The 144,179-nt window shown below is 41.3% G+C and overlaps 1 protein-coding gene across 1 annotated transcript; it reads right to left on the bottom strand.

Annotated features, from left to right (window-relative positions):
* On the bottom strand, window positions 41,201–74,656 carry LOC109845045 (CASP-like protein 5B1). Its single transcript, XM_020414233.1, has 3 exons — window positions 74,583–74,656; window positions 41,393–41,586; window positions 41,201–41,280 (listed from the first exon to the last, which is right to left on the bottom strand). Exons 1-3 carry the CDS (start codon window positions 74,637–74,639, stop codon window positions 41,271–41,273), a joined length of 261 nt encoding a protein of 86 aa, XP_020269822.1. The 5' UTR covers window positions 74,640–74,656; the 3' UTR covers window positions 41,201–41,270.

The raw sequence follows: 144,179 nt of genomic DNA, 5'->3' as shown, positions 1-144,179 counted from the left end.
CCGGAATCATTCTCTTTCAGCTGGTTTTGACTTCGCATTTCGAGCCGGAGGAATCTCTCTTGATTTGGTAAGGATCCCCCCTCATCCCCTATTTCCTTGCAAAGATGCATTTTATACTTCATTAGATAGGGGTTGTGTACTGTAGATGTACTCTTGGAGGGATGTGCAAGATATTGTAAGGGCGAAACTTTGGGGGTTATTCTGCAAAATGTCGCTGGTGTTTATTTGCAAAATTTAAACCGAAATGGTGGTTTTTCGGTAAAATGCTGTTTCTTGAATTATTCTCTTTTTGAGATCTGTCAACTTCAAGCTTAAAACGGGTAAGAATGAAACAATAATTTTCGAAAATAAACACGAATCGTTTTGTGCAGTCTCGCTTGTCGGGTCTTTAGCCTGTGACCGGGACTTCAATATCGTGGACACGTAGAATCAAGTTCCGTTCCGAGAAATCCGGCACAGAGTTTCGTACTATCCGCGGAGGGGATTTAGAAAACTTACTCGTCGCCCGGTGGGATCTAGAAGTTATGAGCTTATATCTCGGCTAAACGAGACACAGCTCCCGACTTAGTATCACCGCTAAAGGCAATACTAAGGACAAGAAAGGGAAAGAAGAAGACCCTTTTTGCTGCAGTAAACTCGGGACATCATCACTTCCGCAGGGCTTCGCTAGGTCTCTCCAAGAAATCTCCAGGCAACTAAAGAACAGAGCAAATCAGGAGCACTTGAAATGAAGGCTAAGGGGCCTATTCTAAGGAACCAAGAGGGGGGGTGTATAGGTAGGAAAGGGTAGGAACCCTTGGGTGCGTAAAGTGCGTAGGGGCTGAGGCACCCTTAGGGTGGTAAAGTGGGGTAGTGGCTGGGACAACACTTGGGTTGTAAAAGTGAGGAAAGGTTGAGACACCCCTTGGGGTGGTAAAAGGTGAGAAAGGTGACGACACACTTGGGGGTGGTAAAAGGTGCGTAGGGGACTCCTTCATGAATCCCACGGTCATCGTTATCTCCGACGGCTTCTAGCTGAAGTTGAGCTATTCCCGAGTTGACTCTGCTTCCTAGAGAGAAATTAGGGTCGGGACCACTTGAAATGATTGGGGACTTTCCCTTGTTGACCATGTTGATGGTAACTTCTAGGGGTTCATCACCTCGAGCAGCCGATCCTCTTTGGTGGGAAGGCCTTGATTTGGGGTTCGTGATTCCATCGGAGATTCTCTCGGATATCGAGACCCTCTGTGAAGCGGTCTTGGGGCAGCTACACGTTGATAATACTGCCCTGATAATTTTGGTACACGGACAGTGAGAATCCGCTTCCCGGGTGTTTCTCTTTCGAGATTCATCCGCACCCCCAGCCCAATAGTACAACTCATCGACGTTGCGGTCGGAGTAACCTATCGGCTGCTCACATGGGTTCTCAGGTATAACGCGTTCGTCTGTCCGAAGCGTCTTCTTCTGTTGGCCTCTGCAAGAGTCGCACGTTTGGAATCACTCCTTTGTGAGGGTGAAACCTTGACGGGCTCTTGGTCTTTTGCACACACCGCCGAGCTGGCCGTTGTAGGAATCCGTTTGTTAGGAGGTCGCATACGACCCCCAGTCTGGGTATTGGCTTGCGGCTGATTTGATGATCTCGAGCTCTCCTTATCAAGCGCTTTTCCTCGATTCTCGGGTAGAGCACCGATACGATCCTTCGGAGGATTCTTGAGCTCGGGGAAATCCACGCTGCGGTGGGGCTTTACCGGAGGCTCGGGATCTGAAATTGACGAAGGTTGGAGAGCAATATTACCTGCTTTTACCTCAGGCGTTGTTTTGGCCTTCGGCATCCAAACTCGTTCGGATCTCGGCGATCTCTTAACGGCCTCTCCCTTTAGCATTTCTCGTGCTTTTTGGACCAGGGCTCGGGCATGCGCACGCAAGGCGCGGCGCTTCTGGATTCGCTCCTCGAGAGTAGAACGGGTTCTTTTGACATGAACCCATTTGTTTGTTTCTGCTTCGGAGGAGGGGCTGGTTGTTTGCCGTGGTTGCTCCTGGCGTTGCCTGGATTTTAGATCCACGTTATAGCGGATCCCATCCATTGGCTCCAAAGCCTCGGCCAGCTGTCGAGCAAGACGTTGACGCTGTCTTTGTCGTGCTCTCTTTGATAATGCCGGAGCGTCTTCAGAGGCTATCTTCTCGGTGGAAGAGGAGTCCGGATCTGCGATCTCGACCACGTTGGACGACGCGGGTACGTCACGTGGTGCAAGTGCAGAGGCGGCAACGGGGTCTTGGATTTTTGAACCGAAGGACCTGCAATCATTTATGAAAGAGGTTACCTTTCTGTACCCGTTTGGAGAGGCGGATCTGGAGGAGGAGGAAGAGAGGCCTTCTTTGAACCGTTGTTGATCGAGCTCGTGTTCTTCATTCACCCCGATCTTGAGTGCTGGTTGCGTCACGACGGCGTCGGTTGCGATGCCGTTGGCTCCCACTGTGGTCGCCAGTCTGTTTGCGGAAAAAGTTGCTGTATTCATTGCTGCATTCATTACAACTTCAATCGTTACAATGAAATAAAAAGATAGCCTTTTTATAAGACCGGTACACAATGAAAACAAAAGAAATACAACTCTTTTCAAACAAACGCAAGATCTGTTTGTCATCTCTTGCTTGCGTGGGTCTTTTGCCTGTGACGGGGATGTTGATATCCGTGGACCACCGGGGCACTCAGATCTGGTCCGAGAAAATCGGGCAGAGTTTCGTCTATCCGCGGGGGGATTTTAGAAACTCTGAACCCCGTCGATCCGCGTGGGATCTCAGAGGTGTAAAGCTTATGTCTCGGCTAAAACGAGGCACTAGCTCTCCTTTGTATCACCGCTAAGGGCAACACTAAGGGAAAAGAAGGTGGGGAATGAAGAAGAAGACTCCTTTGCTGCAGAAGGCTCGCTCACTCCTCGATCCGGCAGGGCTTCGCCGCTCTCTTAGAAAACCCCGACTCCTTCCTCCGGCAGGGCTTCGCCGCTCCTCTCTGGAATTTCAGATCTCAAAGGCTAGAGCTCTAGATCTGAAATTCCTCTCCCAAAACCAAGGCCAAGAGAATGGAGGCCCTAGGGGCCTATTTATAGGAAAAGCAAGGGGTAGGGGTTGGTTGAGGACACCCCTAGGGGGGGTGTCTCGGCTCCAAAACCGAGACACCCCTTGGGGTGTCTCGGCCATGGCCGAGACACCCCCAAGGGGTGTCTCGGTTTTGGAGCCGAGACACCCCCCTAGGGGTGTCCTCAACCAGCCCCCACCCCTTGCTTTTCCTATAAATAGGCCCCTAGGGCCTCATTTCTCTAGGCCTTGGTTTTGGGAGAGGAATTTCAGATCTAGAGCTCTAGCCTTTGAGATCTGAAATTCCAGAGAGGAGCGGCGAAGCCCTGCCGGAGGAAGGAGTCGGGGTTTTCTAAGAGAGCGGCGAAGCCCTGCCGGATCGAGGAGTGAGCGAGCCTTCTGCAGCAAAGGAGCCTCCTTCTTCATTCCCCTTTCTATTTTCCTTAGTGTTGCCCCTTAGCGGTGATACTAAGTAGAGCGAATATCTCGATTACCCGAGATAGGAGCTATAAACTTCTAAGATCTCACGCAGATCGACGAAGTTCAGAGTTTCTAAAATCCCCCCGCGGATAGACGAAACTCTGCCCGATTTTCTCGGACCAGATCTGAGTGCCCCGGTGGTCCACGGATATCAACATCCCCGTCACAGGCAAAAGACCCACGCAAGCAAGAGATGATGAACAGATCTTGCGTTTGTTTGAAAAGAGTTGTATCTATTTTGTTTTCATTGTGTACCGGTCTTATAAAAAGGCTATCTTTTTATTTCATTGTAACGATTGAAGTTGTAATGAATGCAGCAATGAATACAGCAACTTTTTCCGCAAACAGACTGGCGACCACAGTGGGAGCCAACGGCATCGCAACCGACGCCGTCGTGACGCAACCAGCACTCAAGATCGGGGTGAATGAAGAACACGAGCTCGATCAACAACGGTTCAAAGAAGGCCTCTCTTCCTCCTCCTCCAGATCCGCCTCTCCAAACGGGTACAGAAAGGTAACCTCTTTCATAAATGATTGCAGGTCCTTCGGTTCAAAAATCCAAGACCCCGTTGCCGCCTCTGCACTTGCACCACGCGACGTCCCCACGTCGTCCAACCTGGTCGAGATCGCAGATCCGGATTCCTCTTCCGCCGAGGAGATGACTTCTGAAGACGCTCCGGCATTATCAAAGAGAGCACGACAAAGACAACGTCAACGTCTTGCTCGACAACTTGCCGAGGCTTTGGAGCCAATGGATGGGATCCGCTATAACGTGGATCTAAAATCCAGGCAACGCCAAGAGCAACCTCAGCCAGTGTCTGCTTCAAGGACTTCAGCTCATCAGATAAAGCAGCATGTGCTTGCTGATTTTGCATCTTTGCGTCTTCCTTCTCACGGAGTTCTCGTCGGAGCTGATCTATCTGAGAATCAAGCTCCTCAAGTGAAGATGATCTAGTGGCAAGGTCAGCCTCAACTCGATCTATTCGGCCCCGCTGCACCTGAATCTCGAGCTCGGCAACCATCCGAGTACTGCGCCATGTCTGTAAGCGAGCATCCAACTCGGCAGCAACGAATGAAGAGGCACCTGTATCCCGGAGCTCATGAAACATCTGAAGCTCACGCTCTAAGCGATCAAGGTCATCAACCATAGCCGTCGCCAGATCCGGACATCCTATGTCCCTAATCAAATTTATCTTGGAATCGAGGTAGGGCTTAAATTGGCGAAGAGAAAGTCCGTCGTGGAGGAGTTTGCCAATTATAGCAGTCAGGGAGGAGAAATAAGAGCGGACTTCTACGCTGATGATGATCTTCTCAGGGTCATTCCCCGATAACAACTCCTTAACGAGGACATGAAGCTGAGAAGGAAGCCCTACACAAAGAAGAGAAATTCGTCAAAAGCCTCAATAAGGAAATGAATGGCTTTGCTCAGTTAATTAAATTATACCTCCTCCCCCTCGAGTCACTGGGGGTGGTGGAGATGTAAGGACTGTAGCTGCATCGACTGGTGGAGTTGGTCGTACAGCCGGCTCAACAGGGTCAGCCTCAACAAAAGCCCCTGTTAGGCACAAAACAGAAACATCATATTATAGTTGCATTAGTCAAGGAATTGGCTAGTCCTATAGTTAGCTTGAGAAGAGGCACGCACCTTCAAAATAACCGTTCCCGGGAGTCTGAGGGAGTACAGACTCAGGAAACATATCCTGAGGCGGCTGGCCATCGATCTGAGGAGAATCATACATGAAGTTGAACATAGAAGTGTCCATAGGCAGGCCTTCCCCATCGAAATCATCAATCGAAAAATCTGACACAAAAAGATATAAGTATGAAGGAGGAGGAAGGAAACTATGGCCAATAGAGGCAAGTTACCTCTTGAAGATGTACCTGGAATCATCGAACTGGGTCCTTCATTGACAGGCTCCCCAACATGGGCGGTCTCTGCAGGCTGTTCTACCTGGTGCGGTGAGTCAGGCTCGCCAGGAGATGCACAATCATCGGGACTCATCTCGCCTTCCTCACGATATCCTGCATAGGATGGGAAAGCATGAGCCTGAAATTCTAAACGATCAAGGGAATGATCTATAGAATAGATGTTACCTCCGCCACTAACAGGATCATCGCCAGCCAGATCCATCTCAGATGCTCGCGAACCTGCATGCGACTTGTGGGCTAATCTTTTCCGCCTATCAGCACGGACAGCAATCGAAGGTCTTGCCCGGGTAAAAGGACGGAATTCGTCGTCACTATTGGTCGCTGTCCCTGAAATATCGAATAGTGGTCAGGAATAGCAATTTGGAAATGCAGAGAAAAAGAAAGATAGGTGACTAACCTTGCTCCAAATCTGCCTCGTAGTCTTCAGGGTCTCCGCCTGAGGCCTCTCCAGCAGAACTAAAGGCCCTGTGACCTTCTGCATCGAGGCGGCGGTTTTTGCCCCGCGCCCTCTGTGATCGAGCACCGTCCTGGATAACACGAGAATCAATCTGAGAGGCTTCCTCGGCCACCAACTCCTCAATAGACTTCACCGGAACAGTTTTAGTGGCTGCTAACAACCACCTGCAGCTCAAGAAGGTGAGGTTCAACTGCCGCTCAGTACCCGGGAGACTGAACCTAGCACCAGTGCAACCAGTCACGGTCCACAACCATGCACGAAGACCGTCCACCAGACCTCCATGAGCCCGAAGCTGCTGGCGCGGGTTCCCAACATAAAGCTGGTCATAACCAAACTGGCGAGCAAATCGGCATGGTAGATACGGCTCTATAAAACACTGGTTCCCCACCCGGAAAGTCAGGTAACCCGGCCTAATGTTCATCAGCCAATTAAAGCAGCCGATATCCAGATAAGTACGATAATCCCTCGGCTTCTCCTCATCGATCAAGCATTCTCCATACCGGCTGGGCGAATCGGCAAGGTAGATACGGCTCTATAAAACACTGATTCCCTACCCGGAAAGTCAGGTAACCCGGCCTAATGTTCATCAGCCAATTAAAGCAGCCGATATCCAGATAAGTACGATACTCCCTCGGCTTCTCCTCATCGATCAAGCATTCTCCATACCGGCTGGAGAACTGTGGAAAACAAGCGGAGAACGCCCAACACTTGTGGACCTGTAACTGCCTCCTGATATCAGTGAATCCTCGGCACCCCCACTCGCCATTCTCAAGCAGCTGTAGAAAGGGAACAGACTGGTCTATGGCATTCGGTACCGACATCATATCAGAACGATGAAGGACGAACCAAGCCATCAAATAGATATACGGAAGCTCCACCTTAATGGTAGGGATCTCAGTCGGCTTTTCGCTATCTCTCCGTGTAAAAGCAACAGAAATCTGTTGAAGCCCTCGATGAATGTTAGCTACCATCACCGGAAGAAGCGAAAGCTCCTTCTTGTATACAAGCTGAACTGCAGGATAAAGCACTTCCAGTGGCAGGGCGTCGCCGGACTGATACGGGACCATGCATTTCTTCAACCAGATGGCGATGTAACCGGCAAGAAGAGTCATCGGACGAATCGGTGCAGTCGCATGCAATAAGAATGATCTGAACTTGGTCCCTGCAGGAAAACCGCCCTCAGGACTGCTAATGGTATAAGAGCGAGCGTCAGTCTTCTTAAGCAAATCATTGACCTCTGAAGGAGTAAGCGGGGCCCGTTCACAAATAACTTCACCGGAACGACTCTCCAGATTCCTGAACAGATAAGATGCGAACTGCTTCAGGCTCACATTCGACTTGGTCCTCTTCGCTAAAGGCTTGGACTGCGCCAAAGCGATGTGATAGTGACAAGTGAGGTCCCATAAGGTCTCGTAGCGGTCCGGCGTGCGATCCTTCAGCTGACTCAGTTCATGGTTCGAAGGAAAGTACTCCTGATATAACATCTGGCCCATGGGCAAGCCAGAAATCTTATGCATCTCATGCAGAGCCAAGCCCAACTCCCCGTGCCTAGTCAGGAAGGTATTCGAATCCGGATTATAAAGCTCGCATAGGGCAAAGAAATGCTTCGCGCTCGTAGGCAAACCATGCATGGTGGCCCGAATGGCTGCATAAAGGCCGCAAGCGTGTAACTCCTCGCTCCATCGGCTCAAGACGTACTTCGTCATGCGAGCCCACCAAAACTTGTCCAAAGAAGTGACCCAACCATAGAATCTGTGGCGTGGTGTAGGCATCTCCCGTCCTAAGTTAGCGAGGCGATTCCTCAAAATAGAAGCAGTGGCGAGGAACTCGTTACGAGGCGGAGTATCTAGCCCCAGTACTCCAGGACGCAGTCCAACAATGTGATCCCTGCTCGAACCAAGAACTGCCTGATGAGTAATATAGCCACAGTGGACGCTCTCATGCTCCTCTGTCAAACGCCACGACATCTCCCGTTTCACAGCCTGGCGCCTGAGCTCAGTCAAAGAACGGTGTCGAGGAATCTTCGGCAAATACATGAAACGACTGCCAGTCTTGTAAAGCCACTGCTCAGCGTCAATAAATGCTGCGTCGGGATCTCTGACAGAATCACCAAACAAAAAATCAGTCTTCCTGAGAGACTGAACGGAACTGGCGTCTTCCACAAGTGGTGCATCGGTAATCAACTGTCGAAGAGCTCGGTGCCCACCTTCCTTCACCGCCTGTCTAACCTCAGTCGATGTGTCCAAAACGAACTGAGGGGTGACTGGGATAGGAGAAACATCATCGGAGGTCGAATAATACTCGCCACGACGCCCGTATACTGCGTGAGATGAGAAGGCTCCGGAAGGATACTCCACTGAAAACAAGCAATTAAGTGTTTGTTAATTTCAGATATAAAAGGAAATTGAACTCATCTTACAAAACTGTAAGATAGAGTCATTACCTTATAAAGGGTGAGACGATTTGGCCACATTGTGCGTTTATAAGATAGGGTATATCGACAATATATCCCTGCCTTATAAGGCACAATGCAGCGTCAAAACGCCCCCTTTATTTTGAGATATGGTTTTGACTAAGCAAAACCTATCTTTAAAGCGTCGATCCTCACCAAGGAGAATCAAGGCTCTTCCCGATTCCCTCACCAAGGAGAACAACGTGGGGTAAAAAAAGGACCAATTTGCAAATTTTCAGAAAAAAGAGGGTTAATTTGCAAAATTTCCATAAAGCGTCGATCCTCACCAAGGAGAACCAAGGCCTTTCCCGGTTGCCTCACCAAGGAGAACAACAGGGGTAAAAGGGACCAATTTGCAAATATCCGAAAAAAAGAGGACTAATTTGTAAATTTGCAAATATGCCAAAAAAGTAGCTCACCAGCATATGAATGAAGCGCGTCATCAGCCGGCACAGTGGAGGATTGACCTCTCGCAATACGAGACATAATGATCTACAAAATAAATCAAAAGGTCAGATCTAGAAAAAAAGGTCACATTTTTATCCCCTAAAAGATAAGCTCGAGGCACCAAATTATAATCCAAACCCTCACCCGGGATCCCACGAGTTCATAAGTTAAATTAAGCATAAAAAATGCTAAAATTATGAAGATCATACCTGAGGGGAAGCTTCAAGATCCAATAAAAAATTAGATCTTGAAAGTGCTCGAACCACACGCTCGAGGGGCCTGAGAGAAATTCCAAAAATGGAAGTTTCGAAGGATTTTTCAGTCAAGGATCAAAAGGAGTACTAGATCTAAGACGAATATCAAGTTTTTAAGGAGATCGGACGCTCGAGGGAAGAGAAAAGCAAAAAAGGAGGCAAGAGGGGGGCCGGCCCTAGGTGGAGGAAAAGAAAAAGAAAAAAAAACCTTTTTATAGGGTGAACCGGGTTGAACCAAACCGAACCGAACTGGACCGGATCCAGTTCGAACCAAAATCCAGATTGAAGCCGAACCGAGCATCGAAACGACTTCAAATCGAGCGACGATTCAGCCCATCATTCACTCACTCCTCTCCCATATGTTCAGAAGAGTCGGAGGATTTTTTTTGAGCGACGATTCAGCCCATCATTCACTCACTCCTCTCCCATATGTTCAGAAGAGTCGGAGGATTTTTTTTGAACCGATTTACTGCCTTTTTTTGGCTCATTTTAAGCCGGTTCAGCTCATTTGGGCGCAGAAAACACTCCAAAAAGTATACGAGTATAAACTGCTTCTTAAAACACTCCAATAAGGTATACGAGTATAAACTGTTCCCTAAATTTTGTTGAGAAGTTCCTGGAGAATGTTTTATAAATATTCTTAAGGATAACTCAACAACACAACGCCGGACAACGCGTTGCAAATAAAGACTCGACGCCAACAATCGATGTTTAGCTAAAAGATCAGGAATCAACTCCAAGTTTAAAATTCCGACAACGGTCAGACAATAAATGCAGCACCGGAACTCTTACAGACTTTCGACAAAGCACCGAAAAGCCTGGAGAATTGAAGGAATCAAGAACGGAAGTCATTCCAAGGTCTCATTACACCGACTGAAGGTGGGAGGCAATCATATCCAAAGTATTCCAGACTCTTCTATAAAAGAACGAGACTGAAATACTTTGGAGGGGGTATCTGTAGGCATATAAAATTGCTTATAGGTCCCTTAGCACAGCTCGGCAAAAACCGACGAACCAACGAGGCGACGAGATCGACGAATCGCACAGAAGCGACGGAATGCATCCACCCGCGTGCAGAATCAAGCTAATGAGTTGAGGAATCAACGAGTCATCCATACGCGTTCGGAATCAAGCCAAGTGTCAAAGAATCAACGAGTCATCCAACCGAGAACAGACTCAGACGAATCACGATCGAATCAAGATCAGTTTCGGACTCGAACTCAGAAGCGGATTTACTGCCAAATCAGGAATCCGACTCACTGCCAAATCAGATCAACAAATTAGAGTCTCAATCAACCGAATCACGAACAAAACCGGAAAACGGACACAACTCGAAAAAATCGGAAAACACCGCCCGCGGGGGCTCGGCCAAAGCCGAGCCACCCCAAGGTGGCTCGGCCTCAGCCGAGCCACCTTGAGGTGGCTCGGTGGCCGAGCCACCTCAAGGTGGCTCGGCCAAGGCCGAGGCACCCTGGAGGTGGCTCGGTGGCCGAGCCACCTCGGGGTGGCTCGGTGGCCGAGCCACCTTGGGGTGGCTCGGCCATGAGCCGAGCCACCCCAAGGTGGCTAGGCACAGTGTCGGCCACCCCGAGGTGGCCGACAGTGGCCCGAGGTGGCCGACAGTGGCCCGAGGTGGCCGACAATTCCCTTTTTGCAGCCACTGTCCTGAGAGCCTATAAATAGGCCTAGAGATGTTCATTTTCGGAGGTCGAACTTTCAAGAGCCGAAACTCTGCCGGATTGAAGAGTGAACTCGGAGCTTGAAGACCAGAAGACTTGCACCATTCAGATCTGATCCTCGGCGACCATCCACGTCAGAAAAGGCAGGATCTCGAGAGGAAGAAAGAACAGATCTGAGATCTACACGAGATCACACTCCAGATCTAAGCTTGGTCTTAGATCTCGAGATCCGAGCGATTATTCCCTTGGTGGATTAATCCCTCCCGGCTATTATTCCCTTCGTGGAATAATACCCGCATACTCGTGTAGATCCGACCGGATCTAGATCGCGCGGTGGTCCACGGCAAACAACCCCGGCGCAGGCGAAGAACCCACACAAGCGAGCGGCCGCAAAACAGGAGCTCGCGATTTGTTCACAAGAGGAAAGTTGTAATTTTTACTTTTTTTTTCTTTGATTTAGTTGTAACCGGATCTATAAAAGACCGGATCTTTGTAATCCAAGATGACAATTATTCCCGGATCACATGAGAATCAATCTGAGAGGCTTCTTCGGCCACCAACTCTTCAATAGGCTTCACAGGGACAGTCTTATTAGCTGCTAACAACCATCTGCAGCTCAAGAATGTGAGGTTCAACTGTCGCTCAGCACCCGGGAGACTAAACCTAGCACCAGTGCAGCCTGTCACGGTCCACAACCATGCACGAAGACCGTCCACCAAACCTCCATGAGCCCGAAGCTGCTGGCGCGAAAGTCAAGTAGCCCGGCCTGATGTTCACTAGCCAATTAAAGCAGCCGATATCTAAATAAGTGCGATACTCCCTCGGCTTCTCCTCATCAATCAAACACTCACCATACCGACTGGAGAACTGCGGAAAGCAAGTAGAGAATGCCCAGCACTTGTGGACCTGTAACTGCCTCCTGATATCAGAGAATCCTCGGCCTTCCCACTCGCCATTCTCAAGCAGCTGTAGTAAGGGAACAGAGGGGTCCATGGCATGTGGTACCGACATCATGTCAGAACGATGAAGGACGAACCAAGCCATCAAATAAACATACGGAAGCTCCACCTTAGTGGTAGGAATCTGAGTCGGCGATTCCTTCTCCTCCCGTGTAAAAGCGCCAGAAATCTGTCGAAGCCCTCAATGAATGCTAGCCACCATCACCGGAAGAAGTGAATGTTCCTTTCTGTAGGCAAGTTGAACCGCAGGGTAGAGCACTTCCAATGGCAGAGCGTCACCAGACTGATACGGGACCACACATTTCTTTAACCAGATGGCGAGGTAGCCGGCAAGAAGAGTCGTCGGACGAATCGGTGCGGTCGCATGGCATAAGAACGATATGAATTTAGTCCCTGCAGGAAAGCCACTCTCAGGATTGCTAATGGTATAGGAGTGGGCGTCAGTCTTCTTCAGCAGCTCATTAACCTCTGAAGGAGTCAGCGGTGCCAGTTCACAAATAGCTTTGCCAGAATGGCTCTCTAGATTCCTGAACAAATATGATGCGAATTGCTTCAGGCTCACATTTGATTTGGTCCTCTTCGCTAGGGGTTTAGACTGCGCCAAAGAAATGTGATAGTGACAAGTGATGTCCCATAAGGTCTCGTAGCGGTTGGGCATGCGATCCTTCAGCTGACTCAGCTCATGGTTGGAAGGAAAATACTCCTGGTATAACATCTGACCCATGGGCAAACCAGAAATCTTATGCATCTCATGAAGAGCCAAACCAAACTCTCCGTGCCTAGTCAGAAAGGTGTTCGAATCCGGATTATAAAGCTCGCATAAGGCAAAGAAATGCTTCGCACTAACGGGTAAACCATGCATGGTGGCACGAATGGCTGCATAAAGACCACAAGCATGCAACTCCTCGCTCCATCGACTCAAGACGTACTTCGTCATACGAGCCCACCAAAACTTGTCCAAAGAATGGACCCAACCATAGAATCTGTGGCGCGGCGCAGGCATCTCCCGTCCTAAGTTAGCGAGGCGATTCCTCAAAGTGGAAGCAGAGGCAAGGAACTCGTTACGAGGCGGTGCATCTACCCCCAGTACTCCAGGACGCAGTCCAACAATATGATTCCTGCTCGAACCAGGAACTGCCTGATGGGTAATGTAGCCGCAGTGAACACTCTCATGCTCCTCTGTCAAACGCCACGACATCTCCCATTTCACAGCCTGACGCCTGAGCTCAGTCAAAGAACGATGTCGAGGAATCTTTGGCAAATACAGGAAACTACTGCCAGCTTTATGAAGCCACTGCTCAGCGTCAATAAACGCTGCATCGGGATCTCTGACAGAATCGCCAAACAAGAAATCAGTTTTCCTGAGAGACTGAACGGAACTGGCGTCCATCACAAGTGGTGCATCGGTAATCAACTGTCGAAGAGCTCGGTGCCCACCTTCCTTCACCGCCTGGACAACCTCAGTCGATGTGCCCAAAACGAACTGAGGAGTGACTGGGATAGGGGAAACATCGTCGGAGGTCGAATAATACTCGCCACGACGCCCGTATACTTCGTGAGATGTGAACGCTCCAGAAGGGTATTCAACTGAGAACAAGCAATTAAACGTTTGTTAATTCCAGTGATAAAAGGAAATTGAACTCATCTTACAAAAGGGTAAGATAGAGTCATTGCCTTATAAAGGGTGTGACGTTTTGGCCACGTTGCGCCTTCATAAGATAGGGTATATCGACAATATATCCCTGCCTTATAAGGCACAACGCAGCGACAAAACGCCCCCTTTATTTATTATGAGATAGTGTTTTGACCAAGCAAAACATATCTTTGAAGCGTTGATCCGCACCAAGGAGAATCAAGGCTTTTCCCGATTGCCTCACCAAGGAGAACAACGGGGAGTAAAAAAAAAGAAAAAAGGACCAATTTGCAAATTTCCAAGAAAAAATGGACTAATTTATAAATTTCTAGAAAAAGTAGCTCACCGGCATAAGAGGGAGGCGCGCCATCAGTCGGCGCGGTAGAGGATTGACCCCTCGCCATACGAGACATAGAAACCTGCAAGGTAAATTGAGGGATCAGATCTAGAAAATGAAAAATCCCATTTGTTATAGCAATTCCACCCCTAAAAAGGCGAGCCTGAGGCATCAAATCACACCCTCAACCCTTATATGCGATCTCACGACTCCATACACTAGATCAAACATGAAATAGATCAAGATTGCGGAGGATTAACCTGAAGAAAAGCCCAAAATCCAATAAAGGCGAGACCTTTAAGGAAACTTGGACCACGCGCTCGAGGGGCCTGAGAGAAACTTTTTATTTGGAATTTTTGGCGGATTTCTCAGTCCAAGATCCAAAGGAAAGCTAGATCTAATACAGATCTGAAGTTTGGAGGGAGAAAAGAGGCTTGTGAGAAAAGAAAATCAAAAATTAGAGGGAGGGGGTGGCCGGCCCTAGAAAGAGAGGAAGAAAAAGAAAAACAAAAACAAAAAAAAACCCTTTTATAGCCTTGAACTAGATCTGGCTGAACCAGACCAAGCCAGATTGGACCAGAATGGACCAGAAGGAGCCAGAATGAGCCAGAATAAGCAAAATTGAGCCAGATTGAACCTGGTTGGACCAAACCAGACCAGAATGAGCCAAATTGAACCAGTTTGAACCAAATTTGAACCAGAATTCAAATTGGAGCTGAATTAAGCATTGAAACGACTTTTGAGCAACCTACGGTTCAGTCCTTCACCTATTTAACCCTTCTCCCATATATTTGGAAGGGTTGGAAAGATTTTTGAGCCCAGATACTGCCTTTTGGCACATTCTTGGGCCGGTTCAGATTATTCAAACCTAAAGAACACTCCGAAAAGTATACGAGTATAAACTGCTTCTTAATACTCCAATAAGGTATACGAGTATAAACTATTCCCTCCTCTTTGTTGAGAAGTTTTTGGAGAATATTTTTCTAAAAAATATTCTTAAGGATAACTCAACATAACTCCCAGGAGTGTATGAGTATAAACTAGACCTCCCCGCTCCAACTCCTTAAGAGCTTAAACTGTGTAGACTCCAAAATACTTACGAGTGTAAACTGTGTTAAACGCCGGACAACGCGTCACAATGAAGATTCAAAGCCGTCAACCGATGGTCAATTCCATGTTGAAGCAACTAATTCGAGCTAAAAAGCCAGGAAATCAAGAATCGACTTTAAATTCAAAATTCTGACAACGGTCAGACAATAAATGCAGGACCGTAACCCTCTCAAGCATTCGACAAAGCACCGAATAGCCTGGAGGATTGAAGGAATCGAGAATAGAAGCCATTCCAAGAGCCCGTTACACCGATTGAAGGTTGGGACAGTCATATCCAAAGTATTCCAGACTCTTCTATAAAAGAACGAGACTGAAATACTTTGGAGGGGGTATCTGTAGGCATATAAAATTGCTTATAGGTCCCTTAACACGGCTCAACACGAACTAATGAACCATCGGGCGACGTATCTAAGCACGAACGTCAGTCCACAACACCGAAGCCAAGTGACACGCAACGAAGCGGATTAACAAGGCTACGAAGCTGACGAACCGCACGTGAACGACGGAATGAAGCCACTCGCGTGCGGAATCAAACCAACGGTCCAGGGAGTCAACGAGTCATCCAACCATATAACGGACTCGAACTCAGACACCAAAGCCGATTTACTGCCTAATCGGGATCCAGACTTCCAAATCAGGATTCAGAACAAATCGGGGTTCACAGACCAATCAACCGCATAACCGAATCACGGACGAAGCGGATACAAGGACCAAAACAACCGGACGACGGACACACACAAAGCCCGGAGTGGCTCGGCCAAGGCCGAGCCACCCCGGGGTTGTTTGCGAAAAAAGTCGCTGTATTCATTGCTTAGAGGACTTTTGGGAAGAACTTTTGGAGAGCCGAAACTCTGCCGGATTGAGACCTCATCTTGGAGTTTTTGAAGGATTGAAGACTTGGACGTCCAAATCCGATTCTTGGTGAGCACCCGCATCACAAAAGGCAGGAGTTCGAGGGGATTGAGATCTCAGATCTACGTTGTTACACTCCGGATCAAAGCTTGGTCTTTGATCCCGAGATTCGAGCGATTGTTTCCTTGGTGAAATAATCCCTCCGGCTATTATTTCCTTGGTGAAATAATACCCGTTATACTACGTAGATCTGCTCGGTTCTAGATCGCGTGGTGGTCCACGGCAAATAACCCCGGCGCAGGCAAACAACCCACCAAAGCGAGCAACCGCAAAACAGGAGCTCGCGATCTGTTCGACATAAGGAGAAAAAGTTGTAATTTTTTTTAATTTTCTTTATTTTTGATTTTCATTGTAACCGGATCTAAAAAAGACTGGATCTTTTGTAATCGATAAACTATTATAAGAATTTACAATGGAATCAATGAAGAAAGCAACGGTTTTCCCCGCGAACACTACTTATGAAGTCTCTTCAAAGCATGTTTAACTCTCTTCATCCTCTTAATGAATTTGTACTTAGGTGTACCCTTAACATCCCCTTTCCAAGTATGTCTAATGATGTCTTAATGTATGTAGATTTTTCTTCACGCAGGTATTAGTCTAATCTTGTCATTTTTGCAGCATACACTGAAGCCACTTGAGTCGGAGCAGGAACTAACTTCAACACTTGATTGATGATGGCCACGGTTCTTTGCGGTATATGTTTGGCATGTCTAATGATGTCTTATGTATGTAGATTTTTCTTCACTCAGGTGTTATTCTCTTCTCGTCATTGTTGCAGCATACGCGCCACTTGTGCCTCGAGCAGGAACCAACTTCAACGCTTTATTGATGATGGCCATGATTATTTGCAGTACATGTCTGTCCTTGTAAGGTTCTTGTTCTATATATGATTGTGTATAAGCACTTAAATTTGAATCCCTGATCTTTGACATGATAGAAGAGCCCAATGTATGCCTGGCATTTTATCAGAGTACTGTCCAATGAATGCTCCTGCGGATTTTACATGACTGTATTTATGAGTAATATGAAGATATTGTTGTATGTAAGAAGTTATAGCTGTATGCAAGAGAAGATTGCTGTTTTTTATGAAAGTTCTATTGAGTTCCATGAGAAATTGCTCATTAATAAGTTCTTGATCAGTCAACACAACATATTTTTGAAGCATCATTGCACGATTTCCTCAGACTTTGCCTTGAGCTGTCGTACAGTTTTTGTGAACTGACTCCCAGTACATTTGAGAACTGAATCCCTCCGATACACGAACCGGTTTCCTAAAATTGGCATACCACTTATAGACACACAATAGAAATATGAGTCGATGACTTTTCTGTAAGCAAACAAGTATGTTAATTAAATGTAAAATGAAATGATTATCCTAAAATGAGCTCTATGAAAAAAATAGAACAAAGAAACAAACTCCATCAAAAAGAAATATTTAAGTATTTTGTATGAAAAAATATTAAAATTCATAATTAAATTTTAAATCCTTGCATTTGACAAAGATATTCAAACAAGTGATTTGTAAATTCTGTGGATTTCAAAATATTGTATTTCAAATCCTTGATTTTAAATTTATGCCTTGTAGGCATCGAAAATTGCCTATAGGTCTCCGTGAGCAGCTCAAAGCTAAGAGAAAATAAGGAACGTCACTATCCAAGTCACAGAAGCTTGATTGACGTCGATGAACGCTTGAAGTGAATCGACGAACTACGTGAAGTTACGGAATTTCTGAATAATGAGGATATGAACTGATCGGGAGCCCCGCATCACTAACAAAAGGGAAAGCGCCGTATGTGTTCCGGTTTAATCCACAACGATCTAATCATCGGAACTTACAAATCTTCTCGTCGTCTTTCCAACGCACTTTGAATCACCCAAATCTGAGTTCGGACGAAGAAGTTACGGCGGAAACGGACAAGTGCACGAAAAAAGCATCTCAGCCTGAGTTGAGAAACCCTGAGATGTCTCGGCACAAGCGAAACACCCCAAGGTGTCTCGGCCTCGCTGAGACACCCAGGGGTGTATCCAGGCCTAAAAATGGGTTTTTGTGCAGTTTCAACCACCCGAACTCCTCCCGAGCCTATAGATATAGCCTCAGGCCCTCATTTTTCTAGAGCTGGAATTTTGGAGAATTGGCGAAGCCCTATCGGATTGAAGAGTGATCGAGTTCTTCAACGTAAGAGAGAGAGATTCTTCAGATCTACATCACCCGCATCTGTTCCTTAGGATTATCCCGTTACGATAATCCTAAGAAGAGCAATTATCTTGTCGTTACCGAGATAAGCGCTTCTGCTTCTATATTCCTTCACGAATCGACGGAGTTCTGGATCTGATCTGATTGTCAGGTAGTCCACGGATAACGACATCCCCGTCACCGGCTAAAGACCCACGCAAGCAAGAAACGACGAACAGATCTTGCGTTATTTTCGAGAAAGTTGTAATCTTTCATTTTCTTTTGTTAAAATTTGAATTCTTTGTAAACGGTTAATATTATAATGAATTCAGGAATGAATGTAACTTTTACCGAAAACAAACTAGCGACCATAGTGGGAGCCAACAGCCTTGCTGCCGAGGTTATCGTGACGCAACCGACATTCAAGATCCGGATGAATGATGAGATCGAATATGAGTTCGATCAACAAAAGTTTGAAGAGTACCTCTCTTCCTCCTCCCCCAGATCCGCCTCTCCAAGCAGGCGCAGGAAAGTCTCCTCTTCCAGAAACACTCGCGGGGTTTCAGGCTTGAAGATCAAGGATCCCCTCGCCGTCGCTGCACCCATGCCCCGCAACGTCCCTGTAGCACCCAAAGAGGTCAAAGCTGTAAATCTAGACTCCTCCTCCGCCATGAAGATAACTGATGAAGGCGCTCCAATTTTGTCGAAGAGGGCACGCCAAAGACGGTGTCAACGCCTTGCGTGACAGTTGGCAAAAGCTTCGGAAGCAATGGATGGAATCCGCTATAATGAGGATCTGAAGTCAAGGCAGCGCCGAGAACAGTAACGGCAAACCGCCAACCCCTCCTCTAAGGCGCAGAAGAACGAATGGGTACGCGTCAAGAAGACTCGCCCTACTCCCGAGGAACGAATCAAGAAACATCGTGCATTGCTCGCGCATGCCCGAGTCCTTCTGCAGAAAGCGGAAGAGATGCAAAAAGAAGAGACGGTTAAGAAACCACCCAGACACAAACAGGTGTGGATGCCAAAGGCAAAGCCAGCGTTTAAGACAAAAGTAGACGAAGTTACCATCCGGCCTTCTTCAAATCCAGATCTTGTTTCCCCTGTCCCCACACCTCCGACGGAGCCGGGTAACAGCGTGGATCTCACGAAATCCAGAGTTCCTTTGAAAGGTCGCCTCGGTCCTCTGCCTGAAGATCAAGGTAAAGCACCAGTGAAGAAGCGATTGGGACCGCTGGAGGGTTCCCAAACAACAATTCAAACTGGGGGTCGTACCAACCCCCCTAATAATGGTAATAAAGGGAAGGCCCCTGTTACCAACCGCATTGGATTGCGGGTTGAAGTTAAAGAGCCCGTTAGGATTTCACGCTCATGAAAGCGTAAATCTGAACGAGTGACTCTTGGGGACGCCAATAAAGCGTCATACCCCCAGAGGAAAGCATATTTGCCCGATGGTGATGATGTTATACCTGGGAGGTCATACCGACACCCTACGGGTTGCTCCAGTCATTAAACTGATGAGTTGTACTATAGGGCTGGGGGTACGAACAAATCCCAAAAAACAAACGTTCGAGATACGAATTCTCACTGTCCGTGTGCTAACATAATCAAGGAAGTATTATCAGAATGCTGCTGTTCTAAAGCCCCAAGAAGAGTTTTGGTGTTCGAGAGAATCTCTACCAGAACGTTCGAGGCCAAACCAAGGTATGTCCGTAGGAGGAAACCTGTACCCCGAAGTAATGAGTTCCCAGAAGTGTCTATCAACATGACCGGGAGAGGGAAGTCAACGCGACACTTTAGCCCGGCTCAGTTTGCTGCAGTATCCCGACGTATGATCCGATTGCAATCAGGAAACATCAGACAAAAGAATTACCAAAGAATGCAAAAGGGACTTCCTTCAGAAGAGGAAACGTTAGATGTTTGCTCAGATGCTTGCTCAGAGATGGCTTCCGATGATACCGAATCTAGCACGGGACAATCATACAAGTCATTCATGATTAGCGTCGAACAAATGGCTAAAATACTGCAGGATGCTTTGACTAAACAGAAAGAAAATTTTAAATTCGAAATGGAAATGGCCATGCAGCAGATAAGAGAAATACATGACCAGCAAATCGCGGTACTGACAACTCATCAAGGAGAATCTAGTCGTCGTAATAATATCAACCAAGGTGATAATGAACGGGAAGTGGAGGATAATGCCAACATGAACACCCCTCCCGTCAACAACAATAATGGGGGTGGCCCTTCGGATGATAACAATACGAAGGAGGATCACGTTACTTCTCCCCGAAATCACTCGAAGACAGATACGAGTGAGGATAAAAAAAATGAGGGATTTGGAGAGCAAAATCAACGCGTTGATGAGTGCTCAAGAAGTGAAGAGGTCCGGAATACCATGTCCCTACCCAAGGGAGTGGGAATCAATTCTATACCCGGTGAAGTTCAATTTGATCAACTTCACGCCGTTTGATGGAAAGGGTTCCCCTACCCAGCACTTAATATATTTTAAGTCTCACTTAGGAATAATCTCCGGGAATGAACCTCTAATGCTGCGGTCATTCGTTGGCACTCTTCGAGGAGCAGCCTTTGATTGGTATCACCGTCTCAAGCCAGGGAGTATCAATAGTTAGGATGACATGAAGGATATGTTTTTTATGAACTTCTTCGATGACGATACCGAGATTTCGATCAATACACTATTTGACGAAAAGCAGAAGAACGGAGAGTCGGTCAAAAATGTCAAGAGATTCCAGAACAAAGCGATGAACTACAGGGATTCGGTCAGTGAAGACTTCATCCTCGAGACTTGTCACAATAATCTTTCGTTGGACATCCTCGAAGCTATGGGAATGGCACCACCAAAGACTTGGAAAGATTTGAAAGTGCGAGGAGAACGAGCCGAAAGATTCCTTAAAAGGAAGAAGACTGAAAGGGGTCAAGCGGTAAATAATACTCCAAAACAGAACTTTGTTCCTAAAGGTAAAGGAAAGGCACAAGCGAATGCGGTGGACGCGAACCAAACCTTCGAAGTACAAGCGCAACCGCAACAGCAACAGAAAGCGCCTCAACAATCAAGGTGGCAACAGTAGCCTCAGAAACAGAAGGCATCGGAACCAAAATTCCCGAAGGTCTACTCGTTCAAAGAGGATGAAGTGCCCGGTATTTTTAAATACCTCATAGAGAATAACAAGATTAAGCTGTCTCTGATCCAACATCAGGAAGATGCTAAAAGAATTAATGACCTGAAGTACTGCGCATTTCATAGAGCGATGCATCATCCTACCAAGGCATGTTATGCTCTCAAGGATAAGATCCAGGCTTTAATCGATGTCGGGGTCATTACTATGAAGCAACCTAAGGAGAAGAAGGTGGGTGTGAATGCAGTGTCGATCAGTTTTGGATCCGTTCCCTTGAACTGGTTTCAGCCTGAGCCAGTAATAAATGTGGCGGTAAAGACAGTGAACGACGATCCTCACAAGCAACGCTAGAAAGGACTTGTACCACACACAGCTCCAAATGGCGAGATTCTTTGGGTTCACCCCGATCTAATTGGAGATGAACAATGGGCCGGATCCTCTTCCAAAAGAAAGTCGAAAGGAAAAGGGAAGTCTTGTTGTGGAACGTCTGCTATTCCAGGGGAAGACGACGAAGCAATTCCTGCTTTCTCATTTTCCAACAATGAACATGAAACTTTTGTAACCACCTGAGAACTAGTCCTCGCCACCAGAAATGGGAACGAGTATCGTTTCAAATATCCAAGTGTCTCTGATCGACTAGCTGAGGTGGGGATGATTACAACTTCCCCCGCACCTGCTGAGAAGACCCAGCAGGGGCCCCTGCACCAAGATGTTCAAAACCTGAGGCAGTCTCATTTCAATCGGCCAATTAGAAGAGGTTCAATCTACCGATTGGGAGAGACAAACCGGGAACTTCAAGCTCTCCACCTCGTTTCGATATTATGGCGTAACTAGCTAATATACCGGCAAGAATAACGTAGTATGAATTGTTGCGTCTCTCAAAATACACAAGGGAAGCGTTATAAGAAGCCTTGTCCAATTCTGAAGTTTTCCTGACTCGGATCAAGCAATCTCCTGAAGAACCAGAGCCGCCGATCCAACATTGCAATCTCGCGGCGCACCATTTTCCCTGCATTTCTTTCACAAGAGAAGACATGTAGACGAAGAACTCAAAGCATGACCGGCCCTTGTACTTCACCGGACACATTGGCTCCAGCGTTGTCAACCGGATCCAAGTCGATCTGGGTTCCGCTGTTAGTCGGAATACCGGCAAGTAAGCTGGCATCCACGGGCACTACGATCTACGGATTCAACACCAGTGGGTCCAGACCCTTGGGAAAGATTCGAGTAAAATGCCAGATCAGAGATTTGAAGTCAGAAGTCACCTGCTATGTGATTGACGTGGAAACATCCTATAACTTATTGTTAGGTCGACCCTGGATCCACGGTAATTTTATAGTCCCATCAACTCTTCATCAATACCTCAAATATGTGGATACTAATAATGAAATCAAGACGGTGGTCGCGGATAAGCAACCGTTTAAGGGGTTAGAGAACTATTTCACTGATTCCCTTCTATACGGTACCGAATCCGATACTGAACCATCGGCCTAAGGAACGGACAGTGGAGATGAAGCTGATACCGAAGCTGGGTTTGATTATGATGTTGGTTTTGTACTTAATGACATTGTACCCATTGTAATCAATCTTGATGATGAAGAATCATCGGAAAGTAGTTGTAACTAGCAACTTGCCGAAGAAATATCAATAAATGATGATTTAGAGTACTCGATGTGTCTTGGTAATATCACTAAGGAGCTGTATGATAACCCTGACTTGTATATGCCATTTCAATCATTTTGTATGACGAAAAAGCAGGTACAAGATACACACAGAACGACACTTGTCATCCCCGCAAGGATAGGAAGTGAAAGAGAAGTTATCTACGGTAAAGGAAGAGAATCTCCGATACCAGACCATTTCTTGAAAGAGGAAGACAATGATGATAAACCTGCCCCTCATCTATTTAGGTATAACACGAAAGCGCGTGATCTAATGGAGAAGTATGGATATGATTTCATGCTAGGAGAAGGTCTTTGCTTTGGTCGAGATCCGCGAGTTCCACCTCGAATGGCCTATGTACCAAAAGAAAAACCCGATGATTATTATCGCCACAGAAGAGGTTTAGGTTATGTCTCCTCATCCGACGATGAGTGTTGCTGGCAAGTTATTGATCAGATTGCTAACAAAGCTAAAAACGGATATTCTTCTGATTCTTTAGCTTGGGATTCCGACGCTAGCCTTGGAGAAATGTTCAAAAAGCTAATGTCGAACATGGCCACGGTTGACTCGGCGACGATAGAGGAAGACGATCAGATACCAACTTGGGAAGATCCTTGGGTTCATCACTTAAACATGTAGTACGGCGATAGGTTTGAACAAAGAGAACCTCCTACCGAAGATCAAGTGGTCTAAGTGAATATGGGTAATGAGGATAATCCGAAGCCAACATTCATCAGCGATAGCCTCCCGCCGGAAGAGAAAGAAGAGTTAATCTCTCTTATCAGGGAATACATTGATGTGTTCGCCTGGAACTATGAAGACATGCCAGGACTCGATCCAAATGTAGCAGTGCATCATCTCAATATTAAGCTGGATGTCAAACCTATCAAACAATAACAAAGACGGTTTCGTCCACAGATGATGGAGGTAATCGAGACCGAAGTTAAAAAGCTTATTGACTCGGGCTTTGTTAGGGAAGAGCAACATCCTGAATGGCTTGCCAATATTGTCCCGATCCTTAAGAAGAACGGGAAAATCAGGGTTTGTATCGACTTTAGAGACCTCAATGTTGCCTGCCCAAAAGACGATTTCCCTCTTCCCATCACAGATGTCATCATCAACAATAAGTGTGGGTTCGAGAGAATGTCCTTCATGGACGGATTTTTCGGTTATAATCAGATAAAGATGCATCCGGATGATAAAAAGCATACCGTGTTTAGGACACCCCTCGACGTTTTCTGCTACACGGACATGCCCTTCGGCTTAAAGAATGTAGGTGCTACATATCTGAGTGCCATGTCAAAGATCTTTCAGGAGCATCTCCGAAAGACTGTCGAATGCTACGTGGATGATCTGGTCGTGAAAAGTCGTGACTAGAACGATCACATTAAAGACTTGAAGACCATGTTCGATCTGATGCGGACCCATCAGTTAAAAATGAATCCTACCAAGTCTTTCCTCGGAATGTCCAGTGGTAAATTCCTTAGATTCTTTGTCACCACCAAAGGTATGCACATCGACTCTGATAAAGTAAAGGCGATTAATGAATCACAACCTCTGAGAAACCTTAAAGAGCTCAGAGTATTGCAAGGGCGGTTGGCTTATATCCATTGGTTCATCTTGAACCTCTCAGGAAAATGTCAACCATTCTCCAAACTCACAAAGAAGGGCGTATCGTTTATATGGGACGATGCTTGCCAAAAAGCATTCGACAGTATTAAAGAATATCTCTCAAAACCTCCTATACTTGTTGCACCGAAATCGGGCAAACTATTCTTGATTTATGTCAATGCGACGAGCCACTCATTAAGCGCACTGCTTGTACAAGATGACGATAACGGTCATGAACAAGTAGTATATTATCTAAGTCGGACTTTGCTAGGTGCTGAATCCCGATATTCCATGATCAAAAGAGAACGTCTCGCCTTGGTATTCACAATTCAGAAGATGCAGCATTACCTGGTTGGACAGACTATTTACGTCATCTCTAAAGTTAACCCATTCCGGGTATTCATGACACAACCAGCTTTCATGAATTGGCAGTTAGCAAAATGGGCCTTACTCTTGTCCCGATATGACTTGCATTTTAAACAACAAAAGTTAGTAAAAGGACAGGCTATCTATGACCTCCTGGCAGCTAATCCAACTACAGATACCGGTGAGATATATGATGACCTACCCGATGAAACCCACGAGGTCAACGCAACTTCGCACCAACAAGTATGGCGTTTGTACTTCGATGGCGCTTCCCGAGCAGCTAATGTAGCAAGTGCTCCTGGAGGTTCTAAGATCTCTTCTAGAGTTGGAGTCGTCTTAGTTTTCCCAGAAAAATATGTGATGCCTCGAGCCTACTCGTTGACCGAGCCATGCTCAAATAATGTAGCGGAATATAACGCACTACTCATAGCACTTAATTTCGCTAAGGAACTAGGGGTTGAGTATCTCGAAGCTTTCGGTGATTCTCAACTAATAGTTAAGCAAGTTCAAGGGTTGTATGAAGTCCGAAGTCAGGATTTAATACTATATCATAAGATGGCAGTGGAGATGGCAAAATCATTCGAAGGATTCTTCATCGAACACATTCCGCGGTTACAGAACACTTACGCAGATGCATTAGAAGCATTGGCTGTATCCCTGGCGCAGACTCCTGAGACAGAACAGTTTGTTACAGTAAGGACCCATCAACTCCTGGTGCCAATTTACAATGAAAATGGAAAGGAAGAGGATGTTAAAGAAGTATACGCAACTCAAGTCGAGTTCGAACCCTAAGATTGGCGTTTCCCCATCATCGATTACGTTTTGCAAGGAATTTTACCAGAAGACATGAAGAAAAGGAATTCAATTCGACGAAGAGCATCGAGGTTCTACTATAATACGGAGAATCGAATGCTTTACCGCAGAGGGTATGATGGTTGTCTATTACATTGCTTATCGAATAAAGAAGCTGAAGAAATCCTTAATGAAACACACGAAGGGGTTTGTGGTGCACACCAACCCGGCCCCAAGCTTTATGACCGCATCAGAAGAATGAGATATTTTTGGCCTTTTATGATGAGTGACACAGTCACGTATGCTCGAAAGTGTCATGCGTGCCAGATACACGCGAATTATATGCACCAACCTCCGGAGCATCTGCATCCTTCTGTTACATCATGGCCGTTTGAGACCTGGAGAATGAATATTGTTGGTCCTATAAATCCCCCGTCAGTCAAAGGTGACCGATTCATCCTGACAATTACTAACTACTTCTCCAAATGGGCTGAAGCGATTCCACTCAGAGAAGTTAAGACCAGTAATGTCATCGTATTCATCAAACACCATATTATTTACCAGCATGGTGTCCCAAGACGAATCATACATGACAACGGTCCTCAATTTATCAGCAACGCCTTCATCAGGTTTTGTGAGAAGTTCAAAATTCAAGACGTCTCGTCAACGGCTTACAATTCCACAGCAAATGGGTTGGTTGAGGCCTTCAATAAGACAATCATAAAGCTTTTGTCAAAACTCGTGAAAACTAATAAACGAGATTGGGACGACAAGCTTGGCGTGGCTCTATGGGCCTATCGCACCACAGTTCGCACGCCTACTGGCGCAACTCCGTACTCTCTGGTATACGGGTGTGAAGCCGTCCTTCCGTTGGAAATACAAATTCTATCTCTTCGAATCGCTCTCGCGACCCAGATGACGACCGAAGAACAACATCAAAAACGTCTCGAAGAACTCGAGATGCTCGACGAAAAGCGCTTAGAAGCTCAACAGCATATTGAGTTCTACCAAGCTAGAATTTCCCGAGCTTTTGACAAGAAGGTTCGACAACGGAGTTTTAAAGAAGGAGATTTAGTCTTGACTGAAAGACGACCTATGATCCTTAACTCCAAGGAGAAATGCAAATTTGAGCCCAAATGGGAGGGACCATTCGTAGTAGAGACAGTCTACTCGAGTGGCGCATATCGGCTGGTTACCAAGGAGGGCGACCGACTTATGATGCCAATAAATGACAAGTTCCTAAAAAAAATACTACCCTTAGTACCTTCAGGATAACCAATGTATCGGGAAGTTCCCGGAAGAATGCCACGTGTGGTATTCTTAGGGATAACCCAATCACTGTAAAAGTGATAAATAAGAGGTCCACAGTTAAACTTTGAATGTTTCTTTTTATTGTTATCAAATTCTATGACTCTCATGAGTTATTTTGTGAGATGAGATTCAATCCTTTGACAGATTAATCCTTCCTCGCAAAGCTATCAACTGATCAAATCAATTGACAGTGGGTCTACCAAATTTCTATCCGCCAGTCATTAGCAGTTCTCAGACTCAACATGTTAGGTCCTAATCACTTAGCATTGAAGTCCTCCATTGAGTGATAGTACGAGTCAGCATTCTCATTGCCTCTGGTATACCACTCTCTTTGCTTTCAGGTCAAACCTATAAAAGTTAGGGCCAAAGCCAAATTCTCCTCTCGATTCCTTCTATGAACGAGAGGTCCACTTTCAATTCGAACAATCAAACCTATAAAAGTTAGGATTGTTCCCAATCTCACTCAGTCAAACCTACAGATAGTTAGGACTAAGACCGAGTCATCCCTTTCGATAAACGAAAGACTGCCATTGTTCCTTTTTCTACCAAACCTATAAAAATTAGGATCGAAATTAGACTTTCCCCTCAATAAATGAGGGATTCTTTTTGGATCAAACAACCAATCCTATAAAAGTTAGGGTCGTTTGAATCTTTCCGATTCTCGGAGTGAAAATCCCACTCTTAGTTTCATCTTTCCGGATTCTGGGGGTGGAGATCCCACCTCGAGTTTTCTTTCCAACTGTAGATAGAATATAAAATTCTTCTTCTTTAGTGTTGAAAGATAGAATATAAAATTCTTCCTCTTTTATTTTTGGGTCCATCTTTACCCTAAACAAGACCTGGGGCCAAGAATATACAATTCTTCCGCTCCAACTTTGGGTTTGTCTTTGCCTTGAGAAAAGACACAATTCTAAACTTCCAATCCGTGTACTTTATGCACGGGGATTTTATCTCAACTCCTAAATAGAGATAAGCCTACGCCTAACACGCGTTACCGGTTTAGTCTTTCGCCGATTGAAAAAGACATCAGAGTCTAAGTCTGGGGAATTTTATCCTGGATTCTAAGTAGGGATAAGTCAACGCCTAATATGCATTGCCGGGCACCATATTCCTATAAAAAGTGGTGAAGTCTATGTATTCAAAATCATAGCATCAAGTCTAAGAGAAGTAACTCTCTTAGCACAACGTTACATGTGAAACGGGTTTTAATAATTCACATGCTAGTCCGATTCAAACGGTAATCGGTAAAGGCACATCAAACCCGTTGAAGGCTGGGGGTTTGCCAAAAATCCTAAAGTCTATGTCTAACACACATCGTCGGTTTAATCTTTTGCCGATTAAAAAAGACACCAGAGTCTAAGTCTGAGGAATTTTATCCTGAAACCTAAGAAGGGATAAGTCATCACCTAACACGCGTTGCTAAGTACCTTTTCCCATAAGAAACGATAAAGTCTATGTATTCAAAATCATAGCATCAAGTTTAAGTGAATTAACGTCTCTTAGCGCAACGTTACATGCGGAACGGACTAAAATAATCCGCATGCTAGCCTGATTCAAACGATAATCGGTAAAGGCACATCAAACCCGTTGATAGCTGGGGATTTGCCAAAAATTCTATAAATATTGTGTCCATTAGATTCGCAATCAATAAAGAAACATTATGATAAAAGATGAGTGTATTAAATCAAATACTGGGTCTCTACTAATGGATCAAGTCAAAGCATACGACAAAAAGCTCATTGGCTCGAACGCAGTCGGCGAGCAAGAATGTGAAATTCTAACTTAGAAAGTTTGTCTGCATAACTCTACTCAAGATCAACCTGCAGATCAACTCGGACAGATTCTTCAGAATTGGTCAAGATCTTCACGGCTTCATTTTTCAGCTTCATCAATCTCTCTTGTGTAGATCCTAATCTCTCAAGCATCTGTCCGCGAGATTTCTCTAGTCCAGCCAACTCGTCTACCATGATAGCACCAGACTCCTCGGCATACTTCAAGGCCTTCTTCAACTTATCTACTTCCTCATGGTTGGAGTCTAAAGAACTGAGTAACTCGGCTCTGTCAATGTCCTTTCTTGCAAGACTAGCCATCAGCTGTGCAATAGAATTCTCGTGTGACTGAAGCTCGCTACCGATGAAAGATCTCAAATCACACCATTGTGATAATCTATGCTCCAACTGAGAGGACACGAAAGAAGAAGCTCCGTTAGCCTTTAGCTCCTCTAACTCTCAGAGTTCAGACTCTAAGACAATAAAATCGGTAGTAAGAGAGTCAGCTAACTCTGGATATCCCTCTTCTCTGATCATTGTCATGTAGCGAGAAAGGGAATGTCGGAACTGATCAAAATAATATCCTTGATGAAGAAGTTTCTCGATCATGTCGTCAAAGAAGAGGACAAAAAACCGAGATTCGTGCGGAAAATGTCTTTGTTGGGATCAGAATCAACCAAAAGGGCAAGGACGTGCTCATATGGAGATGATTGAGATCCTACAAGCAATAATACGGAAGAGTAAGAAATTCTCGGAAGTGATAAAATTTAATTTAAAGCAAATTGCAAGCATACCAATACCAATAGAGGTCCCCGCAGACTAAAGTCTGACAATCGGCTCCATTAGTCTAGTCTCAACGGGCTCCGAGATGACAGCAGGTATGGTCGTTGAGGGTATATCAACCTCTCTAGGTAAATCGGCAGTGCCTCTTGGCGGTGAAGGAGAGACACCACTGTTATGTAAGCTAGCGGTCTTAGAAATCGTAGTCGCATCAGTCATGACGGCTGGTCTTATGGTTACACTTCTTTATCAGTCAAATGGAAATTTAGACAAATAAAGAAGATCGTGGTGATAAGATTATATGCATACCCGCAAGTCCATCACCCTCTGGTAAACTAGAAATGCCAGGAATCGTAACTGTATCAGTCCTGGTGGCTGGTCCTGTGATTACACTCCTCCATTAGTCAAGTAAAAATTCAGACAAATAAAAATCACGGTGATGAATTTATATGCATACCGATGAGTCCATTATCCTCAAGTAAAGTAGAGATGCCAGGAATCATAACGGAATCAGTTCTAGTGACTGGTCCTGTGATTATAATTCTTTATCATTCAGATAAAAGACCTGACAAAATAAAGAGAATTAGATATATACCTGCAGACGAATCACCCTCAAAGGATGGTCCTGCAACCCCTCTGGTGGCCTGCTCAGCCAACATGTCGACCAACAGTCTAATGTCGGATCCAGAGAAACTTGGTGCTGAGACATACCCTTGTTCCTCAAGACCTGTTTCATGAAAAGCCTCATCCTCGACTGGTCTCTCTAATACGGCTCCTGCAGAATAATTTAGGTGTTGGATATATATAAAAAAGATGGGAAAGAAGGAAGAGCTCAGATATACCTGCAGTAGTGGCAGAAGATTCTTTTACCCTGACATCCGTGTTTGGATTCTTCAAATTATCTGAAAGAAAGCAAAGCACGGAAATAATTAAAGGAGAAATAAATCCTGAATTCCCTAACTCTTTCGGCTGCTACTCGAGTAGGGTATCATCAGATTTAGATATACCTGAGCATAGAATTGTTGGTTCAACACTATTAACATGCTCAGTATCCATGTTCGTGTCAACATCCATGGGCTCGTCATGAATGGCATCACACATCTGCTGCACGAAGCTATCCAAATGGTCAGAATCAGGGAATACAGAATCCTGTGGAAGTTCACCTTCGTCATGGTTTCCTAAAACATAAAACATGATTAAGTTCAGCGAATCCCAAAAGGTGAATCATCTTAAAGCAATAAAGACAATGGGGTATTACCCTCTTCCCCGCCAAGGGTGTTTCCTAACTCTGCTCCGTGAGTGCGCCGACCAGTATGTGGCTTATGAACGGTCTTCTTCCGTTTCAGAGTACGAATTCTTACAGAACCAACAGGTCGTTCATGCATGAACTTAGTGCGCATCTCGACCTGTACGGGAGCTTTACCACTAGGCTGAGACCTCGCATAGCAAGAAGCAACCGACTCGGGTTCGTCAACCATTCTACCTGAGGTGATAAGAGTCATCTTGTTAGGATAAGTGAATAAGATATTTCGCTCTGGTTTGTGAAAAGCCAATTGAGATCTATAAAGGATATGACGTTGATGCCAACGAAAGAAGGCCAGATCAGTTAATTCTGAAAAGAAAGAGTCTGACAATATGACGTTGATGCCAACGAAAGAAGGCCAGATCAGTTAATTCTGAAAAGAAAGAGTCTGACAAACCTGCATTAGGTTCTTCCTTGTCAGTATCTGTGTCCACATATTCTTCCTCAGAAGTCTTGTCCTCATCGCCAGTAGGAAGGAGCTCTTCATCATCCTCCATCTTGTCTCTTCTCAAAAGGGAAGGTTTGGCAGGCCTTTTCCCCTGCTTCTTCGAAAGCTCGGCCTTACGAGCAGCCTTGATGGTGATTTGAACCAAGTGCTCAGCCTCCAACTCTGAAAGACTCCTCACGCCTATAAACTCATTGGCAGAAAGGAACCACTTGCATCTGAGAAAAGTAAGCAACGGCTTGCGCTTAGATGAAGGAAGAGTGAAGTAGGCTCCAGTACAGCCTACCATAGTCCAAAGCCATGCTCGAACGCCGTCAATAAGCCCCCCAGTCTTCAAACCATGGCTCGGATTCCCAACATACAGTTGGTCGTAACCGAACTGGCGAGCGAAGCGGCACGGAAGGTAAGGCTCTATGTGACAACGGTTCTTCACCCGAAGAACAAGATATCCAACACGGATGTTCACCAACCAACGGAAACAACCAGTGTCCACAGAAGTCCGACCAGTCCGGGGTTTCTCCTCATCAATCAACACATCATCGTAACGGCCCGAGAAGCAAGGAAAACACTTGAAGAACTCCCAGCTCTTACGAACTTGGAGCTCTCGCTGTACATCAGTGAACGTCTTCCCGAACCACTTACTCCTTTCCAACAGCTGCACAAAAGGAACGAAGACATCAGCAGTACTAGGCGCCGACATCAAACCAGGACGATGAAGAACGAGCCACGCCATCAGGTATGTAAACGGAAGCTCGACCTTTACAGAAATAAGCTCAGTCGACGGTTCAGGACCCACCTGTGTAAAACCATCGACCAAATACCTAAGCCCACAATGGATGCCAGCAACCATCGCCGAAAGCAGAGAAAGCTCCCTCACGCAAGCTAGTTGAACGGCAGGGAAGAGCATCTCAAGAGGTAAGGCGTCAGAAAATTGATATGGAACGACGCACTTCTTCAACCAGATGGCAAGATAGCTAGCTAACAGAGTCCTGGGCTGAATAGACTTATGTGCATGGCCAAGAAATGTCCGAAACTTGGTCCCTGCAGAAAAAGCTCCCTCAACACCGGCAGTAGTATAGGAGCAAGCTTCGGCCTTTTCCATCAACTCATTAATGGCAGAAGGTGTCAAAATATCTAACTCACGAATAGCTTCACTTGAACCACCCTCCAAATGCTGGAATAGATAAACGGCGAACTGCTTCAAGCTGATCTGTCTCTTCCTCTTCGCCTGAGTGGTCACCTTGATTAGAGATGTGTAATAGTGACACGTAAGATCCCAAAGCGTGTCGTACATATCAGGCGAATCCTTCTTCATCCTCTCCAATTGCATGTTCGAGGGAAAGTACTCCTGGTACGGACAATCCCCTATCGGAAGGCCAGAAACTTTATGCATCTCATGCAAAGCTAAACCTAACTCTCCGCCGCAAGTCAGGAATGTGTTACTATCAGGGACATCTGTTTCTAACAATGCTAGAAAGTGGCGACAGCTGACCGGGAATCCATACATGGTGGCTCGTATAGGCACATACAACCCGCTGCTTCTCAGATCACCCTCCTAACGTCCCAAGACATAACTAGTCATACGGGTCCACCATCCCTTGGGTTGTGAGTAAACCCAACCAAAACATCTAAAATCTAGTGGAGGTAACTTCCTCCTAAGCTTAGCCAAACGATTCCTCACAGTAGGAGCAGCTGCTAATACCTCGTCTGGGGGTGCGGTATCAAGACCCAGAATCCCCGATCGAAGACCGCGAATATAATTATGCCCATCGGAGCCTGGAGTCTTATGGTGGGAGATATATCCGTAATAAACTCTATCGCCATCATCTGTGAGATTCCAGGACATCCGTCGCTGTACAGCCTGCCCCTCCAAATGAGTAAAGGAATGCTGACGGGGAATGGAAGGAATATAAAGAAGAGCTCATTCGTCATTATTCAACCAATGCTCATCAGCAAAAGTCAACCTAGCCGGATCCTTAATGGAATCTCCAAACAGATAACCAGGCCTCTCTAAAGCCTGAGTGGAAACGGAGGCTGCAGTAAAAGGAGCATCAGTGATCAACTGGCGTAACGAACGGCGTCCCCTATCTCGTATCAGACGGCAGGACTCATCGTAACGACTTCTATCAAACTAAGGAAGTGGACCAATAGCCTGCCTGTCAGCAATGGAAGAGAAAACCTCCCCACTGCAACTAGCAGTAGCATGAGGGAGAAGATTGTCCGCAAGGAATTCAACTGTAACAAAACAAGGATAGAATTAGAAAATTATCCATGAATTATACAAGAATTAAATCCATCTCATGAGAGAGCAAGATAGGATCTTCCATTGGGCAATTGGCGAGACGATTTCGAGTGTCCTACAAAGAGCGGTATGCATCATCACGTAAATAACGTGGTAACATACCCCGACCTACACAGTGTAAGACAACACGAAATCGTCCCAATATGCCGGAAGACTTGAATTGGCCAAGCAAAACAAGTCTGAAACCTCCCCGCGAAGGAGGATGTCGGCTCTCCTCGAATGACCCGCGAAGGGGCCAAACGAGGATATAGCAGAACCACAAATTTCCTAAAACCTCGATCCTCGCGAAGGAGGATGTCGGTTCTTCCCGAATGACCCACGAAGGGGCCAAACGAGGATATAACAGAACCACAAATTTCCTGAAACCTCGATCCCCACAAAGAAAGATGTCGTTCTTCCCGAATGACCCGCGAAGGAATCAATCGGGGACACAGAAAGCACACAGCACACATGCTCACCCCCAAAAGAGAAAGCCGCGGAGGAAGATGTCGCGGGACTATCTCGCTGTGCTGTGAAAGGGAACGACTCCTATGAAATCATGATCGGCGTGGAGACATGGAGAACCTGCAATGAAAATCGACGGGTCAGGTACAATCATAAATCTGAACATCCGAAAGTTAAAAGGGAAATTAAGAACTTTGATTAAAATTCTATAAAATAAATAGGATTTTATAGTTGAAATCTAATTAAACCTATGAGTTTTATGCGTGCAAACAAAGAGCTCACATTGCAGTATAAACCCTCTTGATGAAATTTTTGGTGAAATACCCAAAATATCCCTCGTGTTCAAGGCTAAATTCTAGTCAAGGACACACTCGAATTGGATCATGATCATCATGTTTGTTTACCTAACACCCCCAATATCTCACAATTTTGGCTAACTTTACAAATAAACCCTTCTGTAAAATTTAGTCAATTTTGCAAATAGACCCCTCCACAAATTTCGGTCTAGTTTCCACATACCCTTCTCAAAATTTTGGCCATAGATTTATGATCTAAACTTTGGAAATTTCAGCCCTAAAATTTTAGTCCTTTTTGCAAATAGACCCCCCTACAATATATGGTTACTTTTTGCAATTAAACCCCTCAACAATGTTGATTCTTTTACATGAAAACACCTCTCAAAGTTTGGCCAAATAGGCATAAAATTTTAGTCCCAAATTTCAGTCCACTTTTGTACAAAAGTCCTGAAATTTCAGTCCACTTTTGCACAAAAGCCCCTCAAATTTCGTCCATAGTATTGTTTTTACATAAAACCCCCCAAATCTTTGTACATACACACAACCCATCATAAAGATCCTATCTTTTTCACAAAACCTAACTCATGAGAACAAAAAGCTATGATCTTGGCATATAAATTCATGGCATACCCCTATTACAAGTATAAAGTTGCAATCTTTCTTAAAAAAGAGGAGAGTTTTGAAGGAGAAGTTACCCAAATCAAGAAGCCTCCCTTGAGCTTGAAGATGAAGAAAAAAACCCTAGCTTGAGAGAAGGGATTTTCGGCCAAATAAGGAGGATATAAAATCCGAATTTTATTTGGGGTTGAGGGGTTTTAAAAGGGGAGTTTTTTAATGGGTTCGGAGTTCTTAAAGGATAAGAATAATGGTGTTTGGATAAGAGGAGGAAGAAGATGGAGTTTAAGGGGGAAAAGAACTTTCTTTTTGAAATTTAAAGGAGGGAAAAGTGCACCATACAAAAGAAAACAAAAAAAGGGGTGGGGGGAGACACAAGAGTGTCTCGGTTTTTGAACTGAGACACCCAAGGGTGTCTCGGCCAAGGTTGAGACACCCACGGGTGTCTCAACCCAGTTCGAGCCCCCGTTTGTGTTTTTCAAGCCCGAATTTCGCCCATCTTCGTCGGTTATTGGATATTTTGACCAAATCAACACTAATCGACACTGGACGATTCAAAACCCTAAGGTCAATGCCGGTCAACACGTAACCCTAGGTCAACGCCAGTCAACGCGTTACGATCAAAAGTCAACATCGGGTGATTCAAAATCCTAAGGTCAACGCGTAACCCTAGGTCAACGACAGTCAACGCGTTGCGATCAAAAGTCAACGTCGGGCGATTCAAAACCCTAAGGTCAATGCTAGTCAACACGTAACACTAGGTCAACGCGTTGCGATGAAAAAGTCAACGTATGACGATTTATACCCTAAGGTCAACGCCGGTCAATATGTAACCCTAGGTCAATGCTAGTCAACGCGTTGTGACAAAAGTCAACATTGGGCGATTCAAAATCCTAAGGTCAATGTCGGTCAACGCGTAACCCTAGGTCAACGCCAGTCAATGTCAGTCAACGCGTTGCAATCAAAAGTCAACGTTGGGCGATTCAAAACCCTAAGGTCAACGCCGATCAACGCGTAATCCTAGGTCAACGCCAGTCAACGTGTTATAACCAAAAGTCAACGTTGGGCGATTCAAAACCCTAAGGTCAACGCCGGTCAACGCGTAACCCTAGGTCAACTCTAGTCAACGCGTTGTGATATAAAAGTTTACATTAGGCGATTCAAAACCCTAAGGTCAACGTCGGTCAACGCGTAACCCTAGGTCAACGCTAGTCAATGCGTTACAACCAAAAGTCAACGTTGGGTGATTAAAAACCCTAAGGTCAACAACGACCAATGCGTAACCCTAGGTCAACGCTAGTCAACACGTTACAACCAAAAGTCAACGTACGACGTTCAAAACCCTAGGGTCAACGCCGGTCAACGCGTAACCCAAGGTTAACGCCAGTCAACGCGTGGTGATCAAAAGTTAACGTAAGACGATTTAAACCCTAAGGTTAACGCCGGTCAATGCGTAACGCTAGGTCGACGCCAATCAATTCGTTACAATGAGAGAGTCGATGCGACGGAGAGAGTCAGTTCTAAGTTAACGCAATGACACGAGCCAAACTCGGCTCATCAGTTTTAAACTCGAGACTCCGATGACGGCCAGACGATAAACGCAGCGTAAGAAGGACTTCAGCTATTCGTCAAAACATCGAATAGACTGAAAATCGAAGGAGCCAAGAGTTGAAGCTAATTAAAGGTCCTTTACACCGATCAAAGGTTAGACTAATCACATCCAAAATATTCCAGCCTCTTTTATAAAAGAAACGAGTCTGGAATGCTTTGGAGGGGGTATCTGTAGGCATTAAAAATTGCCTATAGGTCTCCGTGAGCAGCTCAAATCTAAGAGAAAATAAGGAACGTCACTATCTAAGTCACAGAAGCTTAATTGACGTCGATGAATGCTTGAAGTGAATCGATGAACTAAGTGAAGTTACGGAATTTCAGAATACTGAGGATATGAACTGATCGGGAGCCCCGCATCACTTATAAAAGGGAAAGTGTCGTATGTGTTCTGGTTTAATCCACAATGATCTAATCATCGGAACTTACAAATCTCCTCGTCGGCTTTCCAACGCAGTTTGAATCACTCAAATCCGAGTTCGGACGAAGAAGTTACGGCGGAAACGGACAAGTGCACGAAAAAAGCGTCTTAGCCTGAGTTGAGACACCCCAAGGTGTCTCGGCACAAGCGAGACACCCCAAGGTGTCTCGGCCTCGCTGAGACACCCAGGGGTGTCTCCAGGCCTAAAAATGGGTTTTTGTGCAGTTTTAACCACCCGAACTCCTCCCGAGCCTATAAATACAGCCACAGGCCCTCATTTTTCTAGAGCTGGAATTTTGGAGAATTAGCGAAGTCCTACCGGATTGAAGAGTGATCGAGTTCTTCAACGCAAGAGAGAGATTCTTCAGATCTACATCACCCGCATCCGTTCCTTAGGATTATCCCGTTGCGATAATCCTAAGAAGAGCAATTATCTCGCCGTTGCCGAGAAAAGCGCTTCTGCTTCTAGATTCCTTCGCAAATCAACGGAGTTCTGGATCTGATCTGATTGCCAGGTAGTCCACGGATATCGACGTCACCGGCTAAAGACCCACGCAAGCAAGAAACGACGAACGGATCTTGTGTTATTTTCGAGAAAGTTGTCAAGCAAGAAACGACGAACGGATCTTGTGTTATTTTCGAGAAAGTTGTAATCTTTCATTTTCTTTTGTTAAAATTTGAATTCTTTGTAAACCTTGTGTTATTTTCGAGAAAGTTGTAATCTTTCATTTTCTTTTGTTAAAATTTGAATTCTTTGTAAACGGTTAATATTATAATGAATTCAGCAATGAAGGAAACTTTTACCGAAAACATGCCTCAAATTCAAATCATTACAACATGCAATAGGTAGAATCATAACGTGCAAATGCTTTTCACCTTCGAAACTGATCTAGCCTTGGCTTGTTTCAATAATTTCAATTGTAATTGTACTTTGAATCTATATCATAACATTTAATATCTAATATATTTTTTCTTACTATTTTAATGTTCATTCAAGCAGAAAATGTAAGATGATACTTGATTCCAAACTATCAATGGAAAAGAGCCAGAATTATTGAAACTAATAGGAAAATATAGGATATTCTAGGGGCTCTAGTGAAAGGGTTTATTTCTTTTTCTGTGTGATCTTTCACGAAGAAAACCACTCTTTATATAGGCAATTTTCCCCATCATCTCTACCCTAAAATCAGCCTAACTATTTTTCCCATTAAATACAAATTAAAGTCATTCATTGCCCTAATTTAATTTTTAATAGTGACCCATTAATTCTCCACTGATGACCAATTATCACCGCTATTATACACGTTGATTATTTGGTTAATTTTGTCAACCATTTCTAACATCTCTAACTTGGCCAAATTAACTAAATGATATCTCTCCCACTATCCGAGAGATTAGATATTTTATTCTTATCATTATTCCCACTATCTGTGAAGAGTAATTCTCATTTCATTATTCATAAAATTTTTCTGAACTTATTTATTTCTAAGTCTCATCAAACTTATGTGTTTGATAAAACTTTTCGCTTGCATTCCTTTTGTTCAAGGATCAACAATCATAATTATAGTAGGGATGTAAGTTACTTTAACTTCTCCCTTTTATATGATATCTTGAGTCTAATGATTCTCGATCTCAATGTGTTTTCCTTTGGAATTATTCGCTCCACTATTGATCAGGCTAATCATTGACTAGTTATAACAATAATATCAATAGGTCCTTTTAACAAATTGAGATCTGGATCAACCAAAAAATCGTCTTATCCAAACAACATATGTAGTTGTCATACAGCAAGCTACATATTCAGCTTTTTATTTATATCAAAACAACACACCCTTATTTCTTGCTACTCCAAGAAACAGCTCCTCCTCCAAAGATGAGCAAGTGTCTTGAAGTGCACTTTCATCATTCTTATCACAACCAAAGTCTGCATTGGAGTAACCGACGATTTCAAAAAAACTTGCTTGGTAAATCAATCCATGAGTCAATGTGTCTCCGATATACTTTATAATCTTATTAACAACTTCCTAGTGTGATTATATTGGATTACTTTGATAGCGGCTAACTAGATTTATAGCATAAGCTAAACCAGGTCTGGTGCCTAACATTGCATACAAGTTTCTAATTGCTTGAGCATAAGGAACATCTAATAGCTTCTGCCTCTCTTTAGGAATTTGTTCTTTACATAATCTTTTTCCTATAACCAAAGGAGTTGGTATAGCATTGTAATTCTCCACTCCAAATCTTTTAAGAATTGATTTTAAACTTTTCTTAGCTTAAACTTAACATTCTAGACTGTCTATCACGAATTATCTGAATTCTAAGAATATATAGTGTATCTCCCATGCCTTTCATCTTAAACCCTTCATTGAGATCTGACTTGATCCTGTTCAAAATTTATATGTCATTTTCGATAAGCAATATATCATCCACATACAAAGATAATATAGCGAACTTGCTCCCACATTTCAAGATAGATATACAATTATCTAATTTATTTTGAGCAAGACCAAGTTTGGCGACCAGCATTATGAAACTTGATATATTATTGTCTAGAAGAATGTTTTTAACCATATGGAGATTTTATTAACTTATAAACTTTATGTTTTAGTCCTTTTATCTAAAACCCTTCAAGTCGTTATATATATCCACTTCCATCAATTCTCTGTTGAGGAATGCTATTTTAACATCCATTTGAAATAACTCTAAATCAAGATATGTAATAATATGCCAAAATAATCCTAATGGATATAAATTTAGCTGCAGGAGAATAATTCTAATCATGCTTTGAATTTATAAATAGATCCGTTAATACGATATTTCTTTTTGAGCACACACTTACATCCTACGGCTTTTATATTTTCTGGTAGATCACTAAACTCCCAAATATTGTTTTTTCTATGAAATCAAGTTCTTCTCTCATGTCTTCTAGCCAAGGATCTGATTCATGTGATTTCATCACTTTAGAGAAGTTTAAGGGATCTTATTCTTCTATTTTTGCATCTATCGAGGAACAAGATAGTTCACAAGAATACAAATAGTAATCATCCATCCAAACAAGTTGTGTTCTAAGCCTATTATTTAAATTACCTCTATGCTAAGGTTCATAATTTTCCATAAATGTTTCATTATTTTGAAGGTTAGGTTCATTCACAATATTAAGATCATTAGTGGGGAAATTAATGTAATAATCATCATTTATCACAGTCAGTGGTTTTGTTTCCTCTTAAAATTGTTCATCTTTCTCTATTTTTTCTAAAAGTCTTGCATCTCTGCTTTTAATGACTCTATTTTTATTATAGGACATATAACCTTTTGATTTTTTTATTGAATACCCTATTAATCTACACTTTAATGTTTTAAAGTCAACTTATCTCTTAGTTGAGTTGCAATAAGAACATGGGCTATACATCCCCAAACTCATAAGGTATAATTGCAACTGATTTGGTAGGAATTTTATTTAAAATATAGTTTGAAGTTAATAATGTTCCTCCCAAAAATATTAGAATTCATTGTAGTATTTTATTATCTTATAGATGATTATTCTAAGTTTTCAATGTCTATTTTACCTCTTGAAAATTAAAAGCTTTTGAATGTTTTAAAAGATATATAATAGAAGTTGAAAATCAACTTGAAAAGAAATCATAATATTACGAACTGATAAAGGTGTTGGATATAACTCTAAAGAATTTGAGAGTTATTGTATTCAACATGGAATTAAAAGACATATAACAATATTGAAACTAAGAAGAGAATATAGGATATTTTGGGGGCTCCGGTGAAAGGGTTTATCTCTTTTTCTATGTGTTCTTTCACAAAGAAAACCACTCTTTATATAGGCTATTATCTCCATGATCTCCATCCCTAAAATCTGCCTAATTATTTTTCCCTTTAACTACAAATTAAAGCCATTCATTGCCCTAATTTAAATTCTAATAATAACCTATTAATTCTTCACTAATGGCCAATTGTCACCCGTTATACACATTGATTATTTGGTTAATTTGCTCAACCATTTTTAACAAGAATAGAAACAAACTCTGTGAGATTATTTAATGTTTAACCCCTGGTTCTTTTTTTTTCACATTGTAATCTAGACCTTTTGATGTAAAAGTGCATGAAGAGATTTCAGTTTGTTTATTGATAGCATGAGAGGTGAGCAAGACTATTCTGATGATTAAGATTTGGGTTTCCTTCCCTAGGCTCCATCAACATTTACAGAAGATAAATTTGTCGAAATTAGATAGTGAGGAATAATTGTGAATTGATTGAGTAGAAAAGAAGTCCTAGTATAATAGGGATAACTTCAAGAGGATCAAATATTATGAATATGAATAACTTCTGATTCAATAATTACTAAGATAACAATAATCATGTCTTGCATAACATAAGGCAGAGACAAATAAGATAGCTAATTAACATCCAACAATATAATGCTCGATAAGAGCTAGACAAATAACGTAGTCAATGTCAAAGACAAACAAACTTCAAGTCATCAATTGATCCCAACAGTAGCACTCTTCGTCCAGCACATCTTAGCGACGTCTGCGCAAGAATTTAATTAAGTCAATAGAAAAGCAGCTGGGTCGTCTTCCTTTTCCTTAAAATAAAAGCAAAGACAATAAGAATATACTTAAAGATGATAATTTTACATTACCGTGCAAAGAAATGTGAGAGAATGAAATACAAGGGAGTAACGATGCAGCACCAAGCAATGAGAGCAGATCCTATTGAAAGAAATGTTAGGTTGCAGTCCCTAACCATGTATTTGCACCGACCAATGTCTCTGAGGAAATAAATGGTTGGTCCCGCAGCAAAACATGCTGATCCTAGTAGCAGACCAGCAGCAATCTGCATTTGATCATTACAACTATTACTTAGCAGTAATAATAATTTCATTGCATTAGCTATGCATATTGATTTCCTCTACATTGCAGTTATCAGCATGGAAATATTGTTTCTTACTAATTAAGAACTATCTTATCTTTATCCTTGAAGATAAGCAAAAGTTAATTAAGTTCTGATTTCAGGTCAACTTACCATTGCATGACTGCTAATACCTCCAACACACAAACGACATCTCCTTGTATTGGGCGAGATCAAAGTTTTCATTATCCTGTTTCCTACATATTAATAATATTTTTCATATTCTTCATTTTGTAAAATTTGCTTTCAGTCATCCAATTCACTAAAAGATAATTCTTAGTATTTTGAGTTCACCCCATTTGTTTTAATTTTCATGATAGTTCTACAATCTAGGATAGTGATATGGGTCAAAATTAGCAGCCAATATAGTAACAACACGTGGCAATCAAGAAATTCAAATTATTAATCATAAACCTACCAAAAGAGGGATACAATATAAACAGAAATAGCCCACTGTTAATTATCCAGACGGTAGCGAAGTTCCAATATAATGACCCCATAATCCTGTGTTTGATTCTGGCTAGTATATAAAAAAGGGAAACGCTAACCAATCAAGGTTCAATTAAGACCCTTAATTAAGCTCCTGCCTTATGACATTGTAGAGAGTTTCCTTTTCAAGAGAAGAAGAAAAGACACAGATGTAAAGGGAAACAAAAAGGGGGAAATGACCTTCACAAACAGCTTAATAGAAAGAGAGAGCAGGACTCCTCCCGAGAGAAGACAGCGAAGAGTGAATCACCTCCTCTAAACACCTCAAAGGCAAATATTTTCATGGAGATAAAGGACAACCTTACTTCAAATGGACCGAAGGCTTGAAGTCCAGACCTGGAAAAAGGGACTAGACAAATTTTGCGATTATCAAGGTGACCATGGGCACTCCACCATGAATTGTTCCACCTAATATACAGAGATTGAATCTCTAATTAAAATTGTCACCTTATTAAATTCATTAATGACAATGCTCGAAGACCAGTCAAGGAGAGACTCGAAAGTTAATCAAGTCTCGACAATACGCCCCATAGTGAGAAGTTGAACGTGATTCACATTATCCATGGAGGTCCCTTGATGTTTGGCGATAACTTGCAAGTCAGAAAGACCTATGCTCGTCGAGTATAAGTTAACCTTGCTCAAGACTCTAGTAAACGACAAGAGCAGAGACTAAAGAGAAAGTCATCACCTTCACAGTGCAAGGACTTGGATGAGGTTCATACTCCCCATAATGATCCTATTGGATACATGACATATAAGGCAGTGGAACATGCATATCATGTAGATTAATCAAAATTAATTAATATTTAGATGAAAATCTGAGCCGCTTTCTAATTCTCTATAATTCTCTATCCCAAAATCAACCAAAATAGCTTCCTTAGAAGAAAAAACCTCGAACTAAATTTCATCCATCATTGAAGAGGAACAATACTGAGAGATAGGTTCTTAATTTTTTATTTTCCTACTCTATTCATAAGGCTACACATGAACCATATATAGGATTAAACTAGCCTTATAGATTTTAATTTTAAACAATTCTCAATTGCTCAAACTCTATCCATAACAATTAAAAATAGAATAAATTTATTCAAAACCTCTACCCATAACAATTAAAGATAGAGTAGAATTTGTATTTTATGTACATTTTTTGTAAACCTTCTCTCTAATGACATTAGTGACACCGATTGGGTTCCATATTGAGAACCATTTACTAATTAAATTAATAATTTTAATTTAATAATCAAATTTCTATCCGACCAAATTTTCATTAAGACTCTTCCATAATATGGGATTAAATATTTATAAATAATATTATCTTAAATTCAGTACTCTCCAATATCAATTTTCTTTAGGCAACTTTATTGAGCAGAACAGAGCAGAACAAATCACCTATTTACTCATGCCTAAAATTATAATTCCTATGAACATTAATAAAGATCATCTTGAAACGTTAAAATATTTTATTATTATAAGAAAATAAAGTTTGAAAATTAATTTTCAAGACCACCTATCGATGGGAACTTAATAGGTTCATAGGATATGCATAATAAATTAACTCATCAAATGAGCATATTATATTCTATTTAGATATCCATCATTTTCCTAAATAAAATATGATTACCCAACATTTTAGGCTGCATATCACTCTTAAAATAAGTTTAACCATCATATCCAAGCATACTAAATTACCAAATTAGAAATGACAATATCATCAAGTCAAAGGGACCATGAAACAATTCGAATTCTCTCTGTCTTAGGTAACTCATTTTAGAGAATTCAAATATCATCTAGTGCTACACATATCGCAGTATGTGCCTAAGACAAACACCCGATGAATTTTTATTCTTGATGGTTGAGACCCCCCGACGTCTCACATGTCATTGTCATGCAATGTAACCTAGTATAATAAAGTTATCCTTTACGAGCTATAGGTTAAGAACAAATTTAAGAAATCTCTATATTAGATCACATCTCCAAGAAAGTATCTATGCACGATCAACTAAATTAAATTTTAAGGATAATATAACAATTATATAAAAGACATTCAAGCAATATTTCTATGACAATAAAATTTAATTGATATTAAAAATATTACATAAAATGTATTGAATGTTCAATGGTATATAACACTACTCTAGCAATCTCCCACTTGCCCTCACATCCAATTAGATACTATTCTAACTCCCATCTTTTCTAAAAGTCTATCAAAAACCTTTTGCGGTATGGATTCGTGAAAGCATTTGCAATGTTATCCATTGTAGAAATCTTTTGAGCTTCTACATCCTTCTTATTGTGAATCTCTTAATGAAATGATATTTCCTTCTAATATGCTTAGACTTCTCATGAGCCCTCGGTTGCTTAATTTGAACAACAACTTTACTGTTATCGCTGATTAGTGGAATTAGAAATACACTAGCAGGAACCATGCCAAGGTCATAGACAAACTTATTTATCCATGCTCCTACTTTCGTAGCCTCACTTGCTACTACATATTCTAACTCGGTTGTAGAATCAACGGTGATATTTTGCTTGACACTTCTCTAACTAAATACACCATTATCGATGATGTAAACATATAAATATGTAGAATTTATATCATCAGAATCGAATTGAAAATCAGAATCAATATATCTTTCAATGCTCATGTCATTTGTGTCATAAACTAAACAATAATATTTAGTTCTACGTAAAATTTAAGCATGGCTTTCTCCGCGTTTCAAAGTTTCTCACTAGGATTGACCTAAAATCTACTTATAAGACCAACAACATTGCTATGTTAGGTCTAGAACACAACATAGCGTACATCAAACTACCAACTGCTGATCATATGGTATATTTCTAAAATACTCAATCTACTTTTTAGTTTTAGGAATATTTCCTTAGAGAGTGACATTCCATGTCTAGTAAGAAGTAATCATTTCTTAGAATTTTACACGTTTAACCTTTTGAGGATCTTGTCTACATAAGTTGACCGTGACAATCCTACATGCCTCTTTCTCTAGCTTAAGACCCGATGCATAGGATTCTTGATTGAAATCTTTCGTAGAGAACTTATTTAAGAGCCATAATTTAATCAATATCATCATCTCCACATCATTCCCAATGAGTAGTATGTCATCAACATAAAGCACTAGGGACACAATAGAATTATTTATTGTTTCTCATAGACACAAACTTCTTTAGGATTATGGACAAAATTATATTCCTTAATCATTTTATCAAAAAATTTATTTTAACATCTTGAAGCTTGTTTAAGTCAATAAATTGTCTGATTCAATTGGCAAACCATAATTTATTGAGCTTTATATACATAACCTTTTGGTTGTTGCCTCTAAATATATTCGCCAATATATCCACTAACAAAAGCTATTTTCACATGCATTTGCCATCTCTCATAGCCATAGTATGTTGCAATATCCAAAAGGATATGAATAGACTTTTAACATTACAATGAAGGAAATATTTTCTTGTAGTCAATTCCCTCTCTTTGAGTATAACCTTTCGCAACTAACCAAGCATTATAATCTCTACATTTTTATAAACTTCATATTTTTTTAAAATATTCATTTACATCCCATAGGTTTTACCCTCAACAGGTGGATCAACGAAGGTTCATATGTTGTTATGATACGTGGAGTCTATTTCTGCTTTCATGCCATCAATCCACTCACTAGAATCTATTCTGACATGGCTTCTTTGTAAGCCCTAGAATCTTCATCGTCATCATTATTTTTCATCAAATATATTTCATCGAGGTGCCTGTACTATATAGGTGGATAAAAAACCTTACTTGATCTCCTTATTGTAATCGGTGTATAAACAATACATTTTGTTGGTAAATCTCCATCCACTTTATCATCTAATACTCACAATAAAGAAGATGATTCTTCTTCTAGAGTTATAAATTCTTGACCAACAATTTGATATTGCAAAAAGAACACATTTCTACTTAAAGTTATTGCATGTTCACTAGGATTATAGATATAACACCTAGTACTTTCTTTTGGATAGCCTACAAATAGGCCACTATTTATTCTAGACTCTAATTTGTCCATCATTTATTTCCTTATATGAACAGGACAACCCCAAAACTTTAAGTGTCTAACACTTGGGGCATGTTTGTTTACCTAGAATTAATCATGAAATAGCAGAAGTAGAGGAAGTATAGGTTATATCTATTTCCTCTAAATAAAAATGTATGTGTATTTCTCTGAAAATGCTACTTCAGCTACTTCATTTCATATTGATATGACACCTACGTGGCATCGCTACTTCATATATTTCTTTTCACTCCATAATTTTTAGAAGTATGCCAAAAGTAGGAAATTCTTTTTGTAGGGTCTACATGAAGATCAAATTAGCATGAAATTAGGTATTTTAGTCATCAAAACAATACATGCACCTCAATCTCTTATTCAATACTCATCATATACAATAATCTTTAGATATATCAGCAACAACGTTAATATTGTTATATTAACACTTTAATATATCGATACTACTATACTATAATTTAAGATATAGATTTTATGCTGCTTCTTAAAAATATTTTCACTTGTTTTCCCAAACAAGAAAGTGGATGAAGAGCATAAAGTACCACTTCTACTACTTCCGAAAATATGTGAAACAAATAAAAAAGTAGTACTTCTTCTACTCGTACTTCATAATTTTGGAGTTACTTCGTAGACCAACTTCTTACTTCTAATACTTCCATCATCTAAACAGGGCCTTGGCTTCCTTCCAATCCATATTTGATAAAAAGTGGAGGAAACCAATTTGGTAGAAATTCTAATTAACATATAGTTTATAGTTTCTAAAGCAAAACTCCATAAGAAAGTAAAAAATTGAGAATGACTAAGCATAGATCTAACCATATCCAATCGGGTTTGGTTCTATCTTTCAGACACATAGATATGTTGTGGTTTACCAAGAGGTGTCAAGTTGCTAACAATTAAATTTTCTTCCATAAATCTTTTAAACTCTTTAGATTCAAACTCGCCACATCAATTAGATTAGACAGCATTGATACTCCTACCAAATTCCTTTTCAACTTCAAGCTTTATATTCTTTAAACTTTGCAAAACATTCTGATTTATGATGCATTAAACAAATATAACTATCTTGAGATGCATCATCCGTTAATATTACAAAATATGAATATCCGCCTCTTTCCTAAATATTTAAAGGGCTACATAAATCAGAATGTATAACATTAAAAGTGTCTTTAGCTCTAGAACGTTTTTCTATAAAATGTAATTTAATCATATTGCCTCTCAGGCACTGTTTACAAATTAGAGAATTTTTAACTTTCAAAAAAATCTAAAGGAATTTCCTTTACCAAAATGTTGATCCAATCAATATTAACATTACGTGCCAAAGGTAAGTTTGGTTACTTTCGTTTAACTTCCATTTAAGAGATTTATAAATTTTAATAATATTTGAATAATAATTAAGGGCATTGATATGAAATATATATAATTTTTAACTTCACAAAGAGGAACAATGGAATTTCCAAACTTAATAGTAGACTTATTAGCAAATAAAATAGAATATCCACTACTATGAAGCCTAAAAACAGAAATCAAATTTCTCCTAACTAATGGTGCATAAAAACAATCTTGTAGTTTCATTACACGCCCTTTATTCAAATCCAAAAAAAAACAAATTCCTATAGATTATGCTAAAATGAAGGCTTCATTCTCTCCAACCAAGGTTATCTCTCGATCCGTCTTTAAATTTTCACATTTCCCTATATCCTTGCAAGAAATTGCAAACATGTGAAGATGACCTAGAATTCATATACCATATATAAGAAGAATAACTCATTTTGTTAGTCTCTATAAAGTTATGAGATGATGTAACTTCAGAAGATTTATCCTTCTTTAGAGATATGTGGTAACTTTTACAATTCCTTTCCTAATATTTTTTCTTGTTACAGAAGAAGCAATCATAACATTTGTATCCTGCTTTACTTTCTTTAAAACTTTCTTTTCATTTGCAAGTTTTTTCTTATAAGAAAACTTTCTTTTCTTATGGCTAGACAATCTAACAGTTTCCTTTGCCATCACTATGGCTTTATCTTGCTTCATAATGTTCTCAACCCTTTACAACATATTGCCCAGATTTACAAAGTGACAATTGGTTCTTGATGCTAAAGTTCACTTTGAACTAATTAAAAGATGGAGAAAGAGAAGCAAAAATTACATCAACTATTGATTCATTATCCAGCTTTGCTCCCAAGAATTCCAATTTATTGATTTACCCTATCATCTTATGAATGTGGGTATGAAGTAGTGCATCTTCAACTATCTTGGTGTGCATCAACCCGCTCATAGTATTTTAATGTGCAGTATGATAACATTCTTCATATAAAGCCTTATGGATTTTTTGAAGATCTCCGTACAAGTCTTCTTTCCTTCATATTGCTTTTATAGGGTAGAATTTAAGGAAGCCATGATATAGCACTTAGCAAGTTCACTCTGTTCAATCTATTCATTATGCTCAAGAATCTCATATTCTGTCAAGACTAGGTTCAGTAAGTTTGTCCTCTTTGACAACTTTTATCAACTTTCAGCAGTAAGGATAATTAACAAATTTCTTTACCAAAGCACATAATTCGATCTACTCAATTGTTAATTATCAAGTAGTTTAGCAAATGGACTAAAGTTAATCATCCTACATAAGTAGAATATAATAACATAAGTATCTCAAATTATATTTTATTGTTACACAATCATTACTAGGAATATTTTAAGTACTGAAATTCATATTAATATGCTTCTCTCAAACAAATAAGCGTGAATTGGAAGTCTAAGCTTAATCGTAAATCAGCTTATTCAATCATTAATAATTAATAACTTTTCTTTAATTTCGGTCTTTTATGTATGACATGACTCTACTATTTTAGCAAGCATCCTAAGGCATCAACAAATTGCTAATCCAAAAATCCAACTATTCTATATAAAACAGATGGCACTACCAATTTTATTCTAGTGGTCGCATTATATATAAAATATTTAGCATCCTTGTGCAAGATATAACTAGATAATAAACTTTAATAAACCGTATCCTTTATGGCATCAAATAAGCTAAAAAATAATTATTCAAGTTATAGCTCCATGATAGAGGACCTTTAGATTTATATTTCTTAAATATTAATATATTTATGCTTCTATATAACTTTTATTATTTATCATAATTGACAGAACATAAGAAAAACAATAGGAAACAATTTCTAAAAAATTCTAAATTATTTTATTTTAATTAAAGAAATTCAAAATTATTAAGGACCAAACTATAATTCTCTATGTATTACTTTAATCACATGAATTAATAAAATTAAACAATTTAAAAACAATGCAATCATATCACATGTATAAGTTAAACAAGTATTTCATAAATACATATGATACACTGTTAATTTGTAATAATTAAACAAAGGTTAAATAATTTTTTCAACAAAATAATAAATTAACGGGCTTCAAAATAAATTCTAAAACTATTAGGGGGTAAATAGTATTTCTTCAGATGGATTCCAAAATAGTTTCTGGTTCATGACAGGGGTTTAAAATTAATTTACAATAAATTACCGATACTAGTTGACTATAGAACGTTTCTAGATCAATCAGGGGTCTGATAACAATTTAATAATAAAATTTAAGTTACCAGGGATTTCGGGTTTGTGTTCCATTTATGGATCAGACTCGTTATAACAATTTCAAAATAAATTTTAAAAGATTGGCTAGGTTTAGGTTTAGGTCATAACCGATTCAAATTAAAAACCAAAATTTTACTTTTTTAAACACGGCTTGGGTTTGTACATCATTCAGATCAAACTCGTTTAACTTAAATAAACTTGCTCTTTTTTTGGGTTTGGGTTCAAAACCTATTAAGAAAACAAATCCAAAAGAAGATTTCACCTTCATGAAAGAGGCTAGGCCTTGGGCTAGGGTTTCATGGGGCGGCTGCCACCATCCTTAGCTGGTAGTAGTAGCTCAGCACCCGCCATGAGGGTGACGAGTTCTCCGGTGGGTTTGTGGCTGCCCTTCACCAGCAAGTAGTGAGGGTGAAATAACCTTTTTTGAAATAAATTCTTAAAGTTAAACACATCATGTATCATCACAAAAACTCAATTTTAATCTTTTATCAAAGCAATGATATGGATCATCAAAAAATCTAATTTTGATCTTGTATCAAAACATGAACGCATCCTAGATCATTACAAAAATCCAATTTTGATCTTTTATTAAAACTTAAATCTCTAATTGTTCTTTAATAATATTATTAATATGATTCAATCTATATTAAGACATGTTAACTTAACAATTCCACCCCTGAACAGTAAAGAACCCCAATTTTGATCTTGATAAAAAATTAATTATTTTTAGTTTACAAGTTAAATTAATTAATAGTATCCCCATTTTCTTTGATCTAAGTAAAAATTATTTAATCTAATTAAATAATCCAAACGATCAAATTACAATAATTGAATCTAATTAAATAAATACAGATCAGATTCTAAGTCTTCTCTAGTACCATCTGTTGGATGTATGATATACAACACAGTAGAATATGCATATCATGTAGATTGATTAAAATTAATAAAAGTTTAAAAAATACCTATAATGCTTTCTCGTTCTCTACAACACTTTGTCACAAAATTAATCGAAATAGCTTCCTCAACAAAAAAAGCCTTCAACTAAAATTTACCTATCATCAAAGATGAGCAATACAATAAGATAATTTCTCAATTTTTTATTTTTCTATTCAATTTGTAAGGCTGCATATAAACCATATATAAATGATTAGATTAGCCTTAAAAATTTTAATTTAAACAATTCTTATTTATCTAAAACTCTATCTGTAGCAATTGAACATAAAATAGAATTGTTAAAAAACTCTATTCATAACAATTAAAAATAGAATAGAATTTGCATTGCGTATAAATCTCTTCTAATGATATTAATGAAACTAATTGGGTCCCATATCGAGAACCAATTATTAATCAAATTAATAATCTTAATTTAATCAAATCCCTATCCGACCAGTTATCTATAAAAGTTCTTCCATAATATAAGATTAGTTATTCATGACTAATATTATTTTATATTCAGTCTCCACTAGTATCAATTTATTTTAGGCAACTTCATTGAGTAGGACAAATCAGTTATTTACGCATGCTTAAAGATATAATCCCTATGAATATTAATAAAAATTATTTTAAAATATCAAAATATTTATTTTTTATAACAAAATAAATTTTGAAAACCACCCGCAAGAGGAATTCAATAGTTTCATTGGATATGCATAATAATCTAACTCATTGAAACAGCATATTGGATCTTATCTAGATATACATCATTTTTCTAAAGGAAATCTAGTAGCCTAATTTCTAGGTCGTATAACACTTGTAAAACAAGACTAACTATCATACCAAAACATACTAAATTGTTCTAGCTATTTTAGTGCTGAAAAATAATCTCCAATCAATGACAGACAAGTGTCTTACATTATGGGTAATCAATTCAAAACTTCAAGATAACCAAAGGTCCAATTTGGTCGACTTGACATACCGATATATTGCAAGGACGACTCGCAAAGCGCTACATGTCTACCCTTGGCTAAGTCGACTGCTTGATCACCCTACTCGACTGACCAATCAGCAGACATCTCGTGAACGCGACTCAGAAGGCGGTACTTCTCAACCTTCTCTCGGATGAGTAGAAGGGCGTAGACTACCTCAAGCCTTGAGCCCCCTCTCATATACTGACAACTGATCACCTCACTATAAATGCCATTTAATGCATAAATCGGTGTCATCGTTCTCCATCCCCAATTGTCTTTATGACACATCGAACCATGTCAGCACTGCATGCCTCCAGTCACTTCACATTAAAAACAGAAGTAACCTCTCCTCCATTCGTCAGCCGACACTTATAAACCAGATGCTGGTATGGCCGTCAGCCTATACTCGGCTAAAGTTACCATTCTACTACCACTATAAATAGGGTTACTACTTTTGGCAGGGTAAATTTTTCTCTACCCACTGTGTTGAAGAACTTCTACAGTTCAGTTACTTCTCCACTCAAGCATATTACTGACTTGATTGTTGGAGGAACAACCGGATAACCTAACTCCACCCTCTTACGATTTTCTACATGTACTGGGAAGAACAACCTACTCTAGAACAAAGCATTCGGAGGGTTAGAGGACCTCTATCAACTTAATATTTTCTCTTAGTAACTCTTTGATATCCACCATCAATATAAATTATCAAATTAAAAAAGACAATATCATCAAGTCGAAGGCATCATGTAACAATTCGACTTCTCTATCTCTTAGATGACTCGTTCTAGAGAATCCAAATATGATCTAGTGCTACACATATCACAATATGCGCTTATAAAATACTTGGGGTGTCTTTGTTCCCGTTGGTTGAGACCCACCGTCATATCTCATATGTTAGTGTCATAATAATAACTTGTTACAACAAAGCTATTCTTTACTAGTTATAGATTAAGTAAGTTAGATGACAAGCAAGTGATCATTACAGTGCATAATTGATCAAAATAATTTCTAAGATTAATCTAACAATTATATAAAAGCATCCATACAATATGTGTAACAATAAAACTTAATTAATGGGTACATGGTAATTACTTAAAGCAACTGGAAATCTGGCAAGTTCAACCGAAGAAAAGTGATTCGTGGATGTGGAGGCAAATCCTAAAGGTGAGGGATTTGGTATTGAGAAGATTTGGGAATGTGCACAACCTGCTCAGAGCTGTTGCTAACTGTCACAGCAATGGAAAAATGAAAATTTCATCTATATATAATACTATCTCTCAATCTCCAGCATCTTCAGCAGCTGTACCCTGGGCGAAAACTTTTTGGGATGATTTGCATTATCCCAAGCATTCGATAATCCTATGGCTTGCTACTCTATCAAAGCTTCTGACAAAAGACAGATTATGTCGTATGGGTATATTGGAAATCAACCAGTGTGTACTTGTGCTGATTGTCATCCTGAATCTAGAGAACATCTGTTTTTTGAATGTCGGTTTTCTTCATATGTTTGGAATAATCTGATGGCATGGATGAAGTTTACTTGGAGATCCTGCTGCTGGAGTCAGGTAATGAGATGGTATAGCAACAATTTGAGGGGACTGGGATTCATGAAAAAGCTCAGGAGAATGATGTTGTCTGGAACAGTTTATTGGATATGGAAGGAGAGGAATTTGAGGATCTTCCAGCAAAAAATCCGCAACCCTGACCAGCTTATCAAGGAAATTAAGATCTCATTACTCCTGAAAGTTCTTAATGATGATATTCCCGAATACTTAAGAGAAGAAGTAGCAAAGTTGTAAACTGTAGATAGTTTTCAGTATGTTGTTTGCCAGACAAAATAGTTCTGGTAGTTCTTGTTGCTCTTATATTTCAATATTTGGTGATGAATAAAATTTATTTCATTTACCAAAAAAAAAACAATAAACTTAATTGATATTCAAAATATTACATAAAATGTATTAGATATTCAAGGGCATATAACACTACTCTAGTAGATCCGTTAGTGCTTACAGTTAAAATAGAAACACATTATGTTAAGACATATATCATGGATGAAGGAAGCTCTGTCGATACATTATTCTATGAATAAATTAAGAAGATGGGTTAGAAGGATGAGGATTTGAAACTGATGATGATGCCCTTGTATGGACATTCGAGGGTATTAGTGTTGCCTGAGCGTCTAATCACACTCTTGATATGTATCAGTACAATTCTAAAGAAACCCAATGCCATGCTTACTTCTCTTGTTGTTCGAGTACCCTCGCCATATAATGCAATTCTAGGATGGTTATGAAGAAATGTGACAAAGAAATCATATTGACACATCACTAAAGATGAAGTTTCCTCCGAAGGATGGAGTTGAAAAGTCGGACGCTACCAATTATCGGCACAAAAATGCTACCTCATTGCTTTGATGAGCATTGCGCCATCTAAAGCCTTGGCCATGGAAATATCAAAATCATGGGATAAAGAGAAATTCAATAGGAATGTACCTATAGAGGAATTGAAAGCAATTTCAATTGAAGAGGAGGAGCCGGACATGGTGACATACATCGGGGCACAACTCTAAGATGAGATAAGAAAGGATAATGGAGCTTCTTAGAGACTCTGCTAACATGTTTTCATGGACAAGTGCTGACATGCCAGTGATAGCCCTAAGGTCATTCAACATTGATTCAATGTCAACCCCGAAGTCAAGCCTATGAAGCAGAAGAAGAGGACATTTGCTCTAGAGCGTCAAGAAGACATCCATAAGAGATCGAGAAGATTTTACAAGCTAATTTCATCAATGAAATACAATACAGATATTGGATATAGATAATTTGGTCATGGAGAAGAAATCAAATGCGAAGAGAAAATATGTATTAATTTCATAAACTTGAATATAGCATATGCTTGAAAGATAGTTATCTACTTCTTCAGATAGCGTTGTTAATTGATGTAATGTCTGAACATCAGTTGTTGAGTTTCATTGATACTTTACTGGGTTATAACCATATTAGGATGTGTAAAGACGACATACCGAAGACCTCTTTTATCATCAAGAAGGGTCATTATTACTACAAGATGATGCCATTTGGGCTAAAGAATGTCAGAGCTACTCGTCAACCTTGTGAATAAAATCTTCAAACAAATTAGGAAGAATATGGAGGGGTATGTCAACAACATACTGGTTAAAAAGCTTAAGGTGGAGAAGCACATCGCTGACTTGGAAGAAGCCTTCCGTGTAAGATATCCTTAACTTAAATCCACCAAGAAGGATCCATGAAGTCCAAGTACTAACAGAAAAGATAGATTGAGAGGATTTATGCCCTGTTCTGTTGAGAAATGTCATCCATTCTTTAATATCTTAAGAAATGTGAAAACCTCCCAATCGAGGGGTGCCAATAATCTAATGAATAATTTAAGAAGAATTTGAGGTCTCCTCTGTTAGTCTAAGTCTGTAGACCCAAAGCTAGAATCAAGAAGATGAAGAAAACAGGAAACAGTTGGGTCGGTCGACCGCTAGGTCTGGTCCGGTCAACCACGAAGCCTGTAGCAAACTGAGCAGAAACAACCTCTATGGCTGGTCAACCATGGTAGCTGGTCCGTTCGACCGTGAACGTGCACCGTGTAGGGTGCAAAATCAATACTCTGGCCGGTCGACCATGGAACCAAGCCCGGTCGATGCGACGAGATTTTTATGTTTCCTAATCTGTTTTGTATTCTGTTTGGGCTAGGATTCCTATATATACCTAAATGATTTTAGGGTTTTTGTGTGCATCAAGAAGAGAGTTTTTGAGAGGATTCTTCGGAGAGATATTAGAGAGATTAAACCCTAGTTTGTGAGCTCGTAATCTTTCTTCAAATTAATCAAAGACTTGTGTGGTGTGGCTCCCGAGGATGTAGGCACATTATCGAACCTCATTAAAGCTGTGTGTTCTTTCTTATTTACTTTCCTGAAAGTTTTATCTTTTATATGCGGTGTTTTTCCTACTTTCTTACTCTAAAACACAAGGTCCGAAAGGACACGGATTTGATTTGATTATTTCGAATCCCTAACAACTGGTATCAAAGCATCGTTTAGAAGGTTTGTGTGAGTGCCATGGCAGAGGAAAAAAAATCTATGATTGAGAAGTTTGATGGCTCAGACTTCGCCTGCTAGAAGTCAAAGATGAAGGACTATCTGTACTAAAAGGATTTGTACCGTCCGTTGATGGGCAAAGCTAAAGGAAAGAAGAAAATGGAATCAAACGAAGAGTGGGAGATACTGGATAGGAAGGCTCTAGGGCAAAACCGGTTGTCGCTCGCCAAGATAGTCACACATAATATATTAAAGGAGAAGATGACGGTGGGGCTTATGGAAGCGCTTGTGAAGATGTACGAGCAACTGTCAGTCGCAAACAAGGTGCATCTCGTCAAAACACTCTTCAACCTCAAGAAGGCAGAAGGACGCTCATTCACAATGCACCTCAATGAGTTCAACATGATTGTGGTCAAATTATCTCCTTGGACATCACGTTTGATAATGAAGTGCAGGCCCTATTGATTCTATCACAGTTACCGGATAGTTGGACAGGTTGTGTGACCACAATTAGCAATTCGGTCGGGAAGGAAAAGTTAAAGCTAAGCGAGATTATTAGCATGATTATATCCGAGGAGATTAGAAGAAAATTGTTCGAATCAGAAGGTTCGGGATCAGCCCTGTAAAGCACAAAAGAGGGATGCGAATGAGCAGGAGGCTCATCTCGTGCAAGATGACTTGATCCTTGCTATGGATAGCGATTCTGATTCATGGTTTATTAATTTGTGAGCCTCGTTCCATCCACAACTAATAGAAAGCTTCTTCATACCTATGTAGTTGAGGACTTTGGGAAAGTATACTTTGGAGATAATGAACCATGTAGTTTTGTTGGAAGAGGTGATGTGTAAATACAGTAAGGGCCCTAAATAGAATCTAAAGAATGTCAGACACATACCGAAGCTAAAGAAAAATCTTATTTTGGTTGCCAGCTTGGAGCGAAAGGCTATGTTTTAAAATTCACTGGGGATTTGTGGAAAATCTCCAATGGCACGATGGTGGTTGCCCGAGGCAACAATACAAGAAATCTCTGCTGGCCTTCTTGTTTTGATGGTGTTTAACAAACAATTTATTACTAATGTTGTTTGTCTAGTGTTTGTGTATTCCTATGTATTGTAGACAAACAACGTTGTTGGAGGTTGGATGGATTGCGCTATAACGATCATATCAAATGGAGGTTGGCGGAATGTCGGGTTGAAGCCTTGCAATTCAAAGTTAAAGATCAAGTTTAAGCTTCATCCGCATGTATACCAAGTTGAGCTACAATGAATATCAAGATCAAACTTGGGTAATTTAGTTTAGGAATTTATATTATGTGTGTTAGTACTTTAAGCTCAATCATATACACACATACACGTTTTGGTTTTTGTATATATAGTTATATATATACATATATGTTTTGGTTTGATAGTTTTCAAGTTTTACTATGAAACAATTGAATATAATTAGAAAACATATTTTTTTTCATACTCATATGCATATATATGATTTCATCAATATCAATTTTAGTTAGTTAAATGAAATCATGTTTTTAGTGCATTATATGTGTATTTTGATAAAATACTACATTCATTGTTTATAGACTTCATAACAATAGTTTACATCTTTCTTCAAGTCTATAAAATCAATTTGTAAAGTTTCAAAAGTTGGTTTAGCCAAAATGTCAAAATTCACATGTTTACATTTTCGTGTTTTGGACTATTTTGCAAAAATGATGATATTTTTCATTTGGGAAGTTCTTTTTCGAAACCAGTCGCTGTAGCATGTTTATTATCATGTCTACAATCATTCCCCAAAGTTTTATATTTTTTGGAATTTATTTGATATTTTTAAATAGCGTTTTAAAATCAGAAAAACAGTTTTCAGTTTTCTGTCATATCCGTTTTCGGTCGACCGCACCGGTCGACCGAACCTGAGGTCAAAAGTTCTCGGTCGACCGACGAATTTTTCGGTCGACCGACGAGTGTTCCTTCAGTTTCTAACGGCTAGTTTTTTGACCGTTGCCTTGGGGCTGTTTTTGTCTTTTGCTCAGGTTTTTGGCTGAAGTTTGAGAGGGTATAAATACCCTATTGCTGTCATCTTTCAAACTAACCAAGTGAATGTTTTAAAATAGTTTAACAAGGGTTTAAATTTGTTTAGTGTTTGTTTAAGTTTGGTTTAAGAAGCTTTTAAGCAAATTGAGGGTTTGAGTTTGTGAATTCAATTTCACAAGAGCAAGTGGAGATCATCCTTTGGTGTTTGAGCATTCACTCTTCTCCTACTCTCTTGTCATCTTTAGAGAAGTGTTTCTAAACTCATCTAGCAATTTATTTTTTATTATAATTTCCATAAGCGCTAGATTTATATCTGAGTTTAGTTTAATTGTTTTATTGATACTCTTTGTTCACACACAACCTATTGAGCTTATTGTATTTACATTCATAGTATAATTTAGGGTTGTGGGTTTGTGACATTGAGAGTGAGCTTAATTGAGTTCTCACCTTGTTTTGAGAACAATCATTTGTCATATTTGTGCTTATTGTGAGAATCACTTTGTAATACACTTGTACACCGAGTGAGGAGTGTGTGGTGAGAGTCGGGGATCGTCCCAAGAGGAGTGGCGTCGGTTGACGTGCCTAGGGAGAGGTTGTAACCGAGCACTTGAGGGAGACACGGCTAGGTCCAACACTTAGTGGGTGTAGAGTGTGATTGCAAGAGTGTGAGTTGTAGAGTTTTCGGTTAGCTAGAAAACCGAGTGTGTAGAAGAAGTTCCGGCTTCCAAACCGGATTGTGTTAGTGGATTTCTCCCCGGGAGTGGGGAGCGGAGACGTAGGACGGAAGGTCCGAACTCCGTGATCATATAGTGTGTTTGAGTGTGCCTTGGCGTTCATTTATATTTATGTTCATATCTTATATCGCCATTGTCCATAGCTCATTATTTATATGATCCACTATCTAGTTCATTTTGTTTACCCCTTGTGTTAGTTTATATATCCTTGCATATATATATATATATATTATCATATAGGATATATCTCATTGTTTACATTGCTTATCCTAGCTCATAATTCTTGTGGTATTTCATACCTTATCCTAGCTCATAATTCTTGTGGTATTTCATACTTGCTAGGATAACTTGTTAATTAATTTTAATTGACATTTAATCGGATTAGATAACTTGTTAATTAATTTTAATTGACATTTAATCGGATTAGATTAGCATAAGACCCTAATCACCCCCTCTAGGGTCTAACAATCTCTACCTCACGTCACATGCGAGTGATACACTCGCAATTGTAGCTGGCAAGGAGAGTGCAGATCTATAGCACAATAGGCTGGGACATATGAGCGAGAAGGAGATGAAAATTCTATATTCACAAGGAAAGCTAACCGACATCGATGCAGTGGAAATTGGTGTTTGTGAGGACTGTATCTAAGAGAAGCAGAAGAGAGTTAGTTTTCAGGAGGGTGGAAGACCACCTAAAGCTCAGAAGCTAGAGCTTGTTCATACAAACGTATGGGGTCCAGTTAGTGTGTCTTCACTTGGTGGTTCGACGTATTATGTCACTTTTATCGACGATCACTCGAGAAAAGTATGTGTATACTTCAAGAAGCACAAGTCAGAGGTGTTCGGGATCTTCAAAAAGTGGAAGGCCATAGTGGAGAACGAGACAGATCTAAAGGTAAAGTGTTTGAGATCAGACAATGGTGGAGAATATGAGTTAGAGGAGCTTAAGAGATTCTGTGCGCTAAACGAGATTCGTTTGGAGAGGACTACTCCACGGATGCCGTAGGAGAATGGCATTATAGAAAGGATGAAAAGGACATTGACGGAGCGTGCTAGGAGCATGGGATTACATGCAGATCTACCTAAGACATTTTGGGCAGATACGATGCATACAGCAGCTTACTTGATAAATCATGGGCCATTAGTTTCATTAGATTTCAAGATTCCAATGGAGGTTTGGACTGGCAAGAAGATTAATCTCTCACACTTGAGAGTATTTGGTTGCATGGCATATGTTCATATCATTGACCATATCAGGGACAAGCTAGAAGCTAAGTCACAGAAGTGTACATCCATTGTATACAGTATTAATGAGTTCGGGTATCGTCTTTGGGATAAGAAGAACAGGAAGATCATCAGGAGCAGGGATGTGATATTTAATAAAGAGGTGATGTACAAGGACAGGGACAATGTCAGGATAGCCAAAACAAAGAGAGCAGCACTAAGGATGCAGATGGATACAAGTACATGGATATGGAGGAACTTCCAGATGGGGGAGATAGTGCTAGTTCTAACCGAAGAACGGAGGAGACTCTAGGTGCAAAAGCTACTACCTAAGGTGTGGAGCTTAGGAGATCATCTAGGGTACCCAAACTGAATCCCAGATATCTCTCATCACTTGATTACTTACTTTTGACAGATAGCGGACAGCCGAAGTGCTATGAGGAGGCTATGCAAGTTAGTGAATCTCAGTAGTGGGAGCATGCGATGCAAGAAGAGATAGATTCTCTCCATTCGAATGAGATATAAGAGTTATCCCAGCTACCTGCACAAATGGGTCTATCGGATCAAACAGGAGATTAATGGAAGCAAGTGGTACAAAACCAGATTAGTCGTGAAGGGGTTCCAACAATGGTAAGAAGTGGAGATATTTTCTCCCGTTGTGAAGCTTACAATCATTAGAGTAGTGTTAAGCTTAGTAGATACAGAAGATTATATCTACCTTGAGAAGTTAGATGTGAAGACTACCTTTCTTCATGGTGACTTGGATGAAGAAATCTACATGAAGCAACATGTTGGCTTCATTAAAGAAGAAAAGGAAGAGATGGTGTGTAAGCTCAAGAAAAGCATGTACAGTTTGAAATAGACTCCAAGGCAGTGATATAAAAGTTCAACAACTTCATGCAGAGCAATGGCTTTGGAAGATGCAATTCAGATCATTGTTGCTACTTCAAGAGGTTCGAGTCCATCTATATCGTGTTATTATTGTATGTTGATGACATAGTAGTTGTAGGTCAGTATTTAGAGGAAATAAACAATTTGAAGAAGTAGTTGGCCAAGGAGTTTGCTATGAAAGATCTGGATGCATTGAAGAAAATTCCTGGGATGCGAATCAGTAGAGATGAAGCTGAAGGGACGTTAAAGTTGAGTCAAGCTGAATACATCGAGAAGGTACTTCAGAGGTTCAACATATAGAATGCTAAGGTTGTTAGCACACCCCTTTGGAAGTCAGTTCAAGTTATCTGAGGACCAATCACCAAAGACGGATGCAGAGAAGGATCATATGAGCAGAGTGGCATATTCATCAGCCATTGAGAGTCTTATGACACAATGGTTTGCACGAGGCCGGATATTGCCCATGCATTGGGAGTTGTGAGTAGGTTTGCAAGCAATCTAGGGAAGCGGTATTGGGAGACCGTGAAGTAGATATTGTGTTACTTGAGAGGGACTACAGACAAGCCACTATGTTTCAGTAGGAAGGATTTGGTACTGCAGGGATATGTGGATGCGGATTTTTTCGGTGATCATGATATGAGGCGAAGTACCACGGGATATGTTTATCCTTGGCGTCGACAATAGTGAGCTGGGTCTCATGTCTGTAGAATATTGTAACATTGTCCACAACTGAGGTTGAGTATGTCGCATTGACTAAAGCCAGCATGGAGATGATTTGGTTGACCGGGTACCTGGAAGAGTTGGATCTGAAGTCAGGGAACAGAGTTATTTATTGTGACAGCCAAAGTGCTATACATCTTGCCAAGAATCTAGTATATCATACCAAAACAAAACACATCGACGTACGATACCTTTTCATACGTTTGCTGATTGAGGTTGGGAAATTACATCTAGAAGATTTTGGGGAGTCAAAATCCTACGATATGTTGACGAAAGTAATGACCATCGAGAAACTAGAATTGTCTACAACTTACAGTTTGGCCTTCACGCGTAGGAGATGAAGGCAAAGCCACACCAAGAGGATCTGTAGGATCACTGGGAAGATGATGATTGAAGAAAGGATTTTTTTTTTTTTTGGGGGGGGGGGAAGAAGAGGAGAGTTCGGGTGAGCTCATTGATGGCATTTTGGTCTCCAAGTGGAAGATTGTTAGTCTAAGTGTATAGACCCAAAGCTAAAATTAAGAAGATAAGGTAAATAGGAAATAGTTGGGTCGGTCGACCATGAGGTCTAGTCCTGTCGAACGTGAAGCCTGTAGCAGACTAAGCAAAAACAACCTGTCTAGCCGGGTGATCGCGGAAACTAGTCTAGTCGACCACGAACGTGCACCGTGCAGGGTGCAGAACCAATGCTCTGGTTGGCCGACCGTGATGGAATTTTTTTGTTTCCTAATCTGTTTTGTATTATGTTTAGGTTGGGATTCTTATATATACCTAAATGATTTTAAGGTTTTTGTGTGCATCAAATGAGAGTTTTTGAGAGGATTATTCAAAGAGATCTCAGAGAGATTAAATCCTAGTTCGTGAGCTTGTAATCTTTCTTCAAATTAATCAAAGACTTGTGTGGTGTGGCTCCCAAGGACGTAGGTACGTTACCAAACCTCGTTACATTTGTGTGTTCTTTCTTGTTTACTTTCATGCTAGTTTTATCTTTTATTTGCGGTGTTTTTCCTACTTTCCTACTCTCAAACACAAGGTCTAGAAGAGCATGGTTCGATTTGACTGTTTCGAATCCCCAACATCCTCCTCTCTTGACTAAACCAAAAACAAAGAAATGGTTAATAGAAACCCATATTCTATCTAAGGAAAACTCTCCATTGGTCAATCAGAGATATTCATGACTTGAGAGGACGACATTTGTGTTGCTAATAGCATCTAGGAAGTTAAGGCCTTACTTCTAAACTCATGCAGTGGTAGTCTTAACAAAGGAACCCTTGAAAAAGATTCTCAGAAATTGGACAATTCCAGGCTTTTGGCAAACTGGATAATAGGGCATGGTCAAGTCTATATTATATACAAACAGCATCTAGTGGTAAAAGCTCAAGTATTTATGGATTTTATTCTGAAATGCTTGGTACCTTAGGAAGAGGCCGTGAAAGAGACGACACATACCTTGGTTTTTGAGGCAATCTAGTGGGTCATGGATGTAAACGATCCTCTAACATCAATGGAAGCAGTTTTAGAAATCAACAGCTTCCAACCTACCCCCCACCTACCTAGATATAGTAATCACCTAACCTTAATAGTGTTTACCTACCCCTAAACCAATACTATAAATAACCACCCAAGTGTTTGTGTTAGATTCATCCCACTAGTAGAAAGAGAGAGAGAGAGAGAGAGAGAGAGAGAGAGAGAGAGAGAGAGAGAGAGAGAGAGAATCTATATTTGAGAGTATAGTTTTTTGTACCACTAAAAAATAATAATAATATACTTCTTAGTGTCAACCACTCCTCTCAACTCAAAAAATGATACCAGAGCTTGAATTAGGATACATGTATCTGCTTATCGCATGCTCTGTGATTGCCACCAAAGGTGGATTCTCCACATTAGAAAATAAAGTTAGATTATTATTTACTCTTTGAATGCACTGGTTACTATTCATGAGTATGGTACTATTCATAAGTAGAGGTACTATTCATGAATACAGTATTGTTCATAAGTATGGTTACTGTTCATGTGAAATAGTGAAAGTTATAGTTCGTGATAGAAGCAAGTTGGTCAGGAACCTGCTATCTCCTAGGGTGATCCTATTGGCATTCTTGAAGGCTGACATTCCCGTTCTGTCCAGGACTATGAAGTTGGTTGGTCATGGACCAAACTTGCATGGTGATAATGAAGCAGTATCACGTCACTATAGTGGACCTGGCAAATACGACTACTATACTAAAAAAACCCAATGGTCATAACTATAAATACTAGGAGACGTGTATGAAGTCCTATTTACAAGGACAAAACCTCTAGGAGGTCATCTGGGGTGCTGAAAGTACAAAACCTTAGGAAGCTGGCGAAGCACTAAGAAAATGGAACATCAAAGCTGGCAAGGCTAGGTATGTGCTGAAGATGATAGTAGAAGACGATCTCACAGACTATATATGAGATGCTAGAACTCTGAATGAGGCATGCGATACACTCGCAATACTCTTTTCAAAAAAGAACGATGCTCAACTTCAATTCCTATAGAATCAATTGATGACCTTGCAACAGAAGGATGTGACGATCAGTCAGTACTTCAAGCAAGTAAAATCACTCTGTTCAGATATTGCTCAACTAGATCCAGACTCTAATATATCTGATCCAAGGATGAGAAGAATATGTATCTATAGTTTAAGACTGAAACATCACGGACATGAGTGGCCAACTCAACCAACATTATTAGAGGTGGAGAGTTTGCTCTCTACATAGGAAACCATAGCCAAACAAATGGTTGACGTTTCAATAAAAAGCAAAGATGAAGCACTCTTCAGCAATAAGGAAAGAGGCAAACCAAGAGGCACGAGGAAAGAGGAGTATGGAAAGGTTAGTTCAAAATGTTGCCAGGGCAACCATACACTGATAGAACCAATAGCGTGAGGAGCAAGGTGATCGTGAGCAAGTAGACTTGACAATAGCTATAACAACTATGTGAAGAAAGGACACTTTGCCAAAGACTATCGTTAAAAGAGAAGGCCTGCAGAGGGCAATGCTGCAACATCACGCAGATATCAAGATGATGAAGAAGAATGGAATGCTCAAGCATCTGTGGCTATTATTGAAGATGTACCAGTCAACGAAGATGATGTTGTTCGTATGGCACTAATCTCGATTGTAGAAGAATCTAAGTCCATATTTGCAGCGATTTCAGATCGAGAAGAAATTAGCTATAATAAAAATTGGATCATTGATTCTGGCTGTTCCAAATACATGATGGGAGATAAAGGGAAACTTATCAACATGAAGGAGTATAAGGTGGTCGAGAAGTTGTGATAGCAAATAATTCAAGATTACCAATCATACACATCGGAAAGGCTACATTTACGCCATGCTATAATTCGAATTAGATACAACTACAAGATGTATATCTTGTACCGTGTATGAAAAATAATCTTCTATCTGTTTCCCAATCAACAGCTTTTGGAAACTATATAGTATTTGAGCCACAAGATATAAAAGTCTATTGAAACTTGAAGCCACCAGGAGAACCTGTTGTTGAGGGATGGAAGGTAGAATTTTTTCTATGTGATATCAGCAAAATCAACATACATAGAAAAAGCCAAAAAGAATGAGGCGAATGATCTATGGCATGCTCAACTTGGCCATGTGAGCTATCACAAGCTCAAGATTATGATGGAAAAGTCAATGTTAAAGGGTTTCCTCACTTGGAGATTCGAGGAGGGACCATATGCAGAGGTCGTCAGTACAGTAAGGCGCCTTAATTACCATATCAGGAGTCATAGTTTAGAGCTAAGGAATCCTTGGAGCTTGTACACTCAGATGTATTTGGTCGAGTAAAACAAGAATCAATTGGTGGGATAGGGTACATGATCACTCTCATTGATAATTACTCGAGGTATGTCTGGGTTGATTTTATGAAGGAAAAGTCTGAAGCACTCTCCAAATTCAAGCAATTTTAAGACAAAGTCGAAAGGGAACTCGGCAAGAAAATTCATTGCCTACATACGAACAACAGAGGAGTGTACACATCGATAGAGTTTTATGACTACCTGAAGCAGCACAAGATTTGGCAACAACTAACATGCCCAAATACTCCACAACAGATTGGCATAGTTGAAAGGAAGAATTGTCACCTTATGGAGTGTAGGCGTCAAAAATTACCTATAGGTTCCCGCGCACAGCTCAAAATAAAGAGAATGTAATGAACGCCATTATCTGAGTCAAACGAGATTATCCATACTGTAAAAGAGATTACAAGTGCACGAAGCAAGTAAATAAAGCGTACGAGTCAACGAAATAACGAAATACGCAAAACGGCAGAACAAGACCAAACCGAAAAAGCCATTGGCAGCCGAGTCACATTAAAATAACTCGACCAAGGCCAAGTGGCTCGGCCAAGGCCGACCAACCTTCAAGTGGCTCAACCAAGGACGACCCACCTTCAAGTGGCTTGGCCAAGGCCAAGCCACCCTAGGGTGACTCGCCCCCAGAAATGCCCGAAACATATTTTTCGATAGTTTTCTCGAGATTCTTTCGCTCTAGAGCCTCCCCCAACTATTTTGATACTATTCCTAAATATGGTTAACTGGTTGTTAACTAAAGATATCACCAAATCACTTTTTCTTATCCTAGAATGCTACAACCGAAGCCTATAAATACAAGCCTAGGGTCCTATATGCAGGGCATCTGAAATTAGAGGTGAGGTGCTGTCAATTTGAAGAGTGATCCATGAATTTTAGAGGAGGGCTAGCAGATCTTGGCAAACTCCAGCATAAAGAGGGAGCTATTCGAAGGATCTGTGGCCTGTTTTATTATACCTTGAGATCAAACTTTGTTTTGATCTCGAGAAGAGTTGTAATCTCATTTGGTTGAGATTATCACTTCTGTGATTGTTTTCTTTGTGAAACTAGAGCATTGAATTTTTATTCTGTCAACCAGATCTGATCTGTAACAGTCCACAGAGTAACGCTTCGCCGGCATAGACAAATAACACATGCAAGCAGCGGGTGATAAAGGTCCTCTGCGTGTGTTTGAAGAGAGTTATAATTCTTGCTTTATTTGTGTAAGCGAGATGTCTTATAAAAAACAAACTCTTTTAAATTCATTGTAATCGATAAACATGTAATGGATTCGACAAATAAATATTTTCGACGCAAACATGAAGATATGTCAAAGCATGCTTCATGCCAAGAACGTACTAGGACCTTTTTGGGCGGAGTGTATGAAGACGGCGGTACATGTGATCAATCAGCCACCATAACCAAAACTAGAGTTCATGTCATCATTTTAAAAGGTGTAGAATACGAACCCAACCTTAAGTCATTTCAAAGTTTTAGATTGTGTATGTTATGTATTTATGTCTCATCACTTACACATAAAGTTCGATAAAAAGGATGTAAGATGTATATTTATAAGGGTATGACAATAAAAGAAAAGGATGGAGATGTTGTGATCCCACAACTGGACGGTGCTACATATCAAGGAATGTTGTGTTTGACGAAGCCTCGTCTTGGTGTTCTTCAAAAGAAGTTGCACTCCCAGACTTCAGTGATCTAGAGGATCAGTTGCAGAAGAAGCTGGTGGAGCCAGGTCAAGAAGACAGACTACAACAATTAGAGATGATAGAATAAAATTTTCCTACGTCTCCGAATGAAAAGAGTCCATGAAAAACGGGTGTTCATCAGATAATATCAGAAGAGAAGCACCCGACCCAAATAGAGAATATTGAAGAAGAACCAGATGAATAACTTCGAAGATCAACCAGACCCAAGAAGCCGAATCCTAAGTAAGCTAGTGTGGCCATTACAAAAAATGTGAAGGAGCCATCTACCTTCAAAGAAGCATACAAGAGTGAAGAATGGAGATAAGCAATGAGAGAGGAACTCCAAGCATTAAAAAGGTAGTTAGAATTCTTGGACTTGTAGGTAGAGAAGTCGCTATTGAAGAGGAGTGTTAGAAATTAGCAGCTCCCCGCCTAACCCCTGCATACCTAGCTACAGTATTCACCTAATCTTAATAGTGTTTACCTACCCCTAAACCAATGTTATAAATAACCCCCAAGTGTTTGTGTTAGATCCATCCCAGTAGCAGAAAGAGAGAGAGAGAGAGAGAGAGAGAGAGAGAGAGAGAGAGAGAGAGAGAGAGAGTATTTGTGAGAGAGAGAGAGAGAGAGAGAGAGAGAGAGAGAGAGAGAGAGAGAGTATTTGTATTTGAGAGTATAGTGTGTTTGTACCACTAAAATAATAATAATAATATATTTCTTAGTGTCTAGCACTCCTCTCAACTTGACAAGATAATATTGCAAGGGCACGAGGGAATGAGAATACAACCTGCACTTCATTTCAGCTTCAAAGCATCTAATAACGATGCAGAACATGTGGCCCTAATCTCGAGAATGAATTTGGCCCCAGATGTACAAGTAGACACTCTCGTTGCTTGTAGTGACTCTTAATTTGTTATCAACCAAGTGAATGAAGTGCAGGTTAGCAGGCGATTGCCACGAGGGTTAATTATGGGGCAGCTCTCTGGTGCAAGTTAGCAGGCGATTTTCCTGCTAACCTGCGCCCCCGCTGAGGTTTGAAAAATGGCAAAAAAAAAAGGAAAAAATAGGAAGAAAATCCTTGAAATTGGATTAAGATCGTCGAATTCAAGCTTCTCTCCATCTGAGGATCATGCTGATGCTGGATTTGATAAAGATGATGAAGGATCCACATCGGATCTTATGGGTTCAACTGGACCTAAGGGAGAAAAGAAAAAAGTTCTAATGGCAGATCTTCTAAATTCTGATCCACTTTCATTGCAGCAAGCTGGCTACAAATCTCATCGGAAACTTGTTGCAAGTGATTCCTCGAAGATTTCTTCGGTTGAGGATATAGCTTCAACTGATAATCTTCCATAGCGGCATCAGTTCTTGAATTCAGCATGTAATTCTATTAAAAATCTTGATTACTCTGTGATTTCTGCAAGGAATCAAGATTGTCTTACTCCGCAAGTGATTGTTGTTAAAAATCTTGATTACTCTGTGATTTCTGCAAGGAATCAAGATTGTCTTACTCCGCAAGTGATTGTTGGATCTCGTGCCTCTTTGGGGTCTCGATCTGGTACTGGTGGATCTGGTAAGGTTTCTTGGGCTGATGAAGTTGAATTTGATCGTGATCAGTTAAATTTGAATCCTGCTAGTTCATTGGATGCCAATACTCAGAGTAATCTGATTTCTCTACTGGACGATTCCTCTGTTCCTATTAAGAATAATTTCAAGAATCTAAATGACAAAAATGAGAGCTTAAAGGATGCTGGAAATCTGGATTCCTCTGATAAGAATGATATTAATAATGAAGGAAATCTGGTTATTGATTCTGGAAATGTCAAGAAAAGTTGGATTAGCCTATTTGCTGATATGAAGGAAATCTGGTTATTGATTCTGGAAATGTCAAGAAAAGTTGGATTAGCCTATTTGCTGATAATAAGAAAACTGGTTGTGGTTTGAACTTAAACTTTGTGAAGCCAGAAAATAATGATTTTGTGTCATTTAGTGAGGAGGAATGGAATGAAGGTAATTCTAACTGGCAATTCTCTTTAATTGGTAAAGTGCTTGGTTTAAATGTCAAATACAAAGCTATGGAAAATTATGTACACAAAGTCTGGGCTAAATGGACTGTCCCAGATTTGTGCTTACTCAAACCTGGACTGTTCTTGTTTAAATTCCAAAGCAAAGAGCAAATGGAGGACATACTTGTGAATGGCCCATGGTTTTTTGGCTCTAGACCTCTTTTGTTGAAAATATGGTCCAATGATGATGATATTGATAAGATTGATGGAAGTGTTTATCCTTTATGGATTCAATTGCCAGGACTAAGGTTAAATCTGTGGAGTTCAAAGGCTATAAGCAAAATTGCAAGTCATGTGGGTAAACCTATTGCCACTGATAAGCTCACAGCTAGTAAGCAAAGGTTGGCTTATGCTAGGGTTTTGGTTGAAGTCCATATGCCCTCCTCTCTTCCAGACTCTATTCCTATACATGGACCTAATGGTCAAGTATATAATCAAAAAGTGATCTATGAGTTCAAACCTAAATGGTGTGATAGTTGCAAAATTGTGGGGCATGATACTAATTTCTGTAAAAAGCATCCTAAGATTCAGAAATGGGTACCTAAGACTAGTGCAGGAATTTCTAACAAGTTTATTCATACATATAACCAGCATGAGGATCAGATACAAAAAAGCCCTAATAAACCTGTGCATGCTATGCATGTTCAGGCACAATCAGCAAATGTTGCTGGATCTCTTCCTAAGTTGTCTGAAGGTGATGAGAATCTGAAGAGTAATTAGATAAGCAAAAGCTCTAGCAAGTCTGTGCATGATGTGCATGTTCAGACACAAACTGCAAATGTTGCTGTTGAAGACACTAGTCTGCCTGGGGCATTTGAGAGCTTTACTGAATCAACTTCTAAAAATAATGTGTATGTTCAGGAGCTTGAGCTGGAGGGTTTTTCTAGTAGGGATAATGTTCAGGCATTTTCTGCTGGAAAAATTAAAGGCTTGGCTGATAGCAGTAAGTATCCATCAGGGAGTAAAGCTGTGCAGGCTGTGCATGTTCAAGAATTTGGTTTTGTTGGATCTAATAAAGGCAAAAGTTTGCAGTCCTCTAAAACATGGTCTGGTATGCAAAATACTGGTCTGAAAGTCTTTCCAGGATTGGAGAACTCTTTCTATCATCTCAATAATCTAATTGATGATCCCTCTACAATAGATAGGGGGACTACAAGATTATGAACTTTTCCTTTTGGAATATTAGAGGGCTAAATAAGCCCTCTAAACAACATTTGGTCAAGATCCATATTCAGCAATACCATTTATCCTTTATGGCTCTCATTGAAACAAAAATCAAAGCATGCAAGATCCCTATTATAGCAAGGAAAATTGCTTGTAATTGGAAATGGTGTTCAGATGTTATCAACTCTTCCAAAGCTAGAATATTGATTTTATGGGATAAAACTCTTTGGCTTGAATTAAGGCAAATTCAACATAGAGTTGGTAATAAGCCTTGGATTCTCAGTGGTGATTTCAATGCTATATCTGATGATGAGGACAAATTAGGTGGAGCTATGGTTACTGTGGCTGAAACACTGGATATCAGGGAATTCATTGATGACTGTCAACTTACTCACTTGAAAACTAAAGGGTGTTTCTTTACTTGGAACAACAAACAAGAGGCAAATTCCAGAGTATGGAGTAGACTTGATAGAACTCTGGTCAATGATGCTTGGATTAATCTATATAACTCTAGCCATGTTGAATATTTGCTACCCAATTGCTCCGATCATTCTCCTGCATTGGTGTCAATATATGACGAATGTGTCCAAGGAAAAAAGCCTTTCAAAATTTTCAATATGTGGAGCAAGCATGATGATTACTTACCCACTGTGACTTCCATCTGGCAAGGGAAAATTCCAGGCTGTATCATGTATTCAGTGACCAGTAAATTGAAGCTCCTGAAAATAGCTCTCAGAGACTTAAATAAGAAAAATTTTCACAATATATCTGAGCAAGTTACCAGAGCAAGGATAAATCTGCAGAATGCCCAAAAGTATTTACAATCAGATCCTCTTAATGCTGACTTGATTGAACAGGAAAAAAAATACATGCTCACTTACAATAAACCGGTACGGTCGACCGATTAGTTCAAAAACCCAGAGAAACGAAGTTTTAAAGCTGGCGGTCGACCGACATAAATTTCGATCGACCGGAAATTCTCTCGGTCGACCGGTGCGGTCGACCGGAAGGCTCTCTGGAACTATGCTATGAAAAAGAACAGCTGTCGGTCGACCGTACCGGTCGACCGAAATCTGATATATACAAAATTGACAGGTTTTGGGCAGTTTTGAAAATTCGTTAAAAATAGGATTCAATGGTGTACTCAAGGGGACAGGAGTTCAAGTTTTTTTCACTCAGCTGTCAAAGCTAAAAGACATCTCAATAGAGTCAGGGTTCTCTATGATAGTGCAGGAAACAGAATTACTGATGGTGACTTAATCATTCAGGAGCTACTTGAGTACTACAAGCAACTATTGGGTTCAAGCACAATTCTAGTCAAGCCTGATAGTAATGTCATTCACAATGGTCCATGTTTAAATGATGCTCAAATAAATTTCTTATCTTCAGCTGTGACTAGAGATGAAATTAGACATGCTGTCTTCTCAATGGATGATGGAAAAGCTCCGGGCCCTGATAGATTTGGTATATCCTTCTACAAGTCAGCTTGGTGCATTATTGGCGATGAGGTATCTGAAGCTATTCTAGAATTCTTTAAAACAGGTAAAATTCTGGGCATGATAAACTCTACTGCCATCACTTTGATTCCAAAAGTGAAGTGTCCCAAGTCCCCATCAGACTTCAGACCTATAGCTTGTTGCAATAGTCTCTACAAAATTATTTCCAAAATTCTAGCTAATAGGATCAAATCTGTGATGGGATACTTAATTAATGATAGCCAGTCTGCATATCTCTCCTAGAATTATGTTAAAGGAAGACACATCTCTAGCAACATCCTTCTTGCAAATGAGATTGTGAAGAACTATAACAGGAAGCATATCTCTCCTAGAATTATGTTGAGTATTGATATCAAAAAAGCCTTTGATACTGTTAACTGGGATTTCCTAAATGAGATGTTAAAAGGCCTTGGATTTCGTGTCAATTTCATCAACTGGATCATGGTTTGCATTTCAACTCCTAAATTCTCTCTATCATTAAATGGTACTCTTCATGGGTATTTCAAAAGCAAGAGGAAGCAAATCCAGACAAATGCAAAGTATTCTATGGAGGAGTTGATGATAGCACTAAAGGATCTGTTAACAGGCTCTTAAATTTTAATGAGGGGGTCTTTCCTATCAAATATTTGGGAGTTCCATTAATATCCAAAAGACTATCTTTCAATGATTGCTCTTCACTCTTGAACAACATAGCAGGTCATTTTCAGTCCAGTTTGAAGAACAGACTGCTTTCATATGCTGGCAGATTGCAGATTATTAGAAGCATCATTCTGGGCATTCAAACCTACTGGTTATCAAACTATGTCCTCCCTATTAAAGTCCTAAAGAAAATAGATGAAATGTGCAGATACTTCATGTGGAGCAAAACTGAACACACTCACAAAATTTCTCTTATATCCTGGGATAAGGTATGTTTGAGCAGGTAGCAAGGTGGACTTGGCATCTATTCAGCCTCTTTATGGAATCTTGCTACTACTCTAAGAACTCTTTGGTTCATTCATATTAATAAGGAAAGTCTTTGGATTAAGTGGATTCATGGCTCATACTTAAGCAACAGTGATATCTGGCATGTCCAATCAAAAAGCAGAGATTCATGGATGTGGAAAAGCATCTTGAAAATAAGAGATAATGCCTTGAGAACTTATGGTGGAGCTGACAATCTGAAGAACCTTATTCAAAATTGTGACAGGAACTCAAAAATACAACTCTCAGTGCTGTATTCTGCCCTTTCTCCTACTGCCTCAGCTGTTCCGTGGTACAAAACAGTTTGGGCTAATTCTAATATGCCCAGACACTCTTTTATCAGCTGGCTTGCAGTCCAAGATCGATTACTCACACAAGATAGACTGTTTAAGAGGAATATTGTGAGTGTTAATACCTGTTGCTGGTGTTCGGGTTCAGAGAGCAGAGATCATCTTTTTTTCGATTGTCTCTACGCAAGGGATGTTTGGTGCATGGTTATGAATTGGTTACAATTTAGATGGAAGTCTACCTGCTGGAACCAGATTATCAACTGGTATTGCCATTGTTTGAGGGGGAATGGCTTTAAGCAAAAAGTCAAGAAAATGGCTCTCACCACTTCAATCTATTACATTTGGTGTGAAAGGAATTTTAGGATTTTTCAGACAGGAAGGAAAATCAGCATCTCAATTGTTTAAAGAGATTAAATTCAACCTTCTAACAGTCAATTCTCAATGGTCCTTTTTCGGCTGAAGATAAGAAGTGGATGTGCACACTGTAATTTTTAGTACACAGTGGTGCTTGTAGCTATTTTGTAATCTCAGTCTTTCTGAGAAGTTTGTTGTGCATAACATTCTATATTTGGAAGATGAATAAAGTTTCATTAACCAAAAAAAAAAAACCAAGTGAATGACGTGTATGAAGCAGATGGAGCTTGAATGGTTCTTTACTTGCAGAAGGTGAAGCACATGCAATATCGATTTGAGTTCATTTCTGATGAAAGAGTTTTAAGAGAGGAGAATACCAAAGCCAACTCTCTCTCCAGGCTCGCATCTGCCGAGTGCACAACTTACACCAGAACGGTGTCCATATATAGAGGAGCTTCCCCAACCAAGCATTGATGTAAAAGATTAAATGGAGCAGATAACCACGGAACTGAGTTAAATGAATTCCATTCTTGAGTATTTATGCAGAGAAATTTTCTCACGAGACGTGATGATAAATGGAATTTTGTCCAAAGGTCTTTTATCTTACCCTATCTGCATTCTGTTTGGCGGAGCAAAGCCGAGAACACATTGTTTGAGGTGTGTGAAGGCTTGTGCGGCTAATATCTAGGGGACAGAGCCTTTGCATTCAAAATTCTGCGAGCGGGCTACTATTAACCGACGATGACAAACTTTGGCTTCAGAGAGACTGCCAAAGACAGACTTAGGCGGCTCCTTTTGCAAGTCACTGTCAGATCATTAGCCATTCGAATCACAAAACACTCATTTTCAGCCACCTCAGATATTGATGACATGTTATGCTATTTCCATGCTTCCACATTGGGTTTAGTCTTGCATGAGTCTAGTGAAGTTGTTGTTTATTCCTCGTTTGTAGGTATTCAAGTGTGTAGTTGCCTTGTTTTATGGTGTACATGACCAGAGTTTGTTTTGATTGCTATGTTCATGGAGGAGTAATTCCTAGTTAGCGAGTCCACTATTCTATTCATTCTCTTTAAATATCCAATGTAACTCGTCGCCTTAGGCTCAGTAAAAAGAAATGGCACCGGTCTATATTTTGTAAGTAAATATACACTTTTCACCTAGGTCCTTGTATATTTTAGAAAAGTGAAAAACAATCTAACAACAACTCTATCTGAGAGGGTTTTCCACCATACAAAGTTTTCAAATAACCATGTCCCAAACTGAGAAGTCTTACTATTAAAAATGGGAATTCACCCTCTTAATCTAATTGAAATAAATAGAGAAATAAGTAAGGAGAGTACCCAGTCAGCCACGGCAAGGCAAGTCAGAGTCGCACGCTCTAGTCCAGCACCGTTCATTATTAAGACAATGTTCATGAAAGAAAGGATAAAACTCCAAATTGCTACAATCAGCACCCCATACATCATGTACCTGTACGGAGGGGGAAATCAATCGATTTACAAATTGTAAATACTTTATCATTCAAATTAGTTTGTCATTCAAATTATTCGCAAGAGCAAGTACGGAATTCATAACAATTAATTTCAGTCAGAGGTAGTCTTGGACTAGAAATTAGATTTTTATTTTTTTTTTAATTTTTGTATTTTAATGGTTACTATTTTTGATTTTGCTTCAGTCTGATGATTACTAATTTGATTGGTCTTAAAGATTGTCTCATAGTTTTTCACAAACCTTTCAAGGGGGGCTTAGCAGACGTAAAGAAAAAATAGCAAGGGAAAATATTTTCAGAGCTTTTTTAGCAGCATGCATTTACCACACTTGCAACAATGTGTTGTGCGCAGCAGAAATTCCGGCAGAGTTTCTGGTGCATAATAAGAGAGAAAGATCGATAAGAATTCTTGTTTCTCAAAGGGAACAAGAATCTGAAAGCCTAATATCCTATCAAAGTAGGATATTAGCTCTTCCTCTCGTCAGCTCTAAGACTGCGCGTCGAGGGATCCTAAAACTATTACAATGGCCACAAACTCAAACAATCAATTTTACGTGGTTCGGCAAACTGCCTACGTCCACGGGGCAAGGAGGGGGAGATCTACTATTAGAGGGGAGAGAATACAACTAGGGTTTACAATCACACAATCTAAACCCTCAAACAAATACTCTCAAAACCTCTCACACAATTATCTCTCTCAAAACAAAAGACAGTCGCCTCTGTACTTTGCTACAACCCAAAAAAAGGAATCTGCGTTTTCCTTTTGCTGCTCCTGCGCACCTCTGCCTTGAGCCTGCTGCAGCCGCCAACTGCTTTTGATTTTGCCTCCTCACACACGAAAACCTAGGGACTCATTGTTATTTATATAGCCTGCAGTCATTAAAGAAGTCGGGTGGGCCTTGGTCCTCTTCACGCGAAAACAAATTCCCAATCATTGGAATTTGCCCAGCTCCCCAATCAATCATTGGAAGTTGCCCAACTCCTTGTGGTCCCCACTCTCACAATTCAACATTTGCATACATGAGAACAACAGAATGATAATTCCTACGAAGATTGAAAGCGCATACGCGCTAACTTTTTAATTAAACTATTTCAAGGTCATCCTTCACGGCAATAGTTCTTAAAGAGTCGCGCTTCCACCATTTGTTCACTTGGGATCACCGACTTTGATTTAACTCCCTCACTATTTGAAGCTCTCTTTATCGACTTGAAGAAAAGCTATTGTTCGGTTTTAATTCCATGCATCTATCAGCTGCACTCAAGTCAAAACCCAACTCATCATCTGCATCCGAATCCAAATGACTTCCACGCTGTGTCACCTCAGCTGGAATCCCAACCAATGCAGAATGATCTGGAGTAATCTTTACCCAATGTGAAGTAGCATCATTCTCCATCCGCTGCGATACCTCTAAGGTCTGTTCAAAACTCTCCACCTGCTGAGAGCCAATTGGCTTCCTCATCGAAGTCTCAACCAAAGTGACACTACCAGACCTATCTTCCAATGGAGTTTTACCTCCAATCACAGCAGTTGACAACTCTTTAATAGGATGACCCAAATATATCGAAGCCTCTGTCCAGAAATTCTTCTGCAAACCATTGCTTGACCACAAACACCGATCCTCCTCCAGCAAGGCACGGTTCTCCAAATTTGTCACCCTATCTAGCTGCCCCAAGATTTCCTTTCCAACGAAGTGTCTGCCAATATCACACTTCTTCAATCTGTTAGAGACTACTAGGACTTTCTCCAATGGGGATTTGGTTGCAACCCAAACACGCCTAGAACAGTCACCAACAAAGGAAACCAAACGCCTATTACCTCCCAATGATGCCCCCTTGGAAGGCCCCCATACATCCACGTGAACTCCTCCAGAACGACCCTTAGCACGGTGAATAGAGGTGCCACACTTCACCCCGGTCTTCTTGCTCACATCAACATGTTCACTGGACTTCAAACTGCAGGTCTTCGCACCCTCTTCCAATCTATGCGACTTGCTCACATCACCATGTTCACTGGACTTCAAACTGCAGGTCTTCGCACCCTCTTTCAATCTATACGAGGAATCAATACTGGAATGGCCAAGCCCCAAATGCCGCAGTCTAGTCGAATCAACAGAAGTCATCAGCTCTCCACCTGTTACTATACCTCCAGTCAAGTAATACAGGTTATTCCTCCTGAAATTTTCTCACGAGACGTGATGATAAATGGAATTTTGTCCAAAGGTCTTTTATCTTACCCTATCTGCATTCTGTTTGGCGGAGCAAAGCCGAGAACACATTGTTTGAGGTGTGTGAAGGCTTGTGCGGCTAATATCTAGGGGACAGAGCCTTTGCATTCAAAATTCTGCGAGCGGGCTACTATTAACCGACGATGACAAACTTTGGCTTCAGAGAGACTGCCAAAGACAGACTTAGGCGGCTCCTTTTGCAAGTCACTGTCAGATCATTAGCCATTCGAATCACAAAACACTCATTTTCAGCCACCTCAGATATTGATGACATGTTATGCTATTTCCATGCTTCCACATTGGGTTTAGTCTTGCATGAGTCTAGTGAAGTTGTTGTTTATTCCTCGTTTGTAGGTATTCAAGTGTGTAGTTGCCTTGTTTTATGGTGTACATGACCAGAGTTTGTTTTGATTGCTATGTTCATGGAGGAGTAATTCCTAGTTAGCGAGTCCACTATTCTATTCATTCTCTTTAAATATCCAATGTAACTCGTCGCCTTAGGCTCAGTAAAAAGAAATGGCACCGGTCTATATTTTGTAAGTAAATATACACTTTTCACCTAGGTCCTTGTATATTTTAGAAAAGTGAAAAACAATCTAACAACAACTCTATCTGAGAGGGTTTTCCACCATACAAAGTTTTCAAATAACCATGTCCCAAACTGAGAAGTCTTACTATTAAAAATGGGAATTCACCCTCTTAATCTAATTGAAATAAATAGAGAAATAAGTAAGGAGAGTACCCAGTCAGCCACGGCAAGGCAAGTCAGAGTCGCACGCTCTAGTCCAGCACCGTTCATTATTAAGACAATGTTCATGAAAGAAAGGATAAAACTCCAAATTGCTACAATCAGCACCCCATACATCATGTACCTGTACGGAGGGGGAAATCAATCGATTTACAAATTGTAAATACTTTATCATTCAAATTAGTTTGTCATTCAAATTATTCGCAAGAGCAAGTACGGAATTCATAACAATTAATTTCAGTCAGAGGTAGTCTTGGACTAGAAATTAGATTTTTATTTTTTTTTTAATTTTTGTATTTTAATGGTTACTATTTTTGATTTTGCTTCAGTCTGATGATTACTAATTTGATTGGTCTTAAAGATTGTCTCATAGTTTTTCACAAACCTTTCAAGGGGGGCTTAGCAGACGTAAAGAAAAAATAGCAAGGGAAAATATTTTCAGAGCTTTTTTAGCAGCATGCATTTACCACACTTGCAACAATGTGTTGTGCGCAGCAGAAATTCCGGCAGAGTTTCTGGTGCATAATAAGAGAGAAAGATCGATAAGAATTCTTGTTTCTCAAAGGGAACAAGAATCTGAAAGCCTAATATCCTATCAAAGTAGGATATTAGCTCTTCCTCTCGTCAGCTCTAAGACTGCGCGTCGAGGGATCCTACAACTATTACAATGGCCACAAACTCAAACAATCAATTTTACGTGGTTCGGCAAACTGCCTACGTCCACGGGGCAAGGAGGGGGAGATCTACTATTAGAGGGGAGAGAATACAACTAGGGTTTACAATCACACAATCTAAACCCTCAAACAAATACTCTCAAAACCTCTCACACAATTATCTCTCTCAAAACAAAAGACAGTCGCCTCTGTACTTTGCTACAACCCAAAAAAAGGAATCTGCGTTTTCCTTTTGCTGCTCCTGCGCACCTCTGCCTTGAGCCTGCTGTAGCCGCCAACTGCTTTTGATTTTGCCTCCTCACACACGAAAACCTAGGGACTCATTGTTATTTATATAGCCTGCAGTCATTAAAGAAGTCGGGTGGGCCTTGGTCCTCTTCACGCGAAAACAAATTCCCAATCATTGGAATTTGCCCAGCTCCCCAATCAATCATTGGAAGTTGCCCAACTCCTTGTGGTCCCCACTCTCACAATTCAACACAATGCAAGAAAGAACAAAATATAACTTTTCCACAAGTCCTCAAATGTGGCTACCATTTTTAATTAAGTGATCCAAAGAGAGGTTTTGCTAGAAATTCTCATTTGGCTATACCTGCACGTAGTATCCAGTTGTTAGTTTGAGCACTTTTGGTTTTTTGCTCTATTTTGATTGATTGTTCTTTAAGTTTATGTGTTAAACTGAGTTTGTTTTTATTCTGACAGTTATTGTCACTCACTCAGGGATGCCAGGGGTACTAACTTGTACATTATTACAATGGTAATGAAATCCATTCACTTGTCAGGGGAAAAAAAGAAAGATGTACCAGTAGACTAATTGATCGGCCAGCCTCCTCGCAGTCAGCAACAAGATCAATGAAATCAGGGTAAAAACCAGTTGCGCCATCCTAAATGCCAAACCCGAGAGCGTACCATATCCCCCAAAATGCTTCATGATTATGTGCTGAAATTACAGACTTAGTGTTAAGTATGTGTCTTCACGAAATAAAGCATAGCTGAACAACCGAAGATATAATGTGCTGCTAAATTTTGAGTATAAATATATCTAGTCTAGAACTACTCTACTAGCTGAACATGGAGGTGGAGCATTACGGTTAAAAGAAAAGAAAACAATTATGCACTCTTAAACCCAACTATATATAATCAAAGTATTTAGTTTTAACCAAGAATAACTAATGTATAGTTATAGAGAAAACGAATACTTAAAATCTCAAGGCCTAAATTTTACCTTCTCTTTGAGCTTCTTCCTCTCCACCAATAATAACTCACTCGTGAACTGCGGACAGACTTTGCACTTCTAAGCTATTTGAAGAGATCAGAAGAATTAGAGTTGAGATCAACTAGGCCTTGCGTGCTTTCAGCCCATACGAAGTGGGCTTTTGCGGGACAAGCTAAATATAGGAAGCCTAATAAAAGATTGACGTAACGTGGTTGACAATCGCCAAAGACACTTAAGGAAAACTTATAGACCAAAATGTCAGATTAGTTCACCCTCTCGAACAAATGGAAATTTTTTGTTAGTCCAGCGTCATTTGGGTTTTTCTTTTTTCCGGAAATTTGGTCGTGAACGACATTTTGTTGGTTAAGTAAACATGTGATGTCACGTGACTTTCCATCAGCCATTAATTACTAGTTTACGTTAATTGATTTGTGCTTTGTAGTGGTTTGCTATTTTAATGTTCATCTTTGTAGTGGTTTGATGTTATGGTTTGTATTGATGACTACGATCAAACAGTCAATCGGATCCGGGTTGGGATCAGTTCTGATTCGGAACTGAATCGGTTCCCCCTGGGTCCTTGCCGGGACGGGGTAGGGGAGAGTGATGAAGGAGACGCTTCCTTCTCTGACTTTATGCCTGGTTCTTGAACGGGGGCTTGATGTCCACGCTGCACAGACAAGAAGAACCAGTGAGAGGGCGGTGACCGGTTCCCCGGTGGTTCCTCCGACGGTCAAGTTAGTGAAACTCGAGTGGGGATGGGGAAGAGGAAGGTCAGGAACCGAGGTGGTTATTGAAAAGGTAATGTGCATGACAAGAGGATTTACGTGAGCTCCTCTCTGTAGATGAAGAACTGTGGGTTCCTCCCCCTTTTTTTTGAGAGAGAGAGAGAGAGAGCCTTTTTTCGATATTGCCCCCTTTTTTGAGAGGTTAGGATTCTACCTGTATATATCTCCGTTGTCGGAATTCATAGGTTACCTCTAGCCCTTCCTAGGGAGGTGGTGATGAAGTATGGGCTAAGAACCGAGTCATCCCTCACTTTACAGGCGTTGACTATCCACTAGAGGGGAAGTCACATCGGCACGGAAAAGGGTGTACCCGCATTTCCCGGGAAGTGATAGAGAGCGTGGCAGAAGGCACGTGGGCAGCTAACAAGTCATGGAGACCATCAGGTCAAAATCTAGATAAGGCTTGTCCGAGGTGGACTGGGATGCTGACATATGCTCTGGGGGAGAGGCTTGAGGCAGGGGTCGAGTTCTCAACTTAGCCGACAGCATGGGATGTCCATGAAGTCATCGTCGTGAGTTGTCAAGTGAGTGGTCGAGTGCCTTAGGTGAGTCCTCTTCCGTGATAGGGTCGACTTATTGTAGGCAATAAAAACTATCTTTAATCCCTATCAGAGAAGTTCAGAACAATACTGCTAAAACCTTGCCCGAAATAGCAAAAAAGGGAGAAAATGCTGATATCTCTCAAACTGGAAGGAATTTGGAAAAATGGATGAGAGCAAACTGAACCATTCGAGTTTATTTGGTTGGCTTCGTCTCGTCGAGATAGTCAATTTTTATATATAATTCGTCAAATTCCGACTTATGCTTTGAAAGTTATGACTTGTTCTTCGTAGCATGTTCTAGAGCTTGCTTAAAGAGCAACCCCATCTGCAAAGGAGTTTAGCTTGCCTGAGACTTCAAGCTTTAAGCTCGTCTGAATGAGGCTGGCTCACCTGCACAGCCTCGCCTACCAAGCTCGCCTGCACGCTTCAAGCTCGCCTACATGTTTGAAGCTTTCCTGCACGCTCGAAGCACGCCTACATAAGGCAAGCTCGACCGACAGCTGGGAGCTCGCCTAACGATCCCCTTAGGTTCACCTAATGCTTGAACTCACATGATGACTTCTCGAGATCGCCTAAGGCTTTAACATCGCCCACCCGTAGACTTGAGCTCACCTGCATGGGTAGCCAGCTCGCCTGCAATGTTGCCAGCTTTCCTGCATGCTCCAGCTCGCCTACAGACCCAAGCGTCAGCTCACCTGAATGCCTAGTCGAGCTCACTTGTCAGCTGCCCACTTAGAGTATGGGAAAAGTCACATCAAATAGCTAAAGAGCATGGTGCTTATAATAGCCATTGATGGCTACAAGAATAGGACGGGTTGTAGGACCCCCTAAGTAGTCACATCCCACAGGTAGGGAGGCATGGTCTACTTGTGGTAAAATCCCACAAATCAAGGAATGGCCCATGTCATCCCTTCCCTATTTAAGGCCACCTTCAAACAATGTGAAGGGGGTTGATTGGCTGCTGCTTGCTTGGTGTGCTAATCTTCCAAAGGTTGAACATTGGCTCATTTGCTAAAGGCTCCCTCATTTGAAAGAAACTCGTTTGAACTCTCAGACTTGAGACTCTCAAGCTCTCTACAGACTCTTGCATAATGGCTCTTTGTAGACTAGTCCGAACCCTCAGAATTGAGGCTCTTAGGCTCTTTGCAAGGTCTTGCATATTAGCTCTCTCCAAGAAGTCGATCGACCAACGCAAGCACCCGTTCAATCTCGGGCATTCAAACTCAAACCGTAACTTCGATCGGATCGTCTAAGGTAAGCAAACTCGACACAAGCATCAAGGGAGGTGTCCTACCGCTACCAATGAATCCACATTAAACAAGAAGGGTCATTCCCTTTTTCTTTATTGTAAACGTTTGATTCTTAGTTTGTAATAAGTCATTCTTATAAATACAAACGACCCCTAAAATGGGAGATCGATTTTTTACACCCTACAGAAGATGGCGACCATATTTTGAGGATCCGTTTCTTCAACTGAAGTGGTGGTGGTGCAATTCGATGAAATTGCAACGGGGTCAACTGTTGAGTCCCTCGTGATCGAGTTCGAGGAGCACTTATCTTCATTCTCCTCTAGCGGCAATGTGTCTCGCAAGTGCTACAGAGTTTCACGAGTGGCCCATCCCCAAGTGGCCGAGGCAACAACGCCTGAGAACTTCGCCCGAGCAAGCACAGGGGGTTCTGTCCCCTCCAAGCTCGTCAAGGCCGAGCCAAAGGCAAAGGATGCAAGTTCAAGGGCTGCTCGATGGGTCTTTGAATGATCCTCGTAGGCCCCCATGCAAGAGGATACGATGATTCATATCGGCACGAACCACACCTTCGCCATCAACATGAATGTTCCCCTCTCCAAAAGAGTTAAGCAACAGCGATGACAAACTGTCGTTCGCAAAGAGCCGCAAGCCCTCGTCTCCGATGACGGCCTGAATTACTATTCAGGCCTGAAGAGATCCAAGCCAAAATGCAAGGTTCCTAATTTTGGCGAACTGAACCGATCAGACGAGCCCACCTACTCAGGTAGGCTTTTCTCCAGTAGAAGAGTTCCTAAAATTAGCGAACTAGGTGTTTTCGGCGAGCCTAGCAGTTCAGGCGAGCCCCACGAGCTTCGTTCCAGGAGCAATGTTCCTAATTTTGGCGAACCACTCAAATCAGGCGAGCCCACCTACACAGGCGGGCTCTACTCTTCAGGCGAGCTTCCCAAATCTGGTGAGCATCGCAAATATGGTGAACTCTATAGTTCAAGCGAACTTCATCAAGTTTGCCTAATGGCCGACCTTCGCCCGCAAGCCGACCTTCGCCAGAAAGGCAAAACTACAGCTCACCCAACATGCGAGCCTCGACAGGCCAAACCTCGCCAACACATGTGAGCTCGCCAACAGATGCAAGCTCACCCAATAGGCGAACCTCACCAGTCTGAGCTTCGCCGACGAGCTCAAATATGCTAAATAGGCGGACCTCGACAAGCTCGCTTAACAGCTCGACCCACTTGCAAGAAGTGGTAGTTCGCCAAACAAGCGAACCTTGCCTGAAAGAACTGGAGGTTGAACCTCGCCAACAGGCTCAAGGTCGCCGACCACGCGAACCTCGCCTGAATGAACAGACGGCTGAACTTCACCAACAGGCCCAAGCTTGCCTATCTAGACAAGGTCACCTGAGTAGGAAGTCCAAGGCCATTGAGCGTAAAGGTATCCACCAACACACTCACGCCCAAATGGGGCTAGTCGTTCTGTTTGACTACGTGCGCCTAGCATCCGTCTCTAACAACGATGATGATGATTGCTTGACAGTGGCGACATTGCAAACCTCAAGCTCAACTCAGGGCGAGCATGAAAATGTGCACGTGACCGACATCCCTGATGAGATATCCAGGAGCTCGACGAGCAATATACAACCATCAACTCCCTGAAAGAGATGTTGGAGTAGCTTTTGAGCGAGAAGAAGAAGAAGAAAGAGAGGACTTCACGGACTTCGTATAGATCCTCGAAGCACAAAGAGCAGGCGGCTACTCCTTCTCACTCCTCATCCAAGTCATCTGGAGAAACGTCATCTTCGGGTCATAATCCAAGAGATAAAAGGCTCGACGAGTTCAAAAGACAACTTGATGCCTTGAAGCTCCAGAAGCATATGAGCAAGCTGGGGGTTATTATACCGTATCTGATCAAATGGGGTACGGTCTCCTACCCGGCGAAGTTTCAGCTATTGGACCTCCTACAGTTCAACAGCAAGGGTTCTACCCAGCATATTTACTACTTCTAGGCACAAACTGGACACATAGTGAGGAATGATCCCTATGACTCGACTGTTCATTGGCACCCTCAAGGGGGTCGTTTTTGAATGGTTCCGCAGATTGGAGCCTGAATCTGTTTGCGGTGAAAGTTAATTTCTTTATTGCTGAATCTATTACACGTTTATCGATTACAGATTCAAAGTAAAATTAGTCTTTTTATAAGACTTTCTTACAAAATGCAAAATAATAATAATAATAAATACATCTCTCTTCAAACAAACGCAACAGGTGTTTATCGTCCGCTGCTTACGTGGGATCTTGGCCTGTGACGGGGATGTTGATATACGTGGACCACCGTTGATCAGATCTGATTGCTGAAAAATCGGGCAGAGCTTTGTTGATTCGCGAAGGAATCAAGAAACCGTAGCGCTTATCTCAGCAACAGCAAGATAATTGCTCTTCTTAAGATCACCACAACGGGGTAATCTTAAGGGAAGAACACGAGAACTGCAGATCTGACAAGCCCCTCTTCTTTATGCCGACAAACTCGATCCGATCTCTCCTCCTCCTCCTCTGAAATTCGTGCACCTTCAGTCTTCAGTCTGGCAGGACTTCGCCAACGCTCAAGAATTCCAGATCTGAAAAAATATGGGCCTGAGGCTTGTATTTATAGGCTCGAGGGATATCCGGGCGGTTAAAACCGCATAACGGGCTGTTTTTTATGGGGGGGCGCTTGAGACACCCTTGGGTGTCTCGCGAGACGGAGACACCCTTGGGTGTCTTGACTTGGGTGTCTCAGCTTGGGCCGAGACACCCTCGGGTGTCTCGGCCTTGGCTGAGACACCTTGGGGTGTCTCGGTTGGGCCGAGACACCTCGGGGTGTCTCAACTCATGCTGAGACGCTTCTTTTTGTATATTCGTCCGTTTTCGCCTTAACTTCTTCATCCGAACTCGGATTTGAGTGATTCAAAGTGCGTTAGAAAGCCGGAGAGGAGATGTATAAGCTCTGATGATTGAATCATGGGTGGAATATATGAGGCATGTGGGGTGTTCCGCCTTTCGTAAACAACGGCGGGGTTCCCAATCACCTTTCGTTCCTGTTATTCCGAAGAACCGTTGTTTCGCACGGTTCATTGACTTAGATAGTGATGTTCATCGTCTTCTCTCTATTTTGAACCATGTGCGGGGACCTATAGGCAATTTTTAATGCCTATAGATACCCCCTCCAAAGCATTCTAGACTCGTTTCTTTTATAGAAGAGGCTGGAATACTTTAGATGTGATTGGTCCAGCTTTCGGTCGGTGCAAAGGACCTATAGTTAGCTTCAATTCTTGACTCCTTCGATTTTCAGTCTATTTGATGTTTTGACGAATAGCTGAAGTTCTTCCAGCGCTGTGTTTATCGTCTGGCCGTTGTCGAAGTCTCGAATCTAAAACTGACGAGTTGTGTTTGGCTCGTGTCGTTGAGTTGACTTAGAACTGACTATCTCCATCGCATCAGGCTGACTTAGGGTTTCAGATCGTCGTACGTTGACTTTTTATCACAACGCGTTAACCGGCGTTGACCTAGGATTTTGGATCATAACGCGTTGATTGGCGTTGACCTAGGATTACGCGTTGACCGGCGTTGACCTAGGGTTTTGGATCGCAATGCGTTGACTTTTCATCGCAACGCATTGACTGGCGTCGACCTAGGGTTACGCGTTGACCAGCGTTGACCTTAGGGTTTTGCATCGATCGCCATTGACACAGTTCATACTCGTACGTCTGCTAGAGTATACACAGTTTAAACTCTTAAGGTATTGGAGCATGGCGGTCCCAACAGTTGGGGCTGCAGGACCAACTGTTAAAGCTGATTCTTCTGCATGTGTGAATCTTATTTTGATGTTGTTGAATATCCGAGTCACGAGACCAACTAATGGGGCTGGTGCGTCAATGACTCGCACTTATAGAATTTTTAGCAAATTCTCAGCCATCAACGGGTTTGATGAGCCTTTACCGACTACCGTTTGAGTCGGGCTAGCATGCAGATTGTTTAAGTCCATTCCACATGTGACGTTAAGCTAAAAGAGTTAACCCCGGGCTAGCATGCAGATTGTTTAAGTCCATTCCACATGTGACGTTAAGCTAAAAGAGTTAACCCTTTTAATGCTACGATATTGAATACGTAGACTTCATCTTTCTTTTGTGAAAAGACTAAACAACAACGTGTATCAGACGTAGACTTAGGATTTTTGGCAAATTCTCAGCCATCAACGGATTTGATATGCCTTTACCGACTATAATTTGAGTCGGGCTAGCAAGCGGATTCTTGAAATCCGTTCCGAATGTGACGTTGTGCTAAAGGAATGAACTCCCTTAGACTTGATGCTACGACTTCGAATATGTAGACTTCGCCATTGTTACATGGATAGGCTACCCGGCAACGCGTGTTAGGCGCTGACTTATCCTTACTTAGGATTCATGATAAAAGTCCCCAGAAGGCTACCCGGCAACGCGTGTTAGGCGCTGACTTATCCTTACTTAGGATTCATGATAAAAGTCCCCAGACTTAGATTCTGGTGCCTTCTTCAATCGGTATAAGACTAAACCGGCAACGCGTATTAGGCGTTGGCTTATTCCTACTTAGGCTTCAGGATAAAATTCCCCGTGCGTGTGAAGCACGGATTTTAGCGTTATTAATAACAACCTGCCACAATATTGAATATGTGGGCTTTTGTCCTTTTTATGGTTAAGGACTAACCGGCAACGTGTGTTAGACGCTGACTTATCTCTTCTTAGGCTTCGGGATAAAATATCCCAGACTGGATTCTGGTGTCTTTTTCAATCGGTGAAAGACTAAACCGGCAACGTGTGTTAGACGTAGGCTTATCTCTATTTAGGAGTCAAGATAAAATTCCTCGTGCATGGAATGTACGTATTTGAAGTTGAGAATTGTGTCTTTTCTCAGGGTAAAGACGAACCCAGAAAATGGAAGAGGAAGAATTTTATATTCTATCTTCCAACACTGAAGAGGAAGAATTTTATATTCTATCTCTAGTTGGAAAGGAAACTCGAGGTGGGATCTCCACCCCCAGAATCCGGAAGGATGAAACTAAGAGTGGGATCTCCACTCCGAGAATCAGAAAGATTCAAACGACCCTAACTTTTATAGGATTGATTGTTTGATCCAAGTAAAAAACTCCTCATTTATTGAGGGAAAATTCAGATATCAACCCTAACTTTTATAGGTTTGGTTGGAAAAGAAAAGATGAAAGTCTTTCGTTTATCGAAAGGGATGACTCGATCTTAGTCCTAACTATCTGCAGGTTTGACTAAGTGAGGTTGGAGACAATCCTAACTTTTATAGGTTTGATTGCTTGAATTGAAAGTGGACCTCTCGTTCATGGAAGGAATCGAGAGGAGAATTTGGCTTTGGCCCTAACTTTTATAGGTTTGACCTGAAAGCAAAGAGAGCGGAATACCGGTAGCAGTAAAAAACTAGTTTGTACTAGCCACTCGATGGAAGATTTCAATGTTTAAGTGATCAGGACTTAACATGTCAATTGTTTGTGGAGAAAGTTGCTATTTCCATTGTTATCGAATCTATTATAACTTTAGTCGTTACAATAAACTCGAATGAAATAAAAAGTTGATCTTTTTTATAAGATCTCCTTACACAATGAAAATAAAAAAAGTTTACAACTTTATCAAACAAACACAGAGATCGTTCATCGGTCTTCTGCTTACGTGGGTGTCTTTGCCTGTGCCGGGGTTTATCCGTAGACCACCGTCGATCAGATCAGATTGCTGAAAATTTGGGCAGAGCTTCGTCTATCCGCGAAGGGATAGAGAAAACTTGAAGCGCCTATCTCGATAATACTAAGGATTGGGTGCGGGTGATGTAGATCTGATGAAGAACTCTCTTGCGTTGAAGAACTAGATCCGATCTCTCCTCCTCCTCTTTTGAAATCTGTGCACTTTAAGTCTTCAATCCGGCAGGGCTTCGCCGAGGCACGAGAATTCCAGCCCTCCAAAAAATGAGGCCTAAGGTTTGTATTTATAGGCTTGAGGGGATAACGGAGCGGTTAAAACTGATCGAAAACCGTCAAAAACACGTCCCAAGTGCGAGACAGCTCGGGGTGTCTCGCACCTGTGCGAGACAGTCTGTACCCTATTTAGTATTTTTGCTCTAATTCTTTCATCTGAACTCGGATTTGAGTGATTCAAGAAGTGTTGGAAAGCTGACAAAGAGATCTACAACTTTGATGTTTTGAGTTTCTTCAGATTCTAACGGGATCATGGTCAAAATAGCTCTACAGGTTCCTAGATACCTTTGGATGTCTCGGCCAGGTCCGGAGAGCAACGTCGCCTGCTTTTGCCTTAGGCGCTGATTTGGCTTTTGGCACCCAAACTTGTTTGGATCTTGGCGATCTCTTAACTGTCTCTTCCTTTTGCATTTCCTGTGCTTTTCGCACAAGGGTCCGGGCATGCGCAAGTAAGGCGCGACACTTCTGGATTCGCTCCTCGAGAGTAGAACGAGTTCTTTTAACACAAACTCATTCGTTAATTGGAGATCGAGAGGAGGATTCCGATGCTGGTCGTGGCAACAGATTAGCCACTTGGCGCTTTCTGAACTCCAGATCTGCTTGGTAATGGAGTCTATCCACCTGATCCAAAGCCTTAGAGAATTGGCGCGTGAGGCGTTGGCGTTTTTTTTGACGTGCTCTCTTTGATAGAGTTGGCGCATCTTTAGCAGTCGGCTCCTTGATCGCGAAGGAGTTCAGATCTGCAGATCTGGTCTCATCGGATATCGGCGGATCGTTGTAAAGTGCAACTGTAGCATCAACTACGGGGAGATCGACTTCTCGGATCTTCAGATCTAGAGACCGGCGGATCTTCTGGGAGGAGGAGGAGATGTACTCTTCGAATTTCTGCTGGTCGAATTCGTATTCGACCTCTTCGAGCACTGGGATCTTGATCGTCGGCTGCGGCACGACAGCTTCGGTAGCGAAGCTATTGGCTCCCACTGTGGTCGCCAGTTTGTTTGCTGTGAAAGTTACTGTTTTCATTGCTATCGAATCTATTACAACTTTAGTCGTTACAATAGACTCGAATAAAATAAAATAAAAGAAAATTTGATCTTTTTATAAGATCTCCTTACACAATAAAAATAAAAAGTTTACAACTTTATCAAACAAACGCAGAGATCGTTTATTAGTCTTCTACTTGCGTGGGTGTCTTTGCTTGTGCCGGGATTTATCCGTGGACCACCGTCGATCAGATCAGATTGCTGAAAAATTGGGCAGAGCTTCGTCTATCCGCGAAGAGATCGAGAAAACTTGCAGCGCCTATCTCGATAAAAGCGAGATATTTGCTCTTCTTAGTATTACCACAATGGGATAATACTAAGGATTGGGTGCGGGTGATGTAGATCTGACGAAGAACTCTCTTGCGTTGAAGAACTAGATCCGATCTCTCCTCCTCCTCTTTTGAAATCTGTGCACTTTAAGTCTTCAATCCGGCAGGGCTTCGCTGAGGCACGAGAATTCCAGCCCTCCAAAAAATGAGGCCTAAGGGTTGTATTTATAGGCTTGAGGGGATAACGGAGCGGTTAAAACTGATCGAAAACCGTCAAAAACACGTCCCAAGTGCGAGACAGCTCGGGGTGTCTCACACCTGTGCGAGACAGTCTGTACCCTATTTAGTATTTTGGCTCTAAGTCTTTCATCTGAACTCGGATTTAAGTGATTCAAGATGTGTTGGAAATCTGACAAAGATATCTACAACTTTCATATTTTGAGTTTCTTTATATTCTAACGGGATCATGGTCAAAACAGCTCTACAATTTCCAAGACACCTTTGGATGTCTCGGCCAGGTCCGAGACACCTTTAGGTGTCTCGGCCCTATTTTAGGCATAACTTCCTCATATGACCTCCAAATGACCTTATTCCAGATGAGTTGGAAATATGACAAAAATATCTATAACTTTCCTGTTTTGCATTTCTTCATATTCAAAACGAATCATGGTCAAAACAGCTCCACAAGTTCCAAGACTCCTTTGGGTGTCTCGGCCAGGTCCGAGACACCTTTGGGTGTCTTGGCACTATTTTAGGTATAACTTCCTCATATGACCTCCAAATGACCTGATTCCAGATGGGTATGAAAGTGGACAAAAATATCTATAACTTTCTTGTTTTGAGTTTCTTCAGATTTAAAACGAATCATGGTCAAAACAGCTCTACAAGTTGCTAGACACCTTTGGGTGTCTCGGCGCTATTTTAGGCATAACTTCCTCATATGAAATCCAAATGACCTAATTACAGATGGGTTGGAAATTTGACAAAACTATCTACAACGTTCCTGTTTTGAGTTTCTTCAGATTCAAAACGAATCATGGTCAAAATAGCTCCACAAGTTCCGAGACACCTTTGGGTGTCTCGGCCAGGTCCGAGACATTTTGTTTTGCACACTTGTCCATTTTTGCCATAACTTTTTCATCCGAACTCGGATTTAAGCTATTCAAAGTGCGTTGGAAAGCCGATGAGGAGTTCTATAAGTTCCAATGATTAGATTATCTGTGGAATAAATGAGACACGAAGGGTATTTCGTCTTTTGTAAGTGACACGGGGCTCCCAATCCGTTCTTATCCTCATTATTCTGAAACTCCGTTGCTTCACATAGTTCGTCAACCCACTTTATGTGTTTGTCAACATCAATCAAGCTCCTGTGACTTGGATTATGACATTCATCGTCTTTTCTTAGTACTAAGCTGTTCGCGGAGACCTATAGGCAATTTTCGATGCCTACATCAATTTCAAAGATTGCCAAAATTAGCGGGTGAAAATTCATTGGACCCACTTGTTAATTGATTTGATCAGTGAGTGGCTTTGCGAGTAAAGATTAATCTATCAAAAGGATCGAATCTCGTCTCAATAAAATAACTCATGAGAGTTAGTAAATTTGATAACAATAAAAGTAAACATTCTGACATTCATAGTTTAAATGTGGATGTCGTACTTATCACTTTTATAGTGATTGGGTTATCCCTAAGAATAACACATATAATGTTCTTCCGGAAACTTCCCGTTACACGAATCATCCACCCCCAGTTTCTTCGCGAAACTGGGTTTATCATTGCATTCGGTTGCATTATCGGGTTATCCTTAAGAATATTACGTATAAAATTCTCCAGGAACTTCCTGTTAACGATAGGAAATAGTTTAGACTCATATACCTGTTGGATTATCGAAATGAGCAGTTTATACTCTTATACTTGTCGGAGTCATGAGAAGCAGTTTATACTCGTATACTCTTCGGAGTGTTGCCATTATCATTTGGCTTATCCTAGCGTTATGACATCAGCTTTAACCAAGGTCTGGATGCTATTCTTTAAAGTAAAGTAAGCCTTGATGGGATGAAGGATCCTCCTGTGATACGCGCAGTACTTCGGATCCGTAGTATTGTCAGCTTCCTCCTGATTTGTGATGGGTGGCAGCTTGATCTTGTTGTTTTCAAGAAGGATCTCAAAGATGGCTGGAACGTCTTCGTCCTTGAATGAGTACTCTTTTTAGAGACTCGAATCCGAAGTCTTCTGCTATCCTCGGGGCTGCTGTTGCGATGTCTGATTAACATCAACAACTGTTGTAGGTGTCTTCCCTTCATCATGGGAAATGGGACTCGGATTCAGAGGGTTAGCCATCGGTTGGCTTCTTTCGACCTTCCTCCTTCTGAGAAAGCGTTCAGCCTGCTCTCCGCGCACCTTCAACTCTTTCCAGATATTGAGCGGCTCTACTCCCATAACGTCCAAGATGTTAATTGACAAATTGTTATGACAGGTTTGCAAGACGAATTCTTCTGTGACAGGATCCTTGCAGTTCATTGCCTGATTGCAGAAGCGTTTGATGAAGGTATCTATCGACTCTCCGTCTTTTTGTTTCTCATCGAAGAGTGACCTGATCGACACTTCGGCGTCATCGTCGAAGAAATGAGCGAGGAACATGCTCTCCAGGTCCTCCCAGCTGTTGATGCATCCGGGCTTGAGACGGCGGTACCAATCGAAGGCAGGTCCGCGAAGGATGCTGACGAATGACCGAACCATCAAGGCTTCATTACCGGAGATCATGCCCAAGTGGGACTTGAAGTAGATTAGATGCTGAGTGGACGATCCATTCATGTCAAACGGCGTGAAGTTAATAAGGTTGAACTTCACCGGATACTGGATCGAATCCCACTCTTTCGGGTAAGGAAACGGAATGTCGGTCTTCTTTACCTCTTGAGCAGACATTAGAGCGTTAATTTTGCTCTCGAGGTCCTTCATCTTTTTGTCCTCATCTATATCCTGTTTTGGATAATTTTTGAGAGGAAAAATACAGCCACCCCCAGTGTTATCATCATTGGTGGGTCCACCCCCAGCGGTTTGTTCATCCACATCTGAATCGCTACCTGCTTGGTTAGCAGTGCTGTGACGGCTGGAGTCACCTAGCTGATTTGACAAAGCTCAAATTTATTGGTCATGCATTTGTCTCATCTCCTGCATAGTCATTTCCATTTTGTTTTTGAATGCTTCTTTCTGCTTGGCTAGAGCATCCTCAATGATTTTGGCTATTTACTCGGTGTTAATCATGAACACTTCCCGAGCTTGTCCTATGCTAGACGTTGTATCGTCAGAGGCGATTACAGAATAAGAATCCGAGAGTTTGTCATCAGAATGGATTCCTTCACAGACTCCCTGGTAATCATTATGTCCAACGGCTTCTAGCTGAAGCTGAGATATTCGTTGGGTTATTCCCGAGACTCCCTGGTAATCATTATGTCCAACGGCTTCTAGCTGAAGCTGAGATATTCGTTGGGTTATTCCCGGACTAACTTCTCTTTCTGGAGAAAAATTAGGGTTGGAGCTATTTGAACTAATCGAAGACTTCCCCTTATCGACCACGTTGGTATTAACTGTTGGGAGTTCGTCATCTTGAAGGACCGATCGTTTCTTATGGAGACGCTTTGGATTGGACTTAGCCTTTCCGTTAGAGATCCTCTTAAATACCGAGACCTTATGCGGAGCGATCTTGGGGAAGCTACACGCTGATAAAACTATCCTAATAAATTTGATACACGGACAGTGAGAGTCCGCTTCCCAGGTACTTCTCTTTTGAGATTTATTCATACCCCTAGCCTGATAGTACTACTCATTGACGTTGCGGTCAGAGCAACCTATCGGCTGTTTACATGAATTCTTTGGTATAACGCATTCTTCTGTGTGACACATTTTTATCTGAGTAAACATCGCCTTGTTGGCGTCTATAGGAGTCACACGCTTGGAATCACACCTTTGTGAGGGTGAAACCATAACGGGCTCCTGTCTTTCTACATGCACCCCAAGCGGGCTATTGTAGAAATTAATTTGTTAGGAGGTCGCGTACGACCCCCAGTCCGGATGTTTGTTCGAAGCTCCTTCGACGGTCTCAAGCTTTCCTTAACAGGCGCTTTTCCTAGATCCTCGAATAAAGAACCGATGTGATCCTTCAATGGGATTCTAGGTTTGGAGAGATCCTTGTTGTCATGAGGCTTCACTGGAGGTGTGGGAGCAGGATCTGGAGTTGATGAAGGCTGGAGAGCAATGTCGCCTGCTTTTTCCTTAGGCGCTGATTTGGCTTTTGGCATCCAAACTTGTTTGGATCTTGGCGATCTCTTAACTTCCTCGCCCTTTTGCATTTACTATGCTTTTCGCACAAGGATCCAGGCATGCGCAAGCAAGGCGCGGTGCTTCTGGATTCTCTCCTCGAGAGTAGAGTGGGTTCGTTTGACACGAACCCATTCATTAATCGGAGGTCGGGAGGACGATCCCGATGCTAGTTGTGGCGATAGATTAGCCACTTGGCGCTTTCTGAACTCCAGATCTGCTTGGTAACGGAGTCCATCCACCTGATCCAAAGCCTTAGCGAATTGGCACGCGAGGCGTTGGCGTTTCCTTTGATGTGCTCTCTTTGATAGAGTTGGCGCACCTTCAGCAGTCGGCTCCTTGATCGCGAAGGAGTTCAAATCTGCAGATCTGGTCTCATCGGATGCCGACAGATCATTGCAAGGTGCGACTGTAGCATCGACTACGAGGAGATCGACTTCTTGGGTCTTCAAATCTAGAGACCGGCGGATCTTCTAGGAGGAGGAGATCTTCCTGCGCTTATGAGGTGGAGCAGATCTGGAGGAGGAGGAGGAGATATACTCTTCAAACTTCTGCTGGTCGAATTCGTACTCGACCTCTTCGAACACCGGGATCTTGATCGTCGGCTGCGGCACGATAGCTTCGGCAGCGAAGCTGTTGGCTCTCACTGTGGTCGCCAGTTTGTTTGCGGTGAAAGTTGATTTTTTTATTGCTGAATTTATTACACGTTTATCGATTACAGATTCAAAGTAAAATTAGTTTTTTTATAAGACTTTCTTACACAATGAAAAATAATAATAATAAAAAATATAACTCTCTTCAAACAAACACGACGGGTGTTTATCGCCCGCTGCTTGCGTGGGATCTTGGCCTGTGATGGGGATGTTGATATCCGTGAACCACCGTCGATCAGATCTGATTGCTAAAAAATCAGGTAGAGCTTCATTGATTCATGAAGGAATCAAGAAACTGTAGCACTTATCTCGGCAACAGTGAGACAATTGCTCTTCTTAAGATCACCACAACGGGGTAATCTTAAGGGACGAACACGAGAACTGCAGATCTAACGAGCTCCTCTTCTTTATGCCGACGAACTCGATCCGATCTCTCTTCCTCCTCCTCTAAAATTCGTGCACCTTCAGTCTTCAGTCCGACAGGGCTTCGCCAATGCTAGAGAATACCCTCGGGTGTCTCGGCCTTGGGCCGAGACACCTCGGGGTGTATCAACTCATGTGAGATGCTTCTTTTTATATATTCGTCTGTTTTCGTCTTAACTTCTACCTCCAAACTCGGATTTGAGTGATTCAAAGTGCGGTAGAAAGCCGGCGAGGAGATCTATAAGCTATGATGATTTAATCATGTGTGGAATAGATGAGGTATGTGGGGTCTTCTGACTTTCGTAAACGACGGTGGGGTTCCCAATCACCTTTCGTTCCTGTTATTCTGAAGAACCGTTGTTTCGCACGGTTTGTTGACTCACTTCATGTGCTTGTCAATGTCGATTAAGCTTTTGTGACTCAGATAGTGACGTTCATCGTATTTTCTCCATTTCGAGCCTTGTGCGGGGACCTATAGGCAATTTTTGATGCCTACAGAATCCATCACTTGCTGGAAGGACATGGAAAGGCTCTTCATGGCCAGATTCTTTGATAATGACAAAGAAGTATCTGTGGACATCCTACTAGCTGTAAAACAGAAGAGGACAGAGTCTGTAAGTACCTTTGTCAAGAGGTTTAGAAACCAATCGCTGCATACACATGATTAGATTTCCGAGGCCACTCTCATTGAGATGTGCCAGATCTCCATTGACATCCTATCTAATATGGGTGTGGTCATAGCTAGCTCATAGAAAGACTTAATCCACCAAGGAGAGCAAGTCGAGAGCATACTCAAGCGGATGGATGCTGAAGGGTCATATGAATTTCAATGGGGTCATGACCAAGACATCTTGTTAGAGGAAACCACCTCCTCATCCAAACCATATTCACAACAGAGGGGCAATGCTTCAAAGAACCAAAAGCCCATGATGGCATCTATCGAGTTTGCCGACTCGAACCCAAATTGTGGGGCCGACTGTGAAGACTTGGCTACTACTGGCCGAAGATGATTGGTGACGCTTAAATGCGTCAATCGCCAGAAGACCTGCATCCGACGGCAACTTCATACTCATTCGTAGTGGAGACATTTTACTCGAATGGTCAACGAGTTAGCAGAGGATTTCATCCTTTAACCCCTGCGAGGTCAACTATGGTGCCTTTACCCTTCAACTCAGATTCTCGTCGGAGTGGGGGTGGTCTTAGTTTCTCTGAGAAACCATATACTACCCCAAATCTCCTCCAAATTCCCCCGTTGATCCTCTTTAGCAGGACAATGGACCCATATGAACAATCATCACCTCTGATAGTCAAATTTTATTCTACCATGCGATGAACACCTCGATCGAAAATGGTGTTCTACCATGCGATGTGTCACTATTCCAATCAACGTCGTTATACTCATTCCTGAGTCAAAGAATGGCTTGCCAACCTCCTACTGTGGCTGTTTGAACATTTCCAAAATGATTAGACCCTCCTACTGGAGCTGGAGGTTAAACTACTCCTTACATCTCCTAATCGGTCAAACATTCCTATAGTTAGGACCAAAGCCAAAATTCCCTCTCGATTCCTTCAATGAACGAGAGGTACACTTTCAAAATGGCCGGCCAAAACTTTGAACAGTTAGAGTCATACTAAATCTCCCACCTGGTCAAACCTTCCTACAGTTAGGACCAAAGCCAAGTTTCCTCGCCAATCCTTTCTAATAAGATGATGGGTCCACTCTAACTATCAAGTTAACTACCACCTCTTATAGTCATTTCTCCATCAGTCTTATTCAATTAGACGATGGATCTTGTAAAACTATCAAGTTAACTATTACCTCTGATAGTCTTCTCCAAATTTCCCCCATTGATCATCTTTAATAGGATGATAGGACCACTCCCATTGTCATGTTAACACTACACCTTTGACAAAATCAACTTACCGATCCTCTTCAATAGGATGGTAAGTCCTCAAAGTCTCTCCAATCGCAACAATCCAATTTTCCTATCAATCTTCTTTAACAGGATGGCAGGTCCTCAAAGTCGCTCTGATCATGACAATTCCTATCACGTTAATGATAACCTCTGATAGTCGACACCATCAATCCTACAAATGTCATCGTCTGATCAGTCGTCACACTGAACGACCTGATCTATTCTAAGCATTCTGATATTTTCTTAGAACAATCGATTAGTAGCAGCCTACCATGTGATGGCTCCTACAACAATCAATCGTCACACTCATACGTCCCTGAATGATTTGATTACCCCAGCATCGTCCTTCACGCAAAAGGCATTGTTGGTTGATAATGGCCTACCAAGCGATATGCCTTTATCCAAATAGTGGCTTACTATACGATGTGCTGCTATTTCGGGTTTGCCTTTGCCCCAAGAGAAGACAAATCGGGGTTCATCTTTTCCCCCAAGAGAAGACAAGCTTCTCCTTAAGACTTCAATGGGTATATGAGTATAAATTGTTTTCTACCTTTGACAAAAAGTTCCTGGAGGATATTACCCATAATATTCTTAAGGATAACCTGACAACGTCCAACTGGTATACGAGGCTAAACTATTCCCTACATTTGACGGGAAGTTCTTGAAGAAAACTCTTAAGGATAACCCAATAGACTCTAACGGGTGTACGAGTATAAACTATTTTCTATCTTTGACGGGAAGTTCCTGGAGGATATTACCCATAATATTCTTAAGGATAACCTGACAACCTCTAACTGGTATATAAGGCTAAACTATTCCCTACCTTTGACGGGAAGTTCCTAAAGAAAACTCTTAAGAATAACCTGGTAACCTCCAGCTGGTATACGAGGTTAAACTGTCCTTACATTTGATGCAAAGTTCCTAGAGAATATTCTTAAGGATAACCCAGCAACCTCCAACCGGTACACGAGGTGAAACTACCCATTTATTCCAATAAGTATACGAGTATAAATTTCTACTCCTTTCCTCCAACCAATGCACGAGGCTAAACTGCTCCCTTTCCTCTAACCGGTGCATGAGGCTAAATTGTTCCTTTCCTCCAACCGGTGTATGAGGCTAAACTGCTCCTTTCTTCCAACCGGTACACGAGGTGAAACTGTTCCTTTTACTCCGACAAGTATACGAGTATAAACTACTGCTCCTTTCCTCCAACCGGTGCTCGAGGCTAAACTACTCCCATTTCTCTAACTGGTGCATGAGGTAAAACTGCCCCTTTACTCCGACAAGTATATGAGTATAAACTGCTGCTCCTATCCTCCAACCAGTACATGAGGTAAAACTGCTTTCTATCCTCTAACTGATGCACGAACCTAAACTGCTTCTACGCTCTGACTGGTATACGTTGTTAAACTGCTCCCTACGCTCTTAATCCAAACGCCCCAAATGGCTAAGGATAGAGGAGAAATCTTTGCATTGAGCCTAAGAGAAACTCCTCGATAACTTACCATGCTAAAGGCAAGAGCATGACTAGTCCAACTCAAATGGTAGTTGGTAAAGATAAATCAAGTTTGTTGATAGCTGAGGGTTTGCCCAAAATCATAGATGGCGATCATCAGCTTCGAGTGAAGAGGTCAATTTCACTGATCTCCTTCTGAGTAGTAGTCACCTTGCAGGTCTTCATATCCAAAGTGTTCCAGACCCCATGCGGCCTGATTCTTGTCTGGAAACTTGGAGGGGGTTCTCTAGGCAATAAAAATTACCTTTAATCTCTATCAAAGAAGTTTAGAATAATACTACTAAAACCTTGCCCGAAATAGCAAAAAAGAAGAAAATTGCTGATATCTCTCAAACAGGAAGGAATTTGGCAAAATAGATGGGTGCAAACCAAACCCAAGGGGTCAATTTGGTTGGCTCTGTCTCGTCGAGATAGTCGGTTTTCATATATAATTAGTCAAAGTCTGACATACGGTTTGAAAGTTATGACCTGTTCTTCATAGTATGTTCTGGAGCTCACCTGAAGAGCAACCTCGCCTGCGAAGGAGTTTAGCTCGCCTGAGGCTTCAAGCTTAAATTGTTTTCTACCTTTGATGGAAAGTTCCTAGAGGATATTACCCATAATATTCTTGAGGATAACCCGACAACCTCTAACTAGTATACAAGGATAAACTATTCCCTACCTTTTACTGGAAGTTCCTGAAGAAAACTCTTAAGGATAACCCGGCAACCTCCAGTTGGTATATGAGGTTAAACTGTTCTTTACCTTTGACGGAAAGTTCCTAGAGAATATTCTTAAGGATAACCTGGCAACCTCCAACCGGTGCAGGAGGTGAAACTACCCCTTTACCCCAACAAGTATACGAGTATAAATTGCTACTCCTTTCCTCCAACCGATGCACGAGCCTAAACTGCTCCCTTTCCTCCAACCAATGTACAAGGCAAAATTGCTCCTTTCCTCCAACCGGTACACGAGGCTAAACTGATCCTTTCTTACAACCGGTGCACGAGATGAAACTGCCCCTTTACTCCGACAAGTATACAAGTAAAAATTACTACCCTTTTCCTCCAACCAGTGCACGAGGCTAAACTACTCCCTTTCCTCTAACCGGTGCATGAGGTAAAACAGCCCCTTTACTCCGACAAGTATACGAGTTTAAACTGCTGCTCCTATCCTCCAACCAGTGCTTGAGGTGAAACTGCTTTCTATCCTCCAACCGGTGCACGAGCCTAAACTGCTTCTACCCTCTGACTGGTATACGAGGTTAAACGGCTTCCTACGCTCTTAATCCAAATGCCCCAAATGGCTAAGGATAGATGAGAAACCTTAGCATTGAACCTAAAAGAAACTCCTCGACAACTTACCATGCTAAGGGTAAGAGCATGGCTAGTCCAACTCAAACGGCAGTTGGTAAAGACAAATCAAGTCTGTTGATAGCTGAGGGTTTGCTCAAAATCCTAGATGGCAACCATCAGCTCCGAGTGAAGAGGTCAATTTCACCGAGCTCCATCTGAGCAGTGGTCACTTTGTAGGTCTTCATATCCAAAGTGTTCCAGACCCCCATGCGGCCAGATTCTTATCTGAAAACTTTGGAGGGGGTTATGTAGGCAATAAAAATTACCTTTAATCTGTATGAGAGAAGTTCAGAATAATACTACTAAAACCTTGCCCGAAATAGCAAAAAAGAGGGAAAATACTGATATCTCTCAAACCGGAAGGAATTTGGTAAAACGGACAGGAGGAAACCAAACCTTAGGGGTCAGTTTGGTTAGCTCCATCTCATCGAGATAGTCGATTTTTATATATAATTCGTCAAATTATGACATACTGTTTGAAAGTTATGACCTGTTCTTTATAGCATGTTATGGAGCTCACCTGAAGAGCAACCCCGCCTGCAAAGGAGTTTAGCTCACCTGAGGCTTCAAGCTTTAAGCTCGCCTGAATGAGGTTGGCTCGCCTACACAACCTCGCCTACCAAGCTCGCTTGAACGCTTGAAGCTTGGCTACATGTTTGAAGCTTGCCTGCCCACTCGAAGCTTGCCTACACAAGGCAAGCTCGCTCGACAGTTGGGAGCTCGCTTGACGATCCCCTTGGGTTCGCCTAATGCTTGAACTCACATGATGACTTCTCGAGCTCGCCTAAGGGTTGAAGCTCGCCTGCCCCATAGACTTGAGCTCGCCTGCTGGTTTGAGATCGCCTGCATGGGTCGCCAGGTCGGGGTCACCATTTTGCCTGCAACGTCACCAGCTTACCTGAATGCTCTAGCTCTCCTATAGACCCAAGCGTCAGCTTGCCTGAATGCCTAGTCAAGCTCACTTGTTAGCTGCCCACTTGAAGTATGGGAAAAGTAACATCAAACAGCTAAAGAGCATGGCGCTTCTAATAGCCATTGATGGCTACAAGAATAAGGCGGCTTGTAGGACCCCCTAAGTAGTCACATCCCACAGCTAGGGAGGCATGATCTACTTGTGGTCAAATCCCACAAATTAAAGGATGGCCCATGCCATCCCATCCCTATTTAAGGCCACCTTCAGACAATGTGAAGGGGGTTGATTGGTTGCTGCTTGCTTGGTGTGCTAATCTTCCAAAGGTTGAACCTTGGTTCATTTGCTAAAGGCTCCCTCATTGAAAGAGACTCGTCTGAACTCTCAGACTTGAGACTCTCAAGCTCTCTGTAGACTCTTGCATAGTGGCTCTTTGTCGACTCATCTGAACCCTCCGAATTAAGGCTCTTAAGCTCTTTGCAAGATCTTGCATTGTAGCTCTCTCCAAGCAGTCGGCCGACCAGCGCAAGCACCCATTTGGTCTCAGGCATTCGAACTCAAACCACAACTTCGATTGGATGGTCCAAGGGAAGCAAACTCGGCACGAGCACCGAGGGAGGTGTCCTACCGTTACCAACGAACCCACGTTAAACAAGAAGGGTCATTCCCTTCTCGTCTGTTGTAAATGTTTGATTCTTAGTTTGTAATAAGTCATTCTTGTAAATACAAATGACCTCTCAAGTGAGAGTTCAAATTTTTACACCTAACACTGATCTTATCTTTCGTGTCGGCATGAAAGAAAGTCAACTTGATGAGTCGGCGGGGGTCAAGACCTCTGTTGGGATTAGGCCACTTATGTTGGTTAAGGTCATTTTGCCAGGACTCTTATTGTATCATTTTGAAATTACTCGTATCTTGGATGAGTGAACACCATAACAGTTTGATACAGGATGCTTAACACACAATTTTATTGAGAATGGGGACAATCACAAGCTAAAAGTGAATACATACATATTATTGACTTTTGAAAAAAAAATAATCATATCTTTCAACCGGGAAGGCTAGTTCTAATATATTATATATAAAAATCACCTATCTTGATGAGATCCACCAGTCCAGAGTAACAAATTCCCGAAATCACAATAGTGTCACCGATTTTTGATAAAAATCCAACAGTAATTATCATTAGTTTATTTTTAGTAATAAAGTTAGAGTCTATTTAGATTAAGAAATAAATTTTGATTCATGCTGACATTATTTGTTTCCTCTATTATAGGGAGTATTTTTAGCATAGGATTTGATATTTTATTTTTTTTATGATTATAGCATTATTAGAAGCCTATTTTATTTTTCTATTTAAGAAGAGTTAGGTAACCCCAAAATTATTACATAACTTTTGATCAATAAAATTCCGTTTTATTTTATTTTCTTCGTGGATTTGACATTCTTCGTGGATTCAAAGATTATTCTTTATGGGTTCAAAGAGCATCCTTTAGTGGATTCTGAGGTTTCTTACTTCCACGTTGTGTTTATCAGTATCAGAGCCTTGTTTCTAATCCGATTGTAGGCAACAAAGTCCTATTACTGAAATTCAAATTAAGACTCGTTTAGGCCAACTTGTTTTTACTCCGATTGTAGGCAACAAAGTCCTATTACTAAAATTTAGATTAAGACTTGTTTAGGCCAACATGCATTGGCAATAGAGGGTCTGAAGCTTGGATGAGTTTAAGATCATATTTACGGTAGCCAAAGACATGCTAGAACTTGCAAGAAGAACTGAACAACAACATCAATGAAAATGATGCCCCTCGCCAAAATCATAATCGTTGAGACTACTCAAGATAGGATATATATATATATATATATATATATAGAGAGAGAGAGAGAGAGAGAGATTAATGAGCGAGACAATTGATAATGTTTGTGACTTACTTGATGAGCGAGACAATTGATAATATCTGTGACTTACTTGATGGAGGACACAAAACAAATGGGATTGAGTGTGAGAGAAATTCTTCTTTTGAAATAAAGAGTGTCAATTATTTTGACAAGATTGAGATGATACTTTAGGCACAAGAATATAAAAAGAAACAAGTAAAAGATTTAGAGGAGTTTTTTAAGTCATTTGTAAATCCACATGCCATCAATCACATAAACATGGTCTGAGAAAGATTCTTTAAAAGTTTGATTCAGAAGAAGCCCTAGTGGTGGACGTAAAACAATAAATGAGGAAAACTAATGCGGACTATAAGGCAAATGCTGATCGATGCAAGAGATGAAGCTACTATTCAAACAAATATAAGCTCGAGATCAAGTTTTTTTAACAAGTGGAATTCTTCGTGGATTCAAAGATTATTCTTTATGCATGGATTCAAAGAGCACCCTTTAATTGATTCCGAGGTCTATTTCTTCCGTGCTGCATTAATATAATTACAAATTAAACTTTTTATTCATCCTTGGATCAATACTTAAGCCCTAGTGGCTCTCTCCTCTCCTTATCTTTGATCTAGGAGTTGGTAGCAAGATTGAATGATTTAAATGAGCAGAGGTTGAGCAAAAAACACATTAAAATTGTTCCCATTGGCTCCTGCTCATTTTAGACTAGGAAACAGAAGTTCATTAACTCACTCTGCTCGCTCCCGCCAATAATGTAACGAGCAAACAAAAGAAGAAAGTCATGGTTTTCATACTGTGGGAAGATGGTTTCGTTACACACCCTTAAACTATCGTATGTTTAAATAGGGTAAATTTAACAAACATTCCCCAATTATTTTTGAGAGTTTCCCACAAAACCCTCATAAACATTGTTATCACACTCAACACAAAAACAAAGTTCCCACTTAATCGCACCAGGCGATAAAAATTGCTTATGAAGTATCAAAAAACTTTTTAATTAATTTTTTGCTAAAAAAACCTTCACATTAAGAAATTTGCTCCAAAAAAACTCTCCTCTCTCCTAGATTAAGCAAATCAAATTAGGTCTAAGATTGGGTTGGAGGAGGGGAACATCAGAGAGGAGGGGTTTTAACAAATGTGGGGACCTTTTTGCAATATCTATAAAATAAGAAGAAATGCGAGGGGTGTTTTCTAAATAAAATAAACAAAGAGGATTAAAAAGATTATTGTATTATTTATTAATCATGAGAGGCATTTTCATCACATGCAGAGTTAGATTTATTTCAAAGAAGCTGTTACATTATTCGAAATACGTTTTAATTAATTTACATTATTTCTCCGCCATTTTAACTTGTTTCCATGTATTCGTAGCTGATACAACAACTAAATATAACGTGTTACTAAAACTTTGAGTTTATGCTTCTAGCTATGTATCGGAAAACTAATAAAAATAAATATCATAAAAGCAGAAATTATGAGGGCTATCCATGTCATTTAGCAATTAATCCAGTAAAAGTAGAACAGAAAGGGTAAACCTTAAAAAAACCCCATAATGTTTACTTTTTTTAATTAATCTCTTTAACCACGTATTATCACATTGGGACTTTGCTGAACCTTATTAAAAGTTCCTGGGAGCTTTCAAAAATTAAATTTAAAAGTTAGAAGGCTTTCTAACGATATTATGTTAAGAAAAACTCTTTAAGGACCCAAAATATGGGACCAATAGGGGGGATAAGTGTAAACATTATATGGGGCTTTTCTCTTATGCTTAAGTGTAAACATTATGGGGGTTTTCTCTTATGCAAGTTACTTGATTTTTGCTGTACTTGGAAAAGAAGAGAGGCAGTGGGGGTCAGCCAATTTCTTACAAATGGAATAGTCATATGAACCTATTCACTTGTTTCACTTCGAATGGGAAATTAATAGTGATTCACAGTAGCATTCATGGTGCAAAGCATGACAAGCTAGTGAGTGATGGCAGTAAGTTGCGCTCCTCTACTTGTATATTTGTGGGGTCATCCTTTGCTAAAAACTGGAACTATGCAGCAGCTATCAAGTAAAAAAACTATACATCATGATTTAATAGGGCGGGATCTGATGGTGCACTTTAGCAGGCGAAAAATTTTCTGCTAAAGTGCGCCCCCGCCAAGAACTAAATGGTGAGGAAAAAGAGCAATAGAGGGAAACGAATATTGAATATAGGATTGAGAGCTTTGAATTCGAGCTTGCAATCTCCTATAGATCAATCTGATGTGGGAATTGTGGAAGAAGATGAAGATTTTGATCTAGTAATGGGATCGACAGGGCCTAGAGGAGAAAAGAAGAAGAATTGTGGAAGAAGATGAAGATTTTGATCTAGTAATGGGATCGACAGGGCCTAGAGGAGAAAAGAAGAAGAAGCTGCTATCAGAGATCAATAGATGATCTAGTAATGGGATCGACAGGGCCTAGAGGAGAAAAGAAGAAGAAGCTGCTATCAGAGATCAATAGAGCGAATGATTTCTTGGGAGAATCTTCTCAGATTTCAGCAGATTGGAGCAAAAATTGCCATGGTATGTCAACGAATTCTGCTAATAGCATTTCTAAAGTTTCTTGGGCTGATGAAATTGAGATGGAAGATATCTCTGGAAAGGAGATTGCTGTTCCATTGAATTTGAGCAGATCTAATCCTTCTGTTAAGTTGATTCATGATAAATTGAATTCTGGCATTGTGATTTCTGAATCTGTTCCTATTAAAGAAAACATCATAATTCTTGAATCGGAATCAAATAGATCAGAAGCTTTTGATGAGAAAAATCAAGATTCCTTGAATGTTGGCATTGTAATTACTGACTCTGGTTGCATCAATCAAGATTCAGTTGATTCTGTTGAAAAGAAATCAAAGGAAGGAAATGAACCTAAAAAATCTTTTGCAAGCTTGTTTGCTGATAACAGGAGAGCTGGTAAAGGCTTATCATTGAATTTTGTCCCTCACTCTAAAGCAAATACTGCTACTTTTTCTGTGGAGGAGTGGAAAGAGGGGGAAGATCTGTGGAAAAATACTCTCATAGGTCATGTTATTGGAATTAATGTTGGTTTCAAAGCTATGGAATCCTATATTGCCAAAATTTGGGGTTCAATTTCAATTCCAAAGGTCTTCTGGATCAAGCAAGGTATTTTCTTGTATGAATTTCAAACAGAACAAAAAATGAGAGAAGTCTTAGAGGGAGGCCCCTGGTTCTTTGGCTCCAGGCCACTAGTTCTTAAACCATGGACCATAAACACAGATTTTGAGGAAATTCAAGAGCATAAATACCCTATGTGGGTGCAATTTCCTAATCTGAGGCTAAATCTATGGAGCTCTATTGGTATTAGTAAAGTTGCTAGTCTAATTGGTTGTCCTATCACTACTGATAAACTTACAGCAACAAGGCAGAGATTGAGTTATGCTAGAGTTCTTCTTGAAGTTGAACTTCCTTTGAAAGAGCCTTTACCAGATCAAATTGTAATTCAAGGGCCTGATGGGAAGAGTTATAACCAAAAGGTACTGTATGAATTTAAGCCTAGTTGGTGCTCTCATTGTAATTTGATAGGGCGTAAAACTGAGAAGTGTAGAAGGATTGCTACCAGAAAGATATGGATTCCAAAAGTACCTGCTACTACTGGAAGTTCAGGCCTGGAACAAAAAACTCAGCAAGTTGATCCTATAAATGAAAGTAATGCTGAAAAAACAGATTTACCAACACCAATGGATGGCAATCACAAGCAGGAAGAAAGGAATTACTCTGAGCAAAATGGAAGAAAAACAGGTGATCAAAGAAGTCAAAAGGAGCAGGTCTCTGGAAAACATGCACAGAATGTGCACAGTCAAAGTAACTGTTCTCCAGAACTACACACTTCTGGATTCACAAGTGTTTCTAAAACCATGGCAACAAGAAGATATGCTATTGATCCTGGACCTTCAATGCAAACCTCTCATTTTTCCATATTAGAGTATCAGGACTTGGATTTAGACCCCTCTAGTGCAGACAGAGGTGGATATCATCTATAAATGCAGTTGGCAATATGGAACATTAGAGGATTTAACAAATCCTCTAAACATATGATAGTAAAAAGATTTATACATGACTATAGACTATCTTTTATTGCTCTACTGGAAACTAAAGTTGCTAAAGGTAAAATGCAGTCAATTGCCAGGAAATGTGCTAAAGATTGGGATTGGATCTCTAATGCTAATGAAACAAACAAAGGCAGGATTTGGATATTATGGGATAAAGATATCCTCACTATTCAGGTATTAGTGATTTCAAAACAATACATAACTTGCAGTGTGATGTCAAAGGATGGGAACCTGTTATGTTTTATCACTATCATCTATGCTTCTAATCAGAATGCAAGCAGGAAAATAATATGGGAAGAACTGCAGAACTTCAAAAGGAGTGTTAATGGCCCATGGCTAATTGGAGGAGATTTTAACACTATTATCAATAATGAAGAAAAGATTGGTGGCATTCCAGTAACAGACTCTGACACTGAATACTTGCAGGATTTTATTCATACATGTCAACTAATACACATTAAGTCAGTGGGGTGTTTTTTCACTTGGAATAACAAGCAGGAAGCAGATGCAAGAGTTTGGTGTAGATTGGATAGAGTACTAGTGAATGAGGATTGGATACAATGTTATTCCTCCAGTCAGGCAGAATTTTTGATGCCATCTTGCTCTGATCATTCACCAGCTCTACTAACAGTAGGGAATGAGAGGGTTGAAGGGAAAAAGCCTTTTAAGTTTTTTGATATGCGGACAAAGCACTCAAAATTTCTATCTGTGGTAAAATCAGTTTGGGGCCAAGCAATAAAGGGATACAGCATGTACAGACTCCATTGTAAACTGAAGAATCTTAAACCTGCTTTAAAAGAACTTAACAAGAAGCATTTCATGAATATCACTGAGCAGGTAGCAAGAGCAAAAAATGAATTATGTGACATTCAACAGCAGCTGAGCAATAATCTCTTTGATTCAGCATCCATTGTAAACTGAAGAATCTTTGTGAGTGCTCCTTCTATAGGCAAAAAGCAAATATCAATTGGGGACTACATGGTGATAATGGCACTAAATTTTTCCACTCTATTATGAAAATGAAAAGGCATCAACAGAATATCTTATCTATCTACTCTGAGAATGGGGAAAGAATAACTGATATGCCTGGAATCATTTCTGAGTTCACTGAATATTACAAAAACCTTCTTGGTACTGCAAACCCCACCTTGTCGCCAGATCCTGACATAATTGCAAAGGGTCCTGTCCTAACTATCAGCCAGTGTGATGATCTGTGTTGCCCAATTACAAGAGAAGAGATCAAAAATGTTGTTTTTACAATGCCTGAGGGGAAGGTTCCTGGTCCTGATGGATTTAGTGCTGAATTCTTCAAGAAGGCTTGGAACATCATTGATACTGATCTATACCTTGCAATTGAGGAGTTTTTCTGTACAGGTAAACTTCTTGGAGCCTACAACTCTACATCTATCACTCTTGTGCCTAAAATCCTCAACCGTAGTACTCCAGCAGATTATAGACCCATATCTTGTTGCAATGTAGTTTACAAAATCATTACAAAAATAATAGCAAGAAGAATTCAAAAAGTTATGGGATATCTAATAAATGAAGCACAAAGTGCTTTTGTAAAGGGGAGACTCATATCTAGCAACATTCTTATGGCTCATGAGCTCATCAAGCACTATGGTAGAAAGAATAGTTCTCCTAAAGCCATCCTAAATATTGACCTGAGGAAGGCTTTCGACACTATCAATTGGGGGTTTATCAAAGATATGCTAATATGCTTGGGTTTCCCAAATATGATGATATGCTGGATATTGGAATGCATCACCACTCCCAAGTATTCTCTTTCATTGAATGGTTCTTTGTATGGGTATTTCCATGGAGCTAGAGGCCTCAGATAAGGGGATCCATTATCTCCTTACCTATTTTTACTAGGTATGGAATATCTATCAAGGAATTTGAATACTCTGAAGGAAGATAAAAGGTTCAAATTCCACCCCAAGTGCTCTGGTTTGAATATTACACATTTGATGTTTGTGGATGACCTCTTGCTGCTCTGTAAGGCTGACATGTACTCTATCTCTAGATTAAAAACATGTCTTCAACACTTTAGCCAAGTTTTTGGCCTGGAAGAAAATTCATCAAAGTGTTCAATCTTTTTAAGCGGGATTGATAACAGTCTAAAAGATCAAATCTACAGCTACCTTAACTATCCAGAAGGTATTCTGCCTGTAAGATATCTTGGAATGCCTTTGATTGGGAAACGACTTACATACTTGGATTGCTCTCCACTTATCAATAGGATCTCTGGTTAGTTACAAGACTGGCAACAAAAGAGGTGCTTGTCATATGCAGGTAGGCTCCAATTGATCAAGACTGTAATCCTGGGAGTGCAAAATTACTGGACTAGCAACTACATATTGCCGATTAAAGTTCTTGAGAAAATTGACAAGCTATGTTCTAATTTCCTCTTAGGTCACAAAATTCACCTGATTGCATGGGAAACTGTGTGCCAAAGCAAGGAAACTGGAGGACTGGGGATCTTTTCTGCTAAAAACTAGAAGTATGCAGCAGCTATCAAGTTGATGTGGTTGATTCATCTAAAGAAAGACTTGCTGTGGATTAAATGGATTCACACAAACTACCTACAAACTTCAGATTTATGGCAAGTTCAGAACAAAAGGAATGATTCTTGGATGTGGAAGCAAATTATTAAAGTTAGAGACCTATTATTACCCAGATTTGGTAATGTTCAGAATATGCAGAGTACTATTTGTGCATGCTGCACAGGTGATAAAGTCCAGTTATCAACTATATACAATTTCTTATCACTGTCATCTTCTTCTGCACATTGGTAAAAGACAGTTTGGAATGGATTTCACTACCCAAAGCACTCTTTCATTCTTTGGCTAGTATGTCATTCCAGAATTCTTACCCAAGATCGGCTATGTCATATGGGGATCTTGAATTCAAATGAATGTGTATTATGCCCCAATCATCATCAAGAGACATGTAAACACCTCTTTTTTTACTGTCAGTTCTCAGCAAAAATCTGGAATAACTTGATGGAATGGTTAAAATATTCATGGAGATCTTGTGACTGGAGCCATATAATGAACTGGTATTCACACAAGCTCAAGGGGGGAGGGTTTACAAGGAATTTGAAGAGAATGGCCCTTTCAATTGCAGTGTATACTATTTGGAAAGAAAGAAATCAGAGGATTTTTCAGCAAAAATTCAGAGAGCCAGAGTCAGTTTTTAGAGATATCAAACTGGCAATTTGCATTAAAATTTTCAATTCAAACTTACCTGTACATATTAAAGGTACACTTGAGAGGTTGTGATTATTTTACAATGTAAACACCAAGTGATGGTGTGTTGATGTATTTCATATTTCACATATTGGGAAATGAATAAAAAAAATTCATTGACCAAAAAAAAAAATTCAATCAGTAAAATGAAGCTTTAACCTTTATATTCAGGAGTTTATGCATACGCGAGAACATGAGCTGAATCACAACAAGCTTCTGGATCCCCTTTCAAGCCTTCAAAAAGGAAAGGACAGAATCAGCAAAAAGGGGACAAGTCAGAGGCGGCGACGAGAAGATACTTGATCGGAATCGAAGGTGGCGGCTACTAGGAGGTGGCGGCACGAGCTGTTAGGGTTGGGGGAGAAAAGGGGATTGACTGGGTGAAAAAAGGGTCGCGGAATTTCAAAAACACATTTTTAGTGTTTTGAGAAAATTGTTTATTTTTGGGCTTTGTAATGGGTCAGCCTAAGAAAACACTAATTCACCAAACACGTTTCATTTGTTTTTTTTTTTTTTTGAAAAAAAGGAAACAACAAAAACGTATTGGTTGCCAAACGCTCCCTAATTAACTGAGGTAAATTAACATGAAGACGCGATAACTAAAACAGGATGCATGAAAAAACGTGCCCGCAACATCCAATTTTATTTTCTAAAGAGGAAAAAAATAAAATAAAAAAGAAAGGGATATTCCAGAAAGATGTCATGTGCCTTGGAACCTTTTAAAGTGATTGGTGCTTCCAAGGTTATCAAGTTAGAGTGATAAATTACCTAGTTAAGGGAGAAGACGGTGACAATTACTAACAACTAGCTAGTATAGAAGGTGGCATTAATAGAATTGAATACAAGAAGATAAAGAACCATGCATTAATAGATGCCTTCAAGCTCTTTACGAACAATACAAAATTTCCTGATGTGTATGTAAACTACGAATCATATAATTAGACCCAATGACTACTTTTAAGTGTGAAGGAGATAAAGGATCTGATACTTGAGTGAGAGAGTGAAACGAAATGACCTTATTTTCCCTCCACGATTAATAATTAATTAACTCGGGTGGGTGGAAATTATGGGATGCTAACTCTCCCCGGTTTAGTGTAAACAAGAGAATTCTACAGTAGACTTATCTGATCAATTTTGTCAGTAAGAGAAATTAATTAGAGACAATGACTACTTTGTGCTAGTCAAATTACCGTCTTTCCATTCTAATAAACATTTGTGGCCCCAGGACGAAGGTGTTCGTTTATACCCTCAATAAACGATTATAAAACTCAAGATGAAGTTGAATAATTTGTTCTAAAGCTATGTAAATGGGGAAAGGTTCCACATCAAGTTCAAAACAGAAAAGATATCTGAGGTTCTTTTTCTTCTAGTGTCAAGTTTGTCGCATATTAATTATGCAGTTACAACAATATTACTCTATCATTAGTGTATTTATGTCCCTACAATAATGATTTCTGAAAGCGCTAACTTAGGCTATTGCATCTTAGTGATGTTTAATGCTATTATTCATTTTTGGTTCTTCACACCAACTTTTTATGGCTGCTTGAGTGCTTGGATAGTGATGAGCAAACATTTTATCTTTGAGCCACAATTACGCATTAAGATTGTGTTGTGCCTCGAGAAACCAAAACAATCGCCAAGAAAGATAAACAACCAACCAAAATCAACAGCACAAACAACCAAACACCAGTTTTACGTGGTTCGGCAAGATGCCTACGTCCACGGGGCAAGGAGGGGGAGTTTTCACTATTAGAAATCAAGAGGAACAAACTAGGGTTACAAATCTCTCATAAACCCTCAACAATCAACTCTCAATCTCTCCAATTGCTCCTAGAATAGAAGCCCAAAGAAAACTCTCTCAATCTGCTCAAATTCGTCCTTGCACTTAACCCTAAAAAACACCCAATGGGTATTTATACAAATCCAAAACGAAGCGGGTCTGAAAACAGGCCCAACTCAAAACCGCAGCGTCGGTCGACCGGTACGGTCGACCGCGATCCATCGCGGTCGACCGGGCCGGTCGACCGCCCACCATCCAGTAATCAAACCCAGAATCCAGAGAGATCGGCGGTCGACCACGTCGGTCGACCGCTACCATTTGCCTGAAAACCTGATCCTGAGCACCATCTCTTCAAATCTCCACCTCGGCGAAGATTCTACCAAACTGAGCCGACACCGATCAAACCAATACCTCAACTGTTGCACCCAGTATGCCATGGCAACGGACTCATGACAACGGACTCCAATCACAACACGTCGAGATCCAAACGGGAGTGCGAACACTCAACCCCAAACCAACTGTGTCTACTCACCAAACAACTGAGCCTACACCGACTACACCAAATGCCTCACTTGCTGAGACCCAAATGGGAGTGCGAACACTCTCCCCAAATGTCGATGTCGCTCACCAAATCGGCTGCATCATAAAGACTGCCTACGTATCCTCTTGCCCAAGGAATCAAGACTTCACGTAGTTCACTAATGGCCTCCAAAGGCCCTCAATCCAACCTGCAGCTGATAGCATCATCAACGACCCCAAACTGAAGCGATCCGAACACCTCCACCTGAGGTGAAACAATGGCCGTATCCAAAAAATATCCACCAGCTGCATCCAAGTCAACCACCTTATCATCTGCCCCCATAAATAAATGACTCCCACGCTGTGCCACCTCAGCTGGAATCCCAACCAATGCAGAATGACCTGGAGTATGTGGGAAAATCCCCACCCAATGTGGAGTAGCATCAACCTCCACCTGCTGCGATATCCCTCTGACCTGATCAATACTCTCCACCTGCCGAGAGTCCAAAGTGACAAACCTGCTCAGACTAAACTCAGAAGCTCCCAACTGATAACCAATTGAACTCCTGAATCCCAACTGCGCAATCAGATCCAAACTCACATCAACGATGTGACCAAGTGCTGGGTAGCCAAATATCCGATGCAGACCAAAATCTAAAGCAGCTCCACCAGATCTAACAACTCTACACGCAGCAGTCGGCAACCACATAAGATGACCCAAACCTGTCGAAGCCTGAATACCAGATCCACTGCTCGACAACCAATACCGATCCTCCTCCAGAAAGGAACGGCAAGAAAGGACTCCTACTAGAACAAGTACGACTGGTAACCTTTCTGCCCATACACCTCCTCCAACTGTTGCGGACTACTAGGTCTTTATACCAACGGGACTTGGTTGCAACCCAAATATGCCTAGTACCATCCCCAACATAGGAAACAAAATAACGATTACCTCCCGATGATGCCTCCTCGGAAAGCCCCCAAATGCCTGACTGAACACCTCCAATAAGACCTCTCGATCGATGGATAGAAGTGCTGAACTCCACCTCGGTCTTCTCGCTCATACCAATGTGCTCACAGGACTTCAATCTGCAGGTCATAGCACTCCTCAACAATCTGTGCACGGTATAACCAACAATATATCCCAGCACCAAACAATGCTACAGAGTCTAGCCAGAAGTAGTCAGCGCCCTATCAACTACCGTGCTCCCAAGTAGATAATACAAGTTACTCCGTCTGACTCCCTTCATCACAATCATGGACCCCGATGTGACCTTCAAGCGAGAATCCGCCAAGGTCACCCTATAGCCTGATGCCTCCAATACCCCAAGTGAAATGATGTTCTTCCTCAGTTGAGGAACGAACCTCACATCAGCCAACTCCCGGATCATCCCGTCACTCATCCGAATCCGAACGGTACCAATACCACCAATAGGGCATCTGTGATCATTACCCATGAGAACAGCATCCCCTCTTTCCAACTCCTGAAAGCTGGAGAACCAATCCCTTCCAGGGCATATGTGGTAAGTAGCACTCGAATCCAATGTCCATCCTCTCTACAAAAGGCACACTGATTCCTACCAACTGCAGGATGCCCCACTCTAGACTGCGACCTTCTTCCATGGTTTGGACTTCTAGCTCTTGCAACCAATGCACCAGCAACCGGCTCGATGGAAGTCTCCTTGTCCTTCTTTCGAAGTTGATAATTCACAAGGGCTGCGGTGACCTCACTATACGAAAGTGATGCCTTTCCATTAATAAGAGTGAGGACGAAGGTCTCATATTCCTCGTCGGGCAAGGAACTCAATAACAACAATGCCTTGTCCTCGTCTTCAACCTTGACATCTACATTCGCCAAATCTGCAAGTAGCTTCGTGTAGTGGTTCATGTGATCACTAATGGATGTCCCCTTCTTCAATTGGAAGCGATAAAGCCTCCTCTTCAAATGCAAACGATTTTCGATGCTCTTCGTCAAATATTTGCCCTCTAGGACCTCCCAAATCTTCTTTGCCGAAGTTTCATTCATCACATCATATTTAAGGTCTTGGGTAAGGCAAGACCTAATCACACCACACGCCGTTCTATTCATCTTATTCCAAACCTTTTCATCAACGTCGGCCGGTTTTCCGTCCAACTCCAATGTATCTTCCAAATTTTGCGCATTTAGCGCATCCATGACTTCGCATCGCCAAAGTCCAAAATTATTTGTGCCGTTGAACTTTTCCACATCTATTTTCATAGAATGTATATTCAAACTTTGGACGGCCTTCACACCAGAAGAACCCTCCCCACTTTTATCTTTTTCAGCCATATATCTCAAAGCACCACCAAACCAATGCGGAAACAAATGAGAAATAGATCCAAATTGAAAAAGACGAGATTTTTACTGAAAAGATCCCACCTTTATCACCAAACGAAGCCCTAGATGAACTTCCAAAGCGATCTACTCCTCCAAAATAGCCCAAGCGTAGCCCGGAGCTCTGATACCAATTGTTGTGCCTCGAGAAACCAAAACAATCGCCAAGAAAGATAAACAACCAACCAAAATCAACAGCACAAACAACCAAACACCAGTTTTACGTGGTTCGGCAAGATGCCTACGTCCACGGGGCAAGGAGGGGGGAGTTTTCACTATTAGAAATCAAGAGGAACAAACTAGGGTTACAAATCTCTCATAAACCCTCAACAATCAACTCTCAATCTCTCCAATTGCTCCTAGAATAGAAGCCCAAAGAAAACTCTCTCAATCTGCTCAAATTCGTCCTTGCTCTTAACCCTAAAAAACACCCAATGGGTATTTATATAAATTCAAAACGAAGCGGGTCTAAAAACAGGCCCAACTCAAAACCGCAGCGGCGGTCGACCGGTACGGTCGACCGCGATCCATCGCGGTCGACCGGACCGGTCGACTGCCCTCCATCCAGCAGCAAACCCAATGTCCAGAGAGGTCGTCGGTCGACCGACACGGTCGACCGCCCATAGATTCGGTCGACCGGATCGGTCGACCGCCACCAATCCTGAAGCCCAATAACTCCTGTGCACGAATGCGGTCGACCGGGCCGGTCGACCGCCACCCAATTCTCAATTACGCATTAAGATTGTATCAATTCCAGGATGTTTGTTTCTTTGATCTTGATTATGCAGTTACACATGTTTATTATGTTTTTGTTCATATGTCACCAATACAGCTGTAGTGCATCAAATCGGTTTACACTTACAGTAGTTCTCTTCATTTTTGTTCTAATACTGCAGAGTTTCCGTCGTTGAAGCAAAGAAATAGCAAATAAGACAAAGCAAGACAGATGAGTGCCAGTAGTTCTAAAAATTGCTGCACATGATTTTCTGTAAAATGAAGCATTCGCATTACAACATTTATTTCCTACTGTAAGTTAACTGCATAAATAGAAAGCTGCAAGTTTCAGGCATAAATTGTGAAAGGAAAATAGCTGGCTTTTCCATGGAAACAAGGTTCATATCTTCTTCAATTTCACATGGTTATGATTCAAAATGTTTCCTTCACTAGTTTTTGTTTGTTAAAAAGAGATATGTTGCATGTGCAAGTCTGTGTGTGCTTGTTGTGTTTATCCAAGTCCTGCTCAAAGTAATTGTTTGTTATAAATTTATTATAAAATTAAGGGTGACTTTCTCCAAACCCCTCATAATGTTTAGGCTGTTATGACAAACCCCAAAATTATTAAAACTCTCTCTTGAGTCCCAAATGTTTGGGTTGTGCGAAAGACTTCTAATAACTTTTGAGTTAGGGTTAATTTTAGAGAACTTCGTAACAATGAGGGTTCTGCAAATAACCCCCTTAACTATTTTTATTCCATATAACCAGTTATGCGTGATGCACCCGTAGAGGCATAATTTGCAAGATTTTCAAGGAGAGTTTTCTATTTCGAAGTTCATTTCGTTCCCCTCCTCTCTCTCTCTCTAATAATATCATCTGTCCTTCACACCGAAAAGAATTGCCTGCCAGGAAATCTCAAGCCGATTTAGCAATTGATCTTACATGGGTGTTAAATCTAAAAATGAGGTAAAGCGGGGTTTTTGGCAACAATTTATTTGAGTATCAGAGAAAAAACAAAGCTAAACTTGAGATGCTTAAGTGCAAATGACCATTTTTGGGTAAATTGCTCAAAAAAACCCCTATAAAGTTTGGGCCACTGTGAAATAACACAAAAAAGGTTTTAAACGAATTGCTTAATGTCCTAATCCTTCGTGTCTGTCCAAAAGGCTTTTATAACTTTTGAGCAAGGATTAATTTTATAAAATCCCCTAAAATTGAGGGTTTTGCAAATAATTCACTTAACTATTTTAATTCCACATAATCCTCGTAAACTTGAATGTGTTTTGCACATAACCCTGCTAGACTTCTTTTATTTCACTAATTCCTAAAGAATTTTCCACTTAAAAACCCCCAAAATGACATTATCAAGTCTAACATTTATGTATACTAGCATGACTAAGAAGATGAAAAATACCCCTCAGCCCCCAAAAAATACCCTTTTATCCTTTTCACTATTTCCTGTAACTTTTTGAGGCCTTGGTGTTACCCTAGAGGAAAAATAAAAGTCTTCAAGGGGCTTAGAAAATAATAAAGTTTAGGGAGTTTTGTGAAGAACTCATCGAAGTTCATGGGTTTCTCTGAATTTCACCCTATATTTTTAACTTAACACAAACGATATCAACCATACCTTCCCACTAAATACCCCTAACTTTTCCAACATCACCTTAGGAGAACCCCCAAACTTTAACATTATATCGTTAGAAAGCCTATAACTCAGCAAGGGAGAGGGTGTTGCGCGCAGCGGAAATTTTGGCAGCACTTCGGCAGCACAACAAGAGAGTCAGGTCGCAATATGAATTCTTGTCTCACCAAGAAAACAAGAATCTGAAGCGAATATCTCAACAAAGTGAGATACCGGCTTTTCCTCTCATCAGTTCTAGGACTGACCTGTCGAGGGATCCTAAAAGCTAATACAAATCACACAAAAACGATACAACCAATTTTTACGTGGTTCGGCAAATTGCTTACATCCACGGGGCAAGGAGGGGGGAGATCTACTAATAGAGGGAGAGAATACAACTAGGGTTTACAATCACTCACAAACTAACCCTCAAACAAACTCTCAAATCCCTCACAATATCTCTCTACAAAAAGGCTGCACAAAACCCTAGAAGGGACTGCTTAAAAAAACACTTTTTCTTCAAACAAAGGACCCGTAGCCGTAGCCAAAAATCTCCTGCACAGCTTCTCTGCCGCAGCCGTAAAAGAGAAAAACCAAACTGCCTTGCACCACTCCTTTTCTTTTTCCAGCCGCAAAACACACCAGCAAATCAACCTCCTGCTCCCGAAAAACCTAATAAACAATTGTTTATATAGGCAGCAGTTGCGGTTCGTGTTCGTGGGCTCTGTTTCTTTTTTTTCACGCAGAAATCAGTTCACGCGGTTTTCACCTCAGTCACAATTTGCTCACGTGTGGTCCCCACTGGTCCCCACACATTCACGCTCACAATTCTCCACCACGGTGAAGTTTTTTCAAAACTGAGCCGACACCAAAGCAACCAAATGTCCCTACTTGTTGTTCAGTACGAACTCAATCCACAACAAGTCGAGGATCCGAACGAGAGTCCAAACAATCTCACCCCCATCAAAATCAACTAATCCAAACCAGCTGCATCGTAAAGACTGCCTACGTATCCTCTTACCCAAGGAATCAAGCCGAACATAGTTTATCCAAATGGCCGCCAACGGCCTCAACTATCACGAATGTGCAACAGGTTTCGACAATGATCAAACTTGTTGCTCGGAACCACCTTAGTGAGCATATCCGCCGGATTATCCTTCGTGTGGACTTTCACAATCTCCACATCGCCATCTTCATGAACATCCCGAACAAAGTGATAACGAACGTCAATATGCTTCGTCCGCGCATGAAAAACATGATTCTTCACCAAATAAATAACCCTCATGCTATCACAATAAATAGTAACGGACCTCTGCGATATACCAAGTTCCTCTAAAAGTCCTCAAAGCCAAATAGCCTCCTTCACAACCTCTATAACTGCCATATACTCTGCCTCCATCGTAGACAAAGCCACCGTCGACTGTAAGGTGCATCTCCAACACACCGGCGCAAAGGTCAAAGTGAACACATACCCTGTCGTAGACCGGCGCTTATCCAAATCCCCGGCATAATCCGAATCAACATAACCAATGCATAGTTACCCACCTGTAGTGTCCCGCTCATAAACTAAACCAACATTGAGCGTACCTTGAATGTACCTTAAAATCCATTTCACAGCGTCCCAATGACCTACTCCTGGATCATGCATGTATCTTGAAACCATGCTCACCGCCTGTGACAAATCCGGCCTCATACATACCATCACATACATCAAGCTCCCAACTGCGCTCGCATATGAAGTCTTCGACATCAACTCACGATCTTCAAATGACTTCGGTGAAATACTAGCTGAAAGCTTCTAATAGGCTCCCAAAGGTACACCAACTGGCTTCGTATCCATGCTAACATAGAATCACTATAGAACCTTCTTCAAATAAGCCATATGTGTCAAACAAATTCTTCCCTTCTTCTTGTCTCTGCCGATCTCCATTCCTAAAATACGTTTGGCCTCACCCAAGTCCTTCATCTCAAACTCATTTGAAAGTTAAACTTTCAACTCATCTATAGGTGACCTGGAAGTAGAGGCAACCAACATGTCATCGACATAAAGAAATAAATAAATATACGCACCTCCTTTCAACTTGTAAAAATATACGCAAGGATCAAACTAGCTCCGAGTATACGAATGATCAATCATAAAACCATCAAATCGCCTATACCACTGTCGAGGAGACAGCTTCAAACCGTATAGCAATTTCTTCAACCTGCAAACCAACTTATCTTTCCCTGCAGCTCGGAATCCCAATGGCTGAGTCATATATATTTCTTCATCAAGATCACCATGAAGAAATATCGTCTTCACATCCAACTGATCTAACTCCAAACCATACTGTACCACCAAAGCTAGCAGAATCTGAATCGAAGAGTGTTTCACCATCGGAGAGAAAACCTCATTATAGTCAATACCTTCCTCCTGTGCATAGCCCTTCACAACCAACCTAGCTTTGAACCTCAATGGATATCCCTCAATGCCCTCCTTCTTCGTGTATACCCACTTGCAACCAATTGCCTTCCGCCCCTTTGGAAGCTCAACAAGCTCACATGTATCGTTCTTATGAAGAGATTCCATCTCCTCTTGCAGAGCCACCTACCACGAATCAGTCTCCAAACTTTGCTCGGCCTCTCTGAATGTAGTAGGCACCAACTCATCGATACTCTCCACCGGAAGTGCATACGCAACTATGTCGGCATACCGTGCTGGCATCTGTATGTTTCTCCTCTGTCTCCGAACCGTAATAGAATACTGAACCTGAGCCGTCGGTTCCTGATCCTGTACATTTGTACTCGTATCCTCCGTGTCACCGTCGTGCTCGCCTAGCGTCACCTCAGTCAGCACCTGCATGGATACTGTACCATCTGGACAATGTGGAGCTGTATCGATCTTCACCACCTGCGATATCTCCTCCGTCGGGTCGCTCTCTACTTGATGAGAGCTGGGAAGCTTCAAGATAGAAGCCTCATCGAAAGTGACATCCCTACTCAGCACAATCTTCTTATCCACTGGATCCCAAAGCTTGTATCCCTTGACACAACGCTTGAATCCTACAAATATGGCCTTCCTAGCTCGAGGTTCTAATTTATCAGTTCTAACATGATAATATGGAGGGCACCTAAATACCTTGAGCTGGTCATATTCATGTGCTGGCTTTCCCGACCACATCTCCATAGTGGTTTTCCCCTCCATCATAGATGAAGGCAGCCTATTAATGAGGTGGCTCGCATATGTAAATGCCTCAGCCCAAAAGATCTTCTCTAAACCACTCTGCGACAATAAGCATCGGATCTTCTCCAGTAAAGACCGATTCAATCTCTCTTTCACCTCATTTTACTATGGTGTATGACTAACTGTGAAGTGTCTCTCCATGCCCTCGTCTCGACATAGCTGCTGAAAGGGGTCAGAAGTATATTCACCACCGTTGTCGGATCGCAATGTTATGATCTTTTTCCTAGTCTGCAGTTCCAATCTCTTTTTCTACTCCACAAACAAATCTAGGACTTCACTCTTCTTCGTCATGGTGTACACCCAACAACGTCTAGAATAGTCATCTACAAAAGTAACGAACCAATGTCTACCACCAAGTGATGCAGTCTTGGTGGAACCCCAAACGTCTGTGTGCACGTAGTCCAGGATGCCCCTCGTCTGATGAATGGCAGTCCCGAACTTCACCTTCATCTTCTTGCCAAGAACACAGTGCTCACAGAACTCAATCTTCCCACTCTTGGCTCCCTTCAATAGCCCCTACTTGCACAATGCCTGTAGTGACTTTTTACCTGTGTGCCCTAACCTATAGTGCCAAAGTCTGCTCATGTCCGCTTCTGAAATAGCCGAAGCAACCTGACCAATCTCGGTGCTTCCCTTCAGATAATACAAATTCCGATTGTGGACTCCCTTCATCACCACCAATAATCCCTTAGTAACATTCGCTATAGTGTTTTCGAAAGTCACCTTGAATCCCTTCGCCTCCAAAGCTCCAACTGAGATAAGATTTTTCTTCAGTTGAGGAACAAATCTCACCTCCTTCAACTCACGGACTACTACATCGTGCATCCTAATCTGCACAGTACCTATCCCACAAACGCCACAAGATTAATCATTTCCCATGACAACAACGCCCCCGTCGACTTTCTCAAAAGATGCAAACCAGTCTCGCCTAGGGGTCACATGAAAAGTAGCGCTAGAATCAAGCATCCAATCTGATGTATCCACATGGTTCATCTCCGGAGTAATCAGTAGAGAAAAGCACGAATCATCGAAATCATAGTCTTTCGTAATATTCACCTCATTGGCCTTCGGGCCCTTTTTCTTACCATTCTCTTTCTCCTTGAGCTTCGAGCAGTCTCTCTTCTAATGTCCCTGCTCCTTGCAGAATGCACATTGGTTCTTTGCTAATTGGTAGCGGCTTCTTGACTTTGACCTTCCTCTATTACTACCTTTCGGATATGGGTTTCTACCTCTCGTCGACAAGGCCTCGCCTGAAGTGCTAGCACGGGAAGTCTCCTTGTCCTTCCTCCTCAAATCGTAATTGGTCAAAGCGTTAGTCACTTCACTATAGCTGATAGAAGATCTCCCGTTCAACAAAGTGAGCACGAATGTATCATACTCCTCATCTGGTAAGGAGCCCAACAAAATAATCGCCTTGTACTCATCCGATATTTTCTCATCAACATTCGCCAAGTCCGACAACAACTTAGTGTAGTTGTTCACATGAGCCGCTAGCGAGGTGCCTCTGGACATCTAAAATCTGAAGAGTCTTCGCAGCAAGTGCAACCTGTTCTCAACACTCTTTGTGAGATACTTATTGTTGAGAATTTCTCACATCTTTATTACAGACGTCACCCCAATCACATTATATTTCAGTTCCTGTTCCAAACAGGACCTGATCACCCCACATGTGTTCCTATTCACCTTCTCCCATATCTCCTCATCATATTTAGATGGCCTCTCGTGGACCATGATGGTCTCTTCCAAATTCTTGTAGGCGTATAAAACTGCCTATAGGTCCCTTAACACAGCTCGATGACGCCGATTCGATAAACCGACCATCGGACGACGTATCCAAACACGACTGTCAGTCCACAATGCCGAAGCCAAGTGACACACAACGAAGCGGATTAAAGAGGCGACGAGGTTAACGAATCGCACGCAAGCAACAGAATACATCCATTCGTGTGTGGAATCAAGCCAAGGGTTCGAAGAGTCAACGAGTCATCCAACCAAGGGCAGACTCGGACGAATCATGATCGAATCAAGATCAGTTTCGGACTCGAACTCAGAAGTGGATTTACTGCCAAATCAGGAATCAGATTTACTGCCAAATCATGTCAACAAATCGAGTCCAGAAAAATCAACCACAGAACCGAAAAACAGATACAATGATGGAAAACAGCGGAAACCCAACACCTAGAGGGGCTCGGCCGAAACCCGGCCAAAGCCGAGCCACCTATAGGTGGCTCGGCCAAGAGCCGGCCACCTATAGGTGGTCGGCCCAGATCTGTCCGCGGGCACAGTTCAGATGGCCTATAAATAGAGGGCTTGGTTCATTTGTTCGAGGGTTGGAATTTTGGACGGCGAAGCTTTGCTGGATTCAAGGCTCGGAATTGAAAAAGATTGAAGCTTTGGGACTTAGAGGACTTGCTCATCCAGATCCGGTGCTCGGCGATCGTTAACGCCATATAAGGTAAGAGTTCGAGAGGAACCGGATCTCAGATCTACGTAGTCATCCTCCGGATCAAAGCTTGGCCTTTGATCCAGAGGACTAGGGCGATTATTTCCTTGGTGAATTAATCCCCCCCGGCTATTATTTCCTTTGCGAAATAATAGCCGTCATACTTCATAGATCCAACCAGATCTAGATCGTGCGGTGGTCCATGGATAAACCCCAGCGTAGGCGAAGAACCCACAAAAGCGAGTGACCGCAAAACAGGAGCTCGCGATTTGTTCGACAAAAGAGAAAAGTTGTAATTTTTTATTTCCTTTTTGATCTCGTTGTAACCGGATCTTATAAAAAGACCGGATCTTTGTAATTGATAAACTTTTACAAGAGTGTGCAATGGAATCAATGAAGAAAGATACGATTTTTCCCGTGAACAATCTGGCGACCACAGTGGGAGCCGCCGATCTCGCTGCCGAGATCGGAGCGTCGCAGACGTGGATCTCGATCCCAGTCGTGGAGGAGGTCGAATACGAGTTCGATCAGCAGAAGTTCGAGGAGTACTTGTCGTCCTCGTCCGGATCAACCTCCCCCCGCAAGTCCAAAAAGTTCTCCTCCAGTAGAAATACTCGTTGGTATGAAGACGTTGAAAACACCAATGAAGATCTCGCCCCGTTTGATGCCAAAGTCACATCAGGTGAGATTCCTCCAATTCCCAACCAGGCCAGACCTACTCTGGCCAACCCTTTTGCCGCAGAGGGTGTGGTGACTCTCTCGAAGAGAGCCCGTCAAAGGCAACGTCAATGCCTTGCGAAACAATTCGCAAAGGCCATGGAGTCAATTGACGGGATCCGCTATAACGCGGATCTGAAGAACAAGAGAGGCAAACAGCCTCAACAATAGATGAACAGCGCCTCTTCCAAGCCGCCAACAATGGAATGGGTCCGTGTCAAGTGGAATCGTTCGACGCTGGAAGAACGCATTCGCAAGCGCCGCGCACTATCAGCGCAGGCGCGGGCTCAAGCCGAAGAAGCACGTAGAAAGCTGCAGAAAGAGGTGGCCTAGAAACCGCCATCAACCCGCAAAGCTTGGAAACCGAAGTCTGAAGCGGCGATTCAGACTAAGGAGCAACAATTGCATCCTCTGAAAGTTCAACCTCCGACGAATCAATCCAGACCGCCGGTGATTTCCTCAACTGCTCCGGGAGATCCCGCAGGACCATCCCAGAAAAGGAAATCAGTCTTGGAGCGCCTCGGTCCACTTCCCAAGGAGCGAAGCAAAGCTCCAATTCAAGGACGTTTGGACCCACTAAGAAAGCCCCGAACGAATCAACATGATGGGAGTCGCCGCAACCCTCAACATGACAAAGAAATCATGGCACCCAAGCGCACTACTTTGCGCATTGAAGTTCAGGAGCCCGTTGAGAATTCACGCCCACAAAGGCGCGTTTTGAGGCGCGTGACTCTCGAAAGTCCGAAGAAGGTAATTCGCTCTCAGAAGGAAACGTTATCGTCTGATGATGATTGTGTTATACCTGAGAAATCGTGCCAACACACGATAGGTTGCTCCGACTTTCAAACGGAAGAGCTGTACTATCATGCTGGGGGTACGAGCAAAGCCAGAACGAGAAGTCCTCGAAGGTTAGAAACTCAGTGCCCTTGTTCAAAGCTCATTCGGGCGGTACTGTCTGAGTGCAACTGCACCAATACAGTCCCCGAAAGAGTTTCGGTCTTTGAAAGGCTCAGTACTGAAACGCCAAAGCCAAAGCTTAGGCGGCGCATCTGACAACACAGTATCCAGCGAGGGGCAACCCCACGAGGCACTTATGATAAGTGCAGAACAAATGGCTAAGATGCTTGAAGAAGCCATGAATAAACAACAGGAGACCTTCAGGTTTGAAATGCAGATGGCCATGCAGAACATGAGAGAAATGCATAAGCAACAAATTCAAGCACTGACGAACCAGCAAGGCGAACCAAGTCGTCGCAACCAAGTTCATCAGGAAGATGAGGATACGAATGAGGCTCGTAATACCAATAATCCTCCCGTCAATGCAGGGGGTGGTAACGAGAATGCTAGCGAAAATACAGATGAAAGCCTGAAAATTAAAAACCTCGAGAGCAAAATCAATACATTGATTTCCACTCAAGAGACGAAAAAGACGGGCATTCCTTGTCCATACCCAAGAGAGTGGGAATCAATCCCATATCCGGCGAAGTTCAGTCTAATTAACTTCACGCCGTTTAATGGGATGGGTTCATCCACTCAGCATTTGATTTACTTCAAATCACACCTGGGGGTAATCTCCGGCAATGAACCTCTGATGGTGCGGTCATTCGTCGGCACTCTTCGCGGAGCCGCCTTCGATTGGTATCGTCGCCTTAAGCTAGGTAGCGTGAATAGCTGGGACGATATGCAAACCATGTTCCTCACCAATTTCTTCGACGACGACACCGAGATATCTATCGGATCATTGCTCGATGAGAAACAGAAGGACGGGGAGTTAGTCGACACCTTCGTCAAAAGGTTCCGGAACAAGACGATGAACTGCCGGGATCCGATTCTCCAGACCTGCCATAATAATCTGTCCTTGGATGTGTTAGAAGCGATGGGGACAGCACCGTCCAAAACGTGGAAGGATTTGAAGGTCCGAGGGGAGCAGGCTGAGCGATTCCTTAGGAGAAAGAAGGCGGAGAGAGGCCAACAGGCGACAAATGCTCCAGCACAGAATTTCAACCCAAGGGGGAAAGATAAGGCGCATGCTAATGCAGTTGATGCTAATCAAACTTTCCAATTGTAACCTCAGCAACAGCAAAGAGCGCCACAACAATCGTAGCCGCAATGGCAACAACGGTCTCAGAAGCAAAGAGCAGAGCCAAAATTTCCTAAGGTGTACTCCTTCAAAGATGACGAGGTGCCCGGCATCTTCAAGTACCTGTTGGAGAACAACAAAATCCAACTGCCGGCGATTGTGGATCAAGAGGGGGCTAGTAAAGTGACGGATCCGAAGTATTGCGCATACCATAGAGCGGTCCACCACCCTACGAAATCATGCTTCCACCTCAAGGATAAAATCCAGGCATTAATTGATGTGGGCGTCATAACCCCAAAGCCTGCCAAGAATGTAGGAGAAAATGCAGTGTCAATCAGCTTTGGATCGGTGCCCACAACATGGTTCGAGCCAAAGCACGTCACCAAAGTGGGAATGAAGACGGTGAATGATGACCCATATGGACAGCGCCAAAAGGGACTTGTGCCACACACAGCCCCGAACGGCGAAATCCTCTGGGTTCATCCGGATCTCATTAGAGATGAGCAATGGGCGACCTCCTTGAAAAGAAAGGGTAAAGGCAAGTCCTGCAATGGTACTTTCACAATTTTCGAAGAAGATGGCGATGAAGCTCCTGTTTTCCTGCTTTCTGAAGAAGAACAAGAAGTTTTTGCCACTAGAAGCGGAAACCAGTACCACTTCAACTATCCGTCACCTAGTGATCAGTTAGCTGAGCAGGGGGTGACTAAACAGGGACCAGCCAAAACTCTCACAGAGTTCAGAGTGATTACGGTTCCTAAACCGATTTAAGATGCTCGACGACAGCCTGCGGATAAACAAAAACCCCAGGAAGTACAGAATCCGAAGCAGTCTCATTTTAGTCGTCCGATTGGAAGAGATAAACCGGAGAGTTCAAAAACTCTGCGCGTCTTCGATATCATGGCTCAATTAGCCAATATTCCAGCACGGATAACGTTGTATGAGTTGCTGCGGTTGTCTAAGAAGACTAGGGAAGCCTTACGAGAAGCCTTGGCTGATTCTGAAGCATTCCTCACTCGGGTCAAGCCAGCACCTGAAGAGCTAGAACTGTCAATTCAACACTGCAACATAGCAGCTAAAAACCTTCCCTGCATCACCTTCACTAAAGAGGATATGCAGACAAAGAATTCAAACCATGATCGGCCCCTATATTTTATCGGATACTTTAGCTCCAGTGAAGTCAACCGAATCCAGGTGGATTCGGGTTCCGCTGTGAGCATTATGCCGCTTCGCTTTATGCATGGCTTTGGCATTCCAGTCAGCAAGTTGGCGTCTACAGGCACAGTCATTTACGGATTCAACACCAGCGGGTCAAGGCCTTTGGGAAAGATTCGGATAAAGTGCCAAATGGGTGATCTGAAGACGGAGGTCATGTGTTACGTGATTGATGCTGAGACATCATATAACTTACTACTGGGTCGGCCTTGGATCCATAGTAATGTTACAGTTCCCTCCACCCTACATCAGTGTATGAAATATGTCGACACTGGTGGAAGGGTCAGGACGGTGGTCGCGGATAAACAACCATTTAAAGGGTTTGAGAATTATTTCACTGATTCTCTCCTTTATGGTAATGAATCCGACATGGAACCATCGGTCCGATATGCAGACGAAGAATTCAAACCATGATCGGCCCCTATATTTCATCGGATACATTGGCTCCAGCGAAGTCAACCGGATCCAAGTGGATCCGGGTTCCGCTGTGAGCATTATGCCGCTTCGCCTTATGCATAGCCTTGGTATTCCAGTCAGCAAATTGGCGTCTACAGGCACGGTCATTTACGGATTCAACACTAGCGGGTCAAGGCCTTTGGGAAAGATCCGGATAAAGTGCCAAATGGGTGATCTGAAGACGGAGGTCACGTGTTACGTGATTGATGCTGAGACATCATATAACTTACTACTGGGTCGGCCTTGGATCCATAGTAATGTTATAGTTCCCTTCACCCTATATCAGTATTTGAAATATGTCGACACTGGTGGAAGGGTCAGGACGGTGGTCGCGGATAAACAACCATTTAAAGGGTTTGAGAATTATTTCACTGATTCTCTCCTTTATGGTAACGAATCCGACATGGAACCATCGGTCCAGGGCACGGACAGCGGAGAAGAAGCTGATTCCGAAGCTGGATTCGATTACAATGGTGGTTTTGTTTTAAATGACATTGTACCCTTTGTAATCAATCTTGACGATGAACAATCGTCAGATGGAAGTTATAACTGGCAACTTGCCGATATTGAAATAAAAGATGATTTAGAGTACTCGTTGTCCCTTGATGATGTGACAACAGGACTACACGATAATCCTGATTTACATATGCCGCTCCGATCATCTTATGTAACAAAGAAACGCCTCCAGCATTCCTTCGGAACAACCCTGGTCGTGCCTGCCAAAACAGGAGTCGAAAAAGAGGTGATTTATGAAAAGGAGAGAATTTTTCGTTACCAGATCATTTCCTAAGAGAAGACGAAGAGGAAGATAAACCTGGTCGACATTTATCTAAATATAGTCCTGAAGCGCGCAAGCTCATGGAAAAACAGGGATATGATTTCACATTCGGAGAAGGCTTGTACTTTGATCGAGGTTCTCGTATCCCAGCTAAAGCAGCGTATGTGCCAAAAGGGAAACCGGATGATTATTACCGTCACAAAAGAGGCTTAGACTATGTTTCCTCGTCTGATGATGAATGTGGTTGGCAAATTATCGATCAAATTGCTAACAAAACTAAAAACGGATACTCTTCTGATTCTTCAGCTGGGGATTCCGACACAAGTTTGGGGGAGGTGTTCAAGAAACTGATGTCGCATATGACTACGGTCGATCCTGTGACAATAGAAGACGATGATCAAATACCAACGTGGGAAGATCCATGGGTTCATCACCTAAACATGCAGTACGGGGATAGGTTCGAACAAAGAGAACCACCCACTGAGGATAAGATAGTCCAAGTTAACATGGGTGACGAGGCCAACCCAAAGCCCATATTCATCAGTGACAGCCTTCCCCCAAATGAGAAGGAGGAGTTAATTGCTCTCATCAGGGAGTATATTGACGTCTTCGCTTGGAACTATGAAGATATGCCAGGGCTCGACCCCAATGTGGCAATGCACCGCCTCGATATCAAGCCGGATGCCAAACCTGTCAAACAACAGCAAAGACGGTTTTGTCCACAGATCATGGAAGCTATTGAGGTAGAGGTTAAGAAGTTGATAGACTCAGGATTTATCCAATAGGAGCAACATCCACATTGGCTAGCCAATATCGTTCCAGTCATGAAGAAGAACGGTAAAATCAGGATTTGCATCGACTTCAGGGACTTGAATACGGCATGTCCAAAAGATGACTTTCCTCTCCCAATCACGGATGTTATTATCGACAATACATACGGATTTGAGAGAATGTCCTTTATGGATGGTTTTTCAGGATATAAACAAATCAAGATGCACCCAGATGACGAGAAGCATACAGCGTTCAGAACGCCTCTTGGTGTCTTTTGCTACACGGTGATGCCTTTCGGTCTAAAGAATGCAGGCTCCACGTACCAGCGAGCAATGACTAAGATTTTCCAAGAACATCTCAGGAAAACAGTCGAATGCTACGTTGATGATTTGGTTGTAAAAAGCCGCAACAAAGAAGATCACATCAATGACTTGAAGACGATGTTCGATCTCATGCGAAGTCATCAATTGAAGATGAACCCCACTAAATCCTTCCTTGGAATGTCCAGCGGAAAATTCCTTGGATTCGTCGTCACCACTAAAGGTATACATATCGACCCTGATAAGGTGAAGGCGATACATGAACTGCAACCCCCTAGAATTCTAAGAGAGCTCAGAGGATTACAAGGGCGGTTAGCTTACATTCGTCGGTTCATCTTAAATCTTTCAGGGAAGTACCAACCATTCTCTAAGCTAAACAAGAAAGGGGTGTCATTTATTTGGGACGACGCCTGCCAAAAAGTATTCGAAGATATCAAAACCTATCTGACGAATCCTCCTGTTCTCGTTGCACCAAAATCAGGTAAACCATTCTTGATTTACCTCAAGGCGATGAACCACTCGATAAGTGCTTTACTAGCACAAGACTATGATAATGGTCACGAACAGGCAGTTTATTACCTAAGTCGGACATTGATAGGCGCCGAGTCTCGATATCCGATTATTGAGAAAGAATGTCTCGCATTGGTATTTGCAATGCAAAAGATGCGGCATTATTTAGTTGGACAGACGATCTACGTCATTTCTAACGTTAATCCAGTACGGGTATTTATGACGCAACCAGCCTCTATGAATTGGCGGTTAGCGAAGTGGGCCCTTCTCTTGTCTTAATATGATTTGCACTTCAAACAACAGAAGTCAATCAAAGGACAAGCGATTTGTGATCTTCTGGCGGCAAACTCGACCACAGATACGGCAGAAGTATATGATGACTTGCCGGATGAAACCCATGAGGTTAACACTACGTCGCATTAATAAGTATGGCAATTATACTTCGATGGTGCTTCAAGAGCAGTTAATAGGGCAGTCACCCCGGGGTGTCCCAAATTATACTTCGATGGTGCTTCAAGAGCAGTTAATAGGGCAGTCACCCCGGGGTGTCCCAAAGTCTCCTTTGCAGTTAGAGTGGTCTTAATTTCCCCGGGGAAGCATGTGATGCCTCAGGCTTATTCATTGACTAATTCATGTTCCAATAACGTAGCCGAGTACAACGCGCTTCTCATTGGACTCAGTTTCACCAAAGAGCTGGGGGTCGAATATCTCAAAGCTTTTGGGGATTCTCAACTATTAGTTAACCAAGTCCGTGGAGAGTATGAGGTCAGGAACCAAGACCTGATCCCATACCACCAGGAGGCCATCAAAATGGCAGATTCTTTTGAAGAATTCTATATTGAATACATCCCCCGTCTCCAGAACGCTTATGCGGATGCACTGGCAGCACTAGCGGTGTCACTTGCGCAGCCTCCCGAAATTGAACTATTAGTCACAGTAAGGACACACCAACTCTGTATACCCATATACGATATGGATGTTGAAGAGGAAGACGATAGAAACATAAACGCCAAGGAGGTGAATTCAACTCAAATTGGGTCTTAGTCCCGAAACTGGCGTTTTCCTATCATTGACTACGTCCAATATGGCATTTTGCCAGAGGACATAAAAGAAAGAGAATCAATTCGCCGAAGAGCGCCAAGATTCTTTTACAATACCGAAACCCATACGTTATATCGTAGGGGGTACGATGGTTTATTACTCTGATGCCTTTCGAACAAAGAAGCAGAAGAAGTTCTTAAGGAAGCACACGAAGGAGAATGCGGTGCGCATCAGCCCGGTCCCAAACTGTATGATCGCATCAGGAGAATGGGATATTTTTGGCCAACGATGGTTCGTGACGCAATTGAATACGCCCGAGAGTGTCATGCTTGTCAAATACATGCAAATTATATGCATCAGCCACCAGAGCAGTTGCACACATCAACCACGTCATGGCCGTTCGAGACATGGGGTATGGACATTGTCGGTCCTATTTTTCCCCCTTCAGTCAAAGGTGGTCGATTCATTCTTACAATCATGAATTACTTTTCAAAGTGGGTTGAAGCAATTCCGCTTAGAGAAGTGAAGACGAACAACGGTCCGCAGTTCATAAGCAACGCCTTCATCAGGTTTTGTGACAAGTTCAAAATTGAAGATGTTTCGTCGACAGCTTATTATCCCGCCGCGAATGGACTAGCTGAGGCGTTCAACAAGACGATCATTAAGATCTTGTCAAAGCTTGTAAAGACCAATAAACGAGACTGGGACGATAAACTCGGTGAAGCACTCTGGGCTTATCGCACCACCATACGCACACCTATGTGAGCTACCCTATATTCGTTGGTATACGGATGTGAAGCTGTGCTACCATTGGAGATTCAAATCCCATCCCTTCGGATCGCCCTCGCAACCGAGATGACGACAGAAGAACAGCATCAAAAACGTCTCGAAGAAATCGAGAGGTTGGATGAAAAGCGCTTGGAGGCTCAACAACAAATTGAGTTATATCAAGCCAGAATATCTAGGGCCTTCAACAAAAGAGTCCGACAGATAAGCTTCAAGGAAGAAGATCTGGTCCTCGCTGCTCGCCGACCGATAATCCTCAACTCCAAGAAGAAAGGTAAATTCGAACCCAAATGGGAATGAACGTTTGTGATAGACACAGTCTACTCAAACGGCGCATATCACCTGATTACTCCAGAGGACGCCAGGCAATTAATGCCAATAAATGGGAAGTTCCTGAAAAAGTACTATCCCTAGTACATTCAGGATAACTCATTTACCGGAAAGTTCCTTGAAGAATATTACACTTAATATTCTAGAGGATAACCCAAAATCATTCTTCACCACAAAAATCCCTCACTGATCAATTTTAATTGATAGTGGGTCCACCAAAAGTCTTTTTCTGGCCCTCTTGACTCTTTTCATGAACAAGAGGTCCACTTTCAGTTCGGAGTCCCCTTTCGATAAACGAAAGAACTCACTTTCTTTTCTCTTTGGTTAAGCCTTCTCATGATTATAACCTAAGTTGAAATTTCATTTCGATAAACGAAAAAACTCATCTTTAGATAACCAATCCTATAAAAGGTAGGTTTATCTAGATTTTCCAGATTCTCGGAGTGGAGATCCCACTTCTAGTTTCTTTTGCACTGGAAATAAAATATAAAATTCTCCCTTTCCAGAATCAAGGAATAGAATATAAAATTCTTCCTTCCTTGTATTTGGGTTCGTCTTCACCCTAAAAGAAGACCGGGAAATAGAATATAAAATTCTTCCTTTCCCGTACTGATCTTTTCCAAAATTTATCAATCTAGGATTCATCCTAGGAAGTTTATCCTGAATCCTAAGCAGGGATAAGTCCGCACCTAACACGCACTGCCGGTTTAGTCTTTCTCCGTAGGAAAAGATACCAGACTTCGATTCTGGGGTATCCTATCCTTAAACCTAAGCAGGGATAAGTCTGCGCCTAACCCACGCTGCCGGTTAGTTCTTAACCGTTAAAAAGAACACCCATTCACATATTCAACATTGTGGCAGGTTGTTATTAATAACACCAAAATCCATACCTTACACGCATGGGGAATTTCATCCTGAATCCTAAGAAAGGATATGCCGACGCCTAACACGCGTCCCCGGTTTAGTCTTTTACCGATTGAAAAAGACACCAGAATACCAGTCTGGGGTATTTTATCCCGAAGCCTAAGTAGGGATAAGTCAGCGTCTAATACACGTTGCCGGGTAGCCTATTCCCGTAACAATGGCGAAGTCTACGTATTCGAAGTCGTAGCATGAAGTCTAAGGGAGTTCATTCCTTTAGCACAACGTCACATGCGGAACGGACTCAAAACAATTCGCATGTAAGCCCGACTCATACGGTAGTCGGTAAAGGCTAATCAAATCCGTTGAAGGTTGGGGATTAGCCAAAAATCCTAAAGTCAACGCCTAACACGCGTCGCCGGGTAGTCTATTCCCGTGAGAAAGACGAAGTCTACGTATTCAATATCGTAGCACTAAGAGCGTTAACTCTCTTAGCACAACGTCACATGCGGAACGGACTCAAAACAATTCGCATGTAAGCCCGACTCAAACGGTAGTCGGTAAGAGCACGTCAAATCCGTTGAAGGCTGAGGATTTGCCAAAAATCCTAAGTCAACGTCTCATACACGTTGCTGTTTAGTCTTTTCACAGGAGAAAGACGAAGTCTACGTATTCAATATCGTAGCACTAAGAGCGTTAACTCTCTTAGCACAACGTCACATGCAGAACGGATTTAATAATCCGCATGCTAGCCCGACTCAAACGGTAGTCGGTAAAGGCGCATCAAACCCGTTGATGGCTGAGGATTTGCCAAAAATCCTATAAATACGAAAGTCACTGACGCATCAGCTTCTTTAGTTGGTCTCGTGACCTGAGCAACATACGACGTTCAAAACCCTAAGGTCTACGCCAGACAACGCGTAACCTTAGGTCAACGCCAGTCAACGCGTTGCAAGCAAAAAAATTCAACGTACGACGCATGTCATTTACCGACACGGCGTGCCAAGAAGGATCATTCATGACAACGGTCCACAGTTCATAAGCAATGCCTTCGTCAGATTCTGCGACAAGTTCAAAATCGAAGATGTTTCGTCGACAGCTTACTACCCCGCCGCGAATGGATTAGCGGAGGCGTTTAACAAGACGATCATCAAGATCTTGTCAAAGCTCGTGAAGACCAATAAACGAGACTGGGACGATAAACTCGGTGAAGCACTCTGGGCTTATCGCACCACCATACGCACGCCTACGGGAGCTACCCCGTATTCGCTGGTATACGGATGTGAAGCTGTGCTACCGCTGGAAATTCAGATTCCGTCCCTTCGGATCGCCCTCGCAACGGAGATGACGACGGAGGAACAACATCAGAAGCGTCTCGAAGAGCTCGAGAGGCTGGATGAAAAGCGTTTGGAGGCTCAACAACACATCGAGTTTTACCAAGCCAGGATGTCAAGGGCTTTTAACAAAAGAGTCCGACAGAGAAGCTTCAAGGAAGGAGATCTGGTCCTCGCTGCTCGCCGACCAATAATTCTCACCTCCAAGAAGAAAGGTAAATTCGAACCCAAATGGGAAGGACCGTTTGTAATAGACACAGTCTATTCAAACGGCGCATATCGCCTGATTACTCAAGAGGGCGCCAGGCAATTAATGCCAATAAATGGGAAGTTCCTGAAAAAGTACTATCCCTAGTACATTCAGGATAACTCATTTACCGGGAAGTTCCTCGAAGAATATTACACTTAATATTCTAGAGGATAACCCAAAATAATTTTTCTCCACCAAAATCCCTCACTGATCAGTTTCAATTGACAGTGAGTCCACCAAAAGTATCCATCTGGCCCTCTTGACTCTTTCCATAGACAAGAGGTCCACTTTCAGTTCGGAGTCCCCTTTCGATAAACGAAAGAACTCACTTTCTTTTCTCTTTGGTTAAGCCTTCTCATGATTATAACCGAAGTTGGAATTCCACTTCGATAAATGAAGAACTCATCTTCCGAAGTTTATCTAAATTTTCCAGATTCTCGGAGTGGACACCCCACTTCTAGTTTCTTCTTCGCTGGAAATAGAATATAAAATTCTTCCTTTCCAGAATCAGGGAATAGAATATAAAATTCTTCCTTCCTTGTTTTCGGGTTTGCCTTCACCCTAAAAGAAGACCGGGAAATAGAATATAAAATTCTTCCTTTCCCGTACTGATCTTTTCCAAAATTTATCAATCTAGGATTCATCCTAGGAAGTTTATCCTGAATCCTAAGCAGGGATAAGTCCGCACCTAACACGCACTGCCGGTTTAGTCTTTCTCCGTAGGAAAAGATACCAGACTTCGATTTCTGGGGTATTTTATCCTGAAACCTAAGCAAGGATAAGTTTGCGCTTAACCTGCGCTGCCGGTTAGTTCTTAACCGTTGAAAAGAACATCCGTCCACATATTCAACATTGTGGCAGGTCGTTATTAATAACACCAAAATCCATGCCTCACACGCATGGGGAATTTCATCCTGAATCCTAAGAAAGTATATGCCGACGCCTAACACGCGTCGCCGGTTTAGTCTTTTTCCGTAGAAAAAGACACCAGAACTTGATTCTGGGGATTTTGATCCCAAAACCTAAGTAGGGATAAGTCAACGCCTAACACGCGTCACCGGATAGCCTATTCCCGTAACAATGGCGAAGTCTACGTATTCGAAGTCGTAGCATGAAGTCTAAGGGAGTTCATTCCTTTAGCACAACGTCACATGCGGAACGGACTCAAAACAATTCGCATGTAAGCCCGACTCATACGGTAGTCGGTAAAGGCTAATCAAATCCGTTGAAGGTTGGGGGTTAGCCAAAAATCCTAAAGTCAACGCCTAACACGCGTCGCCGGGTAGTCTATTCCCGTGAGAAAGACAAAGTCTACGTATTCAATATCGTAGCACTAAGAGTGTTAACTCTCTTAGCACAACGTCACATGCGGAACAGATTTAGACAATTCGCATGCTAGCCCGATTCAAACGGTAGTCGGTAAAAGCACGTCAAATCCGTTGAAGGCTGAGGATTTGCCAAAAATCCTAAGTCAACGTCTCATACACGTTGCTGTTTAGTCTTTTCACAGGAGAAAGATGAAGTCTACGTATTCAATATCGTAGCACTAAAAGGGTCAACTCTTTTAGCTTAATGTCATATGCGGAACGGACTTGAACAATCCGCATGCTAGCCCGACTCAAACGGTAGTCGGTAAAGGCTCATCAAACCCGTTGATGGCTGAGAATTTGCCAAAAATTCTATAAATACGAGTCATAGATGTATCAACTCCGTAGATTGGTCTCGTGACTCGAGTATCTGCCACGCTCCAATTCCTTAAGAGCTTAAACTGTGTATACTCCAGCTTGGATGCCGGACAACGCGTCATAAAGAAGCTCAAACGCCGGACAACGCGTTGTAAATGAAGATTCAACGCCGATGACCGATGGTCAGTTCTATGTTGAAACAACCAACTCGAGCTAAAAAGTTAGAAAAGCGGGAATCGACTTCGAATTCAAAATTCCAACAGACGGTCAGACAATAAATGCAGCATCGGAACCCTTACAGACATTCGACAAAGCATAGAACAGCCTGGAGGACTGAAGGAATCAAGAATAGAAGCCACTCCAAATGTCCCGAAGGATGGGACAATCATATCCAAAGTATTCCAGACTCTTCTATAAAAGAACGAGGCTGAAATACTTTGAAGGGGGTATCTGTAGGCGTATAAAACTGCCTATAGGTCCCTTAACGCAGCTCGACGATACCGATTCGATAAACCGACCATCGGACGACGTATCCAAATACGACTGTCAATCCACAACGCCGAAGCCAAGTGACACGCAACGAAGCGGATTAACAAGGCGACGAGGTTAACGAATCGCACGCATGCAACGGAATACATCCATTCGCGTGTGGAATCAAGCCAAGGGTTCGAAGAGTCAACGAGTCATCCAACCAAGGGCAGACTTGGACGAATCATGATTGAATCAATATCAGTTTTGGACTCGAACTCAGAAGTGGATTTACTGCCAAATCAGGAATCAGATTTACTGCCAAATCAGATTAACAAATCGAGTCCAGACAAATCAACCACAGAACCGAAAAACGGATACAATGACAGAAAGCATCAGAAACCCAACACCTAGAGGGGCTCGGCCCAAGCCGAGCCACCTATAGGTGGCTAGCCACTTATAGGTGGCTCGGCCAAGAGCCGGCCACCTATAGGTGGCCAGCCCAAATCTGTGTGCGGGCACAGTTCAGATGGCCTATAAATAGAGGGCTTGGTTCATTTGTTCGAGGGTTGGAATTTTGGACGGCGAAGCTCTGCTGGATTCAAGGCACGGAATTGAAAAAGATTGAAGCTTTGGAACTTTGAGGACTTGCTCATCCAGATCCGGTGCTCGGCGATCGTCAACGCCAAATAAGGAAAGAGTTCGAGAGGAACCGGTTCTCAGATCTACGTAGTCATCCTCCGGATCAAAGCTTGGCCTTTGATCCCGAGGACTAGGGCGATTATTTCCTTGGTGAATTAATCCCCCGGCTATTATTTCCTTTGCGAAATAATACCCGTCATACTGCGTAGATCCGACCAGATCTAGATCGTGCGGTGGTCCACGGATAAACTCCGGCATAGGTGAAGAACCCACAAAAGCGAGTGACCGCAAAACAGGAGCTCGCGATTTGTTCGACAAAAGAGAAAAGTTGTAATTTTTTATTTCCTTTTTTGATCTCGTTATAACCGGATCTTATAAAAAGACCGGATCTTTGTAATCGATAAACTTTTACAAGAGTGTGCAATGGAATCAATGAAGAAAGATACGATTTTTCCCGCGAACAATTCTGAGCATTGAGCGTATCCTGTACGTCGCTCATCCATAAACCAAAGTTGATTTTACCGTCATATTTTACAACACGAGGAAAGCGAAATCTCTAACGGCAACTCCTAATGTTATCTCCACCGAAGCCTAGAACTCCAAGAACCAAGCTTCACACAAAATCTTCCTCCACAAAATCCAAAACACCCTAGATCTAAAATCTGGGCTGTGATACCACTTGTTGCGCGCAGCGAAAATTTCGGCAGCACTTCGGCAGCACAACAAGAGAGTCAGGTCGCAAAAAGAATTCTTGTCTCACCAAGGAAACAAGAATCTGAAGCGAATATCTCAACAAAGTGAGATATTGGCTCTTCCACTCATCAGTTCTAGGACTGACCTGTCGAGGGATCCTAAAAGCTATTACAAATCACACAAAAACGATACAACTAATTTTTACGTGGTTCGGCAAATTGCCTACGTCCACGGGGCAAGGAGGGGGAGATCTACTAATAGAGGGAGAGAATACAGCTAGGGTTTACAATCACTCACAAACTAAACACTCAAACAAACTCTCAAATCCCTCACAATATCTCTCTACAAAAAGGTTGCACAAAACCCTAGAAGGGACTGCTTAAAAAAACACTTTTTCTTCAAACAAAGGACCTGTAGCCGCAGCCAAAAATTTCCTGCACAGCTTCTCTGCCGCAGCCGCAAAAGAGAAAAACCAAACTGCCTTGCACCGCTCCTTTGCTTTTCCCAACCGCAAAACACACCAGCAAATCAACCTCCTGCTCCCGAAAAACCTAATAAACAATTGTTTATATAGGCAGCAGTTGCGGTTCGTGTTCGTGGGCTCCGTTTCTTTTTTTTTTTCTCACGGAAATCGGTTCAAGCGGTTTTCACCTCAGTCACAATTTGCTTACGTGTGGTCCCCACTGGTCCCCACACATTCACGTTCACAGAGGGGAGAGCCATTGGTGCTTGAGGATAGACCCAAGGAGAATAGAAGTTTATTTGTAAGTATATTTTCTCTTAAATTTTTAGGATTATATTTCCTTTTGATGTGCTACGTTAAGAGTTAAAAAACTTCGAGATTTTGGGATTGAAAATAAAAACAAAAACCATAAGTTTCTTTAGTCATGCAATGCATACGACCACTTAGATATAATCAGTTGATTAATAAATTATAATTATGAAAATAAAACTATTTAATTTACCTAAATAAGTTTATTTTGTAAACAGTATTAAAATTATAATTAAAAATTGTTTCTTTATAATTATGATACATCAATCTGATAATTTCAATATTGGTTAAAAACCTATTTGGAACTCCTTTAAGTCTCTAAAGGTTAGTAGATAATTTCAGTTTTAAAAAACTATAAGTGAGTTCAAATTATAGCATCGTATATAATACACACGTTTTAAACAATCAAATTTTAGAAGAATATTTTGTAAGCAAATAAATTTAATATATATCTGATTAAATTCTGTCAAAGTTTGTACTCTTAAGGTAAATTTTTGTTAAATTTTAGGATGTAAAACTTGAAAATTATTGAATTTTAGAGTACTTTATGAGCAAAAGAAAACCTTGGGGTTTAAATCAAAAAATGATGTAAAACAGTTTTCTTTCAGCAACAAATTATTGTGGTATCAAAGTTAATAAGAAAGCAAACTCCAGGGTACTTAATTGCAAATGATCCTTTTTTGGGTGACGTTCTCCAAACCCCTCAATAATATTTAGGCTGTCATGACAAACCCCAAAAATATTAAAACTCTCTCTTGAAGCTCAAATGTTTGGGGTTGTGCCAAAGACTTCTAATAACTTTTGAGTTAGGGTAAATTTCAATGAACTTCGTAATAATGAGGGTTCTGTAAATAACCCCTTAACTATTTTTATTTAATATAACCGATTATGCTTGATGCACCCGTAGAGGCATAATTTGCAAGATTTTCATGGAGAGTTTTCTATTTCGAAGTCCATTTCGTTCCCCTTCTCTTTCGATCTCTCTCTAATCATATCCTCTGTCCTTCACACCGAAAAGAATTGTCTCCTAAGAAATCTCAAGCCGATTTAGCAATTGATCCTACATGGGTTTTGGTAAATTAAGGTTTCATTTGCCTTCACTTTTGTCAATCGAATTTCGGGACCAAAATTTATTTTTTATCATGAAACATTATGAAGTTCAACAAAGTTTGGCACAATTTGATATCCTAAAATTCAACAAAATTGTACTTTGATACGAACTCAAATTTTAACTAAATTTTTGTTAAAGTTTCTAGTATGAATAGGTAAACTTTTGTTAAAATTTAGGGACATATTAAGTAAAATTTTGTTGAACTTTTAGGTTGAATAGGTAAACTTTTGTTAAAATTTAGGGACATATTAAGTAAAATTTTGTTGAACTTTTAGGTACTTAAAAATGTTGAGATGCACGAGCGGGGGTTTTGACAACAATTTATACGGGTATTAGAGAAAAAACAAAGCTAAACTTGAGATGCTTAAGTGCAAATGACCATTTTTGGGTAAATTGCTCAAAAAACCCCTATAAAGTACCCTATTGCTCAAAAAACCCCTCTTATGTTAAAGTTTGGGGGTTCTCCTAAGGTGATCATGTTGGAAAAGTTATGGATATTTAGGGGGAAGGTGGTTGATATCGTTTGTGTTAAGTTAAAAGTATAGGGTGAAATTCAGAGAAACCCATGAACTTCGAGGAGTTCTTCACAAAACCCCTATAAGCTTTATTATTTTCTAAGCCCCTTGAAAACTTGAATGTGTTTTGCACATAACCTCTGCTAGACTTCTTTTGTTTCACTAATTCCTAAAGAACTTTCCACTTAAAACCCCCAAAATGACATTATCAAGTCTAACATTTATGTATACTGGCATGACTAAGAAGATGAAAAAGACCCCTCAGTCTTCATGGGGCTTAGAAAATAATAAAGCTTAGGGGGTTTTGTGAAGAACTCCTCGAAGTTCATGGGTTTCTCTGAATTTCACCCTATACTTTTAACTTAACACAAACGATATCAACCACCTTCCCCCTAAATATCCATAACTTTTCCAACATGATCACCTTAGGAGAACCCCCAAACTTTAACATAAGAGGGGTTTTTTGAGCAATAGGGTACTTTATAGGGGTTTTTTGAGCAATTTACGCAAAAATGGTCATTTGCACTTAAGCATCTCAAGTTTAGCTTTGTTTTTTCTCTAATACCCATATAAATTGTTGTCAAAACCCCCGCTTGACCTCATTTTTAGATTTAACGCCCATAGTTTTTTTTTAAAGTACCTAAAAGTTCAACAAAATTTTACTTAATATGTCCCTAAATTTTAACAAAAGTTTACCTATTCATACTGGAAACTTTAACAAAAATATAGTTAAAATTTGAGTTCGTATCAAAGTACAATTTTGTTGAATTTTAGGATATCAAATTGTGCCAAACTTTGTTGAACTTCATAATGTTTCATGATAAAAAATAAATTTTGGTCCCGAAATTGGATTGACAAAAGTGAAGGCAAATGAAACCTTAATTTACCAAAACCCATGTACGATCAATTGCTAAATCGGCTTGAGATTTCTTAGGAGACAATTCTTTTCGGTGTGAAGGACAGAGGATATGATTAGAGAGAGAGATCGAGAGAGAAGGGGAACGAAATGAACTTCGAAATAGAAAACTCTCCATGAAAATCTTGCAAATTATGCCTCTACGGGTGCATCAAGCATAACCGGTTATATTAAATAAAAATAGTTAAGGGGTTATTTACAGAACCCTCATTATTACGGAGTTCATTGAAATTAACCCTAACTCAAAAGTTATTACAAGTCTTTCCCACAACCCCAAACATTTGAGCTTCAAGAGAGAGTTTTAATATTTTTGGGGTTTGTCATGACAGCCTAAATATTATGAGGGGTTTGGAGAACGTCACCCAAAAAAGGATCATTTGCAATTAAGTACCCTGGAGTTTGCTTTCTTATTAACTTTGATACCACAATATTTTGTTGCTGAAAGAAAACTGTTTTACATCATTTTTTGATTTAAACCCCAAGGTTTTCTTTTTCTCATAAAGTACTCTAAAATTCAATAATTTTCAAGTTTTACATCCTAAAATTTAACAAAAATTTACCTTAAGAGTACAAACTTTGACAGAATTTAATCAGATATATATTAAATTTATTTGCTTACAAAATATTCTTCTAAAATTTGATTGTTTAAAACGTGTGTATTATATACGATGCTATAATTTGAACTCACTTATAGTTTTTTAAAACTGAAATTATCTACTAACCTTTAGAGACTTAAAGGAGTTCCAAATAGGTTTTTAACCAATATTGAAATTATCAGATTGATGTATCATAATTATAAAGAAACATTTTTTAATTATAATTTTAATATTGTTTACAAAATAAACTTATTTAGGTAAATTAAATAGTTTTATTTTCGTAATTATAATTTATTAATCAACTGATTATATCTAAGTGGTCGTGTGCATTGCATGACTAAAGAAACTCATGGTTTTTGTTTTTATTTTCAATCCCAAAATCTCGAAGTTTTTTAACTCTAAACGCAGCACATCAAAAGGAAATACAATCCTAAAAATTTAAGAGAAAATATACTTACAAATTAAACTTCTATTCTCCTTGGGTCTATCCTCAAGCACCAATGGCTCTCCCCTCTCCCTTGCTGAGTTATAGGCTTTCTAACGATATAATGTTAAAGTTTGGGGGTTCTCCTAAGGTGATGCTGGAAAAGTTAAGGGGTATTTATTGGGAAGGTATGGTTGATATCGTTTGTGTTAAGTTAAAAATATAGGGTGAAATTCAGAGAAACCCATGAACTTCGATGAGTTCTTCACAAAATTAACTCCCTAAACTTTATTGTTTTCTAAGCCCCTTGAAGACTTTTATTTTTCCTCTAGGGTAACACCAAGGCGTCAAAAAGTTACAGGAAATAGTGAAAAGGATAAAAGGGGATTTTTTGGGGGGCTGAGGGGTATTTTTCATCTTCTTAGTCATGCCAGTATACATAAATGTTAGACTTGATAATATAATTTTGGGGGTTTTTAAGTGGAAAATTCTTTAGGAATTAGTGAAATAAAAGAAGTCTAGCAGGGGTTATGTGCAAAACACATTCAAGTTTTTGGGGATTATGTGGAATTAAAATAGTTAAGTGAATTATTTGTAAAACCCTCAATTTTAGGGGATTTTATAAAATTAATCCTTGCTCAAAAGTTATAAAAGTCTTTTGGACAGACACGAAGGATTAGGACATTAAGCAATTCGTTTAAAACCTTTTTTGTGTTATTTCACAATGGCCCAAACTTTATAGGGTTTTTTTTTGAGCAATTTACCCAAAAATGGTCATTTGCACTTAAGCATCTCAAGTTTAGCTTTGTTTTTTCTCTGATACTCAAATAAATTGTTGCCAAAAACCCCGCTTTACCTCATTTTGTGATTTAACACCCATGTAAGATCAATTGCTAAATTGGCTTGAGATTTCTTGGCAGGCAAATTTTTTCGGTGTGAAGGACAGAGGTTAGAGAGAGAGAGGAAGGGAACGAAATGAACTTCGAAATAGAAAACTCTCCTTGAAAATCTTGTAAATTATGCCTCTAGGGGTGCATCACGCATAACTGGTTATATGGAATAAAAATAGTTAAGGGGGTTATTTGCAGAACCCTCATTGTTACGTAGTTCTCAAAAATTAACCCTAACTCAAAAGTTATTAGAAGTCTTTCGCACAACCCCAAACATTTGGGCTTCAAGAGAGAGTTTTAATATTTTTGGGGTTGGTCATAATAGCCTAAACATTATGAGGGGTTTGGAGAAAGTCACCCTTAATTTTATAACAAATTTATAATAAACAATTACTTTGAGCAGGACTTGGATAAACACAACAAGCACGCACGGACTTGCACATGCAACATATCTCTTTTTAACAAGCAAAAACTACTGAAGGAAACAATTTGAATCATAACCCTGTGAAATGGAAGAAGATATGAACCTTGTTTCCATGAAAAATCCAGCTATTTTCCCTTCACAATTTATGCCTGAAACTTGCAGCTTTCTATTTATGAAGTTAACTTACAGTAAGAAATAAATGTTGTAATGCGAATGCTTCATTTTATAGAAAATCATGTGCAGCAATTTCTAGTACTACTACACTCATCTGTCTTGCTTTGTCTTATTTGCTATTTCTTTGCTTCAACGACGGAAACTGCAGTATTATTGGAACAAAAATGAAGAGAACTACTTTTAAGTGTAAACCAATTTGATGCACTACAGCTGTATTGGTGACATATGAACAAAAACATAATAAACATGTGTAACTGCATAATCAAGATCAAAGAAACAAACATCCTGATATTGATACAATCTTAATGCGTAATTGTGGCTCAAAGATAAAATTTTTGCTCATCACTATCCAAGCACTCAAGCAGCCATAAAAAGTTGGTGTGAAGAACCAAAAATGAATAACAGCATTAAACATCACTAAGATGCAATAGCCTAAGTTAGCGCTTTCAGAAATCATTATTGTAGGGACATAAATACACTAATGATAGAGTAATATTGTTGTAACTGCATAATTAATATGCGACAAACTTGACACTAGAAGAAAAAGAACCTCAGATATCTTTTCTGTTTTGAACTTGATGTGGAACCTTTCCCCATTTACATAGCTTTAGAACAAATTATTCAACTTCATCTTGAGTTTTATAATCGTTTATTGAGGGTATAAACGAACACCTTCGTCCTGGGGCCACAAATGTTTATTAGAATGGAAAGACGGTAATTTGACTAGCACAAAGTAGTCATTGTCTCTAATTAATTTCTCTTACTGACAAAATTGATCAGATAAGTCTACTGTAGAATTCTCTTGTTTACACTAAACCGGGGAGAGTTAGCATCCCATAATTTCCACCCACCCGAGTTAATTAATTATTAATCGTGGAGGGAAAATAAGGTCATTTCGTTTCACTCTCTCACTCAAGTATCAGATCCTTTATCTCCTTCACACTTAAAAGTAGTCATTGGGTCTAATTAT

This window comes from Asparagus officinalis, chromosome 6 (assembly GCF_001876935.1).
Source record: "Asparagus officinalis chromosome 6, Aspof.V1, whole genome shotgun sequence".
In the NCBI taxonomy this organism is placed as follows: Eukaryota; Viridiplantae; Streptophyta; class Magnoliopsida; order Asparagales; family Asparagaceae; genus Asparagus; species Asparagus officinalis.
Note: the sequence above shows the minus strand (reverse complement) of the source record. Positions and strands in the feature narration are given on the sequence as shown.

Excerpts from the sequence above, each read along its gene's own strand:
- LOC109845045 (XM_020414233.1), bottom strand. The coding sequence starts at position 74,639 with ATGAACGGTGCTGGACTAGAGCGTGCGACTCTGACTTGCCTTGCCGTG. Across the intron at positions 41,587-74,582 it reads GCCTTGCCGTGGCTGACTGG|ATTGCTGCTGGTCTGCTACT; the intron begins GTACTCTCCTTA and ends GATCAAATGCAG.